Below are 125465 nucleotides of genomic sequence, written 5' to 3' on the forward strand. Positions count from 1 at the left end.
TGACTCTGGTTAAGCAGGGATTTTGTAGGGGGGGAAAGGGGAATAGATCTCGAAAGAGACTGTAAGATAATGGCATAAAAAAGTGAGCAGTGTTTGACCACTGTTGGAGTGTTCACTGAAACATCATACAAAATGGAATGGAAAAGAAATCAGATAAATATATGGAGGGTAGATCCTTCAACATCTGTGAAACATGATGGCTCCTATCCAGTCTGTTTCATAAAATCGCATGCTAGCTGATTATTCGGAAAGATAGAGCAGAAGGCTGATCACTATGGACCTGTGTCACACTGAATATTGCTAGAGCACTGGACCAGACAGGCTTTTTACAGTGTCGTAAGTGTTCCAAAAATACATAGCTGGTTTTGGCCTCTGAGTCAGACAGATTTGATGGATGCTTGCTTTGATTACACTACAGGCAATAATAATAAATAGAAGCTGAGGCATGAGGACCAAAGACTGTATAAGTTCTGAAAACTAATCAAATTAACTCAGGAATGTTTGCTCTTTGTTGGCAAAGCAGCTGACTTTTACAGAGATGTTCTGTGAAAGTCAAGGAACTGAAGAAATTGGACACTGTGAGCAGACATGGAAATTGGACCTCCTTACATTTCTTTGAAATATCAGCTCTTTTGGCCCTATGTTAACACTTGCCTACTTCAATGAAACAGCTGTATTTACAGGCTAATATTCCAAATGATACCTGCAAAAGTTAATGCAAAATCTCTATTTCCACAGTGCCCAGGTACACATCTGTAGCCTTTGTGGGATTTATACACATTTACTGAATAGCTTAGCAAAGTAAGTTATTAGTAGTGCTTCCTCTGCTGAATTGTTTTTCTAACAGCTTACTGGGCAAGAAGAATTATTTCCAACTACCTGATTTACTAAATGCAGAAAGGCAAACAAGAATTGAACACTAGGATTTTCTGTAAGTAACTGGCCCTGATCAAGTAGGTTGTCATGGCCAGGTTGAGAAGCCTTGGTTTCAGAGATTTGCCCGAGAGCTGTTTATGAACTGTAAGAAATGTTATTTTTTATTCTCAGATTCTAAAGAATGTTTTTTTTCCAGCAGTATAGCTTGCCTAATTTTTAAGGGTTTTTATAGAAGACAACTTTGAATATTCATGCTAAATATGTATATGTTATCTTCAATTTCTGTCAAGGTTTTGCCCTCTGTTTTGGTCTAGCACAAAGAATTCATTCATGCATGACTACTATGGGGTTTTTTTGTAACTATTTCTCACCTTTTACTTTACTAGAGCATGAATCTGCTTTCACAGGATCATTATATTATTTTGTATCTTAAGTTTTTCAACTCTGTGTTTTTGTTACTTGGTTTGTTTTTTGTTGTTTTTTTTTTTTTAAGAGGAGAAGAATGCTTTTTCCCCCTCCTTAATTTTAACTAAATAGAAGTTGGAACTAGTTAGATGACAAAGGAACTAAAATAATTTGTGTATTTTTTCACTTAATACAATAATAAATAATGAATAATTTTGATTTTTAAGATTAACAGAGTTGGGATCCACATTCCTGTTTATACTGTGGTAACAGAAAACAATGATAACAATTTAATTTAAAATTATTAAATTTTATTTATTATTAATTTTTTTTAAGGTTTTATGGAGATCATTTAAAAAAACATTGAAGGAATGAAGGGGTTTCTGCTGTTGATAGAACTGCGATGAGAACAGCTGAAGAAACCTTTCTTTATACATGCCATTCTGCCAGCATCAGCTTTTACATGTAAGGATGAGACTTTGTACAAACATGAGTCAGGAAATTCAGTTATGGTACCAATAGCAACTGTAACCTAATATCCATGAGTACTGTGGAGGAGTTGCCATGAGGTGATTTGTGTTCTTAAAGCATCATAAAGTATCAGTCAGATCATTTAGCGTATTTTTAAGGATGCTTTCTTTTATTTCTTTCCCCCTGGCTTCCCCTGAAATTGAAATTCAGACTCATGTCAGCAAACTTAATGAGTTTATTTTTGAAAACAGATGTTTGGCTTTGACTTTGCTACTTCATAATGCAGTAAATGTGACTACATTCTGTTCCTTTCACATTTTAAATCCAATTATTTAGTTAAAAGCAGCCTAGTTCTTACTGCTTCTCACTCTAACTTTTATCAGTGGAGTATAAACCCGGTGATTTATCAGTGCCAGGGTGGCAGCCCTCTGCCTGCTTAAGTTGTTTTAGCTTATTTAGTTAATGAGCTTAGTTAACTCATTTTCATCATAGAGATAGTATACTAGTACTGTGCTTCACCTAAGGGTGTCCCTTCATATAAGGACTACAGCAGTATGTTGTCTAGAGACTTTTCCTGTTCTTCTGCTATCTACCTGAAATAGTTCAGTGTCAGGTCTTCATTCTACTTTGGCTAATATATGTTTTTATCTAGAGCTTCCTCCTCCCCCTCAGTGTAGCCCCTTTACACCTTCTATCCAAAAATATATATTTTTTTTTAATTCTCAATCTAGTTATTCTTTTAAAAAATGCTATAGTTTTGCTTTTATTTAATATGTAAAGGTTGATCAGTGAAGGAAGGGTTCTATTTGCCCTTCTGCCTATTCTAATGAGGCATGTGAAGGGGAAATAAAGTTGTGTATGTATTAACAAATACATTAAATTTAAGCTATAATCAGATTAATAGGAATTCAAGCTGGGTAGTCCTGGAGGACGCTGTATAAGTAGCGTTCCTTAGATGGTCATTCCAGTGATCATCAGAAATACTTTCGTTCCCAGCAGCTGCAGATGGTTATTTAGAACTGAGGACTCACCTAATTGGAGAGGCATGTCAGGTTCCTAAAGGCCAAATCTGCATTTGTAAGGTGGGAAATTACTAGTGGAAATAGTGCACATTAGTTTGTTCCAGTTCAGGAGTCATCTTGCAACTGAGAAAAGTGTGGAGGACTTCTAAAGCTTACCCAAGCAGCTTGATATTTCATTGCACCATTAAGTATAAAGTAGTGTGATATATGAATTTGACTCTTTAATCAGTTTACAAATATGTATTTATTCATATCAGAAGAAATTGTGACAGTAGTTAATTATTAGCTGTGCCTCCTAAATGTAAGAAGGAATTAGTAGAACACTCAAAGTATTTGTATTAAGGCAAGATCTGATTTTCAAGAATTCTTGTCAAAAATCACACCTTTCTGTATAACTATTGGCAACCTCGTTATTAAAGGCAGCCTTGGAAAAACATCTGACTGGCAGCATGAGTTGCCTAAATGTTCATGTTCTTATCTCTAGACAGCTGCTGCTTTAAGGCAGCCATGAAAGATTCAAATTTAATTAAGGCTTTTCATAATTCTGAAGACCATCTTGCTCATAGTGAATATGTCTGTTAAATGTTATGTTCTTCTTGGACACAGTAAACTATGCTTTTACATACAGAGAGCAGATTAAGAAATTTGCAAGGGACATTGGCTCTAAGCACAATAATTCTACTAGAGACTTCTCATCTTGTTTGAAATGCAAATCTCAGGTTGGGTATCTCGGAGGGTAAAGCTAGCTGAGCAAAATATATTTAGGTCATTCAGACCTGTTTGTTCCATCTGCACTTCCTGGAAGATCTTATTACTTAGGTAATTATAACAAACACGATTGCAGTATTCCCCCCCCCCCACTGTGGGCTGGGCTCTAAATTAGTATGACTATGTGGCTTAGAAGGGATGATAATAATTTAGACTTGTATCTGCTTAACAGTGAAACTTGCGCTATTAATAGTGAGGAATTTTTGCAGATCAGGAAAAAAAAATCTTCTTCTTAGGGAGGACCAGTAAGGTGAGTAAAATTAATTCTTGGATTTTATTGGTATATAAATTAATCTAATAAATCTTGAAAGTTAGAATTTGCTAATACGAAAGCTTGCAGTGTTATGTTAGAGAATTTCTGTTCCATCCTTACCAAAGCTTTTTAAAAAAAAAAAAAGTATTTTTCAAAATAACTGCATATTTTTATGTAGTAGGTAAGTCATGGTGTTCTGAATCTGTTGGTGTTGATCAGGAATGAAAATGGTGAAAGGAATTGCAATTAAAATACCAGCAAAGAAATGGATCCTATTTAGGATCATAGAATCAGGCAGGGTTGGAAGGGACCACAAGGATCATCTAGTTCCAAACCCCCCTGCCATGGGCAGGGACATTTAAAGAGGCCTTGGGATTGATACAGCTGTCTTGTTATCTAAATTTTTTTTTTTTTTTTAAATTCCCAATTGCAGATATTTCTGTAGAACTAGACCAGAAACGGTGTAACTAAAAGCATGTGAGTCAAACAAGCTGTTTTCATAGTATTGCTCAGAACAGTGAAATTGTAAGAAGGGAGTGTCTGGGAAAGGAAGACTTGCCTGAAGCACAAGCAACAGGTCTGTCTAGAAAAAGATGTCAAGCAAGTAATATCACATTATCACTCCAGAGCAAAGAACATTGCTTTTATAAAGAAATTGTTGTTTGATCAGCAGGTTTTACTCCAGCTTAATGCAGTTAAACTGCAAATACAGTGTGGGTATTGTTGAAAAAACAGGCAGTGTGGAAGCTGGGAGATACAATGCTTAGTTCTGGTGGTATTTTCCAGTATAACTCCATGGTTTGTGCCAAGATCTTGATTAAAGGTTTTTCTCTAAGTAAAAATTCAAGTATGTGATCAGCCTTTTCTGTACTTTTTTTCACTACAAATGGTCAAATACTGATGGTAGTCCTGCATCTTGTTAATAAAAACTGGGTATAGCTCCAGTATGGGGAGAAATAGCTAACAGCACAAATAAGAGCATGGGGTGCAATCTAGCCATATAAACTCTCTGCTACTTTAAGTATTAAGTGTTTTTCACTTTTTTTAATCCTTTCTAACTTTGTGCCAGTTACTGCCCTGATTCACCAACATAGCTGGTGGCTATGGATTTCTGGAGAAGTGGCTGGTCATGGTGGCCAGTGTCTTAACTGTCACAAAAATATTTTCATCTATGTGAATTGCCCTTAGAGATTACTGTAATATTTATTTAAATTAAAAATAATTGCATTCTTTGCATTAGTAATGGCATAAATACAGAATAGAGATATTTCAGTAGTATCGGAATAATCAACAACATACAATGCCCAATACACATACCTAGAACCTGCAGCATGTGAAGGATATCTCTAGCCACTGACAGACCAGTGTCTTTTGTGGTGCTTAGAAAGCTGTCAAAATTGAACAGTTCTGAACCACAGATTTAAAAACTTGCTATATCAGAAGCGTTACAGTGGAGAACTGGAATCCCCCTCCCATGCTGACAATAACCAGGCTAGCTCAGTCCAGAAGCAAATGAAGCTGTGTTTACAGGCAAAACTACATTCTACGATAAAATACAATGAATATGTACAAATATACACTGTTCACAACTTTTACAAATATGTACAATAAACAGAAAAACACAACAAAGCCCCTTGCCCCCTCTCCCTGCCTTTCCCAGAGCAGGCAAAAGGGAAGAAAGCCAAGAAGCAGAGAGAGGTTTGTTAAACTTAGCTTGTCAATGTCAGTATGCCAGTATGTTATCTGCAGAAAAGAAGACAGGATGAGAGAGACGGACTGCCAGTACCTTGTTTTGAGGACTGACTCTTAAACATTTCTCTCTCTCCAATGGGAGTGTTTAGAATAATCATTATTTTGCTGTCTCACACCCAATAGTGATTTATTTACATTCTTTCACTTTTCCGCTCGCACTTTGTGAAGAAAAATTAAAGACACAGTCTTAAAACCATCACAGACTGATTATCAAAAGAGCTCTCAAGAAAAAAATCAAGATTCTACGACCCTTTAAAGGCTTTGTTAGCATTTTGAGTTGCTAGTGCTACAAAAGTTATGCATATGTATGATCCCTGATCATTGTTGCGTGGGCACTGGTTTCATGCTTCACTGATGAAGTGATGTGCAAAATGGTCTTATTTCAGAGAACATTTTCTTGCAGGCAGTGAAATGGGCAACATAAATTCTTTTCCCCTTTGAAATGTCATCTGTTGACAACAGTGACTGCTACTTGACTAAGAGTCCAGCAACACCAACTCACAAGCAGTGACTAATTTTGGAACATTTTGTTTGTAGTCCTTAATGTCAGAGGTTAACATGAATGTCTTTAATCCTGTTTTAAAGAGGTAGCAGTAACTTCACATTTAGGTTATTAGAATGGAAAGAACTGTATTTTTTAACGTCAGGAAAGAAATACCAGAAAGACTGAGTAGGGGTATAGAAAGGAGTAAAAATTATTTCAGAATTGTCATTACTCTTAAGGTGACAGTCAAAAAAACAGAGCTCCTGCAGAGTTCTGCTTGTAGATTAAGCATGATTTTTACCATGTGTTCATTCTTTCATTGAAGTCTACTCAATCTTCTTTTTCCCCACAGTGCAAAAGTTTGAAATCCACTGGGAAGACCATTGTAAAGGATGAGGGATGGGGAACCTTGAGCTTCCAGTATTTGAGATTTTTTTTTTGTTTTGTTTCCATCTGTATTTCCTTGTTTTGAAAACTGAGAATAATTGTCCTCTATCTAGAATAGGAACAATCTAGTTAGTTTTCCTATTGTTAGGCTGTATTTTTGCCAGTGTGGACTTTTGTTTGTGTGGCTTAAATTATGATGCAACAGTGACACTTTTCTGTCAGAGCTGGTTTAGTGTAAAACACATGGTTTCCTTTTTTTTTTTTCATCAGAGAGATTAAGGGTCTGAAGAAATCAGATGATGGCTTCTGACGCTAGCCATATGCTGGAAGCGGCTTTGGAGCAGATGGATGACATCATTGCAGGTATAATAATGCTTTATTTTCAAGCAAACTAAGTTGTATTTTTCCCTCCTGCAATTTTTGTGTTTCTTTGTTTGGGATTTTTTGTAAACTTTTCCATTATTCTCAGTTTGCCAAGATCTTTGTGACAGATTTCTATGATTCAATGGTTATGTCAAGAAAATCTAAAGTAAAATAAAGGAAGAAAACTCTCAATTCCATCTCAGGCATGTGAATATTGAAGTAAAAGGGATTTACTTTGCTCTAATGCTGTGTGGTAACTTCAGAGCATCCTAATTCATGTGAAAACTTTCCATATTGTAAGTGCTTATTATTTCAGTGTGCCTTTGAAAAAAGTTTTCATCAAAAACTTCCAGTTTACTGGCTAGTATACATCTGTATTTTACACACACACACATAGACATAAATGTGTGTGTATAAAATACACATAATTTTCTTTCTTTATGTCATCTATATTTATAATAGCTTAGCTATTTATTACCTGCATGGCCTGCTGAGTTAGAATGCGTATCTTTTTGTTGACATTTATATCCAGGAATGAAGCGACAAATTTCTTTTTTCACAGCTATCCACTAGAAAAGCATATGATACAAGGCAGAATTTGCTGTGTTTTCATGATAAGGTAATTTAAAAGTTTCTCTCAACATTACAACATCCAAGAGAAGTTGATTTCTGTGGTTAAGGACTCAGTAGCCTTGGGGTTTGTGCTCGCACGCTGTTTGATATGAGCTCGTAAAGGAATTATTTAGGTAGGACCATAACCTCACTTGTGCACAATGGGGAGATATTTGCTGAAGCTTTATGATTTTATAACAGTGACACCCATGCTGTGCTACCTTTTTTCTTCTCCTTTTTTTTTTCTTCCCCTAATGATGATGTCATCAACTTCTTGTTGCAGTTGTGCTTCTTCCTTCTCTTGTAGTAAAGATTCAAATCCAGAGACTAATACAATATCAATACAGAGCTTCAAATACTACCATCAGGCTGTGATTAATCAGGAATTCATTGTTCAGGATTTTTAGTTAAAAGAATTTCTAGATTGTTATTTATTTATTTTTGTCATCCACATATGAGTTTCCATTCTAAATATGCAAGCTTTAACAAACTGCTAAGATAGACAGAAGTATAAATGTATTTGATACGCATAACTCTATAAAACATTTGTCACACTAATGGAACGAGTTCCAGAAAAATAGGAAAATGTAGATATGTTTCCTTCTCTCTTATTTTTTGACTGCTAAACTTTATTCAAACAAAATTTAAACCAATTGAAGTTAATTAGGATTTTTTTTTTTCACGTCTTCAAAAACACAAGCATTGGACTTCCCTCAGATATGTAAAGAGAGAACAAGAAAAGTAAGTCTTAAACCATAATTTGTTAATTAGGGAGCTAAAATAATTTCTTAGCCATTGCAAACCTTGGTTTATGATTCTAGATAGCTCTATAAAACTGAGGTAACGTAGAAACCCATATCCCTTTAATTATGCAGTGGAACCTATGCTCATAAATCACCTGCATACATCTGGAAACATAACATCTATCTTCTGTGATCATTTATACATAGCTCAGCACAGACTGGTTATATTGTGGGTGCACTGATGATTTCATTCTTCAGAAAAATCAAGAGAAAGAAAAAAGGGCATATTCTGTATAAATGAATTTTCAAATTAGATGTTCTCTTCCAGGAGTTGTCAGAACTTTGTCGTCTGTTTTCATTCGAAGGAAAGGTTTAAAAAAACTTGTTATGATTTTGAGGGCTTTCAGATTCATCATTCCATAGAATTTTATCTTTCCAATCTTTTCTGTTAATAGGTCGTGTTCCCAATATATCTCAAGTTATTCAGTATCTCTTCTTCTGAGCAGTAAAAGGCCATGTATTCAACAAACAGGTTTATCACCTTCTTATCTGAGCAGTGCTATGAGGATTTTTTAGAAAAAATTGCAGTTTTACTTGAAGGCATAATTTCATATTCCCTTCAAAACATTTTACAGACTTACACACCATGTGGTTTTTCACTGAGAGGAGAACAATGATACTCAGTAGTGTTTCCATTAATAGAAGCTCTGAAAGATGGTTGTTGTGAGGCTAGTTCTGGGTAAGATGAGATGTTTAGTGTCAGATATTTTTTCCCACGGTATGGAAAGATACCCTTGTATTATGTGGCATTACCAATTCAATGGCAATATACCTCTGCTTAAGAAAATCACTTATTTATTCTAGTTTCATGCCAGAAAAATAATTACGGTGGGAAACCAGGTTTGATCCCCACCCCACCCCCCTTATAATATTATTTTAATTTTCTTTGTCCCTTTTCCAGATTGTTTATGCCCACAATAATTTAGAGTTTAATCTTGATAAATAAATAATAGAATTAAATTGTTCCAGGTTTCCAAATAACATTGCTTCTGCCCCTCTCACTTAGTTGCCTTGCTGGTGGAAACAGTGATACAGAGAAGGAAAGCAAATGATGGTAGAAATATTGTGTGAATCAGTAGATTGCTTGTACCATTTACAGGTTTTTTGAGGTGGTGTTGGTACCCAAGCTCTAAAACAAAAATATTCAGGCACGCTAGTCATATGTAGAGTTTGTTTCCACAAACCCATGACCAAATTGGCAACCTCTTCAAGAGAGCTGACTTCATGACTTCACAATACTTACATTTTCAGACTGATGTCCAGTGATAGTGGAAAACAGACATATCTAATGAGAAAAGACCCAAGATTATTTCCCAGAGAATGCATCTGTCAAGTCTCATCAATACTAATTGAATACTTCACATATGATTTAGTAATTATATCTACCTATACCAAATTATTGCTTTATTCCTTTACCTTTTTTAGTTATAATCTAAAGTAAAAGCTGAATTGAGTGGGAAGGTTGTTTACCTTATTTATTTATTAATTATTTTCCATAGTTAAGATATCTTAAGCTTGAGTCAAGTTTGTTCTGGTTGTTCTGCTCTAGGTAATGTTCTGTGCGTTCTAGAATAGATTCTTGAATATTTTGGTGTTATTGAAGGACCAAATATAGCTGCTGGAGCCTATACTTGGATACAGTTATTATCCCAATTTGTCTCAAATTGAGGACCATAGTAATTATTCAAGTTTAAGTCTCTGTAATTGAATACATTAAGCTTCTGTATGCAATTTGGGCATGGAGTAGAAAACAGGGTGAGAAAACTAATAAGGCAGGAAACACTTTTAGAAGAACTGCAGGACTGTTGTGGAACAAACCAAGACTGAAAGTCTTATAACTGCAGATTTTTATAAATGTAGCTACTCTCAGAGTAGACTGGAAACAGCAAAAAATTGTTCAGTGCATGTGCTATTTCAATTCACTGTATCCAGATTCTGTGGAAATCTCTAGGCAGCACTGGATTCAAAGATTAAACTTCATGACTGATGGAAACTCGCATAGCTGATGAAAAAGCTGTTTCCTCTGGAATGAGGCATGAGTGGGTTCTAGGAAAATTATGCTCTTCTCTTTAACTCTCTCAGCTTAATGAAGAGTACTGATCTCTTTTGTTAGCTGTGTTTATTAATAAAATACTAGATTGTGGTCTTCTCCTTTAAGGTAAGAACGGGGCATGCAAATACATGTTACAAATATTTACAGATTTGTGGTCCTATTTTAGCCTTCTAACTCTAGAAGTCATGCATGTCCCTTACTCCAAATGTTAACATAGCTCATACTTGATTCTGATTAATCCAAATAAAAAGGTCTCACTGTAGACTGTGCATCTCGGTGCAATACAAAATAGATGAGTGTTTAGAGTGCAAGAAAGTAGAATTGGGAAGCAAGATTAAGAAATTGAATTTCACTGGGCTTGATGAAATTTGACAGATAAGTCAGTGTTCCCAAGTCTTCTATGCTTCAGTACATCTGTACTGATAACCCACCCTCATAGCTGTATAAATTAGGCATGCTAAATGATTAGCCTTATTTGACTAAAATAGCAAAAAGGGCTAATGTGATTGTCAAGCAACATGACTTACCCATTAGCTTGAATAACTTGCACTCCAAACAGAGGCTTTCTCTGAGGAAAGCACCCTTATGTCAAATCTGTCCATGCATTCTTTATTTGAGGTGCATGACTTCAGCGTTGCTTTTCTGTGAAGTTTGACCAAGTCATTACTTTCCCTTTTATTCAGTCTATGTTCATTTATAATAGAGTACAGATTGATTATTTTTTATTTGCAATGTATCCTAATGAATTAAAATTATTTTTATTTCACTTTTATATCAAACTGCATCTGTCAGTAATTTGGAAATCTATGACTATAATTGTAAGAGGTAAAAATCCTGTCACAATATTATAGTCTGCTGCAGTTCCAGAGTCTCATTACATTCATAAAGTAATCAGAGTAATTAGTGACTTTCCTTTTAACAAGGGCTTCTGCACTTAGTGTGAACTGAAAAGTAATGAGAAAGTTAAATGTGTTATCACATGGGTGTGTACTGATATTTCAGTATTAATACTGGAAGATTAAAAAATATAACTTATTTAAAATTAGTCCAAGAAGTTGACCAAGAACAATGCATGTTTAAATTCTCTTATCTTGAGGTGGCAGAATGCTTGTGTTGTGTTCTTTGTTTCGGCTGCGTGCTGCAAACCCACTACTACCCATACCTTTGCTGAAAGGGCCCTTTATAGGAACTTGAGATGAACAAGAATTTATTTTCTTGTGGGATTTATTTGCCAGTATTTGAAGGACCTGGTTGGGGGGGGAGGATGAGAGTTTTTTGTTGTTTTTGTTTTGGGGTTGTTGGTTGGTTGGTTGGTTTGTTTCATTGTTCTGCTCCATCTTAATGAATTTCAGGGTTTGTGGAATAAGGTTTTCTCTGTATTCCTATGTAAAGAATAGGAAATAAAAATATTTCCTAATGACCTCAACCTTTACCCATGGTCATATGAGGTCATCTACTTCATCACAGGATTCACTCAGAATGGTAAGGACTAGACCCATGGCACTTTAAGCAAGGAAGGTAGGCAACTTTTTTCTGTTTCATAAGGGTCTGAAATTGTGCAGACCATAGAGAAAGCACTTAATCCTGTTTTTTGTGGTGTGTGTTGTGGCGGTATTTGAAATACATGCTGGGTGACATGCAGCTGAAGGGCAGTACAAGACTCTTGTGATTGTGCAGAATGATTAAAGAACTTCTTTTTCTTTTCAATTTATGAACAGCTTTAGATTTTTATCAGTTACTTTCTATTCAAGTTTCACAATATTTTTCAAATTCAAAATTTAGTTTCTATTGTAAAATTGTATGGCTTTTAATAAAATGAATATGGAAGTCTTTGTAGAATTTCACTTTTAGATCTCTGAGATGGACTATCATTGAAATAATGATGAGAGAAATAAGATTATTTAAATAATGAGCAACTTCATTTGTTACAGATCAGAATAACTGAACAGGAACAGCTGGACTGGTTTTCTTGTGTTTTCTAAAATTGTGATTGTGTTAATAGGCTGTGCTTCCTTTTTATTTTCTTTTTCAATCACTAATTTGGGCTTTTTTTTTTTTCTGAACAAAGGAAATAATATATCTACAGCACTTGTTTATTTTGTTACTTTTATGCGTTAATTAAGGTGAGCACTTGTAGAGTAATACAGCAGATACTATAGTGGGTTTTTTTGATTCATTAACTAGAGCATACTTGTGCACAGACCTTATAGCAACAGAGATATGAATAAGGAAACTAAATAATAAATTACTTAAAATCAAGTCTTTGAAAGAGGAATGTATAAATTCTTGCCATAACAGTTCCAGAGAATTATGTATCAAGAATACCGGGGGGTTGGGGAGGCAGAGATTAAAATTGTGACCTCTTCATGGACAGTTAGGGGTTGAAAGAAACCTTGAAAGATCATCTAATCCAACCCCCTTGCCAGAACAGGACCACCTAGATGTGATCCACCTTTAACCGTCCTAGATAGTAAAGGGGAAAATACAAAAACTTAACACAAATATCTAAGGTTTATAATTTGTAGTTCAACACTTATATTTATTATATAGCATTTCTTATAGATTGTTAGGTGATGACATTTAATTTCTGGTGCTTGATGTCAGACAAGCTAATTAGTTAACTCCTTAGGTGTTGTCAACAACAACAAACCTGTAACAATTCTGAATCTTTTAGAAATTTAAAAATATAAAAATTCCTTGTCTATTTATTTAATCCATGCTTTTCCACATCAGCTATCTATTGTCTTTCTTTTCAGTTTGTTATCAACATCTAAGAAATGGACATGCAAGCTATGCTTACAATTGAGGAACTATTACAGCCATTTTGTAAGGACTTGACACAAGCTGTAGCTTGTAGCCTTGCATAATTGTTCAAGTACAGTTTTGATCTGTGTTTTAAAAGCATGTGAAAATCATGGCAACCTGCATGTTGGTAGTGTATGTCTGCTCATTCTTTACACAAGGTTGCCAGAGCAACCTGGAGCTTGGAATTTCCTCTATTTGAGTGCTTAACCTTACAAGAGGTCATTACAGCTATTTGGGCTACCATCCCAAAGCATGCTTCCCATACTTGCAGTATCCTAAGCATACTTCTCACAGATAGTGAGGTTCTGAGCACAAGATGGAGAGTGAAGACTCTCAGAATCTTGTTTGTAGTACCGATGGGCTCCCTCTGTGAACAGGATAGTACTATGGAATCTGAGAGAGCTGAAATATTGAGAACTTGTTTCCTATAAACACTCTGTGATCTTATCCAAAATTAGTATTTTTAACTTCTTTTGTGGAAGACAAACTTGCCCCACAAAGGCTCAAGTCAGTGATTTCCTTGTCCAGTTGGTCTTTCACGTGTTCCTGCCTTTCCAGCAAGATAACAAGATTAGATTTTTTTCTTGAAAACAAGATTTTAATTAAAAATGATGAAATCTTTGTAGTTGAAAGATGCTAATTTAAATTCTTTATCTGTGACTTACAGATAAACAGTTTCATTCAGTGTGCACCAGAAAATGCAGTAATGACCTAGACATCTACATCAGCTTACCAGAAATGCAGTACTGCATTATTTATGCATTACAGGTATTTGTATTAAGTTTTGAAAATGGATGTCAAAGAAGCAGAACTGTAAATATCTGCAGATACAATATGTAGCAAAAAAAGGCAGTTAAACCATGATGGCTATTAACCTCATAGGACTGAAAATCTGTGACACAAAGGTTCTTTTGTGGTTTACATGATGTGATCTGTTTGTCAGCATGAGTCACTCAGCTATTTAACAGCCTTGTGAACGAAATTTGACCAAGCTTTATCAAACATAGGATTCCTTAAAATCAAAATTAAGAGTTTCTACACACTTTAAGGCGATGAAACTGATCTATTTTTTTAATCAAAATAATGTAATTTTCACCAAACAAGCGCAAACTGGATACTCTTATTTTTCTTATACTTTCAGATTCAAGTTTTTCATTAAATAAGTCATATTACCAGTAGCTTGCTAGTTCTTGCTACAAACAATTATGGGTTTTGTACTAAAAAGATGTATTTGTTATCTCACAACACTGTTTTAATGAGACTGCCCTAACTATGTGTTTTGTGTGTGTGTGAGTGAATTGAGACATGTTATTCTTCCTTGTCTCTGATAAAACGTGTTGATCCTGTTTTTCCTGTGCAATGGAGACTCAGCCTCAGATCTCCATCACAGCTGTAGAATCCATCTTCCTTTTCACACCACCTGTAAGGCTGCTTAACTTGTGTTTCTGGATAGGAGAGAGTTTTAAGTTGTAGTTGTGTATACAGCACCTAATGTGCTGCACATCACAGCTTAGAGTCTGTAAGCATCTTAAAGGAAAAAGGTTGAGTAATTACATGAATGGTTTGCATAAGAAATTATAGACAGTTCTGGAAAAGTGTCTGGAGGATTCCATGTGTGGTTGTAAATAAAGCTCAGCTGAAAATCATCCGAGCTGCATGAAACTTGCATCTGAATGTGGTCATTAATGTTTCTAGGCTTGGAAATTTTTTTCCTAGGGCTTCCTGCTATTCCAGCTTGACAGTTAGTGTTCCCTGTAGTTTAAAGATTTAAAAGCAGAGATTTAAGGAGAAGCTAATGTGAGCTGTAATTCAAAACACACCATTTGTGATGTATTTTGCATTACAGTATTAGAGGAAAGGATTGTGTGAGTTACCTCTTCATTCCTTTGACAGAAGGCTTAGGAATGAGGAGGGTGACTTATGTTCTGTCCAGACTTTACTACTAGTTTACATGAATTCACATTTTCAAGGCTATCTTCATGAGAAAAAGAGACATGCTTCAAAGAAAATTACACTGGATAGCCTTGGAGAGAGGAAGAACTTGGACAACCTATATGCGCATTGAGTAAAATCTCAGGTAAAAAAGTTCTCTTACAGTGTAATGATTGACTGAAAGGCCAGAGAAAATGCATGTTTATAATTTTATTCTAAAACACTGTTGGTCACATATCAAAAGTGTTACCCTTGACTATTTCAGCTTTATAGAAAGGAATCCCTACCCCAGTGCAGAAATAGCTTTTGGGTTTTGTTGTGAGCCTTTGGAGATTTTTGGGGGGTTGTTTACTGTTTTCTGTACTAAAGTAGTCAGCAATCTACTGATGGTTAGATTTTGCTTAACCAGGATTTTTTTTTTTAATTAATTTCTAAAACTCAGCCAGTTTTAAAACAAAAAGAGATAGTAAGGACGAATGGTGAAGATCAGAAGTTAAGATGTAAGGAAAAGTGAGAGATCAGACATGGTATCTGCTGCCAAGAGTGGCAAAAGTTGAGTGGTGTATGAGTGGATTTTCAAACCAGCAAGGCTTTCTGCTTCTTTCTTTACTTAACATATTTTTGTAAGCCACTAGTAGTGCTGTTCACTGAATAGGTTATGTATTTGCCCCAAAGGAACTCTTCTTTGAAGCCATTCAGCTAATTACAAAGAACTTTGAACCCAAAAAAGTGCTTGCATGGTCAGAGTGATGGAAAAATGCAAATTAAAAGTAGTTTTCTTTTTTTTTTTTTTAATTTACCTTTGTTATTCTTTCTACCATTCATCTACTGTGCAGCAATGTTTAACCTCCTTCATCCACTCTCTCTGTGTGGAAGCCAGAACTGAGTTGCAATATGTTTTTCTCCCTTTCTTTCTTTAGTTCTTTTCTATTCCTCTAAGGTGGACATTTATGATGATTAATTACGTTGCAGTAGAACACTGGGAAACCATGGTATTGAGTATTGTGTAAACATGATGACAAAAGATTCCCCCGTGTTCTGTTTACCTGTGGAAAAAATGAGGCATAAGCAGACAGTGACTTGCTCAAGGCTATACAAAATCTGTCTTTTTCCAAGAGTTCAAAACTGCACTGATTTTTCCCTGTGTTTCAGTCTTATGCTTGAACGGCATTCCTCCCCACTTCAGCCTACTTATAATAAAGCTATGGACAAATTGCTGTAGAGTGTACTGGCAACATGTAGTGATCTGTTTACACCATGGCATCTCTGTTGTTTGGGGCTTTTTTTTTTTTTTTTTAATCAGTCTGCAAAGAAATCCAAATTCTTGATGTCTACTGGTGCTAAAACTTAATATGCTTTGCTGCATGATGATGTAGATGTTTAAACTAATACAGTTAGCACTTCTGTTTTTCAGGGTGTGTTCTTGTGCTGGTAAAAAGTATGTATCCTGCTCAAACTACATGGAAAACAAATAAGAGAAGCAAGGGTGTGAATCATTGGAATTCAAGCAGTAAAACAGGAAGCTGTCTGAATTAAAATGCCGAGTTGAACTCTGCATTTCTGCATTTCTTTACTCAGTATCTTACTGCATAAAGAACTTTCAGAGAAGTTCTTCGTTTTCCATTTCAGCCAGGAGCATCAGTTTTAAAACAATTTCACAGAGGAGGAGTGAATGCATACATTTGATGTGGAGCTGTGAAAGGTCACGTTCTCTTAGTAATGCACTGAGATCTGTGGTTAGCTTCTGTTCCAGACAAGCAGAGTTACTCATGGGAGAGTTTTGTAACTTCTGTTGAGTACTTTGTCCCTTGTCTAGCGAAGCACTTTTAAGTCCTTGCTTAATCTTTGAGATCCCAGCTATTTGAAACCAGTGGAGTTTTGATTGTTGAAAGCTAGAATCTTCAGCACATCTCAGAATTATTCCCTGTGTTCTTGGCATGGATAAGGGTACAGATACGCTTTGGATTTTTGTCTTTCTAATAGATTCAGACAAGAGTGCATTCTTCTGTCACCAGTGCTGCTTGCTTTTTGAAATCTCATCAAGATTAAAGAATGTGCCTATGTTTATTTTCTTCCTAGTGTTTTGATAGAGATAAATCAAGTAAAGTTATGCAAAACTGTCATTGAATTTTCCTGCAGAATTTTGTTTTTTTTTCTGTAGAAGATATGTTACAAGTAATGTTGCAGCCATGATAACCTAAGGATGGGGGCAAGATACCATACATAGTGAGGAATTTAGACTGGTGAGGGAAGGTGTCACCCATACTGTCCTCTTAAGTTACAGTGGTATGTATGGTGTGGCTGTGCATGGGGCTATATAAACTCAGTACCCAGCATAATTAACTGAATTATTGCTTGTGGACCTGAAGATTTGTGTGGGTTTGTTCGGACTGTGTAATTTTTTTTTTCTGTTTCTCTCTTGTCTGTACATAAGATAGTCATATAAATAACATGAATGCTATAGCAGAATGCTCCATTAAGTTTTTCTCATACATTCTCTCTTTTAAATTTTGAGTTCATTGAAGGGATAGCTCCCAAAGCTGATTATGAAGTAACTTTGGATACTGTCTGCTTTTCTAGTATGAAAAGTATATTTTGCTATGCAAAAAGAATAATGTAGCATAAATTTTTCAGAAAGAAAGAGTGAGAAAACTAGTTTACAAGTCCTAATGTCACAATAACCAAGGAAGCCACACCTTTAAAACAGACATCAATGCTGCTTAAGCAAACAGTGCCAGAGTTTATGTGTGTATCTCTTTTGGAAAATAATTAGTGAGGCACTCTGGCTGAGTGAGAAGATTTAAGAAGTCATATGATCCAGAAAGCTCTTACACAATTTGGAAATCTGCTATTTTTAGTTGCTAGAATTTAATATTAATCTGTATTAGGAAATACATAACTGGAAACAGCTAAACTGGCATAAGTAGACGAGAATATACAAACACACAAGAAAATATCTTTCAGTGGTTAGAATACTCAAATACAGGAAAACAGTTAGTTAATACTCACCTCAAAAGGAAATAATTAAGGAAGACAAGGTTGATTTATGAGATGAAGTCGTCTTGTGTAGCAGTCTTTGTAGCACCGGATACTGAGGAAATTTTATCTTGGTCACAGTCTTAGCCAGAAATGAAGATGAGATCTCACACTTGAGATATTAAAATTAACAGCGGAAGTCAGCAGAATCAAACAGAGAATATTCTGATTATGAAAAGAGGTTAAGACTATATGAGTTACTCCAGTACTGCAAATAAGAATGTTGCAAAACACACACTGCAAAACTGTAGAAATTTCTAGGCATGGTTTTGTGTTGTGTAAAACAGAAAACAGTTGAACAAAAACCACATAAATTGTATGGTAGAAATCTTTGCACAACATTGTGCAGTTTGAAAATTGATGTGATAGAATTCTTTGTGTCATTAAAGCAGTGGTTGAAGAAAACATGGTTAATATGATTCAGAATTTTCCCAGAAGCTTTGAATAAAGTTAAGCATTCACAAGTTGACAGACAGAATATTGTCTTGGATCAAAAGTTTGTTGAGATAGGAGACAATATTAGGATTAAATGATCAGTTAGCATTTTAATTAAAAGCTAATCTAGGTGCAGAAGACATTTCAATTTACCAGTACCTAAAGTATCAGTGTAGTTGTGAGTTGTATTTAGGTATTCGTTGTGTTATCAGGCTATATAGAAAGCCACCCATTGAGTACAAACATAGGTTGCAATGTCTGAATCATGGCAGATTAGCAGGCAAATTAACATTGGTTAATACAGAGTAGTGTGCATCAAGACGAAAATTTGAATTTTGTGCATATCTAGGTTTCAAATTAGATATATCTGCTTTGGAAAAAAACTTAGATAATAATTTTCAAAAGCCCAATGAATATTTAAGTTCCCTTCAAAACTAAGATGTAAATTATATTAAACACAGAAGTAAAATCAAGAACAGTATGGAGATTATTATAATCCCCACAGGTAGATCAGTAATGCAGGCCTCTAAGGAAATGTTCTTTGCTATGTGGATCCCACATACAGCTGTAAAGTATGTTACAACAAGGGAAGGATTCAGAGGAGTACAATACAAGTGATCAAAAGCTAAAAAAAACCCCAAACCATCTCCCATGAAAAATAAAGGGAGGGTAATGCAATTGCTCATGGCAGAGGGAACAGGAATGAAGGCGTCACATGTACAAGCTATTAAGTATATGAGGCAATGGATTATAAAGACAAGGTATAAAAAGAGCAAATAGAGGGGGGCATTAAATGAAATCAAGGTTTGAAATTCAGGACTGAGAACAGGTAGCTCATTTTGTGTGCATCTCATTGAAACAGGGTATTAAGACAAAAATAGTTAGAGATATTAGAACCTGCATTATTTCTAATTCTTTCCCCAAGTGTGCTATGTTTTTCTTGAGAAAATAACGTTGGTGCTGGAGGGCTGGCAAGAGGGAGATGCAGTTGAGAGCTAGCAAAGTTTCATTAACCATTTTTACGGCTAACTCCTGGGGTTTTGTTCTTGTGGGAGAGTTTTAAACCTTCTGAAGGTCACATATTTTTCTGGTTCTGGTAATACAATCTATTTCCATCTAAGTTTCTTGTCAAAGAAACATGCATCAACCTTTCTTACTTTGCTTAACACTGCTCTGTGTGGGGATTTCTAATTAGGAAGCTGAAAAGTTAGTGACATCTCATGGTAACCATTGAAAATTACAAGTGGTTTGTAGTAAGGTTTTTGCATTTGTAATTTAACTGATACTGCAAATGTTTTCTAGATCAAAATTCTTTTTTAACGTGCTTGTACAATCATTTCACATTTAATTCTCCAGTGTTCACTATTTTCCTAAAAACTAACTCAGGTATTTCAAAGACCAAAATACTGATACTTGTCAGTTAACATCTGAAGCCTAACTGTAGTCTGTAGTACCTATATATTTGTCACTCACAAAACAATCATATAACACGATTTTCTCTCTTGGTTTTACTTGGTTTAGGTACAAAGTCAGCTGCAGAGTATGCTAATGGTGGTTATGATATTGTGTCACCTGCTCCTTCAGTATACTTGGGCACATTTCAAATTTTGCATCTCCTGGAAGATCTAAGGATGGCATTGGAAATGATAGAAGATCCTCAAGAGAAAGAAGCATTGCGAAGTCAAATTCCGGGGGCCACAGCAGTGTGTATACGAGAATGGTTTGAAGAGAATCTGGTGAGTAGTTAGATATAGCTTTTACCTTTTGTTTGCAACAGTATTTGAATATTTCAATTATTTTTATAAGGGTCAAAATCTGCATCTCAGAGAACTTCAGCGGGTGATGAGCAATCATAGAAAGCTTAGAATACTGCCCTTTTATGTGCTGATTTCTAAAGTAATGCACATATAGGAGTATAAGAAGTTGATAGAAGATCTTATTTTGCCCTTAGTGAGGAAAAAAAATTACCTTTTCTGTGGTTTTGTTTGATTTGGTTGGTTGTTTGTTTTTTTTCTGAAGAGAAACAAGTTTATAACTAGTTACAAACCTTTTTCTTTTCAAACCATCAATGTGGAATATGACGGCATTGTCCTTTGAAGGGACAAAATAAAATTGGATTGTTCTCCTATCCCTTCACTTGATACATTTATTTTACCTTAACTATTGGTATTATGCATTTCTCAAATATCTTACATACCAGGCAGTGGTGGTAAATGCAGGAAAGCTCTAGCTTCTGCATGTGAGACATTCATATTGGGCTAGATGGGGAATAAAAATTTGACTGTATTGGAAAAGATTGAGGATTACTATCTGAGGAGCAGGTCTTCAGACAAACCTTAAAAGAAGGGACCCATTGGATGTAAAGGAAGAGAAACAGCAGGTCCTTCTAGAACATTCCTTGACTGCAAGTGAATGGTGGTTTCCTAATGAATAAAAACTCACTTTCTCTACTTCAGAAAAGTTTTCTAGATGAATGAATTTTCTTCTGGCTTTGTCAATGCATGTTACTGTTATGTAATTTTGTATGTGGCTTCTGGTTCAGTGTTTATCATCTGCTATAGCTGTCCTGTGCTTATTAAATGCTAATGTTGTTGAAAAGGTAGCTGCTTTTGTCTGAACTTGTCAACTCTTGGTTTGTTGGTGTTCTCCACACAGTACTCTCTGTACTCTCCACAGAGTACAGATCTGTGGCTGTAAAGTCCAGTTTGGGACCTTATGAGGTAAAGAATGAGGATTCATTACCAGTTTTGGAAGCTAAAAGTGGAGGCAAAGAAAGATAGCTCAAGACTCATTCCTGCTTGGTAGTATCAAAGAACAGCATTTAACAGCTAGCACTTTGGTTTAAGCAAAAGTATGGAATAGAAATCCTAGTTATTTTCTTGTGTGCTGCTCTTGCATTAGCAATCATCAAAACTGAATACATCCCTGAAAGTGACAGAGTATGGCTGTCCCTGCTAGTTCTATTTGTGCTACACAGCAATGTTTGGGATTGCAGGTTAGAGGACAAAAAGTGACTGAACCTTCTTTGTATTGTTTGCTGTTGGGATATCAGCTAGGAACTGCAGCTCAGCTGCACTAGAATGGGAAAAATAACTTCTGTGTAAGTTGCCCCTTCGCTTTCTAAGTCAAGGACCTTTGCAGCTTTGGTAATTGCCATTCAGTGTGCTGAACTATACATAGTGCTTAAATAAATAAGACTGTGGACTTTAGCCTTTTGGTCAGCTTTGAGACACATTGGCTTTTTATTGATGAGTCACAGAGCTTCTGTGATGATTATGGATACAATTGCTGGTCTCACTAGAGTCTTGCCTTCTTTCAATTCTACAGTGCCAAACTGTGGAATTTCAGACATGAAATAACACCAAGTCATGATTTGTTTGGTTTGTTATTTTTAAACAATTGTAATTGTTGTGTTGTCTGCTATAGGTATGAATACCCATGGTAGTTTTAGACTATGCATTTAAAATTTTTCACAGGTGTCAAAGAGAAAGTAGTAAAAATGTAAATAAATCACTATTGGGTATAAAAAGGAAAACAATGACTATTCTAAACAATTCCATTGGAGGGATATCTCCCGTAGGATTTGATTCCCAAACCAATTTTTCCTCTGCTCTTCTCACTTCAGCCTGGGACATACTAACTTGCTTCTGCTTGACCTTGGCTGCATCACTTTTATTTTGGCTAAGTTTAATATATCTCTGCTTCTTTCTCTCTTCCCTTTGTACAAAGGGGGCAAGGGGGGGACAGGGAAAGAGAAGCTGTTTGCAGCCTCCCTGGTCTTTTGGCCAGGGGGGTCCTTGTGCTGTTTTGTTAATTGTAAATATCTGTAAATACTGTATATTTGTACATAATCATTGCATTTCATTGTAGGTTGTAGTTTTGCCTGTAAATAGAGCTTCCATTTGCTTCCACTGAGCTGTTCTAGCAAAGTTAATGTTGCAGGGGGTTGGGGGGTTGGGGGAATTTTCAACCCACCGCAATGCCAAAGGTGTGGGAAAATTCAGATATAGCCAGAGTGTGAAAACTTTAGATGACATAATTCATACTTGATTACTTCACCTGCTTCCTCTTCTGAAAGCATTTGCTTTGTTCCTTGTTTTATGGCACCCTTGGTAATGATTTGGTGTTTTGGTGATTTGATGGAGCTGGATTTTGAGCTTTTCCTCTATAGTCTTCTAAGGAAGAGGCATACCATTCATGGAATTCAGTGTGCTTTTAGAAAAGGCTCCTTTTGCATTTTTGTGATATGGCATCTGTGAACATATCAGGATATCAAGTTCTTGAGTTCACAGTAGAACTGAACATAGTAACTGCTGCCACTACTTTGAGATAGGTAAATGGGTTTGACAAACTTAGCATTGAATTCAGAAAGGTTGTTACTATGTATTATAGAATGAAGATGGAATAATCACTATAAATGCAAAGCTAAAATAGAATAAATCATCGTTAATTATAGACTTTTAACTACTTAGGAAATGTATTAAAATTTTTTGCCTCAACATGAATGTTGGGAGTATTATACATGCTTTATGACTGTAAATTCTTTGGCCTTAAAACAGACCAAAAACGCTTGGGGACTATCATGGAATTTGTATAAAACAATTTTGTGTGCAGTTTCAATGCTTCTTGTTAAATATTTTAGTATAGGTGGTGTTCACATGACATATCACAAAGCAGGTAGTAATTTCATCATTAAAAATTAACTGCCGCAGTAACAACTGACTGCCTGACTTGGTGAGCTATGAGAGAATGTACTTAGTTACAGTTTCATTTCATAACGCTAAATGAACTTTTACACTGTCATTTTATTTTTATTTTTTATTTTTATTCTATACATCTTTATGGAACTCTTTTCTGAGTTAACAGGAATGCTAGTGATCTTACAGTGTTCCTGAAATTATTTTAAGCATGAGCGAAAGCCTCATTTGACAGATAGCAAAACATAATCTTCCTTCCAGTGGAACATTTGTATTTAAAGCAAGCCACCTACCCATATAGCTTTATATACTGTCCTTTAAAATACTGATTCCTGAAAACTCATCAGTATTGTCCTGAAAACTCATTAGTATTTTCCTGATTAAGTTTAACTCAGAAGCCTAATTCAGAAAACGTTTCTAAATGTTCTAAATTTGAGGAAACGAGAAAGGGGAGAAGAGCAAAAGAAATACTAGAGGAATGTATGGCAGAGGCAACTTGTTAAATTAAGTGTGATTTGCCTTATGATTTATGTTGTGCTTTGTTCTGCTTCATAGTCTGTGTTTTTATAATGGCAAACCAAAAAATTTTCACAGAAATAGGGTAAATATCTTAGAATCTTGATTGCCATTTGGTCATAATTAAACTTCATGAGAGTTTTTTTTTCTACTGTGTGTTAAAATCAAGGAATTTTTTTTTTGTCTACTCTCTTCACAGGGATTTAAAACAGAAAGTCCCAGATTAGAATTCTAACTTGGTGAAGTTTGTGAAGTTTTTGGAATTACTTCAAAGTTTTATTTTAAGCATGTGTTAAAGTGCTCTGCTGAAACATAATCCCTGGTCTCTGTATTTCACTGTTGTCTGAGATTCATTTCGTAGTTATCTGTCCAGAAGAGAGGCAGAAAATGACTGCTTTAGAGGACGCTTCAATGTGCTTGGAAACATGCTTTTATAAAAGTATCAATAGAATTTTTTGGCAACAGCTGAAAAGGAAGAGCAATGTCAATTAAAGCCAGTATATCTATCTGCTGGTAGATTTGACTGTGGGTTTCAACTGTTGAGAGTCATGATGGAGCTATATATAGTTAATCTTCCCATTGCCAAGGGGTATTAACACATGTTAAATTGAACATGGACCAGCAGAGCCTGCTTGGGACAGTGCAGATAAGTCGTCATTCTGTAAGCATTCGTGTTTATTTTTGCCAACTTGAAACGTTAGATGGATATGTTTTCTGAACAGTAGTCAGAGTCAGAAGTTGTATGACCCACTCATCTGCTGTGCTTCAGCTCCTTTTGAATGAGTTGTTGATGCAAGGAAGCCCTGAACTGGAAGATCTGGCCCTCTCAGGAGTTCCTCAAGCGTGTTAGAGCAAGTGACAGCATACAAGAAACAGTAGAGAAGTGTCTGTCATACGTGCAGCTTTTTATGAATATTAGAGAGTGCCTTGGAGCTAGTGAAAATGGGGGTGTACACAGCTTGCATGGATTTTTTCTAAATCAGACCTAATTTATTATAATTTTTTTGGAGTCAACCTTATCTCTGACTGTGCCTGTTCACTGTAGTAGCTGCCAGCAGAAGCAGGGAAGTCTGTTCTGCACAAAGGACTAATAGAAGCTTTTAAAACCTTTGGAATAAGCAGTGCAAATTTAGATCTCTTTCTTAAAATGACATGGTGAGGTTAGCTTTTGGCATTTTATTTCATTGTTGTAATGGTCCATAATACTTAACAGAGCCAGCTTTAAACAACAGATAAGATGGAATTGTGTTATGGCCTTAGATTTAGCATAGTCATGGTACAAAGGTGATATTCCTGTTATAATAGCAGGGCTTGTGTCTTTATATGTTAAGCATTCTGAGATTTCAAGCTAGTCTACTGACACCTTGTGATGTTTAGCCCTTGTGGTCAATCCTTACTTACATGGGCTATCCACACCTTGATGCCATCAGAGGAAGTAGAGGATTACTCAATAAGAAGCCATGACTCTGTACAGAGATTGCATGTTAGCTTTCAGAAGTATTAATGTGATTTATTTGGTTCTATTTATCTCTCTTTGAGCTGTTGGCTTCAGTGTCTTCCTTTGCACTAAGCGTCTGAATATCCCATCAATTCATCTTTCCTTTAATGTCTTATGTTATGCATGGTGTACTTTTTTCATTTCACATTATGTTCTGTCACTAGAATTTCCAACTGCCTTGCTTTTTACTAATTTAAATATGATACATTACATTAATGTAACAAACATTAATGTAGAAATTTAAGTGCTATGAAGCATCTGTGTTTTTGAAGTGTAGCTAGAGGAAACACTGGAAAATATTTTCCATAAAGTAACAAGCAAAGAGGTTGGTAAGAGAGAATTATTTCATTAAGCAATGGTGCTAAGAGATAAGGTGCCAATACAAGAATGCTGTTGACAGTATGCAGTTGTGCTGCTTTGAAAGATCACAAACATGTGGCTTAGCAAAAATTTAACTGAATAAAAAGTGAAATTGCTATGTAACAGTAATAAATACAATTTCATAGGGCCTCAACTAGATAGAAGAAAGAGAAACAGTGGTGGAAAAGCAAACAGCTTTGTGCTTCCTCAGCTCCAGCATTGTCAGAAGAAATACACCAGACAGTTAAGACTCCCTTCTTCCACAGTTTGAGGGTTTGTGGATATTTTCTGTTCTCATCATGCATCTGGAATGGAAGGGCTTGAGAAGTGTTACTGATGGTTTAAAGCATTATTTTACTTTCAGTTTCAAAGCTGTTAATACAGCTGTTTAAATACTATTTAATACATACTATTTACATACTATTTAAAATCTTGTTGGAAATATTTGACATTCTGACTAAGAAAGTAATGGGTTGCTTAGCTGATTGGGTTTTATGGGTTATGTATCAACAGATGTTCATGTGGCTAGCACCTTTGCTGTTCTGCAAATGGAATTTTTAGTTTTTAGCCGGCGCAAGAGTCAACGGTTTTTATGAAAGTACAGAACAAGCAAGAAATCCTAATGGATTTTCATTCAGCTGGTTCACTACGTAAACTTCAGTAATTTAAAACTTTGTAGTGCCCTATTCTGCATTTGTATTGCCATTAATATGTGCTTTCATAAATTTTTTTTGTTTGCTTGTTTTTTTGAGACAATACTGGATTTAAAAAAAAATTTTTTTTGGTGGGGCAAGGGATTCATAACTAGATCATTCTCCCTGGGATAACACTTGTAGGTGGTGGTGCTGCAGTGAGACTGGGTGATCGTTGCTTGGTTGGGTTTTAATTCTCTGTTGCACTAGAAGTTAGTGCTTAGTGAAGAACTGCACATAAGCATGGATTTCCCAAAAAAAAAAAAAAAAAAAAAAAAAATGGTAATGTGAGGAAGCAATCCTCAGTTTGCAACATATTTTCCTTATAGTCACACTGGCCAGAGAAGCTAACCTTCTGTTCCAGTGAAATGCAAAAGTATTCTAAGCAAATCTGGGGCAACTGATTTGCATCTGGTTGGAGTCTGAAACTTTTTTCAGGCCAAAGCTCAAGCAGGATGTGAAGTTCAGCATGCAGGTGACAGGTTAAAAGGGAGCATGTGACTGTCTGGAATGTATGCTGTCAACATTCATGACTGATAAGATGCAGAAAATTCAGACACGTTTACCTTTTAATCAGGAAGAATGACTAACAGAATCAAGAGGCCTTTACCTGAAATCCAGGACAAATGACAAGGCAGAAATAAGGTACGTTTGTCATTTAAATGCTTTTAAGACAAGAGCTGGATACTTACCTAGCTGCAAAGGCTGCACTGACACACTAGTAAGTGAGGTAATCATTTTCCTGCATTTTTTTTTAATGGAAACCAAAATCAGTAGGAGATTGTGTGGTGGAATGTTTTAAGATGTATGTTTCCCCTTTCCCTATATAAGCCTGAATTGAGAGTTGAAGCCTGTGTGTAGAAACAGATGAAATGTGGAACTTGAGGCTCCATACTGGTGGTGCTATGGGATATGCAATACTTTGAGATAAAGTTTGATAGATCTGCTGTTCTCCGTAATTAGATAACTGGTTTTCCGGGGAAAAGAATGACTTCAGCTGTACAGACTGTTTAATGTCAAGAGAACTCCTGTTCAGACTTCAGTTTGTCAGCCATGACGGAGGCTGTCATGCACAGAGAAACGCATCTTAATTTTTTCGAGTTTGTTGTGGCAGTTTGGGGTTTTTTTTTGGGGGGGGTAGGGGGGGGTTGGATGTGGGTGTGTTTTGCTTGGTGTTGTGGTTTTTTTTTCTAACAGACCATTCACAAAAACCTAAGGCTTTTGCCTGATGGTGTGAGCTATTCAGGAAATAGCTGCTTTTATCAACTTTTAAGATAGCATATAAACTTCTACAACCAGTAGAAGCAACCCCAGTCCTGTTCAGATCTATCTTGTAGTATGGTTTACTTCTGGAAAATGACAGTTCTTTTCTCTTGTCATATTTACTGGTCATTTTAGTTATTCTGGCACCTTTATAAGTCTTATAGCACTAACTTTCTAAAAACATTTCATGTATTTCTTGTTGCACAGCTTCATGTATTTATTACCTGTTGTTACTTAAAGAAAACTGAAAGTCTAGCTTTATATCCTTCCCCTTTAACACTGTGCTATGGAAGACTCTAAAAAGAGGTCTGTCAGGTCAAGACTGGTTGAAATAATGAAAGCTAACATCCCTTGCAGAAACTCCTTCATATACCGGTGACTTCCAGTTTGGAATGTGGTCCTCGTAAGAATTGCATTTCAGGACATAGTTTCAGACTTTTGAATTCTTTGTATATATCATTAGTATGAGGACCTGGACCCTGGCTCATCCAAACTGCTGGTTTACCTCACCTTAAATACAGCAGTGAGTTTGGCTGTAGAAACTGAAGAAAGTGGGAAGATAAGTGAATTTTAAATCATCACAAAAATTCCATGGAGGCAGCTGCCATTTGATCTTAATGGGCGTTGCCCAAGCAGTTGTCCTTTTGTGTGTAACAGTCAGATGCCCAGTTTAAGGCCCTCTTAACTAGTGGGTGATACAATATTGGATACTGTAGTCTATTGGGAAAAATTAGAACTTAATCATAACTACTCTGTGGAGGCACTAGAGGACACCGCAGTAACAAGCAACACTTGTAAACTTCTCTTCTTGCCAGAGCATTGCTTTGCATGTGCATTTATCTTGGTGTTGCAAGTCTGAAAAGTTGCCATGCTATGAGACTTCAGCTTCAGCAGGAACAGACAAAAATCTTACAGGGGTATCATCATCTTCTGCTAAGATAGAAAATTGCCTCTTTGTCAAGAACGGTTAATTAATGGGATAATTAACTTATCCACAGGATCATCCTTGGATTTTTCCTCTTTTATAATGTCTTTTGAGGGGATAGGCAAGTAATTGAAAGAGCAGAATTTATTTTTAGGTTTAGTCTGGTCCTGAAATAAACTGAGGAGGCTGAGTAGTGTTACGATAAACAGGGAGTGAAACAGAGACAGGAAATAGGGGGTCTTTGGTAATGAATTCCAGTCACTCTTGAAACAGAAAGCCAGAGAAAGCATTACTTGAAAATAGTTTGTTAGTGACAGCTTAATAATTTTTAGCTTGTTACTCAACATTAAAATAGAACAGTTTCTGCAGATTTATATTATTCTTGAAAGATAATTTTTGAAAGATCATTTAGCAAGTTTTATTTTTGGTGGGTTTAGAGTTGAATTGTTCTGGTGTTAACTGATCTGCTGTTTAAAAAAACCAGATGTTTGAGGGAGAGTCTGAAGTTTATACAGTTGTGTGTAATATATACATCTGTGAGAAGCATTTGGGATAAGACTGTGAGGCAGAAGCAGAAGATTTAGGTTAAAATAATGGACTTGCATTCAAGATTTTAGAAGTTGAGGACTGAAAGGGAAAGAAGTCACAACTATATCCTGTAGAACTAAGCCGTGCGCTTGCTTCCAAAAATTTCTTTTAACCCTGGGAATGTGACTGCTGAGATGGGCCCAAAGCATGGATGGTGAGATTGATATTTACAAGCATTTCACGTGGCTGAAGAGGGTAAGTGATTTTCTGGGCTTTGTTTTTTCTTTGTAAATGCACTTCAACAAAGCTTAGTCAGAATTCTCAGCTTTGTGAAAAGAAATATTGAGTGCCTCAGACTTAAAATACTGTAAGTTTCTTCCTGAGAAATGAATTAATGACTTTTCACGTAGGAGGAGGAGGCCTGGGGAAGGGGGAGAGAATCAGCTGTCTTTGTCTTTAAACTCTATGATCAAACAAAGATTCTAGCAAGTGCTTGAAAGTAAATCCTGAATGAGAATATATGGAGACAAGAGGAAAAAAATAAAAGCCTGTGTTGTTTACCATGATGTGTTTCAAAATGAAAAATTATTTGCCCTAGTTCTTTGCTTAATTCTTCATTGGGGTAACTGTATGAGACCTATCAAGATGCCTTTGTTTTGGATAGAAATAGTAGTATGTTTTTCCTGTGCACGTACTCTGATAAATATGTGTTTTAAAAAGACAGTGTTATTAAGATCCTGATTTTTGTGATGAACTGTCTGAACATGAATTAACTGCATGAGATTGTTTTCTCACTTCCTGTAATAAGTTTGAAAAAGTAAGTTTGTGCAGCTGTCTCGTACCCTGGAAAAATCACTTCATATTTGTCAGCTTTCAGATTCTTAAAGGTCCAAGTATTTATTTTTCAGTGTTTGAAAAATCCACGAACAGGATGTGAACAGATTGTTCACAGTAAAATGGGGAGGGTGTGTGTGTGTGTGTGTGTGTTAATTAAAATACTAATTTGTGTGTCATGTAAGCAGGAAATCCTCTTGTTGTTATACTTCTAAAATCTGTTTGAACCTCTATGTACTTTTCTTGCAAAGTCTGTGCATGCCATTTGTGTTAGTGCTTCTGTATGGCATTGGATTAAAAATATACATGTATATGTACGCACATACACATTATCTTTTTTTACTAGCTGTATAAACATAAAAAGTGGCTAAATACATGAAGTGTGACTAGGAACTTTAATTTGGGTCATTTCTTGAATAAAAAATATTCATGATCTAATGCCAGTATTTAATAAAGGCTTGAGAATCTTGAAGGTAGTTTACAAAATATTTACATCAGATTCAGGAAATTTTTAACATTTCTGGAGTGTGGGAGTGAGTGGGATAGCGAAGGAGCAGAGATAACAGGAAGTAGCAGTTGGTAACATTATACTATTGGTTTAACCTGTGCTCTGTGCATTTAAAGCTGTATAGTTCTTTAGTGGTTTTTGTGATCACGTATTAATTTATTTAAATGAAGTTAAGAAACTGCTATGTCTGACACCCCTGTTTCCTGGTTTAAAAATCATTTCTGAAAAGATAGGCTTACTAACAAAAGGCTGTAGTGTCAGGTTATCAAGTTGCATGGTATTCAGGATACACTGAGAACAGTAACATAGTGAGAAAGGGCTCACAAAATAACTACAGTGGAGAAAGTCTCTGAAGCACCCAAATGCTCACAGATTTGGAGGGGTTAACACAGGGTGTCTTTAGGGTAATTTTCAAGTACTGTGTACAGAAGGGCTACTGTGTTAAAATATAGTACAGGTTTATACAGAAATTAATAATGCTTTTACTGTTGCTACATGTAATTCCTTTTTACTGTTGCTACATGTAATTCCTTTTTACTGTTGCTACATGTAATTCCTTTTTACTGCTGTTAGGTGTAATTCTTTACAAGCTCTTTAAGGGGCTGAGCATGTGTGGAGGAAGGGAATCGAAAATGATCTTGCTTTGTTCCCAGGAGAACTTAAGCAGTTTGCTCCCAAATTCCTTTGACAAGTGATTTTTAAAAAGAAGTTGAAACAATCTAAGTTGCTTATTTAATTCCCATGTTGAAGAACCCTAATGTCACATGTGTAGCACTGACTGTAATAGCATATAAAGATTTCAGGCCTTGCAATCATAAACTGTTGCTCTTTGGCTGATAATGAAAGCATGAGTACCCTTCAGAGTAACAAATGGCACTTCACAGAAAGTAACTGCAACAGACTTCCATAAGCCCTTGGTGAAGTATGCCAGAGCTGGCTCAAATTTCACCATTAGCAGGAATCACTTCAGAGAACAGGATCGGTTTTGATGTTGCAGTGGTTGGCTAAGCTAGATTTGCATTGGTATCTGTGGCTTGGATGGTTTAGGACAGCAAACAAATGCAAAAATCACAAGATACAGGCAGGGAAAATGACAAATGCAACTGCTATTCTCAGATGTTTAGAAGAGAGAATTTGGGTTTATGCAGTGGTCTTGTAACAAGAAATGCATCATGCAACAGCAGCAAGCACAAAGCAGTATTTAGATCAAATTGAAATAAGGTATCACCACACTTCAGCTATGGTCATTCTTGGCACAGCATTTTAACAGGTCATTTTAACGTGGAGAAAGTCCAGAAAGAGCCAAAGGGTATTTGTTTGTTGTGCTAATCCTGTCCAAGCCCACAAAGTGGGCAGCAAAATGTAAGAGTGAATGTACAGAGCCAAAAAACTACTCAGTTGCATATGAGGCACAGCTAATGTGTTTTTCTTTTTTTGCTCCATTTTACTGACTTTTCCAGTAATAAAAGTTACTAGTCTGCAGTAATATTTCTCACAAGAGAAAGAATTCTCTGATAATATCAGGCAAAATTCTGCAGCAGGTACAGCTATACTGTGCTATACCTTACTACTGTACTTGAATGACACTTTCAGAACTGGGCTAGCTTATTCTAGCTGAGAAGCTGAATATCTGACATAGACACACAGTGCCACCCTGCTTTCATGCAGTGTTATGAGGGTGTGTAACAATGCAAATATTCTAGGATACCTCATCAGTAAGACACAAAGCCTAGCTATAAAGTAAATGGGAATTTATGGAGGCATTGGTTTGGTGTTTCACCACTGAATAAGGGCAAAATCACTGTGATGTGTTGGGGCTTGGCCCATGCCTATCAAACCTGTCTCATTACTGTTCAGAGTGCTCAGGGGCAAGAGAAGGTCTCTGGGCCTACAGGCAGGACAGCTGCACCAGAGAATCAGCCTGTGCCACTATCAGCTGCCCCTGTCAGCAGTCTGTTTCTAGAAGGCTATGAAAGGTTCTCATAGATATAAAGTACACTTTGAACATTACAGCAAAGGCAGCAGCATAGTTCTCATAAAGCAGTTGATGGGCAGTTTGTGGGAAAGTGTCTTGCTGATAAGAAATGTTTGGTTCTTTGGCAGTGCCTAAGCATAAATCCATCACTCCTAAAAGTTTCTGTTGTAAGCTATGGAACTCAAGACACTCCCCACTGCCTGAAGCTGGAAGTGTCTCATCTTTAGCAAACTTTCTTTAGTTCTTCCAAGGGATCTAGGTGAGAGGGATGACATACAATTTCAACTGTTGTCTTGTTGCTTTATTCTTATCTTTCCATCTGGCCTTAACTGGAACACACCATTCCAAATAAAAATGCCATAGTCCCCATTATGGTACATAGGTATGAAGGTATAGCCCCAAGTTATTAACAAGCATCACAAACACATTGCTAATATTTACTATAAACAGTATTATGGCTTTCTAGGGACACTGTAAATTAACTGAGTTATTTGAACTGCAGTGGGTGGAATGTAGCAAAATGGAAGGTCTCTTGTCTTATTTTGAGAGAGAAATGCTTTAATTTCTCTCAGGTGTTTGATGACTGATAGCTTGCCTTAGACTAGCCTTTAGGTGTACATGCTGCACAGTATAATGGCTGACCTGAAAAAGGTATAAATTATTCTTAGACTTTCCTTTCTCTAGATGCTGTTCATAACCTGTACTAGCACGAGGTGGTGCAGTCAAACCCATGCTATAGCCATTAAACTCATGATACTGAGGGTGAATCTTCTGACTTATGTAATGATATCTTCCTTTAGTAATGGAGGAGGAAATAGGAATTGGTATTAGGAAAGATTTTCCAGATAAAATATAAATATTTGGTCAAAATTCTGTTGTTTTAAGGACTACAAAAATACAGATACTTTTGTCTTAACTTCAGACTATATGCTGTTAGCTTTCACAAGTGACTGCTGCTTTCACTGAACCAGCAAGGAGCAACAGCCAATAGAAAATCCTGTTGTTGATTTATTAGTTGCCTTCAGATGAAAGGCAAGCATTGCAGATCCAGAAATCACATTCCAGCCTTTTCCTCGTCAAGTACACGGAGTGAATGTATGTGTGTTCAGATAGGTATATATCTGAGATAGCACTAACATGCCAAGAGATTATATTTGTATTGCATCCAAAGTCAGATGCCAAAATAAAATTGTTTACTCTGTAGGCTACTCATCACTACACAATAGCAGCTACTGTGATTCATAATATCAGTTCTGCCGACCCAAAAGAGTAATAAAAGAGATGAAAATTCCATGCTCTTCTAAATACTATCAACTCTAAAATAGGCTGGAAAAATACTGTAATGTGTGTTTTCTTGTACTGAAATATAGTACTACAATTTGTGTTCCTGGTAGTCTGGGGGGAAAGCGACTAGTTGAGCTGTGCTGCCTATACTTGTTTTCAGCCTCTAAACTTCAACAAAAGACAATACATGAAGTATGTCCCTAGTCTTCCCAAATAATCTTGTATTATAGCTGCCACAGGCATCTTATTTAATTATCAGTGGAATTGAAGGTGAATCATGTGACAATAAGAAGGGTTATAACATAATTTGTCTTCTGAAAGAGGCAGGTGACTTGTTGAAAAACCTTGCAAATCACCACTCTCGCTGACTGCCAGGTTTCTTTTCCCAGCTCCTCACTCCTCCACCAATATGAGGTCCATGGTATTAGTGACAAATTCCTGTGTAACAGCTTGCTGATCAACTTCAGAAGTTGACATTTTTTATTTTAAAATTAGTTGTGTGGCATATTCTTGGAGCTGAAACTGAAACAGCACATATGAAGGGAACATAAACTGGCCTGTATTCAGTTTTATTATCTTGTATGTGTACTTCCTTTAAGGGGCTTTCTTTTACAGCCAATGAAGATTGAGCTAGAATTTCTGTTACAAAAGCTTCTGAGCAGAATGCTATGCAGTGGTTTTCATACTGTTCTGACAATAAGCTGCATTCTGAATTGTTTCCTTTTAAAATAGCGTGCAAGAAAATGTAACATTCTATGCTTACAGGTCTCTGAGAAGGCTGTTGATAGTTAAGACAACTACCTGGGTCGATCAAACGTTTCTCCCCTTTCTGGACAGACCCTTTTACAGTTTTCCTAATTATCCCCATTTTCAGTTAAAGCTTTTGAATCATACTCGCACCTATGATTTTTTTTAATTTATTTTTTTTTCATATCCTGGAGGAATATTTTAATCCTTTTTCTTGGAAAAAGTCTCTAATGCCTGGATCATGTAAGTGATACTTAGACAAGTTTCCAGTAGCTACCAGAATTATATCCAGATTAAAATAAAGAGCATATTCGAAAGAGAGATTTGGAAACTAAAAATGAAGAAGCTGCTGAAATATGGAATGGAATGAAAAAATACAAAAGCCTTGCTCTTTTTTTTTTTTTCCTAGAACCAGGAAAAACAATTGATTTGGAATTGTTTCAGAAAATTCTTTATGTCAATATCTGATGCAGTCTGATGGGCATTAAACTATATTGAAAATTTTTATGGAGGCTATAGTACAGGTACTTCCAAAGATTGATTTGCAGCTCCTTTAGGCAAAGTATTTGTGGTATACAGTTGACTTTTCTTCTGCAGTGATACTACCATCAAGATAGTTTCAGCTACTTTGTGTATCTTTCCTTCTGCTTTTCTATCGTGTTATACACTTGTTCACGTTTTATGCAATTTTTTCCCTTCTGTTACTATGGTTGACATATTTAGCTTTAATTTGTGGAGATCAGGTAACAATTTTTTGATCTTGAAGGCTACATCTTCTGAAATAACATCTTTGTGGAAAATCTTGGTGATTTAGCCTGTTGGCTGTGTGGTTGCACATGTCCAGGGTTTGTGAGCTCTTAAACCCAGTTGTCTTTAGTCATGACTTCAGTGTTACAGGTACTATAATTGGTTGCCACTGATACATGTGATATCTAGCTATACTTGCCCAGTTTCCTATTAGTCCTGACTTTGCAACTACAGAATGCACTCCAACCATCCACAGATGTCCTTGGTTCATATTACATCGTTTTATCTTGTCTTTATGCATGCCACAAAGATTTCCCAAGTCTGAAACAACTGCCTCATGTCAATCAGCCACTTTTATTTAGCAGATCATTTTCTGTCTACTGTACTTATCTGAGCACTCTTGGTCTGACCTATGGGCAGGGTTGATTTTTTTTTTTTTTTTTTTTTTCTGTTCACATGGGTGTGATTCACTAGGTTTTACATGAGCATTAAGTATTGGACTTCTAGCAGAGGATATTTCACTGTCTCACTGCAGCAGACATGATTGGAGCCTATACATTTGGTAAATATGAATGTAATAAAATTACATGATTTGGTGTTGAACTAATTGTTAATTAGTGATTGTATAAAATGTTGAGCTCTGTTTTGCATTTGTGATCAATTTGTTTTGTAAAGATATATTTGCAGTAATTTAACTCACTGTGCATGTAAGGCTTGTGGGGGGAGTGGTAACCGTTATATTTCTTAAATTTAGCCTAGGAATGTAGCAAATGACAGTGGGAGAAAGGGTGCAAAATCTGCCTGACTAGGTGGTCTTCATCAATAGGTTTTGTTATTAAGAGAATCTTTTCCTGCCTGGCAGTGTGCTGCTGTTCCCTGAATACTTGATGTTCAAGGTGCAGGAAAGTCTCCCCTACCATTGTGTCTGAGCCAAAGACATACTGGAGAAGGCCTGGGGGCTCTCCATTGAGAAAACTCATTTAATGGTATGTAATTGAGTTTTAACTCTAATGGAATCATAGCCACCAAGGCTAAAGATTTTGAGTTCTGAAGTACAGTGAAAGATTTTGTTCTCTAAGCGGAGTAACAGCCCAGGCAGAAGGGCTGGCAGTATGACTGTGGATGCATAGCTGAGGCCAAAGGATTATCCAGACAGAAATACAGTTGTTTATTTATATTCCTTCTTTTCACTATAGTACTTTAGGACCATACAGACCAATTACCAACTTTTAATACAAAGGGCCTAAGTCAAACTGAAGATCCATGTTTTATAAACACAGTGTGGGGCTTAGGGGAAGAGATTATTTCTTAATAAGCAGAAGGCTTAATAAAATTACATTGATTCTGTTCTGATCGACAGAAATGCTAGGACACTGACATTCTGAAATATTAGAACTAGTCAAGAGGAAGAGAAGGACTGGTCACCATTTCTTTAAAGGCATTATGTACTTACAGCTCCCTACAAGTGCCACTGTAAAATTTAAGTTGTCTGAAACTGTTTGTGTGTAAGTTACGTACTCATGTGCATTTTTAGAGCTGTTTCTGTGAGGTCTTGAATCTTAATTGTACCTACTATAAAGTGGTCAAAAGCTAATAAGAAAAATATATTCTGATTAAAATTAATGTATTTCTTTTTAAACAATGATTGTTGGTAAGAGACTGTGGAATGAGGTTCTGTACATTCTGTTCTTCAGAGTTCTTGTTAACCTCTAAAATGGGAAAAGAACTGAGCTTAGTGAATTTACATGTGATTCTGGGTAAGGAACTTGCAGCCATGGTTAAGGACATGATTAAAACATAGGAGCCTGATGAATAGTAAAACAGAATAAATAATGGCATGCAATTGAGTATAGACTACTGCAAGGTTATACATTTAAGCAGAAGCAATGACCAAACACAGGATGAAGAACAGAGCACCAGCTAAATAAGAGCATTAAAAAGGGATCTGGAAGTTATGAGTCCTAGGCTGAAAATATATCAGTGTTACTATATGGCTTATATGAAAAGAAATGTGGCCTAAGGGTCTGTTAAAAGGTTGTTTCCACTCTAGCCTTTTTCAGCTGGAGTCCTTTGTCTCCTCTGAGGCACTTCATTTCAAAACAAGTTAAGGAACAATTCGTGAAGAGGAGCCAAAAGAAAACAACAAAAGGGATCTTGAAAAATTAACCTGTGAGGGAAAGATGGAAAAACTTCTGTTTGTTTAATCCAAAGAGTCACCTTCTAATTAGAGATCTACAGATAGTCTTCAGATATATAAATATTTTCTGAAGCATAGGGAAGCAACTTTTTATTAGCCATGGTGGTGTGATAGGAACCAGTAGGTTGAAGCTGAAGAGATGATGATTGAGGTTACATGTTTACAAAAATGTGCTAATGATGGGTAGCTAAGAAGTAGATTGTCTGGAGAGGCTTGTGTAATCCATTTCTGGAGGTCTTTATGAGGAGGCCAAGACAAGAATATGGCAAAAAATTAAAGGTCCTAAAGTGGAATAGTGAGCCATATGATCTCTTCAGATACCTTTCATTCCTACTTGTTGGTGTCTTTGTGATTCAATTCCATTCCAAATTATCAGAGACAAGAGTGCTCAGTTTGTCTCAGCTCATAAAAGTGCCATGCTTATATCTAGTTTAGTACTTTATAGCTTGGAAAGTGTCTTTTGATTGGATAAATATTTTTATTTCTTGATTTGTGTTAATTAGGACCATGTTTATTTTCATCATCTCTTTTACCTTTGGACCTGTAGACCTCACCGAAGATGTAGAAGCCATGAATCTATTTAATGTTTTTAAAAATCCTGTTCACAAATGTTCAGTTCAAAAAGTCAGTTGGGGAAGAGAATTATAATTAAATTGGTGCCATTGTACAAGTAACTATAATGAGCAATCAACTGCAGGTTAGCGTAGCTGAATGGAACTCGGTGAAGTTGGGAAGTTGTGTTAGCAAAAAGCCAGCCAGAGGGTTTATTGCCTGCAACCAAGCTGGGAAATGAACCACTAAGGGCTCCTCTTACTTTTGATGCTTTAAGCAAGCCACTCCGTTCCCACAGTTGCACAATGTTTTAGTATGCAGGATGAAGCCATGGGACTCTTCTAAACTTTTTAGAATAAATCTGCAGTTGTCTTTTTGTGTTTGTTTTTGATGTTTTTTTTTAATTGTGGTGTTTGGAGTATTAAAATTCATAGGAAATAAGACATAGTGGTTAGGAACAGGCTGTGTTTTAGAAGGTAATGAGAAAGTATTCCAAATCCATTAAAAAAAAAGTACATTGAAAAGATCTAGGGTGTATGAAATAACCAATTTTGGTCTGTAGAAACATTTTTGCATGTTTTTTGCACTATAATAACCACTGAATATATTATTATATATGCACACACATATATATATATAGATAGATATAAACTCTTGCTTGAAATTTTAATATTATGTGTAAAAATTCTCATAGCACTTTCCCCCCCCAGTCACAGGTGAATCATCACGCATCTAATAATGAAACTTATCAAGAAAGATTGGCAAGATTAGAAGGTGATAAAGAGTCACTCATTCTGCAGGTATGTCTTAAAGAGAACTTTGTCTATGTAGTTAATAGTAAATAAAAGATAAATTGACATAGTTTTTGCTGTTAAATGTTACCAGGTCACCAATCGTGACCAAAATTAATCAGGAATTAATTTGTAATATGTAAAATCAATCTGATGTCATGGTGGGTTAGGCCGGTAGAAGAGTGGGGAGTAACACCAGTACCAGAGAGAAGAATGACAAAGAAAAAAGCACTATTTAAAAATAATGCTTTGGAGTCCCAAGAGAGTGCTGTGGTTCTGGTTGTCATACTAGGTTTGCTAGGTTGCAGCAGGTGAGTTTTTCTAGGTTCTGTGTGCCACCATTTTTAATGAACTGAAAAACTGGCAGGTAGATAGAACTGATAGTTTTCCTGCTTTTATACGGTACTGAGGTTGCTTTGTATCATCAACAAGCTTAAGGGGGAAGGAAAGTCATAAAAAGAAAATGCAATAGTAAAATGCATGCCTGAGCTCTTCTAGTTTTTCCATTCCTCAGTTTACCAAGGCTTTTTCAAACAGATCCTTGGGCCCATGCAAGTTTTTATCCTGCAGAAAATGCATGTTGTACGACTTAAAATACAAAACCAATTAATTTTTCTGGATCTTTTCATTGCTAAACTTGTCTTTTCATATCCTTTCTCTTTATGCTTACAAAAGCATATTATGGGCATGTATATTTATATCAAACAAAACCAAATGATACCGGGTATGTGTTCTACCTACTCCCAGTTACATGTTTTATCTTGCATGTTCTGTTCACACTTGTGTTAATTTACTGAGCAGAATTCTCACTGCTGTTGTTAAACAAACAATGAACGATTTGTGAGATATAAGATCAGGCTTAGTTGATCTTTTTTTCATTTTATTACCAAATTCAGGAGGAAAAAAAAGAAAAGAAAAACCTGAATGAAAAATGAACTTTTGGTTGGAGTTTCAAGTGTTTAAGTGTGCCACAAATTCCATTTTTATTGAGAGGAAATCAAGTCAAAGGAGACAACATCACAACTGATATTGATTGGGACACAATTTGTTATTCAAGTAACTATAACATCTTGATTCTTTTAATGATAGCAAACATTTCACACAGTAAATTCACTACTCACACAGTTTACTCACACACATGAGCAGCTCATAGTTGGGGTAACAATCTGAAGGCAAACCCAGCTGTTTTTTCAGACGCATAGGGTTGTACTGTTGCACCTGTGGCTTTGTTCCTGAAGGTCTCCTTTAGTTCATCAGACATACAGTCCTGAAATCTTTGTCTGCTTATAGCAGCCATTGTCATTTTGGATGTGGTTCATGCTGTGCACCCTGTTGTTGTTGGTCATGTGCGCTAGAGGGCTTGTACAGATTTGGCAGAATCTTGGTGTTCAAATTGTGTCCACTTTTGTAGACTTAACAGAACTGCTCTCTCATGTGCTTGTAAATTCATATCCAGGCTGCTGCTGAGTACGTACTTCTCCTGTCTTTGTCCCGCTGATTTTTAGTAACTATTTCTTCATCCACACAAATAGGTACCTATGGAATGCAGCCAACCAAACTTGTATGACATGGTTTGGAGACCCTACCTACAGTTTAAAAAAAAAAAAAAAAAAAAGTAGTAAATGAGAAATTATCTTTCTCTTGCTTTCTACTCCCATCAAATCTCTATCAAATAAAGAGGCTTAGTCAATATTTATGCATTTTCCTATCCCATTGTCTAGTGTTGCAATAGAACTCCAAAAACCTCAGGCAAATAAGACAGATGAAAACCTCAAGTCTGGTAGAATAACATCAACAACAGAATAAAGGTGGTGAGTTGGAGCTGAGGTTAGAACCTGGTTTACACCAGTTCTACATATTCCATGTAGGCAGATGAATATGAAGAACACAGGCAAGTCCCTTGCTGAGGTTACGCTTGCCTGAAGGAGTCTGCTGGTACAAACTTGACTCCTCGGTGTGACCATTAGTAGGAAGGACAAGAAAGCGATGGGAAACAGAACACCTCTGTGGCTCATGTTGAGCTGTGCCAGTGACTGTGGCCTGTAGCCAGGAAATGTGAGCCTCGGAGCACTCCAGTCTTGTCTCAGGCTTTATGCAGAAGCAGCAATACAAGGCACCTTGTAATGGGCACAGGTAGTGCCCACTGTCTCTGTCTACCAAGGCTGAGTCAAACAGTGCACCTCAAAACCTGATCTCTCTGTTCAGTCTGTAATGGAGGCTGAAACGGCTGCAGCACCTGGAATACCTTGTTATAGCTAAGAGCCCATGTATAGGAGCTAATGTACTTCTTTAGGTGGTTGGTTGGCCTTTTTCACAAAGATTTTTTTTTTTTTTTAAACCATTATGCCATTTGATTTTTAGGTAATTGTTCAAATACCTCAGTTTTATAGGTATTTATAGAAAATATGTCTATGGGCTCATTCTTGCAGCTGTTGCTCTACTCAGGCAAGGTGGACTTGCCAGCATAGCATATGCTGGGGTTATGCAGCATTCTGAATCCCTGAAGGTTCTGGCAGATGTGATCATGAACAGAGGGGAAAATATTAGCTCAAAGTGGCTAATGTGCTTCTCAGCCTAGCTACTGGAACATCCAACACATACTTCTAAAGCTGCTAAGGTTTTGCTAAATTCCTTTGCAAGACACATTTAACATATAGCCCAACCCTTTATGTAGAACTTTTTAACTCTCTTGCACCAGACTGGAGGAGAGGATTTGGTTTGGTTTTTCTTGCTTTCTGACCTCGCAGGGGCTCTTTTTGTGTGCCATCACTCATTTAGTGATGCAAAACAAAGTAGGTGAGCAACACGCTTCCTTGCAGCGATTACTCCCTGTACCCTAGCTTGGGTGTGTGTCCCTGCCATCTGCCTCCACCCACTCCTTCCTATCATCTCTCATCCTGCATTCGTCTGTGCTCTACCTTACAGCCAGCTACTTTAAAAATAAAGGGGGAGGAAAAAAAAAAAGTCTTCCCCCCCCCTTTTTCCCTTCCCAGGCATGCTTGTCTTTATGTTTGCAGATAAAACAGATCGCTCGGTCACCTTCTCTGCAGTTTCCCTGAAGTGCATTCAGTTGTTCATTGATTGGGTTGGGTTTTTTTTTTATCAAAATAGGTGTTATAGGGTTGGATGTGAGAGCCTAGATAAGTTTTCGTTAACACATTTCATTCAAACAACTTCAAACAGTTTAAAATTTTCATTTGAAATAACACTTTTCTAGTATAATCAAGTGAAAATGAATATACAGATCGATGTGCTGCTTTAAGACAGGGATTAACCCTGGGGTTTTTTCAACATCTTTCTAATGTTTTGAGGTCTTACTACACACTCACTGGTCTGTACCACCATTCCCACAGTGCTTGTTGCTTCTTTTTCTGGGAATTCGTTTTCTGTATCTCACTTCTTTTTGCTTTCATGTTTTGGCTTGCAAAGCCTGGGAATTTTTCTTGGAATAGAACTTTGCCGCTGCTAAAACTTGCCTTTACTCATTGCATTCTTTATAACTTCAGAATGCTTTATTGATAGGTAAGCTCTTTTTTTTTTGTTCTTGTAAGAAGTGAAGTAATTGGTTGGGTTTCAAATGAACAGTTTCATTGTTTATCCATTCTAGGGAGTGAAATGGCAATCAGTGCTTCAAACCCACATAAAATATTTTCAGAATCCTATGTTCTTGTTTAGTGCTTTCTAATTTTTTTTCAGGCTTTTGCATGAACTGACTCAGGTGACTACAGGTAGTCTTCCATCTCTTCTGTAAATGTTGTTTCTATTTTTATGTATATATATTATATATGGTAAAACAATATAATTGAGGGGGAGGAAAGGGGTGCCAGAGGGCGGGGTTGAAGGAAAGTACAGGTAAGACTGAAAAACTGTCTATCTTGACAGAGCTGGTTGCTGCAATGCACAAGCATATTACACCACTGAGGACTTAAAAAGAGAACTTGCTATTAAAATGTGCATTTGGATGTTAATTGTATAAGGTAATTGAAACTTATTTACAGTCAGTTCAGTAGCATTGTGCTTCTGCTCTCAAATTACAGGTGAGTGTTCTTACAGACCAAGTGGAAGCTCAAGGAGAGAAAATCCGGGACTTAGAAATCTGTCTTGAGGGGCATCAGCTGAAACTGAATGCTACAGAAGAAATGCTTCAACAGGTAACACTGGAAAGCTTCTTGCATAACTTTCTCCAACAGAGAGGTAAACATACCTGGTAAGCTTGCTTGCATGCATGAGTGCCTTGGGCAACAAGATAAAATGGGGAAACAAAAGGGCTTCTTTTGTTGTTCTCTAGCTGCTTTGCACATTTTATTTTCTTTTTTTTTTACAATAAATGTTTCTTTGTTTTCCTGGTGCAGAAATGTTTTGCTGGTTGCATAATACTGAATGTGGCAGCATGTAAAATGAAACTATTGTGTCTTACTTGTACACTGCTGACAAATTAAATTTGGGCATGGTTGAGTAACTGGTTGGACAGGTAAAACGGATCTAATATATGTAGAAATTATAGAATTAAGAAGTTTTATTTAAATGGCTCCTGGTTTTGTATGACTTTGAAGCTCAGCAGGTAGTAGGTTGAAAATTACTGAATCAAACTTGATTCCATAACCATTTTTGCCTAATTTAAGAGCTTTCCTGTTATTTTTGAAAGAAAATAAATATATAAGGACATATTTTTCTTTATTTCCATCAACAGTTTCAGGCTACTTGATTTAATTTTTGTTCTTTCATCTTACATGTTGAGGGAGCAAAACAAATGATAAATTAAATATCTCACATTTCATGTGTTACTGCAGAGCTGGCAGATCTGCTGATGCAGAAGAACTTTCCTGGTGCAACTTTCTGTTATTATGGATAGATATAACGTAGAAGTAATACAGTACATAAATGTCAAAAATCAGTTTGAAACTAAGTAACCTTCAAAAAAACACCAGAAATTTGCAGGATAGATACTGTTCTTGATGAACTTGGTTCCCCTCACCATCCAAAATGCTGTGTTTTACATATGTATTTTAGCTTTTATGTGTCTTCCTATGAGCTATTCATAGCTTTAAGTTATTGCTGTGCAAATCTATGTAAACTTACTTCACTGTGACCAGTATCCACGTGCATATGTATGTAAGCAGTATCACTTTCTCTAAGATAAACTTCTACAAATTTTTCACAAAATTTTTGCAGCCCAAAATACTCCCAGCTGAGAAAAGTTTTATTCTCATAGTTAAATGAGAGGATTTTTTTAAAATATGCAGGTTGTGAGTGCATTTTAGTTTTTCAGAGAAATCCGAAATTAAATTCAAAGAACAGTAACTAGTTACAGTATGAAAATCTGCTTTCAAACTTCAGGAAGGTATTCACAATACACTGTAGAAGCTTCATGTTTCAACCTAAAACTATAGATGTTCTGTGACTTCTGCTAAAACTGCTTATTGTTTCTCTGACTTAAAATATTGGGAAACCCAAGTTAGATCGTTCAAAATCTCAATAGTCAGAGAAATGATACATTTATGATGGCTCATCAGAAGGCTTTACTTGTCTATAATTTATTTTGAAGGTTCTTTCCTCAGTTCTTTTTGAAAAGATTACCTTCTGTAGGCAATGAATTGAGATTTGGAGAAAAGACAATGAGCTGATAATTGATGATTAGAATGTTCATGTAACATACATGGCCAATAGGACCTCTTGCAGTTAATTTATCAAAAGTAGAGTGAATATCTGGCATCAGATGGACTGATGGATCAGTCAAGTTTTGGGGAGAGCTGGGTTCAGGTACTCTCAGCCAGCAGTTGCTAGTATCCTGTATAAGTGCTCATGATGCTTAGCAAAGAGATGAAAGATACTAATGCTGTCATTGTTTTTTTGTTTTTTTTTCCCTTACAGTCAAAAGTAGTGGATCTTTTAAGACAGTTTGGTTTTTCTTTTTTTACAGTAAACTAATTTATTTCTAATAAGAAATTAAAAAAATAATCTAACTCATTGTACTTATAAAAATATTTCTTGCTTTTCAGAAAGACTTTTATTATATTCCTCTGTTTCTGCTTGCTTATTTCCAATATATTGAACTGCACTAATTTTTGCCTTTGTGAACTTAAGTCAAGTGCTCCTTTGAAAATAATTTTATGACAATATCTGGTAGTTTCACAACAGAAAGGGTATGCAGTGCTAATCTGCAAAATGGCTTTTTCTGAATCTATGCTAGCAGAGACTTGTACACTTTGTCTGGGTGGGGTTATTGGCTAAAATCCTTCTTGCTTATGATTAATGTACAGTTGTTTTGAACCCTGCAACAGAAAGATGATTGGAACACTTCTGAAATAGCAGCTAAAATAACCTTTTTGTCAATTATGTAAAATGGTTCCTCGGCATTTATAGTGGATATCTTGAGTGTGGAATAGTAGGAACAGAAACTACTGCTGCTTTTCAAAAAATTATGGTTCTTCAGTCCAAGGTGAAGGGTGCAATACACCTTAGTCAGATAGGAACTTTCAAGGAATGAGTTGAGCCAGTCTAAAGGTTACTGCTTCAAAAAGAAGGCCTCATTGTCCTTTCATTCTTCTCCCTATTTCTGATCATGTACTTCTGTGACCTATTTTATACTGTTTCTTATGCTCATCAGACTTCGTTTCTTCAATGACTGAGAGAAATCTGACTTGAGGTTTAAAAAGAAGGGTTTTTCTCTGCTGGGTTAGTGAGTTGAAACAACTCACAGAAAGTTCAAGGCATTGCATAAGGGCAATGTTGAGGTGTGCATTTGACCTAGTTGTTTATGAAGCTATAGCCAAAGAAAATACAGCTCAGCAGCATTTGAGAAACCAGAGAATCCCTGTGTAACAGACACAGAGATGCCCTGGTGTACACAGTTACAGATAATGCATGTATGTTTTCATGAGATGTGGTGCTTATGGTGTCAAACTCAACATGTTGCCATTGTAAGGATGCTTGTTGCACTACAGACTCTAATCAAGATAAAGCATTTTTCACCTTGACGGTGTGTTTGTTTTTTCTCTAAAACAAAGCAGGTCTTTCAAAAACTCAGTGCAAATTAAGTGGGATTCTGGTATGGGCCAAGAAACACACATCCATGGTCATCCTTCACAGTTTGATCTCATTGAATTGCTTTTCAGTGATATCTCTGTCTTGGTATCGAAAGGAAAAAAAAAAAAGAAGAAACAAACAAAAACTAGCACCACCCCCCAACAAAAATAAAGAAAACCAAACAAAAATACCCCCCCAAAAAAAATCCAGAATTATCCTATGAAACAATTTGTGCTGTAACAGTCTATTTTCAGCATATGATCTGTTTTGAAATGTAAAATTACAACTGATTTTAGAGAACAATGGTGTGTGTCTTGTTCTAAGTTAGTTTATGGCACTTCTAAGTATTTTCTTTGGTCTATTTTAAGAAAGAATATTATTTTTTTAAGAGAACAGCAGGTCTTGAACATCTGTTATGTTAGGCCTGGGGGAACTTCTATCAAAGAAAATGTAGGTTTTGTTCTATAAAATGGCTAAATTGTCCCATAACAAAAAGTATCAGCCATGCATAATGCAAACACATTAGTACTATGGAATCTGCAATGTCTGGACAATTATGTTAAGTCAGTTTGAAAAGTGATTTTTTTTTTTTTTTTAACATAAAGATTTCACCTCCTCAGTTTAAGTGCATTTGTTATGGTAATTATCATTAGTAAGAATAGTTAGTTACTGCTTTGTTATTCCAGTGCTGCATTTGTTTTATTTAACAGGTACTAGCTCCCCAAAACCAAGAGATTAAAGAATGTAGGGAGGAGCTGTATGAGAGCAGAAACTTGAATCCAGTGCAGTTTATTGTGTACCTGTTCTGGGTTTGCAGTTGTTTTATAGCCAGGAGAGCCAGAATCCTATCTTCCTTGCAGGGTATAAATCTGGCATGTATCTGTTTGCTTCTCAGGAACTTTGCTGGCCAGCAAGGATTGTTCCTTTAACTTTCAATTGCCCAAGTTATCTGATCTTAGATGAATTTCAGCACTTGTTTATAGCATGCAGTAACTTCTTGCCAGCAGCTAGCTTAGTGTTTCAGATTTTGAAGTGTGCCCTGTGCTGCTCTGATTGTGAGGCATAAGGTTTTCAGAGTGTGCTCTCAAGTTCTGCAGCTAATCTATACAGGTGAGAATTACACTGCTTTGATATTTTACAGTTAAGATAGGCACAAATATGCTCATTAAGCATTTGCAAAGGCTGTTCAAATTGGCAGTTGGATGGTAAGATCTGTCCTTTCCATTGCTTAACTATATGATAGGCAAGTGATGAATTGGAGGGCTATAATTCACTCTCTGCTCCTGACTTGCACCATTTCATGGTGATTACACATGTACATTGCTCTCAGCTGTGTTGTCGGTTAAGCAAATACCTTGTTTCTACCACAGCTGACACACTGCACTTGAAAAGTGCAGTCCTCATTAGCGGTGCTTCTTGCTGAATTTTGCTTCCCAGGTAGGTAGCTTGATAGCTGTCTCTCAACTGGTTTAATATTCATGTTTTAATAAGGGTGAAAAGTATGAATTTTTTTTGAATTATGTATTTGGTATAGCGCACAAGTGCAAAATGGGATCCTTGGGTTTGTTTTGTTTTTCCTTCCATTGGATGAAAATCATACTTATGGTTTTTCAATCAGTGTATGGCATGGTTGTTTTGTGGAGTGCTAAATATCCTGGAATTTTCTGTGCTTGCAGCTGGCAGCCTAAAAAAGTGTAGTGTCCTATTTCTAAGCTATTTTCTGTCATATTAAATATTATAAGCTGCTTTATAAGAATTATGCATTTCCAAGACAACAAAATGCAGAAGTCAGATACACACTGTGGACTTTTTAGTTTCATTTGGATAATTGAAAAATGTGGTTAAATATTTTAAAAGTATATGATGTGAATTTTAACAATACACTCATGTTTGGAAAGACTTTGCTGTCTGTTGATCTGTCTGGTACACATACATTATAGCTTCTACATGACTCATCTTCGTAATTATTCTACTCTGAAATAACTTTTTGTCCTTATGTTTTAAAGCTAAAAGTTGAGTTAAAAACAAACAAAGCAACAACAAAAAAGCAAACTTTGAGAAATTAAGTTTTACTTATGGTATATTTTAAAATGGGGGAGGAAAAAGGTATCTTATCTATGAAGAATTTCTGTTTCTGTCATGTATTTCAGCTGTTTAAGATCCCCGTGAAGCTGCTAGAGCCCAAATTACCATTTTGCCTGTCTTTTATCTTTTTTTTTTTTCTTTAAAACCAATAACATAAATTTGTATTTTCTTTTCTTACAACTGCATATTTATTCTGGCTGAATTCAAGTTGCATCATACCACTGAAATACACTATAATTTCTCTGTAACAAAATGGGTCACATTCTTAATGAGCTGTTCACTGTGAGCATCTGCTCGAAGATGAAAATAATTGCTTCCAGATGTTACCATTTCAAGAGGGGACATTTACTTTAAATGGCACTTTCCTTCAAAGCAGAAGTTAGAGACTAGATGCAAGAGAAATTGTCAGATGTTTTAAATCAGTGTAGCTCCACTGAAAACAAACTAAGGATAGTTATTTTGTCTATTTTAAGGCAAGAATTTTCAGCCAGTTTACCCTGGCTAAAAATTTCATTCTCTAGCTTCAGAGCAAACTAAAATTTTGAGCTGATTAAAAAACCCATCCACTGCCTTAATGCTTGCTTATACCAGGTAGCACAAAGCTACCGAACACAGAATGAAAGAAGTTGAGTTACTACTCTCCAATGCATAACTAAGTGGAATCTGGGAGCCTGTAGAAAAAGGAAGGAGTAATGCTAGATGGTGCACTCAAAGGATAGATCTTTTGTGGCACAGTGTCTCCTTGCCTGATTAAGAAATTTCTCTGTTGTATCATAGAATACTGTTTCAGTTAAAAAAAAAAAAATTAAATTTTGCTTCAGTTCAACAGTGAATAGTCTGTCCATGGGGTCAAAGTCACCTAATCCTGATAGCCTTTTTGATGTTCAGTGGCTGTGCTTTATATCACGGTTTGCCTATATAGCTGTGTCTTAATCAGCAGAAGTCTGCCATGTTGACGGCTGTATGGAGCCTGTTCCAGACTGGATTGGAACGTGCCTCTGGAACTTATGCAAATTAATGTTTTCTTGGAAGATAGAGGAGTTATTTGTAATTATAATTGTAATTTGTAACCACCTTTGTAGAAAGCAGCTATTACTGGGATTTCATTAGCTGACTACCTCTTATAGTTTCTCAGTAAAAATGCCACTGCACTATCCTTCCCTGATTAGTGCTTGATTTATTTTGTTCAGAGAAAAACAAAAAGGGGGGGGAAAAAAAGGGAAAGCCTATTAAAACCCATGAGGCTACATATCTGTTTATTTTCCCATGCATACACAAATATCATTGTCAAAGTCAGCAGAAATGGGCATCACACTGGGAGTAGTGGGTGGTTTAGAAAATGATGTTGCAATGCAGATGCAAGTTTAGTACTATTTTAAATTTGGGCAGTATTCCCCACTGGACTGAAACAAATCACATGTAGAGCAGATTTGGGTTCCAAGTAAACTTTAACTGTATAATTTTTAAAATAACCTTTGTGGCTTCCTTGTCTCCAAAGTATGGCATACAACATGCTCTATGGTTTGTGGAAGAGGAAGAGATGAGAAAAGCACGATAGACTGGGCAGTTTGTGCTTGCTCATCAGCATAGATCCACAATAACTACAGCAACTTCAGTTAAGTCACTTCCATCTAAATTAAAGCAGAATCTGCTGTGATTCCTCAGTGTGTTTCTTATGTGAGTTATGAATTATGATTTTTTTTTTAACCATTTAGAGCCAGAGTTCTTTCACAAAAAATAATTAGGCACTTGAAAGTTAGGGTTTGAAATTTCAGTAAGACTTAAACTCCTGAATGTTTTGGTGGTGGTTTTTGTTTTTCTCTTTGAAAAGGAGGCCAAGTAAAGCATTTTATAGCTATAATACACTGCTAAATTTTGGAAGATTTTTTGCTTTGGCTTTCTTGAAAAGTGAAAAAAACAATGAAGGTGTGAATATTCAAGATTTTACACACAGTGGTACCACTCTGTCCAAACTATTGTGTTCTCTGCAGTCTGGAAAAACAAACTCTGAGCACACAAACCAATGTCATGGGCAATTGTTTCTCCTTTACACTGTTACGTAGTTTAGACATCACCTTTTCAATTCTAGTTAGGGCATACTACTTTTCATTTGCCACTGTTGGGATTCTGAAATGTTTCATTATAATACTAAAACATATCTTTGCCTGATGAGTAGCCAAGTGTTTTGTGATGTGTTATGTGGTATTATGCAGGTTTGTGTGTGTGTCTTTTCTATGAGCCTGCCAATAGACCATGTAGCATTCTGCCAATGTTCAAATAAGCAACTGGAGAAAATGTTCTACTTTGCTTTCAGGAGTTGTTAAGTCGAACATCACTAGAGACTCAGAAATTAGATCTAATGGCTGAAGTTTCAGACCTGAAGATTAAACTGGTTGGTATGGAGAAGGAACATAGTAAATATGAAGAGAAACAGAACAAAGCTGAGGTGAGTTTCTTTCATTAGCTTGTACTGGTTCTTTTTTTCTCATGTCTATCTATGGTATGCTGTCATACACCTGAGCTTTTAAGCTGAAATCAGCACAGTCTGTATCGTTGATCCCATGAGTTCAGTGAGAACTGTGATTATGCATTTTTGGGATGTTTCTTTTCTCCTCTCTCATTATACTTCGGAGATTGCTGTTTGGCTTTAATCAAGGCACAAATCCTTTCCAGAAGCATGTGTTACAATTGGTGTTTGCTTTAGCTCTTTCCTTTCCACAGGACCTGGATTGGCATGGCCGTGTGAGGCATACCAGAACTCTTCTATTTCCTTGTGCATATGGCAGAGAAAACTGTCAGTTTAGTAGTACCAGGGGTGCTACAAACACTTACAATCACCCTTGGTGATTTGAATGCATTCAGGGCATTTGCTTCCGAACTGAGCTAGTCTGGTGTGGCTAATGTGGGAGGCAAATTTTAACCTACCACATTTGGAGGGAAAGACAAAGGGAAGGCCATTTTCTTCAAATGAGCCTTTACATTGAAAAAAAAAAAAAGTGGAAAAAAAATTGACATGCACTGGAGGCAATTCCAATCCTTACTCCCCTTCTGCTGTGGATAGTTTTGGATAACGAAGCAGCTTTGCGTTGTACTGTTTTGATTAAGAATGGAAAACAGGGAATCACATGAAAAACATCCATTTTGTGGTAGTGAGCAGCAGGTGGAAACTTGGAAGGAAAGTGGTTATGTAGATTGACATATGCTGCTTTACTCAGTGCTGCTTTAAGGGGACTGACTAGAAGTTACCTATCAAGGGAGGATTACTAGTTCCAAGACTGACATACTGGTGACTGAAAAAAGACTTTGTTGCTCCACGTTTGCCTTCCATAATATTGTAGTGGAAATGTTAATAACTACGCATAAGTTGTTTACGTGCAGTGATGTAATACATTTGGGTGTGTTTGTGTTTTGACTTATTTATCCTCTGAAGTTTTCTTTAGAGATTAAAAGATAGCTTAAAGAGTGCAATATCTGGCAGAGGTTGCAAGCCAAAGAGGCACCAGTTGCTGTCTTTACCATCTGTGGCCTTCTCACACTCTTTCACCCATAATTGTCAGTATTTTGTGTACAGAAGGCTTAGGCAGTCTCATACTACCTGGAAATCTAAACAGGTCTGTGCAGAGCCTGTTGCTACAGATGGCAGCCTGCTCCCAGCAACCACCTTCCCAAGAGGCCTTCAGCACTTCCCATTACATGTGAACAGCAGAACCAGGCTGCCTAAATTGCTGCAGGACATGCAGAGCCAGCCTGACTCTTGGAAAGCAACAAAGCTTTGGGGTACGTTTTCCCTGAGAGGATTTTTAAGTACCCAGTAGGTCTGGGCCTGTGCTGAGGGAGAGGCTATGACCTATGAAATTCTTCTGCCACTGCAACAAGGTGTGTGGCCTCCTGGGATGGAAAAGTTGAGCTTTATTGGCCTGGAAGCCTTTGTTGTGTTGCTAATTATAGGAAATGTTCATGCTGAGATGGAAAAGGATTCTAATCTGATGGAAAAGTTGAGAATCATTGTGTTAACTATGCCCTGAATTATTAACTACCTCAAGGTGTGATTAGATTTCTGGCCTGTTGAAAATTGCAAGCCTGTGTATGCAAAGCCAGGGAAATGGGTGTTGTAAGCAAAGCTGCAGGAAATGATCAGCATTTTTAGTTTGCTCAGAGCAATCTTTAAAATTGTTTCAGAATGTCTTGAATAACCATTAATCCAAGTTAACAAGATAAAGAGAGGTTGCTTTCGATCAAATTCAACGCTTACTTGAATTCCAATCATATTATAGCTCCTTTTACTGTAAATTTCACAATTTTTAAAATGCAAACACAATTTCAAACATCAGAATCAAATTTCATAATATTTTCTTGATACTATCAGACTACAACTGCTGCCTCAATGATCTTCCTGCCTGCATTGCCTGACGACATTTTTCCAGCGAATAAACCACTGCTGTGGATACAAACAGTCTGCCTTTAGTCCGCTCTTGTTGAGGCACACATAGTTGTGTTGAGAGAACATAGCTGCATCAGTGAGACAGTTCTCCAAACTGACAGTGACCTAATTAAATTAATCTTGCTGATAGATTTGCTACTATCAGAAATAATAGTCCTTAATTTTCACCCCAGTGCATGTGCTACATAGGCATCCAGAAGTTAAACCATTTTAAGCAGCTTTTACTTCATGGCTGAGTATGCCATTTCTAAATATAGTATTGGGGTTTTAAAAGTTTAAAATTAAATGTGACATTGCAGAATAATTCAGCTAAAACATGTTTGCTGTGCACTCTAATTGTGTGTCAGCGTATTTTGCAGCAGCTGTTTCCAGTCACATAGAATTTATAGAATTATTTCTCTGGTTGGGTTGGGGGAAACAAAGCAAATTAAGATATCTTTCGAAATGTGAGCAAGTTTTAATGTGTCAGATTCACTTCACTTTATCTCCTGCAGCTGTGGTTTAGTTTTGGTTAGCAGGAAAGAGTTTATCAGGCATCTCTTACTTCCTCTCAAAGGTATTAATTTCACACTGAATGCCACTTGTCTCTGGCTTTTCAAAAGCACATTCTAAATTTAAAGTGCCATTTATTTTTATATACAACACAGGCCAGGAGAATAGCTACTTGTAAATGGACTGTCTCACACTTGGCTTTGTAATTTTAATTCCTATTTTGTGGAATAATAGTCTACTTTTGCCATGGTGATGCTGTGAAAGTTTTTCTGAAGTCCCACCTGAGAGAGTTTGTGTAGCTTTTCTTTTACCTGAGAAGCCTTAGAAATTTTGGAAAGGTATTTTCTTAATGTACCAAGGTATGAGCAAGCAGCATTATCAAGTGATTAAGGCAGCCTAGATACCTGTTCTACCTGTACACGGACAAAAGAAACCTCCTATCACCATCAAGAAACTGCAGAAGTAATTGTCCACTTCAACTTGCTTAATACCCCTTCTGACCCACTTTTATAGCATGACATAAGATTTATGGTTTTTACTCTTTCATATTGAGTATCTGAAGACTGCTGTGAGCTGTTGGGAAGTGTTTGTAGCTCTAACTACAAATCTAGTGCGTAGTTACTTGCCATTTCAAAGAAACTTGGATCAGTGAGACACTGACTCCCACTGGGGAGTTTGTGTTGTTTCACCTGAATCAAATTCAAGATACAGTGTGTTAGTGTTAATACATTTTCATGTTGTGAAATAATCTCAAAATTGTAGAGCCTTTTCTACTTCGAAAGTAGAAAAACCTGTAAAGGCACATATTCCAACTGGCCTTCATGTTTTTCCTCTATAGACCTCTTACCCTTCACTGAGATAAGGATTTCTACCATTCCTGTTCTGTCAAGTTTGATCTGAGGTAAAAGAGAGAAAAATTACAAGGCAGCAGCATTGTTTCTGAACAGTTGCTCCAAATGGAGCCAAATTCTGATCTTTACGTTAGAATCAGAATGATTAGCCTGGAATATAGATTCAGTTCTACTTAAACTGTTGCTTTGTGCAGTATTCCAGATGTATACCCATTCACCTATACTTTGTCAAAAGAGAAACACATCATCTGTGTTTTTCCAGTTTGTCTTTGATGTGCCTCATTTATTTCTTTGTGGTGCAACTGTAGAAATATCTTCTTTACATCATTTTCTCTTACCACTTTTTTTTTTCTTTTTTCCTTTCTTCCCATGTTTTCAGTCAGTAGTGAACCTGATCAGTGAGCTACAGGAGCAGATGTGTAGACTGCAGTTGGAAATTAATAGTAGAATCCAAGAAAGAAAGTCTCAAGATAGGAAACCAGACTTGACACCTAGCGGTCTGCAATCTAGTCCAAGATCAGTGGTAGAGACTCCAAACCAGAAGAATTGTTCTCAGTGTGATGTATGAGAAGTGCACCTTAGCAAAAGCCTGTGCATTGCCTGTTTTGTTCTCTTGCAGAAACTAAATTCCACTAACAAGAGCTTGTGAATTATTGACGTTAATCTTCATGGCCTTCATTAGCAAAGTGTGAGGTGGTCATAAAAATTAGCAAAAAAAACCCCACCCAAGCCACTGCACTTCCAATTATTGGGACAAATTTAGTCACCACTGATGTCTGTCTACTAAAGCACAGACACTTGCAAGACCAAATCACCTCTTTCAGATTTTTTTATGATTTTCCTTTTACTTGTGGTCTATAGTGCTGGTATGGTGTGGGGTTTTTTTGTGGTTTTTTTTTTTTTTGATTGTTTGTTTGGTTTGTTTTTTGTTTTGTTTTATTTGGGTGGTTTGGGATTTTTTCCTTTAGTTGAGATTTGCCTGTTTGATGTGCAGCTTGCTAGCATGGTTTGGTCGTTTGCTGATTTTCCTCACCATAATGTCACTGCGCATGATGGTGCACCCTAACCAGTCCTCTGGTTAGTAATCCCTGAATATCTTCAAAGCTTAACACAGATATAAAATGCAGTTTCAGATAAGACAAGCTGAAATGTATCCTTTATTTTTCTAAGAATAATGTTAAAGTGAATAAAAGAGCCATAATAAAAATAATCAGCTTATATCTCTAAAATAACAAATCCATCAGTCTTGTTTTGTTTTGTTTTTTTCTTTTTTCCTTTTCTCTGGCCTTAGCAGTAACCAGTAAAGCATTTTTGAATTTACATTACAGGTCCTAGTTGTATTTGATCAAAACCGTGTCACATGTCTAAACTACTTTGCATAAACTACTTAGATTCACTGAAGCTGGAAAGATGCAGGTAGCCCTGAAAGGGCCATTTTAATATTTGTTATTAAATCAGTTTGCTTTAGTTGCCACATCCCTTTGGTTACGATTTGGATCCCCAGAAATAATTTTATTACTAATCTGTTTACATTGTCAGGGAGTTTGGTCTCATTAGAGCTCCATCAAGGGTTTAATAATATTGTCTTTCACAATGAACAAGAAGATATGGTTCTGTCAAGGAAAGGGAGAAGGGACATTTAAGTGACAACTTTGAAGAACAGACAGAGAATGTTAGGAGCCTTAGTTGAATGCAGCTCCAGACAGCTAGAAAACATCAGTGCTGAAGTGCATAGTTTTAGCCATATTTGATTGGATGTGTACTTGCTAGGCATTTAGTCCAAATGTTCCTGGTAAGTAGTTTAATAATTTGTTTGGGAAGAGGATTGTCATTTTTAACAACAGTTTGTAATCTTATAGCACTGCATGTTTGCTCTTACTTTCTGAGGTGGCTGAAAAACAAAACAAAACCCCAAAACAAACACACCCTGCCCACCAGCTTCTCCCTCCCCTCCCACCCCGCAAAAAAAACCAAACCAAAAAAACAACACAAACACTAAAGTTTTTTATACAAGACTGCAGTTGTGGATTTTTGGCCCATTTTCCTTATCTCTCATTTCAGAATACTTTTTGTCATCTTAGACTAGGTCACAGTTTTTAATGTGGTGGTTCAGTGTTTATTACCATGTGGTTCATGCATGATCTTTTAATTCAGACCTTTAAAAAAAAAAATCTAATGCAGAAATCTTACTTTTAGCTGCTGTTCTTTCTTTGCAGGGTTTGCTACAGGAACTTAGACACCTCAAAATTAAAGTGGAAGAACTGGAAAATGAAAGAAATCAGTATGAGTGGAAATTAAAAGCAACTAAAGTAAGCATAATACTTGGCATTTACTAATGACAGACATTTCAGCTGGAGGGGGATGCCTCCATTTCCCATCAATATTTACTTTTTTTACAATTGCTATGTGTCAGGATCTGGTATAAAGTCAAGGCTTCTTCGACCATCTTGGAATAAGTATTCTAGTTTGAAGTTTTTGTGGCTTCCTTTTGTACCTTTTTGCAGTTTCCAGTCTTCTACCTTTTTGCAATTCTTTCTTAACTAAAAAAAAAAAAAAAGTAATTTTTACCTACAACAAACCTGTTTTGAGGAAAGGTCTCTTTGAAGGTTTTCAGTCTTTTATTTGTATGATGGTGGGGTATACTTTTCAGACTGAAGAGAAGAGACTTGCAAAGTTGATTTGGTGTTCACTTACTATGGGATTTATTTTAATAGATATTAAGACCATCTGCTTTGATTTCATGTATAGCTGCCTTACCCTTCTGTTGACCTTAAAGCCTGGAAAGCTGTTGGATCATAATGTGGAGAAACAGACATTTGAAACATTTAATCATTTTTGCTAGTAATTAATTTTTCTCATTTAACATTTGCATTGTTGAAGAGTTGTACTTTAGTTGTAGTTTAAATTTTTAGCTTTTTCCCCCTAAATTAAAAAGCACCTTACTAATTTTCCCTGTTGAGGTACACTTCTGTGCTGTAATCACATTTCCTTTCATTTGTGTAGTGCTGTAATCCCTATTCATACCAATGTCTGACTTTTTGAGTTGTGGCTGGATCTTGGAAAAGCATTTCAATTATTAAACTGAGTTTTCTTTTTAATATTTGATAGCTTCATCCTGAAATGGCAGACAGCTATTATTTGCATTAGCATTTCTTTCCTTTGAGAATTCTTGGATGAATATTAAAATGCTGCTATCGTGTCCTTTTTTTTTTCCTATTAAAATAATAGCTCTTGTGTCCATGAAAATGTTTTCTCTGGTGATGGATATGAACAGTCTTTGGGAAAATATTTTCACAAGCAGTGTGTGGCCAGCTGCCAAGACAGATAAAGATGATGGAAAATGTAGGAACAAAATGAAAATAGGAAAGAAAAATCATAAACCTCATTGAGTGAGAGAAGATGCAGGACTAAAAAGGAAGAAGAGTACAGGGAGAAGCAGAAGAATAATTGTAGAAGTGATAGAAATGAGACATTAAAGGAAAAGAAAGCATTTAAAAGAGCTCTGAGATCAAACAGACCAGAGGAGCAAATCCAAATCTGGTATTAAGTTGTCTGCAGCTTTTGTCTTCCTGTTGCTCCAGCTTCTTAGATGAGAAATTGGACTATTTCCATTGCTGGATATAAAAAGCATGTTAGTCACTGGGAAGCATAGAAATACCTTCAGATATGTGACAAGTCAGATTCTTCTGTTCCATATGGAGTTGCAGGCAGAATGGTGATCTTTTACTGCCATCCAGCTGCTTGCTTCCTGGTGAAAATAAATTTGTGTATTAGAGTAAATTAATCCATATTTTGCCCTGTTTGGATAATGTTGGTTTGTGTGGGGTGTTATTTTCTTTATCTGTTTGTTTGTTTTATTTCTTTAACTGCAAGGAGTTTTGGTATGCTTTTGCTGGGGTAAATGTGGAGTGTTGATACATAAAAGCTTTAAAGCTCCTGAGGAAAATCTTAATGAAACTACTGAGTTAAAGTATGCTATTGACAGTTTTTGTCATAAATAGGAAACAGATATGAGAGTCACTGTATTACAAACTGGACAAGCACAGAATTTTCATCCCTCAGTATTGTTGAGGTCTTTAACGTGGGAGACTATCCTAGCCTAGTGGTACAACAGATTGCAGTATGTGTAAATGAATCACTGCTATACTGATTCATATATATAGTTGTTTTCCAAGCCATTCTTTGCTTCTAGCCTATTTGCTGTAGTATCTGATATTAGGGAGAACAATTTTGTTACCCTGCTGAGAAGAGGGCTCAGCATTAATGTATTCTGTTATACTGCTAAGTAGTGTTGAAAAAAAATGTCTTTTAAGAAAATGCTTTGGTCTTCATGCAAATCTCAGGATTTGCCTTGTAATTGTAATTATTATATGACCAGCACTGTAGCACTGAGAGCTTTCCAGGGTGTTTTTGCCTAAGTGAAATCTTGAAAATTTTACCTTTATATAGGTCTCTCCTCTCTGAGATCTAACTGCATTGGGAAAAGTGAGTTTCTGTAAAAGAAGTAGGCTAGTAGCCCTATGAAATATGTATGGTTGTTATAATGTTTATCACAGAATCACATAAACGTTCAGGTTGGAAAAGACCCTCAGGATCACCAAGTCCAACCAATAACCCTACTCTACAAAGTTCACCCCTAAACCATATCCTCAAGTACCACATCCAAATGACCTTTAAACACTTCCAGGGTTGGCAACAACTCCCTCTCTGGGGAGCCCTTTCCAATGCCTGACCACCCTTTCCATGAAAAAAAAATTCTTAATGTCCAGTTTAAACCAGTCACAGCTTGATGCTGTTCCCTCTTGTTCTATCACCAATTACCTGTGAGAAGAGACCAACACCAGCCTTTCTACAATGTCTTTTCAGGTAGTTGTAGACAGCAAAGAGGTCTGCCCTCAGCCTCCTCTCTTTCAAATTTAGCAGCCCCAGCTTCTTCATAAGAATTCCTTTGATCTTCATAAGAATTATTCTCCAGGCCCTTCGCCAGCTTCGCTGTGCTCCTCTGCACTCACTCGAGCACCTCCACATCTCTCTTGTATTGAGGTGGCCAAAACTGGACACAATACTCAAGGTGTAGCCTCACCAGAACTGAGTACATGTCCTGAATTTGGAACAGGACACCAATCAAAATAGTGTTGTGCTTAGAAGTCTTCTAGTTGATTGGAAAGAATCACAGAGAATCAGTGGTGACGTTATTCTGAATTTGTTGTACTCTCTTTCAGGCTGAGATAGCCCAGCTTCAAGAGCAATTAGCTCTGAAAGATGCAGAAATAGAACGCTTACAAAGTCAGCTATCTAGGACCTCATCACATAGTGAAGTGGCAGAAAGAGGTAAGAGGAGGGAAAATATAATTTAAAACCCTATTTTAACTTCACTTGGCTCTGTATTTCAAAGCAATACAAGGATACAAGAATAGACGTACAGAATTTATTTTCGAAGGAAAAATGGTGCAAATTTACTTTGTCTTTTGATAGTGAAAGTGTCCTTTAATGTGTGAAATTCTATCCCAGCCTAGAAGCAGCACAAATTGCAAAAATGTCCTAAAAGCACTAAAACGTTTTTTGCTCAAATTTTATTTATAATTTGAGTCAATTGTAGTTCATTGAGAATGTATTTTTTATTTATATGTTCAGAATTTATTTGAAAAATCTTTACAGTTTCCATTTTTTAAGGAGAAAAATAAAAAATCCCAACAAAACCCAGCAACAAATCTGAACATTCTAACACATAGTCATTGATTCACATCTTTCCTCTCTACAGGACTATGTCTCGTTTAGACTCCTTCTCCCATGAAAGGTTGACCCAAATAGTCTTTCAAGTCCCTTTCAGCTTGGGCTTTCTATGATTCTATGATACAGCAGGTCTCTATTTTAAATCTGCAGTGTTGGTACAGGTCAATAGCAAATAAACCATTTTGTTGAGTTTTGGTCTCAACCAGCTTTCTGAAATATTGACTCCCTAGGGCTTCTGTTAACTGCTGGGCTGTGAGCAGTATGGTACTAGTGACTTTTTTCACTTGTCCGTGCAGGAGTATTTGCCTGTGGCTTACTGCAGTGCATCAGCTTAGCTGCACTAACTTCTTTGGTAGGTGTTAACTAATGCTTCCAAAGAGGGCCCTTCTTGACATGTGACATTTCAGGAGCTGTGCTTACCTCCTTTGCACGGCTTACCAAGGATCTTTTTACAGGAATTAATGTACATGTGCCTTTTGTAGAAGACTGTTTTGAGTGTTATTTATTGTGAAGAAGTGACTTAACATATACTTGGTACTGATTTCACTCAGCTGCAGAGCTTGTGCATGTAGAGAACTGCATGTTCTAACTAGAAAATGAGCTTGTCTAACAGCAGTGTTTTGTAAAGGAACTCTTCTACTAATAGAATTTTATATACTTGTGAGGTTCCCAAATAATTTATGATACTTTGAAGGAAAGGTAGTGGTATGACAATAAATCGATAGATAACAACTTTCAACTTCAAGTAGTGTGTCTTGCCCTGTTCATACTGAAGAGGGGTGAAACTGGTCTTGATTCCAGTGGGAGAAGAGTCAAACCCTGTACAGCTGCTTTATGTTACATTTATGGAAACCACTTAGACAATATTTAGATGGAAACAGCATTCAGCAGTAATAATTCTTCTGGAAAAAAAAATAGATTTATCAGATTTGCAGGTGGTCTTCTCAAATAAAGTAGAAAAATAATGTCAATGTACTTGTAGTATGCTAGAATGCATATTCTAATTAAATTGCAAAATTTATCTAATATGTGCTTTTTCTGCATACCTTATTTGACTTTCACCATTTACCATCGTAGAGGAAGTTTATAGGAGAAGGCTAAAAGAAAAACGTAAGCTTTGTAATTAACTTTTGGCTTTATCTCACTGTTCCTTTCACACAAATTATAACTCAGATGCATCCTGCAGCAATAATTCAATGTTCGTTTAGATTTGGCTGTCTATTGTAATATACATGAGACACTGCTTTAATTGCTTGCAGCGAGCAGAAAGCTACTTGCCCTGTTTAGGAAGATCTCACTTCAGGGGGAAAAAGAAGTCAGAGGTTCACAAATCAAATAGCTGGACTTCAAAGGGATATTGTCAAGGTTAAGAGAGACAAAATTTTACCTCTTTTTATTTGTACATATGTAAACTCCATGTAATATCTGAAAGATTGCTTTGATTGAAGGCTTCCTCCTTTGGAGGGGAAGAATCTGTTGGTTTGTTTTTGTTTTTTTTTAAATCAGTGCAGTAAAAAAAAAAAGGACAGTTCAAATAAACTCATTTCCATACACAATGTTGTTATGAATATTTTAAGTAAAGTTTGCTTTAATGTGCTTAAAATACCTTGACACCAGATCTTTTTGAAGTCTATTTTTTATAAAAGGAAATTAATAGGGCTGCAATTTTTAATGGCATCTAAAGAAAAAAATTAAAAAATCATCCAATTGCTTGCCAACTGCTTGCTGTCTTTAGTTTTTGATTTGACTGTCTGTGCATGCCTTGTGTTACGAAGTGTCTTCTCTTGCAAGATGAATATTTGCAAGGTTCATTTACATGTTTTAAAATTCAATCATTGTAAGGTGTGTATTTTTTCAGAATCACTACAAAAGAAACTAATTGCAGTTTTTGCAAGTAGTTTAGATGTGACATTGTGTGTTCAATAATTAGTGGTAGAACACATTTTCTTTTTTTAGGAAATCTCTTTAGCAGTATTGATTTTCTTGCCTCACTGTCATGCCTGCCACATCTGTTTTTCATAGTCTTTTTGTAAAACAAGTGGGTCTGTTTAAATGTTGAATTGTGAATTCCTTAAGGGGCAGCTACAACATATAAAAAACTGTTTCAGTTTGTCTCCATCATCTACACTTGATTTAGTATAGGTTGGAATAGGTTGCCAGGAATAGGACACAGCAAAGAAATTAAAGACCGCGTGTGTTTGAATAGATTTGACTGTAACAACTGAACAGCTTCTATCTTGCAAAGCCAAAATTGCATGCAAGGCAATTCTGTATTAGCTCTTGATGTAGATTTTAACTTAGTTGTTCATACTGAAATGGTTTAAAAAACCCAAAACAACAACAACAAAAAGCCCACCAAAAATTTCCTTAGATTATTTTTTGTTGGTATTCATTTTCAAGTTTCATGAATGTCCTTGCCCTTCTTCTCATAAACTAGCAAATAGTTTTCTCAGATTCAATATAATTAATTTTCAGTCACACTTCAATTATATGTAACAGCAAACACACTCTAATCTTTTGCAAAATAAGCTTCAATGTTTCTTTGTTACTTCATTACTTGACTTTTAAGAGCATAAAATAGTATTATATAGCCTTTCAGAAGGAAAACCAGCATGTTTCTGTTGCACAGTGCTTTTAATAGTTCAGCTTTTGAAAGCCATGAGTGAAAAGTAATTTCATCAACTGACATGCTCTTGGTTACTCGTTAAAACATAACAATGCTATCACAAAACAAAATACGTTGTCTACACTAAATAGCAAGAGTAGTTTCCTTATAACATTTAAAAAACATTTTTAGATCAAGAAGTTCAGCGGCTGAAGATAGGAATGGAATCACTATTGGCCGCAAATGAGGAAAAGGTAAGAAATAATCCTTGTTCTACATAAGAGTTAAATGATGGCTTTGAGTCTCTGAAATGCTCTGAATAAATTGCTTTCTAAGTGTAGTGTTTCCTATTATAGTATAACAGGAAAGTGTTAGGCAATGGAGAAAAAGTGGAGTCTATAATGCATCAGACACTGGTTAGACCTCATTTCTTTGGTTCTGTACAGATTTGATTACCCAAGTTCAAAAAGGTGTATTTAAAAATGAAGTTTAGATGTTGGAATGCAAAACAAATCCCACAAGAGAGGATTAAGGATCATGACTAGATTGTTAAATTATACAAAACATAAACATGATTTGTTTTATGATTACAGGTACGATGCTAGCAATATTGCCTTAGCTCTTAAAAGTGAAAGCTGATTTCCAAATTTTGTTTCTTTAAATAACTAATTTACCAGTAAATTCAAACTGCTTTGTTTTCCTTGTATTCATGATTTCATAGTGTCCAGTAAAGATTACATACAATAGCAAACAAAAGCCAAGAAACATTCCTTACATGGTATGTGAGAGACTTGATCCTGCTTTCTGGAAAAGCAGGCCACCATCACAGAAATGAATGTGTAAAACAATGTTTCTGCAGTTATAAAGTAGGGTTTTAAATCAAGTTTTATTTAATGCTCTTCACAGGACCGTCGAATAGAGGAGCTAACACTGTTGCTAAGCCAGTACAGGAGAGTCAAAGAGATAATGACTGCAGCTCATGGTAAAGTGTCTTGTGAATAGTTTTCTAATATCAGGTCTTTTAAAAACTGCATGCACTAAACCTGTTAGTTATTTTTGTTTTCAGCATATGTATAATAATATCTATTTTAGTACGCATATATTTGTATCACATCGGAGTGTACACTTTCAGATAGAGAGAACTGCATCATGTGTTGACCAGACTTCTGTGCTACTAGCTGCACTTCTGTGGAGATTTCCTTTTTGTTTCCTATGCTGTAGGCAATACAAAGAAAATACCACTAAGAAAAATCCTGATAGCTGAGTAGGCAAGTTCTGGTTTGGAGCGAACAACTGAAAACCCATGGTTGCTTTGGCGCACACATTATTACATACTTCAAAATCTGGGGGAAAATCTTTGTCTTGTTTAATTACCCTGCAGGAAGTGCAGTGGGGTTTAGGACAATTTCATTTTAACTTGCTACCTTGGTTTTCAGTACAAAAATTAGTCTGGGAAACACTGCTTTCTAAAAGGACATTTTTGTTTAACTTAAGTCATCACATTAACAAACAGTATTTTCAGGTCTTGTATGGCAGAATGGAAACTTGTATTTAACACACAAGAATGGGGAACAAGAGTCAGGTAAATCTTTCTCTGAGTGGTCATTTACAAAAAAAAGAAAGAAAGAAAAGTCTCTCTCCTCAAACTATTCTGAAAAGAAATTAAAATGTGTAATTGTAGCTTTTGGAGATGCATTTATGTTAACTCCCAAGATAGCTGCACCGCTGTTAGCCAGAGAGTTGGTGCTCTCAACACCACCCCACAGTGCCACTCTCCTTGGCAAATCTTGGTTGTAAAGATTTGAGTACACCATTCCCATGTGCATGAACAAGGAGCAAGCTTGCTCTGAGTTGTTGAGTTGGTACTGCAGGGAAGCATTTCTTATTTCTGCTTAAAGTGATCTAGAACTTGTTGAAAGAAGATAGAAGATGACTAACACCTCACCAGAGGTAGCACATAAATAGATTCTGGTGATTGAAAATGTTGTTAAAGTAGGACAGCTGCTTGAAACAGCCTCTGACAGTTGAGTAAAATGTAAAGGAGCTACCCTGAACTCAACTACAGGTTGCTCTTTTGTTCTATCTGAAGGAGTACGTACCAGCAACTGTATCATGAGATTCCTTTCATATCCTGAGAGCTAGTGGTCAATACCAGGTTTGTTGGTAGTCTCTATAGCTGAAAAGCATAGTAACTAAGCTCACATTTAATGAGTTTTCAAGTAATCTATCTGCTAATAATGCCAAGGCCTAACCATAAGATTTGTTAGGGTTTTTTTTTCATAAGTGTCTAGAGCTGCTGCACCTCTGTCATGTAAATTAGGAGTTATTAATGTGCTTAAAGGTCAGTTTGAATTTCTCCTTTATGGCATAGCAGCCCTCCCACATCATTTTTGCAGCCTTGTGCTTAGGAGATCTCCAGAAAAATATTTTTAGCCAAAATGTGCCAGAAGTTTGGTCAGCACTGAATATTGACCCTGATTTAATATTGCAGTTTTGACAATTTAGGAATAAAAATCCTACTAAAAAAAGAATTTTGGAATGTTTCAGTATTTGTCTTAGATCTAGGATATCCAGAAAAATCTGGAGCATGTTTACAGAGTCAACCCTGAACTGAGCACGGGGCACTGCATTATGATACAGACAGTGTCAAATAAGTGTGCTACCTATAAAGCATTATGCTATGAGTAAGAGAATGGTACCAAAATGAGCTCACATCACAGCATCAGACTATGATTTAGAGTGGTTCAGAAGCTGCATCATAATCAGCTCAGCTACTCACAGCAGAGAACAGCATATAACTAGAAGTCATACATTCATTGCTCTCATATAAATAAGCTTGCTGGTAATCAAAGCCCAAAGGAGTGGGGAGCAGAGAGGCTGGTAAACTGCATGTGTCAAATCAAGACTGAAGGGGCATTCAGAAACTGAAGTATTCAGAGTGTCTGAGAAGGTCCTAAATGTTATTCTATTGGCCTGTTTCTCTCCCATTCTACTTATAATCTTCATTGTTCACAGGCTCCTCTATCTCTGGTGGCAGTGAGGAGGAATTCGAGACAACTGTGAGGAAGTGGAATCTTTTGAATAATCCTCAAGGAGAATTATTTAAAACAGAGGTACTTAGTAAATATACTTTTTAGAAGCAAGCTCTGCCATATATATGATTTATTGTACTTGTTTCTTTGTAGTAGTTAAGGTAATGCAGATGAGGGTTTGACCCTGGCTGAATTTTTGTACTACTCGATATGGACATGATAGATTCAGAATTAAACACTGGAGTTACAGACTTGAAACTTATCTTTTACATAGGCCTCTTCAGGAGAATTGTCACCAGCTGTGCTCTCTCCAGTGCCACACAAAGCTATGGAAATCAGGCAAGACCTTTGTTTCTTGGGTGTTTTTTTGTGGATTGTCCTAAATCTGTGTAATTTAATCTGTTTAAGTGTTGGGATCTTATTGTAGAATCATAGAATGGTCCAGGCCAGAAAGGACCTCCAAAGGTCATCCAGTTCGACATCCCTGCAGTCAGCAGGGACATCCTCAACTAGACCAGGTTGCCCAGGGCCTTGTTGAGACCTACCTTGAATATCTCCAGGGAAGGGGCCTCAACCACCTCCCTGGGCTTTCTGTTCCAGTGTTCCACTGCCCTCATAGTGAAGAAGTTCTTCCTGATATCCAATCTAAATCTGCCCTTCTTTATTTGAAGCCATTGCCCCTCGTCCTGTCACTGCAGGCCTTCGTAAACAGTCTCTCTCCATTCTTCCTGTAGGCCCCCTTCAGGTACTGGAAGGCTGCTATTAGCCTCTTCTCCAGGCTGAACAACCCCAGCTCCCTCAACCTGTACTCATAGCAGAGGAGCTCCAACCCCCTGATCGTTTTCGTGGCCCTCCTCTGGACCCTCTCCATCAGGTCCATGTCCTTCCTATATTGTGGGCTCCAAACCTGTGTGCAGTATTCCAGGTGAGGTCTCACCAGAGCAAAGTGGCAGAATCACCTCTCTGGATCTGTTGGCAACACACCTTTTGGTGCAGCCCAGGATGTGATTGGCCTTCTGGGCTGCAAGCTCACACTGCCTGCTCATGTCCAGCTTCTCACCCATCAGCACCCACAATTTTTTTTCCACAGTGCTGCTTTCCAAAAACCTCATTCCCCAGCCTGTATTGATAGCAAGGATTGTTCTGGCCCAGCTGCAGAACCATGCACTTGCTCTTGTTGAACTTCATGAGGTTCACCTGGGCCCTCCTCTCCAGCTTGTCCAGGTCCCTCTGGTGTATCGACAACACCATGCAGCTTGGTGTCATCTGCAAACTTGCTGATGGTGCATTCAATCACACTATGTCCTTGATAAAAATATTAAACAGTACAGGTCCCAGTACAGACCCTGGAGGGACACTACTTGTCACTGCTCTCCATCTGGACTTCAAGCTACTGAGTACCTCCCTCTGGATGCGACCATCCAGCCAATTCCTTATCCACCGAACTGTCCACCCATCAAATCCACATCTCTCCAACTTGGCGAGCAGGATGTTGTGGGGAACCGTGTCAAAGGCCTTGCAGAAGTTGTCCCTTGTCTTGTCTTGTTTGTTCTTGGCTTTGCAAGAACTTTTGGGTAGTTGTGAAAGCAGTGTTTTGCCATGGGAGTTTGTGATACTTAGTTGTTAAGTTTTTAATTATAGGAATAAATTAGCACTTCTACCTACTTAAACCAGTCTATTTTGTTCTTATTTGAAGTGGAAGCATTCCAGCATCTTCAACTAACGTAACCTCTCCACAAGCAGATTCTTCAGAAATCGTAAATAGGTGAGTGTGAGTAATTTCAACTGAAATGTTTAACATACAGTGAGGAATTTACCTTTTTTTTTAATGTAATTCTTGCCTTTCCCCATTTTTAACATCCCTTAATGTTGCTCACTGTTCAGAGAATTACTTGCTTGAGCTTCTAAAAAGTCATCTGTAGACATTTAAGTTTAAAACTTCACATTCAGCCTCATTTACGTTTCATTGTTGATCAAAGGAAGTCTTTTTGCTGTTTCTTCATCTCTTGCAGATCCCAATGCTATGTAACAAAGCATGCCATATAAGGAGCTGTCACCATACAGTTGTGGAATATGCAAGCATACTAATGTGGTATTAACTGTTGCTTTTTTTGCCTGTCATTGTTTTAAGGGTTCCACAGAAAAAGAAGTCAAATAGTTTAGAAGACTTGCAAAGTGAATCCCTGGAGAAGGTTGGTTTATTTGTAATCACAGTTTCTGGTGTTTAATATCACGACTAGAAGAGAAAGGTCAAGTATAAATATATGCATATAGGAACCCTAAGCACTGCTTAGGTGCCAGGGGGTGGGAGGAAGAAACCCTGATGGTCAATTAGTTCAGGTTCTTTTTTTCACCCCGTTACCAAAGCTTAGAATAAAAAAAGCTAGTTGACGCCCATGTGTACACATCCTCAAAATCTGCTTTTCACTTGAAAGAAAAATACTTAGGCAAATATTAATGAGGAGTCATTTTGTCAAACTGCAGTTTAGTTTTGTTAATAGGTAAGTGGTTTTAAAATAATTTTAACTTTCAAATTGCTGAAGATATTAAGGCTGATAATCTTGAAAGTAGTCAAATATTCGGGCTTGAGTACTTCCACATAGCATTCCTTGTGAGTGCTTGCATGTAAATAATGAGTGTTGTCCCCTAACTTTGCCTTCTGCTACAAATGGCATTCCTGAGGATGGTAGTGATGCTGACTGAGTTAAAGCAGCAGGAGCACTGTTATTAACTCAAAGATTTAATTTCATTCCAGAATAAAGACTTTCCAATTTATAGTCTCATTATGGTATGGTCCAGAGGCTTGTTTCGTCATTATGTACACTGAAATTTTTCTTGCCTTGTGATTGTGAGACTGTTACTGATATTTTCTATTCTTGAATTAAACTTGATACTAGATTACCCACACCCAGGGCTGCCATTTAAACCAGGTACTAGTAACATGATTATTCCTGTTCTTCAGATTTTCTTAATCTTTTTGTAAATCTCTGAAGATGACAGTGACCAAATAGAATGTTTGAGATTTGTGTGGCACTCATTTGATTGTGACAAATCAGTTCAGAAATAATGTTTAATTCCATATAGGATTTATGAAGATGTTTTCTTTTAATAACTTTAAGCTTTTTTCCTGTCCTAAATTCACAAGCTTAATTTGTCTCTGTGATGTAATCTGATAAGGCTGTAACTACACATCTGTTCTATCTGTTAAATCAGAGTCCACAGAAGAACAAGGAACTACCAAGGATATGAGAGAATTTGAGCAAGCCAGCCCCATGCCCAGCAAAGCATTTAAATTGTATGCCCTATTTAGGCATGAGGCTTCTCAGTGAAGTAACTGAGACCTGCCTATGCATATCAGTGAGAGGCTAAATGTGAATTAGGTATAACCACAACTAAGGCAAACAAAACTTGGTTTGCTGACTCAGCATGGCAAGACTTCACTTTTTGTGTGAGAACCTGTACTAGGGGCATGGTTTACTGGAGCTATTCTGCTTTGCACAAAACTGAAATTCCAGTTATGCCCAGCAACAATAACAATAAAACACATTGGTTGTCTTTGACCTAGCTGTGCTGGTATTTTGAATTGCTTTACTTCTGTCCAAGTTCCTCATGGTTGCAGCTGGATACATACAGTATTGTGCATGTTCTTTTTTTTTTTTTTTATGCCAGTCATTTTCATATTGTTTTGACTGTTAAACAACTGCCTAAGGTGATCCTGCTCTGGCAGGAGGGGTTGGACTTGATCTTCAGAGGTCCCTTCCAACCCCTACCATTCTGTGATTCTGTGTTTCCAGTATAGGGGCTAAAGGGACTACCCAGAAGCCTGAAAATAGAAAAATTCCTTTAATCACAACAGAACGTAAACAAGGCCTAAATTTTGTAGAGTGGTTTAGACAAACACATTTAGTATTAAATATATGATTTAAATTAAATAAAGATATGACAGACCTTGTAGTACACTGTCAATGCATTAGGTAGCATCACTGTATACAATATTAGACTCCATGTTCTGTGTATGAGTGTTAATACTAACATTTGTCTGTTGCTTTTTTCCATAAACTCTGAAATTACCCTCCCTGCAACTCCATAGTGTGTACACGGGAAACCAGTACAGCCTGTTGTAGAACAAGAGGTATATTAACTGTAAACTCTCTTAACATTTATCTGTTGTGACCTGCTGTGATGGTGTTTTCATTTTATATTAATTTCCTTTTAAAATGTTGGCGTAGTTCCAATGCTTGACAGCCTCTGTGAATAGGGGTAAGGGTTTGAAAGGGAAATATTTTCTTTTTTAATTAATTAATTTATTTAAAAGCTTTTATGTGATGCTCGAAGCTGCCATCAGTCAGTTTCAGAAAATACAGTGCTAATGTAATAAGCAGTTTCTCTACTCATGCAATTTTTGGTACAAGTCAGGATGTACTCCTGCAGTTGCTAAAACAGGAGCAGGGTTTGAACTGAGTTACAGTGCAGTTAGTGTCACAAAGATCCCTGTAAGTCTTGAAATAAGATAAAGCAGTTATCTAATTTTTACTGTATCATCCTGTCACAGTGTTTTGAAATAATTTTGTTGGAATGGGGTCACTACACAGGCCCCTACTATGTGGTTTTGTATACTAAATGTGCTTTGCATGTTTGCGGTACAAAATTTTCCTACGACTTCCTGTCTCATTAGCGAAACATTTACCAGTGTGAGCTTATTCTAAAACACACTACATGTGCACTACTGCCAATTGCAGTTGCAGGTCCATTACCTCCCTGGAAAGCCTCTATATTCCTATAGTTTTGACAGTTGTAAGATACACATTTTGTCCAGAGTGATGGCTGCTGCTTCTCTTCATTTGTATTCAGTATTGAAGAAGTCTCAACGTGCTATCTCCAAAAATGTAGACAAGTAATTCTCTCAAATATGTACTTTAGCTGGAGAAGTACCTTGTTAGGCTCAAAAACACCAGATCTGCGTGGAAGTTCTAATATACCCTTGTGAAGAAGCTGACCACTGAAAAAATGAAGGCAAGGAATATTAAGAGATTGATTCTAATTTTAGCAAAGCCTACGTGCTGGCTGCCTTTCAGTGTGATATACTGAAACTTTGAGCAGCACCTCTTGTGAGTTCTGTTGCTGGAGGACAGGTGTTCCAGTAAAATAACCTCACTGATACAAGTGACACTGTGCATATGTGCCACAGCTGCAGGCAAGCATAAGCTAGACTTTTTTTTTTTTTTTTTTTTTTTGCCTCTTGTGGACAAAAATTGTAGTCAGCAACCATTTAGATTATCCCTAAAATACAGAGGATTGGGGTTATTCTGACCATGAGCTTCAAATACTTTTTCTCAACTTTTCAAATATCGAGTACTGGATCGCAAATGCTATGAATTACTTGATTTTGTATTCATTTCTTTCTCCCTCTTTAAAAAGCAGAGCAAGCCACTTGTGAAAGGTAGCAGGTATCAAACCTTGCCAGGAAAGCTACCTCGACCCTTACAGAATGGAGAGCAGGGAACTTATAATTCATCAGACGGGTGCTGCACGAAGGACAGTGAAGACAGCATCCTGAGCCTAAGTATGCACCCACACCTCTCTGAGAGGATTGTGTAGGAGGGGGAAAACGCAAACTGAGGGGTTGGGATGTACTATGGTATATAATCTGCTATGCAGAACAATGGGTTGTGACCTGATTCAATTAGGGAAAGTTCTATTGGTTTTTTAACAGTGTACCAGAAATATCCCCCATGAGCTCACTGAAGAATAAAAACTGGGTTTAAGCTTTTCTGTTGCACTTGATACAATTTGCTGATGTCACTGATGACATAAGTAATGAAGAGACATTGTTTTGGAAATTGTGGGGAGAGCATTCTGCAAGTCAAGAAATCTGTAATTAAAAAGTGGAGCTTTTAGAGGTACAAACATGTTGACAACAGCAGAGTAGTTAGTTGCTGTAGCTTGTGGGGCCCACAGGTGAAAAATTAACTTGCATATTGGTGGATTTTGAAAATACAGGTTTATTGTAATTCCACAACCAGAGCCCTGTGTGGAAGCCTGTATTAATTTCTTCTCAATGACATCTTAATGATGGATTTATTGACAAAAGTATTACAGCAAGGCACAGAAACAGGTATTTGCCAAGGACCAAATAGCTTGGGGGAGCTCAGCCATGAGAATATCCCATGTGATTTTGCATGTTTCTACACTTTAAAAGGTATGGGGAGGTTTTTTTGTTTGATTGGGTTTGTCTTGTTTGGTGAGGTTTTATTTATTTTAAGGCCCCATTGTCCTAAAAACTGCTAGGGTATTGCAGCTTCAAGATTTCAGTAGGTTGGGGGTTGTTCAGGACTTCTTTTTTTAAGAAGTTTTCTGTGATTGCAACAATGCAGGCAGTGCATGAGCCCTGCTGTTACATCTTTGACTGCAGGGTTATCCTCCAGGCATGCAGTAAGAAAATGTTCTTCTGATAGAACAAGCAATGACTCCCTAAATACACAGCAGAAGTAACAGAATTTTTAATGCAAGTTCATTTCTTGCATGTGCAGTAAACTCATTACACCTCTAATTCTGTATTTCAAAGGAATCTGGTGTAATCTCAGATATGCTTTATTTCAGATATTCTGTAGGCTTTGTGGAGCTCTGTAGCGTGTGCTTAATATGTTAAACCCCCCTCAACAGATAAATGATCACCCCCTATCTGTTGAAGGTGACCTCTGCAGAATTCATGGGGCCTGTGCACACCAATTCATATTCACTTTCATGTCAAGCATAACTGCTTCTTTACTCTTTGTTTCTGCTTTTAATGCTTACCTTACTTCTTTGCTCTTCTGTAACTTTATTTTGCTGGTGTTTTATACCTTCTTTGCTTCTTCATCTGGCTTTCTGCTTCTTGGGATGACTGAAGATCGCATCAGGAGTGTCAGTGCACCAGTGCTAGGTACTGTATCCAAACAAGATGCAACTTTTAACATCAGTTTTGCTGCATACTTTTATTTTTCCCTCCCTTTCTCTATGAAATACTAATACTAAGTGTGCCATCCAGATTGAATTCCTTAAGTGCAGCACTGAAATGAGGTAACAACTTTTGCTGTACCACATGTGGATGGGATTTCTTTGTGATACTTCTGATTTCATTCCACTTTCACTGAACTGAACAGAACTAAGTCCCACTGACTTTGATGGAGGAGTTACAGTATTAGGAATAGGAAAGGCAAAAGCTTGAGCAACCTGTTTCTGTCTGAAGACCTTCAATTGATTAAGTATTTAAATACAAATGTAAGAAGTAACAATGCTCTTTTACCCAATCTTATTACATATCACATGAACAGCTGCCTTTTTTTTCCCCCCACTTTCTAAGCACGTGAGGGTTTTTAATACAAGAACTTTTTTTTATTATGTTCTGCATCTAAACATTCTTTTCCCAGGTAACAACTTGGTTTCTAATTAGTGTAAAATGTGACTATCTTAACCCAGGAGAAACAGAGAACGTGGATGGTACAGTGGTCTCCGATGACCTTTCGCCTCTTTCTTCAGGAATGGATTCAGGTCCACAGTCTCCATTGTCTCCAGAAAACAGAAAGAGTCCAAAAGGGATCAAGAAAATTTGGGGAAAGTAAGGTGTTTTGGTTTTGTGGTTTTTTGTTTTTTGTTTTTTTCTTTCTCTATGTTGGTTGTCAAAGCACTTTGGCTGATAATGAACCTGGTTCTTTGCAAAGGCCACAACTACCTCCAGCAAGAATTGTGTGAAAGTCAAAGAAAGAGAGAAAGCAGCTCTGGGACCATTCGGGTGTGTCTTTATCTACACATGCCTGTAGGAAAATGGATGGTAGTATTCAGTGTCATGCTATTGGAAGAAATAAGACACTCTGCTCTCATCTTAATGCCAGTAATTTAGAATGCAAACAGTTTCAGTAGCTATGAAAAATTAAATTATAATAACTTGTTCTTTACAACAGCCCATCAGGTAAAAGAAAAAAAAATAGAAGAAAAAGCACAAAAGACTGAATTTTACTGTGTTCACAGTATCTGCTTCAAGCCAGCAATTCTGGCCTCCAGTGTGGATTATTAAGTGGACTGAGGGTTTTATGGCTGCTCTGCAGAGCTTTTCTTCTTTTCCTCAGGTCTGAAGGGCATTTGCTGGGAACTTCAGCTACCATTTGAATTAGATATTTGTGGTTTACAGGAAATTTAATACATTTTATAGTTGTCATATATGAAATAAATTCTCTGTGTCACAAGCTAATACTACTGTCATGGCATTCTTGTCTTGAAAGAATAAGAAGAACTCAGTCAGGTAACTTCCCTGCAGATGACCTGGGCTTGGCAGAGTTTCGAAGAGGTGGTCTCCGAGCAACAGCTGGACCTCGGTTATCCAGATCAAAAGAAACCAAAGGCCAGAAAAGGTAACGATTCCTTCTTTACCTTGCACAGCACATTACGTGTGTTCAGTGTGCTAAGCAGCCAAACCCGCCTCATGTGAAGCACATCTTTCCCAATGTACTTCATTACATGTGGAATTCCACAACAACTGGAAAAAATTTCTCTGGTAGAAAACATCTCCGTAAGCTCCCTTGGCTGCACTCCTTCAGCCGCAGGTTGCAGCACCAGCTGTTTGTTGGGAGTATCAAAAATTTCACCTTATGTAAAGCACAAGGAAACTTAATGTCATCTCCTGTGGGAATATCTGCAAAGTGATGAGGATTCAGCAATTCCCTTTTCCCTCTCTTCAAACAGAAACTGTGAAATGTTCAACACTTATGCCCCTCAACTGTTCACAAGTTGAGACTGGGCAGCCAGGTCAACAGGACACCAACACCACAGCATATACTGCAAGACTTGGCTCTCGTCTTTTGCTGTTGCACAGAGCAAAGCATACTAATGCATAGGCTGTTGTCTGCCTCTGGCACATGAGGAACTTGCTGATAATAACTACAGTTCTGTAAGATTTCTTTTACACCTTTCCTGTACTTTTCAGTGACTACAATGCTCCATTTGCTCAGTGGAGCACTGAAAGAGTTTGTAACTGGCTTGAGGACTTTGGTCTCGGCCAGTACGTCATATTTGCCCGGCAGTGGGTGACTTCAGGCCACACGCTGTTAACTGCGACCCCTCAGGACATGGAGAAGGTAATCACCTAGAACTGTTTCTCTCAAGCCACTGTATGCATTGATTCTGTACAACCAGACCCCTTCAAACAGTTGACAGTTATGCTTTTCTGAAGTGTGTATTACCAATTTTTAAAGACACCATAAGCAAAGCAAAGAGTCAGAGGCAAGGCAAACTACTTGTTAACTGTTACTGTTGCAGGAAATGGGAATAAAGCATCCACTGCACAGGAAGAAATTAGTTTTGGCCATTAAATCAATAAATGCAAAACAGGAAGAGAAGTCTGCACAACTTGATCATATCTGGGTGACACGTAAGTATTTGAACTGTCATGGAATTGTTTGGAAAGGAATTTCCTGCACTGCAGTACATAGACTGTGTGATATGTTTCTTTAAGCAGGTACCAAACATCTTGTTAAGAGTACTAAGTTTCAGGCCCACAGAATGAGGATTTTTGTGGTGTTTTTGACCTCCAAATATACAGTTGTACAGTAGGATCTTCCACAAGGAACTCTGTTATTCAGATTGGAGGGAAGTCAATGCTGGGGGGGGATCAATCTAGCAAGAGCTGTTATGCTGCAAATCTATGCAGCATAGGTATGTGCTCAGTCACTATGTAAAATTATCACAGGGGTATTGTGGACAAAGCTGTTTAATAGGAATTGGTTTTAAGCTTCAACTAAGAAGCTGCTCTTTTGAAAGGTGAATGCTTCATTCTGGCTCATCTGGAGATGGGTACACCATTGCTCTTTTTATCTGCAGGATGGCTTGATGACATTGGTTTGCCTCAGTACAAAGACCAGTTTCATGAATCCAGAGTTGATGGGAGAATGTTGCAGTACTTAACTGTGGTAAGTTAAAAACCTTTTTCCCCAGTTGAACCCAATTTAACTTCAGATTGAGCAAAGAATTTTACAGTTTTCCTTTGAAGGTGAATGGTTAAAAGAATTTTTCCAAGACAGAAATAGTGCCAGTAGCAACTCATTTGTGTTGTCTAGCACATGACTATTATTCCTAAGGTTCATAAAGCAAGTCATAGGATGTGTTATAGCTAACTTCTGCAGTTTCTTTCAATATCTTGTAGCACATTGTGGTTAAAGGTAAAAATTTACAAGCCTCTGCAGTGTATTGTTCTCCACACCCAGGAAGCTGTAGTATTGGTAAACTAAAGATGAGCAGCAATTCCAGTGTTTTGTACAGCTCCAGCCACAGTAGCAGCAAACCTTGCACTACACAGAGCACTGTGTTTTCTTCCAGTTTCCCTGCCCAGGGATAAGGAAGTATTTAGATTTAACTGTGCTTATAAAAAAATGCCTAATTTAGCTGCTTTCAAAGGTACAGCCTGGTCCATACTGGTTGAGAAGCCTTTGCTACAAGAGCATGGTGTCTGTGATCCCATGGTTAGATGGATGTTGCTAGCTGCAGTGATCCTACTCAGAACAGGATCTTAGCCACAAACAGTCTAAGTGTTTTAAAGGATCAGTGAGCCTGGATTAATAAATAGGCTACAAGCTCTCCTTCACTTTTTGCTGGGTCTTGGTATGATGCAGTGTTTCAAACAACCAACCCACCCAACAAATCAACCAGCAACACACTCCTGGACCCCTACCCTAAAAACCTCTCAGTAAGTGTAAACTTCTACCAAAACTATGGTTACTATGGTTTATATAAAACTACAGAGCAAGCTTAAACATCTATCTTCTTGGGGAAAGTGCCTGTTTTGGAAGTATTCTATACTCTTTTTTTACAGAATGACCTGCTCTTTCTGAAAGTCACCAGCCAGCTGCATCATCTGAGTATTAAGTGTGCCATTCATGTGCTGCATGTCAATGGTTTTAACCCCCACTGCCTACGCAGGAGACCAGCTGAGGAGGTAAAAGAATGCTTAAATAAACTACATGAGCACTAATTACCTGATTGCAGCCAAAGGGGATTATTGTACAATGCTAACTTGCTATCCAACAGAATCACTGCTACAAGGGAAAGGCTCTAAAGCAAGCTTCCAGCTTTCCAGCACTGGAATGTAACATGTACTCAGCAGTAATAACAAACATCTACTCAGTCTTTAAGCACTTTGAGCCACTTCTTAGTTAAATATCATGCACTTCCCTTGAGAAATTATTTCCTTAAAGAAATTCAGTCAACTTCTGACAGAATAATTTGGAATGTTTTTTCTTTGCCTAATTTTTAACTCTCTGAGACCATTCAGGTTTTTCCCTTCTCTGGCTAGCATAGCTTAATTTCTTAGTATTAAAGGTTGGCAATAACACTGTTCTTGAAAATGTTCCCATTTTTACACCCTGCAATCTATACCGCTCTACTACTTGATTCAATATATGGAATTTCATCTGTCTTACACTATCCATACCTGCTGTCTTGTCAGAGGATGGCTGAAAGAGGCCTTCAACAGAAACAATGTCTTAGAATCAGGGAACAACTACTGCCCTGAGGAGGAATGCTGGTTTTATGGCAACTGAGAGGACATTATGAACAATGCAGGCTACAGCATCATCATCTTTTCTGGTTGTTTCAACAGAATAATGTGTCATCTTCTGAAGTAGTACAGTGGTCCAACCACAGAGTGATGGAATGGCTCAGATCAGTTGATCTGGCAGAATATGCACCAAACCTTCGAGGAAGTGGAGTGCATGGCGGCCTGATTGTAAGAACTGCACATTTTACTATGTATCTGCTAAACACTGTCAGACTGTAGTACAACTCATGTATCTTAATTTTACAAAGGAAACTAAACAAATAACTTCTAAGACTTTTTCATAATCAAACCTGAGCTATGCATGAGTGGTTAGCATCAAGGCTTGAAACAAGGCAAGGTAAGGGTGACTACCAACACTTGTATATATACAAATTGCCAGAGATCAATTGGTCCAATGGTGCACTGAAGCTAATGTGTATCTGCCCAATGGAAAGGCATTCTGCCAGGCTATACCCATAAAAGGCAGAAGCAAAGACCTTATTTCTGGGGGAGCGGTGGTCAGCTTATGTGCTCTCACCCCAGATAAACAGCTTGTTTAGCAGACAGGCAGGAGTCCTGTCCCCTTTGTTCTTTTTCTGCATTGCCCTGTTTTCCTGCAGGAAGGAGGAGAGAGAAAGGGACCTTGTCTAGACATCTTAAGGCCTGTCTGGGTTTGTACTGGGCCATGTCCTGGCCCTACCATGATACCAACCCAAACTGTTCCGTGAGAAAGTTATTTTTGATAAGGCATCACTGGGTGCTTCTTTTGAGTGGTTTTAACAGAATTTTTAGCCGCAGTAACTCATGGCATTTTGTGCCAGTGACAAGGAAGGATTTTTTTTTAATGCAAAACACTGGAACTATTTGCAGCCAGTGTTCTGAAATACCATGCTTCTAGTCTGTAGACTTTCTGCAAAAATGAAATAGCACAGGTTTTTCTAAGATTAAGTTTATACTCTGAGTAGAGCAGAAAATTCTGGAAACAAATGTGTGCAATCCAAAAAAACCCACAAGGATTGACGATAGATATAAATATGTATTTGCCTGACCATGCTCTGCATCTCTTACTGCCTACTTCCATGTATTTCCTGTTCAAAATCTAGCAAGTATCACACGACAGAGTTGTAGAATGTGGCATGTAGGTAGACAGCTTAGAGTGAGAAATCCCTCTGACTAGCACAGTAATGGTTTACTATTGCAAATATTTAACCCTACAGAAAATAAATATTCTGCCGTTTTCCAACAGATTCTTGAACCTCGCTTCAATGGTGACACGCTGGCAATGCTGCTGAATATTCCACCTCAAAAGACCCTCCTGCGACGCCACCTAACAACCAATTTTAACATATTGATAGGACCAGAGGCACAACAAGAAAGAAGAGAAATAATAGAGTCAGCAGCATACACACCTCTGACCACCACTGCCAAAGTCCGGGTATGTACTGCTGTCAAAAAGGAGGCATTCCAAAATTTCATGCTTCCTTGACCCTGTCTTATAAAGAAAATTATAAATGTGCAGGGGGAGATTGGTTCTAGAACTGTTATGTTCTCCTTCCAGACACCAAAGGATTTAGTTTTGTATCTGTTTACATCACTTCCAAAATAAACACAAAATCCTCCCTGTCTTTTCTTAGAACATTGTCTAAATGTATTTAACATCTGCTGTAACTCCCAATTTGAAAAGAATGACATGAATTTAGTTCAGAATCTAGATACTTGAATGACTAGAGTACAGCAGTAAATCCAAGAGGAGAGGATTTCAAATGTTTAGAGGACAATCTTATTTTTATTATTCAAAATTTGTCTTCTTTCAGCCAAAGAAACTTGGATTTTCACATTTTGGAAACTTAAGGAAAAAGAAATTTGATGAGTCCACAGACTACATTTGTCCTATGGATACAAACCCAACTGCTGCAAATGGTACTCAGAAAAACTATGGTGGCTACAAAGGACTTAGTCCATTCACGGACCAGGAACTGGATCAGGTGGGACAGACAGACTGATGCCCTTCTCACCTCATCCTCTCCATGCATTCCAAAGCTTGCAAATAACCAAACATGAGCATGTACAAAGTATTTGCTACATCCGCATTAACTCATTGAGAAAGTATTGGGTGTGGACGTGGGAAAGAGTTTTCTAAGAATGCCAGCTTCATTTGTTTTAATCAACATCATCATGACTCCACCTCCAAGCCCTTTCTCAGGACTGTAACACCTTTACACTATGAAGACTGAGGTATTTTGGCAGTTAAGATGGTGGTTGCAGTAAACACAAGACTTTTGTACCTCTAGCTTTCATAGCCTCAGTATGGCTGCACTACTATTTTCATTATCTCCATGGGTGGGTTTGACTATAATTATTTGGACTAATTTGTACAAAGCTATTGACCTACATAATCTGATTGTACTTTAATATATGTTTTTAACAGACATTACTTAAACAGTCCAACTGAATTTTTCTTCCATTATGTACAGGGTGGAATTAGTTATGTTTAGACAGCATATGTGAAACCAATGCATCAGTAATGAACAAGATTAATAAACCAGTACTTAAATAATTCACTTTTGTTATGCAGTAGTGAACTTGTAAATGAAACTGTCCAGACATCAAACACACAAATGATGAAGATTAAAAGCCATCATATTTTAGTCAACTTTGTTGTTGTGTAAAGGGATATAAACCTTGAAAAATGGAGCTCCTGGAGGTTTGTGAGAATTTTGGCAGCACACAAGAGACAGGCAGCTGGTGTCCTTTCTCCAGTGACCTCAAGAGAGAGAAAAACACATTAAGCCTGATATTTTTTTCAGTTTTGTGACCATTCTCTAACTGAAAGTAATTTTTTCATTTGCATGGTTTACTGCATTTAACATCTCATTTGTGCTCATTATCTAACCCTTGTCTTTTTCAATGTACACCTCAGTAAAGCAGCACTTCTAAGCAGGGACACTGCCCAATCCTGACTGTGATGCAATATGGATGTCCACTTGCACAGTTAGGAGTTGTAAGTGAATGCATTAACTTTGGGCCCAGAGCTTGCATTTTACAGGTGTTCAGGCATTGCAAAACTACTGGTTTTTTGTCTAGGAGGCATGGTCTTTCGGTTACGTGTGACTTCTCAGCATGTGGGTGTGCAGTGAAATCTCAGTGCCCTAGAACTGATCACCTTTTCTGTAAGGACAGGTAAGACTGTATCACAGAGGACTCTTCTTGCCTGTGAAAGAAGGCTACCAGAAGTTTAAGTATTGCAGCATCTGGAAAATGTTACCCTACACGGACAACATCAGTTAAGCTGCTGTTGTATGAATTACAGTGCAAGTTTCATGGAATCAATCTCTCTTAATCAAGATTCACCCTTCCTCTGGCTGAATGCATTTTCATGTACCTCATGGCACAGAGGCACTTTTGTTAACATACAGAAACGAGAGCTTTTAAACTTACCTAAAGGTCATTTGTCCAGGCACTGCTACCTCCCAAAGATGCATATAGAATGAAGAAAATTGCATGTACCGTTTTGATTTGAACTGGTCCTGACTGCTTTTACAGATGGAACATTCAGAAGGCACAGTGATGCAAATAGGGGCTCTTTCTGAAGGCATAAGCCATCTTACGGTATGTATTCAACTCACCCTTCTCTTAAAAATCAGAAATGTATTCTGCTAGAATTCACTCAAAGCTGGTCAGTGGTGGTGGTGGTAGTTAAGGGTAAGCAGGTCCCTATTCTTGTTCAGGCTTTCTATTCTAAGGCTATGTATATACTTTATAGCCTGGCTGTACATTCACAGTTTAAACCCCCCTGCTTTTAAATTGCACTAGAAATGAAGTTTCATTTAGACCTATTGTACTGCTATCTTTGACCCAGTAACAGATATTTGTCCCCTTAAATGAAAACTGTTCTTCAAAGATTTTGCAAGTAACTGCCATCAACCACCTCACTCACAGCAAAAATTCCATGGAAAACAAAAATCACTACTACTACCTGACTCCACAGCAGCTAATTAAGAAGTGAGCTGAAAGGTATAACGAAAACTTGCATAACATGGTTGAGTCACATGCCACACAATCTCAGTGAAAATTTCCTCCAGCAAGTACTAGTTTACATTAAGCTGCATTCAAGAATTCCTTTTAAATTTATGTGCCTCTCACTCCCTCTGTTGTGATGTGATCTCATTGCAGCTGAATGCCTGTAACTCCAGGCCTCTCCATGAACATGCTTACTCCTTCACACCTTGTTTTTTTCAGACGATGTTGAGCCAAGATGAAATGCTGAATGACAGCAGGTTTTTAACACCTACCTTTGAAGACTGGAGATGATGCTTCACCATGACCAAGAATACTAATAATACCTCATGCCTGTCCAGAGAGGTGGCCAGGAGAAGCCTGATGTGGTGGTACAGAAAAGCTTTACCTCTCTTCTCCTAGAGAGATGTAGCACATTGCATTTTACATCGTCCATGTAGCAATGTCTTATAGGCACCTCTCCTCCATGCTACTCTCCATATTACGGAGTGTGAAATAGGTGTTGAGGGAAGTCTGGTACCTGTATCCAGAGTCTGGAAAGCCAAAACTGGCAACACATTTTACCCTTTTACTCAGCTGTCATGTACATGGTATGTTTATGTACTGTTGTCTCAAAGATCTTTTGTAAATTTTTATTTTTATAATTAACTTGTAATGCAGGAATCATCAATACTGTTGTGCCATAGGGACTTCTCTGAGCCACCTAGAAATTCAGATGGGCACTCTGAGTGCAGTAGCACTGGCTCACTAAATCTTAACTGCTGTCTTGCCAGAGAGTCTTCTCTACAGAAAGCTTTTAATCTCTCATCTCTTTTGTTAGCACTTGTCCTGCCCTCTTTCTCTAAGCAAGTGCAATGTGAATGGGAAGAATGGAACATAACACTACCCACCAAGCGCTTGCTTTTATCAGGAGGATGACAAGATGGTATGTTCACAAATCTTCACCTAACAGATGCTGAACAAATACAGCAGGAAATGGAACTTGGAGACTACCAGAAAAACTGATGTGCTCAAAAGCTGGTGCTTCATTTGAAGTGAGTGGGGTTTTACTGTGTGATTTTTACATATGCACAAAGCTGTTCACTATCAAGGAGAAATCACTTTAAGAATGGGGTTTGCTGCACTGCATACAGGGGTAAGTGTAACAATTTCCAGTGTGATCCATTCCTTAGTTTTAAATGACAGTTCTTTAACTTGGAAGTCTTGAATAGCCACTTCCTTTCAGACAAATTGTCAATTGCAGGACTACTGCTGCCACTTGTGCAAGCATCAACCTGCTCAGAAGCCTTCTCAACAGTCAAAACAGTTCAGACTGTTTTCTAGGCCCTGTACCTGGTTTGTCTGCAACACAGTACTTATGCTCAGGAAGATAGATAATATTTCTTTTGATAGTTAATTAATTAATCATGGCTGCAGAAAGCCCTGAGGACTGGAGATTACAGTAGGAACACTTCCAACACTTGCATTGAGAACTGGTGATGTAAACAATATTGCAGTTCATGTTCGGTTCTCTTTTCGTTCCAGCTACAGATAGATTTTCATACAATACTTAGCAATAGGAGACAAACATTACTGCTTTGTGATGTATAAAATGTGACTAAAGAGCATTAGGCAAGTACCATAATAAAATAAATATTTGTTTAAAATACCTGACAAAAATAGGTTTCTTTACATACTAATATAGCCTAAAGCCAGGTCATTCCCAGTCCCAAATAATAGGGGAATCTCCAGTAACTGTCTCCAGCATGCTGCAAAGGCTCTTTGTAAGCTGTCAGTGGCACTTTTCAAAGATGAGCTATTCTAGTCCTCATTCCCTGAGCCTCTCATGACAGACCCTGCACTGTATGGTCAGATTTTAAAAGCTAAATACAAGGTTTTGTTGTCTAAAATGGTAAAACAAAGGCAATTTTTTTCAGTCATTTAACAATTAAATGATAATGTAAAAATCTGAAGGAATGAGATGTCAGTATAGACATCAACAAACCAAAAATGCTTAATAAAAAGTTATTAAATCTCCAATCTGGCAACGCAGTCAACACTGGTGAACCAGATCATGGGCATCTGAAATGCTCTGCAAGGTTAACTAGCCAGCAGAGTTATTACACCTCTACAGATGAGATAAACTGCCCCAGCAGAGGCAGCCTTACTATCACTGGGATAATCCAAGCACATTTTCAGATTCTTCTTAATGATCTTTAAGGTCCCTTCCCACCTAAACCATTCTATGAATCTATGTATTTATAACTCAGTTTGGTGTTGTGCCAGCTGGGCTGTGGAGAGTCAATCTACAAAATTATTGGGGTTTAAAAAAAAAAATATATATATTTATAGTAAGAAATCCTGATAAGCATAACACTGACATAAATGGCTCAAATTATTTTTGACTTGTTATAAATAAATTCCAAATGTTTCTCCATTTCTTGTTGACTGAAGTGATTCAAACAAAAATACACATCTCTGATCAGGGACAGAATCAGTCCGAATCTGTGTCTGTCTTTCAATTATTACTACAAATGTAACTGATGAAGTACAAAACTCCTGGTCAGTTTTTAATTAATAGATTCCTTGGCTTTAGATGACTAAAAATAAATATATTAAATAAATATATTAATTAGCATCTAAAGAAACAAGTTTTCTGGCTCAGGGATTTGTCAAACCCTAAAAGAAATGTATAAACCAACTCCTGGCAATATGCAGTACTTCAGGCACTGAAACTAAGAAATGCTATGTGGTAAAAACACTGAGATGAGGCATTAGCTGAGTGTAAGATCTACTCAGCATAGCTTCCAAGAGGAAGAAGCCACGTTTTCTTGTAAGCAAAGCTAATCTCTGAAACTGCCAAAAGCACTACCACTGCACTTAGAGAATGATGTGCAAGCAATGCGCCATTGCTAGATTATGTCTGTACATACACCCAGAACTTCCAGATATAGTTGTCAGTTCACATGAAGTCATGTCAGCCTCCTCAATACACCTCACACCACTAAGAATTTGTTACAATAGTAAGCAATTTGCATGTCACCCAAATTCTATTCACTTGTAACATACTAGTTCCTGGCAATGCTGTAAAACAGCCTTTTTTGTTCTTTTTAAACAAACACCAACACTGACTGCTCTCTGTACTCTGCTTCCCCAGCACTCAGTAAAGGAATTACCCTCTCATGAATTCCATCCCCATGTTAACAAACACGTGGGTTTATCTCTGTTCTATGTCTCTAACTACACTTAAATTTCTTTTCTCAGCATTACAGTTTCATACTAACTTCAGAGTTTAGATGAATTTTGTCACACACCTCAAGATTTCTCTACTTCTTCGCGCAGAAACCACATTAAGTAGTTAAAACACACAAAAACACAGCACAGTTACACATCAGTTGTAAGAAAGAATGCAAGGACTTGATACCTTTTTGTAAGTAAGTGACACCAGCGTTAGTAAGAGAAGGTACAGCTCTTGGGATAGCCAAGTTTGTCCAGGTTGGGTTGACAGGCAAACTGAATCATAGGTGGTGGCCCACACATGAGAATGAGTGTCTCACTGCTGGGAGAAGGCAGGTGGGCTTTAATCATGTCTGCAGTAATAAAGCCAGAACTGTACTTCCAATCTGAAACAAAGAAATTACACTGTTCATCTGAATGTCTGTGCAGTCTGAAGCCATTTTAAGCAGCCTGTGTTGTAACCACAAAGGAGCTCAAGTCAGCCAAGTTACACCACTATCACTGTGAGCCAAGAGAGGGTAAATCTCTGAGCTCAAACCCAGTGGTGCCTTTCAACAGAGAAAACATGAATAACAAGGACCTGGTTGGTAAGACACAGAAGTCTGAATTACAGACGTAAAAGAAATTGGACAATAGGTGAGGGAACAGAAGTGAAACTCTGAGTCTTGGACAGCAGACAAGCAAAGGCCTTTCCAGTATGCACCAGCAGCCTACCTTGTGGAGGTCTGTCCAGTGTATACCACAGCGTGAACTGTTCAGGATGCTTCTTAGCTATATCTTCTAGCTCAGCTCTCAGCAATATATCCTTTTCTGTCTGCAAAATAAGGCTGCTGTTCAGTTCCAAACCATCTCAAGATACCCTCTAGAGTATGAGTGCATCTGGCACTCAACAAGACAAATGTAATGATCCTTTCAAACCAAGAATGGTTCTTTTTTTCCACTTACATGATAGCTGTTACTATTAAAGGCTTCAGTAAATTCAGATGAAGAAAAACAAACTTTGAGACTTACAGCCACCTGTACACTGCCTTAAAGATGGCAATTTGAACACATTTTTAATCCAGGCTAAAATGACAGCTGAATTTGTTGCAAACCCTGGCAAATACAGCCCTGTACAACATGGGTGAAGGTTAACTGTCGAAGCAGATTAACAGAGCAAAAACCTGTTTTCTTGAAATCAGTGGAGGAGTAAAATGAGCAGGATCAGGGATCTGTTCCACTATTTATTCCCCAACACAGGAAATTAGGGAGTACAAGTAAAACTTTGAGGAGCCATGTTCAAAACAAGTAGCAGATGATCATAGGAACTATGACAGTACCTTGTGAATAATTTTTGTGTTCAGTTTCTCCTTCTTAAATTGTTCTGACCAAAGACAATATATTAAGCACTTACATTATAACCACTTCCTGCTCCTCCCTGCAATGATCATTTAAAAATGTCAGACTGTTTTTCTCTCAGTATTTTTTCATAAATGGCTGTGTGAAAATACAAACCAAAGTTATGGGAAGAGCGTGAAACACACAGAGCAGTGATTTCTCCAGGGATCAATGTCCCATCAGTTTATAAAGCTCAGAGGCCAGCAGAAGCAGCAAGCTGTTAAAAGACAGAGGAGTTCATATACTCACTTGATTAGCAAAAAGAAGGTAACATTTGGTGGAATCCTTAGGATCACTTGTGATACGACGAATCAGCTGCAACATAGGAGTTATTCCTGTTAAAAACAAAGTGGTTAAAAAAAAAAAATGGACATTCCTTTCCACGGCTGCAGTTTCAGTATTAAAGCTGCCTGCCTTCAGCCTTTAGTGGAGTTTAGTTTGCACAAGGCTACATACCTCCCTATTTCTAACCCATGACTAACACAGAGCTTGGAGGTTTCTGTTATTACAAACCATTTCAAGACAAAACCCAAACCATACTACTTGTATCTGAGGCTTTCCTCTTTAGCATTCTCTGCCATATACAGTGATCTTACCCTCACCCTCAAGACATTCTCCCAAAATATGATGTTACTTTGCTGAGCTCCCACAGTAAATCAAGATTATAACTCTGAAGTCACCAGCTCCCAGGACCAAGCTCAAGCCACTGCAAAGCCTTATTGTTGCCAAACATTCATGGAAAGAAACGCAGGAGGTAAGTGCTCTGCTACTAAAGCGTTTGGTACTACCTCCACACATACATAAATCACCTTTGTTCTTAGGCATCCCATAGGAGAACAGCTTTACCTGTTCCTCCAGCTATCATCCCAAGATGCTTTGCAGACTTCTTCTCTGCTTCAGACTTCTTATGAGGCTTAATAAGAAAGGTACCTAGAAGAAATATTCAAAAGCTATAGGTACATTAAGTCCAAGACAAACATGGATACACGTCCCATGGGAATAAATTACTATAGCCTATAACTAATGTGGACAGCTCTTCTGGAAATACTAAATGGACTTGGGACAGCATTGAGCATGAAGAGCAGAAACCTCTTTGTAAGCTCCAGTCCTAACTTTGAACAACTGATTTACTCCTTCCCTGCTACCCAGCATCATTTATTATCAACTCGAGGATTGGTACACCACTGCCTAGAACACAACCTGGTCACTGTGAATGTGAGTGGTAGCTAAAGGTAACCACTACCCCTGCTACATAGAAATAGGTTTCTTAGGCCATCATCATCCTCACTTGCACCATGGATCTAGCTGTTTGTGTGTCCACATTGAATGGAGTTGTAATTAAAGCAGCATCAAGCAAGAGCCCCTGCAAAGATTAGAATCAGGAATGCACACTTTTGTCAAGTACTTTATTACTGTACTTGATTTCTGGTTAATTAGATCCCTGAGACACTCAGTCAGCTAGATGACTACCTTTCAGTATCCTGTAATGAGAAGACCTTGCTGATTTCTGCTACTGCTTCACAACTGTCACAAAAGTTAGTTTGTCACTGAATTAACCTTCAAGGACCATATCAAGTGAAAAGCCCCTCAGAAGTATCTTATATGAAAAGCACTTAATATCTGCAACTACTAACAAGCCTTCCCAGATACTCCTCTTTATAACAGCCAAAGGAGAGCAGAAAGGAACATTTGTGAAACATGCATAATTTGTTTCCTCTGAGATACAATGAATTCATCAGTATGTTAGTCATCCTAAAGGTCACAATGCAGAGAAGTACTGAGCTCTTATCAGCCCCGCTCAGTCAGGATCAAGGCAAAGTCTTAAGTTACATTTCAAAGATGATTACTTCACTGACCTTACTTCCCCCAGTCACATTAGCCCTGGTTAGATCATGAAATGGAGCTGGATCTATGTAACTGAACAGTTACACAGTTCAGTAACTATGCTGAGATTCTCTGAGGGCATTTTAGGCCACAATCTGTAATCGTGCTTAAGAAGCATCTGGACACCCCTCTCCATATGGATAGCTGAGGTACTATTTCCAGTGCCTTCTCAAAATTATAATGCAATAGTGATTTTTTTTTTCAGGTTTAATTCTGTAGTCCCAGGAGTGAGACAACAACCAGTTATTCCTCATATGAAGTAACAACTAAGTACTCTTTCCCATCATATCAACTCTGATGGGCTTCTTGATCAATGCCAGGAAAGGAGGCTTTTTCTCTTTTCAACTTACTGCAAAACATTCTCTACAAAGTTTTCAAGTTTTATAAAACACCTCTGAAAACAACCAATACAAGTTCCTCCATTTTGCTCTCCCACCTACCTGCCCCCTTATACACAAGGAGTCCATTTGGCCCTCTGAAGTCAATCACATCTCCAATCTTCATGTCATCTAGGTACTGGGACATCTTTCCACCTTCTGGAAACTTGGGATGTACATTTTTATGGTAGACCTGTAAAAATCATTTATATGGTATCAACCAATCAATTTCCTACAGGCAGCATTACAAGCTGTACAACACAGTATTGCAGGTCTGAAATGTAGCCTCTAAGAAAGAACTCCAGGTAATTCTTTGCTCTCATATCTGTTGTGCCCTGCAACAGGAAGCAGCCACAGTAAGTAAAACGCTGTCAGGCACATGTTTCTATACTCTCTCAAACAGCCAGGTTACATATTGGTAGCTTCATTTCACTCCCTCTGAAAACAGCATTGTTCTATCTTTGGCTTTGTAAGACTTCCCCAGAGACTTCAGCCACATGGTAGCTTTTTCACCTTTCAAAATATATAATAAATATTAAGTAGTTAATAACAATTCACCACATATAATGTGAAAAACAGAGCACACAAAAGCTCAGGTTTTTGCCCAAGAAGAAACTTTATCATAGAACAGAATTAAAAAAAAAAATCCAGAGGTCCTGGGTTCAGAATCATTCTGCTTAAAGGATTTCCCTTGTTTCTGTATCCCATTTTCTTAATCAATAAACCCATTAGCATAATTGCTGATGCTTGCAGATGTAAAACTGCAGTCTCTGTAGGGTTACCAAAGATAGCAGCTCTTACTGACTTGTTTTCTACTTACAGCTATTAGCAGTAAGTACCAGTAGCAGCATAAGCAGGCTGAGGGAGTGATTGCTATTTGTGTGTTACCAATTACTAGAGAAGGTGCTGCAGTACTGCCAAGGGTTAACCCTTCTCCATCTGCCCTGCCTGTGCTGTCTCTCAGGGACGCAGCAGATACACAGCTTACAATTTACTATTCAGTGAGTTGTTTGTCATGCAGTCATCCCATTCAAAAGATCAATCAAAATAATCTCTATATTTAACTGAAATGAAGGATTGATCTTCCTTCCTGCCAGTCAGCAATTTATCTGTGTTAAGGGAAACTAAAACTTACCTTTATAATTAAATCAACATAACCCTTTGTCTCATCACTGGAAACTGGGGTATAGGCTCGAATCACCAGATTACCACCAATTTTTGCAGAAAGATAAACATGTTGGCCTAGGGAGAAAGAATTACAACCTGATTATTTTTTTTTTCATCTCCAGTTTCAAACTTTTCTCAGGCCTGGAGGAAAAAACAAGAGCAAATTACCTGTTAAACACAAGCAATGGTAGAGAAAATCTTTACCATGTAAATGTTGTATAAAACATTTAGTCTCTTTCTTCAGCAAGGGTGTTTGGGGTACAGCATAACTCAGAAGAGCTGGAACATTACAGAATCAAAGAGCAAGATGCTAAGAAAGTAGGAAATTTATAGTAAAATAGAGATAAAGAAAGTTTGTTCCTCATTTTCAAGTGCTTTCTACTTGGATTCTACTGTTCTCATATTCATTAATGAACAGAAAAAGTAAGGATACAGCAGTTCACACAGGCACAGAAAGAAGCATTAGGGTTTAGGAACAGCAGCCTCTTAAAAGCAAACTTCCCAGAGATTCTGCACCAAGACATGGAAGACAAAGCTTTAGGCCATATTCCTTCTCCCGTATCTCCTGCTGCCATAACACTGCAGCTTTCAGGCTGGACACTGCTGTCCACATAGGGCGCTTTGCCCAGCCTAATGTTCCAAGGAGGAGACTCTAAAAGGCACCCTTTTCTTTCTGCCAATTAAGAGCAGTGAAATTCCTTGGCAAGAGTAGTCTCCTCAGCCAGGGTTATATGGAAAAACAAAAAGCAAGAACAGTGCTAGCAGAAAACACTTAGTTTTAGTAAAATGATCCTGGTAAGAAGCAGATGGCAGGAATCTCCCAGGAAGTAATCTGGCCCATAGTTTCAGGATCTTATTCTTAAATTGTTAAGAATGAAGCCTAGATACACAGAAGCATTGCAGGGCACATTTCAATTCCTTTATCATTTGTCTAGCTAATGTGGACCATTCAATTGCATTCTCTCATAAAAGCAGAAGAGAATCTGGAGAAAGACTGCTGCCCTTGGCAGACACCATGCAAGAACAACGTGCTCACAGTGTGGAACGGCAAAGACCCTGACACTTGCCATACAGCACAGGAAACTGCAAAACACAGCAAACAACAAACAGGGCTACATCTGCCACATCTGCCGATCATAAAGGGAGAGTTTGCCCTGCACAGATCACCACTGATTCAAGGTCCAATACTCAATGCCATCAGGTTTTGCAGAGTACAGGAAAGAGAATGTGTCAATCCTAAACCGAACAAACTTCATGCTATGGAAAGCAAGACAAAGTTATACGCGTGTGTGTAAAGCCAAGGCATGCACATGCCCAAGCCAAGCACATGCCCAGAAAAGGCTCTGAATATTTCTGCATCTTCCATATGTGGTAGTTGTATTTACCCTTCTGTTCTGCACAGACCAGTTACAAGCTTCCCAGGCAGAAGAGTTCTTCTTTCTCATTTGCAAGCATGACTGTATCTGCCAAAAGCATGACAGTTGACAAGAAACTGAGGGCTTTCAACATGGAAGTAGAACGTACATAGCAAATAAAAGTTTTGACAATTCTTACTTATATCCTGACTGGTGGTGAATTCCAGCAGACTCAGTTCAATTTCACTGTTCTTGTTCTTCATTACATCACAAAATTTAACAGAAGCAAAACAAAGTGTACAGAAAAGATCAGAAATACAGCCTTTTGGGAAAGCTGACATTTCTGACACAGCAGCATTCAGATACAACTTTTTAACGCCCTGCTTTGTTTGGGAATTTGAGGTTCAGCAATCATAGGCCCAGGAACCATGAGTACAGTTATAAATCCTGAAACCAGAAATACATGTAATGAAGTGTTTTCAGTGCTTACCTACAGGTAATCCTAATATGTGATCTGGTGAAGGCAACCCAAATCGGAATCTCTTAGTATCATGACTGATTTCCTAAAAGAGCAAACAAACCACAACAGTAAAAAATCAGAACAAGGTAAACATCACCACTGCTTTGAATTTCAAACTCAATACACTTCAGCAAGCCTGTTCTTTGTTAGCATGCAAGCCATAAGCTAGGAAAGGAAGCAGAGATAGCTTTGAAAAGTAAAGTGTAATTGATCAGAAGTTTTTGAAGCAGTCTGTTCTTTTAATTCTGAAAGGAGTTCTTTTTGCCTGTCTAGGCAAAGCTTTACACACAGAAAAATCTGGAAACCCTCCACTGCCAAAAGGCCAATGAGCATATTTCATAATTTGTGACCAAAGTTCAGGCAAGACATGGCATGCAGAAACACATTCTACCTGACGCACACTGGACAGGAATCAACGAAGAAACACAGTCCTAAACTAGGACTTAAACATACAAAGTTACAATTATCCTCTTGAAACAATTGCAACACTACAGCCTTGCATAAACGTTTCTAAGAATCCTCCTCTACCTTAGGGAAACTTTGCAGCATGATTGCGGGCCTGACGGCTCTGCACGCATCTCCAGCCCCAAACCTGGAACGGTTTGGGGCTGGAGAAGCCAACGAACCAACCACTTCTCAGACTCTCCTGGCCAACGGCCCAACAGCCCCGGCTGACTCGGCACGACCACCGCAGAGCTGGAATGAGGGAGGGGGTTCAGGGGGTTGGTCACCTCTTTGTCCACCAGCCGCAGCGCGTATTTGGCTTGGGGGTCCTGCAAGGTGACATGGCCGCTCGGCCTCCGGCCTGTCCCTCTGAACAGCAGCAGCAGAAGGGCGGATGCAGCTACCACGACGATGGCGACGGCCACAGGCGCACCCTGCGAGGAGAAGGCAGGTGGTCAGGGGAACACCCCGCACACTCGGCTCTAGGGGCTGCCTCCCTCCCAACCCCTCACCGCAAGCGCCTCCATGGCAGCGACAGCCCGCAGCTTCCCCGTCCCAGCCAGGCAGCGGCGCGGACCGGCGGGAGGCGGGCGCCGGCGGGCGGCAAGTCGAATGGCTGGAGCCGGCCTATGGCTGCAAGCCTGCTCGAAATCCTGCTCCTCCCACAGCCCGGCCCGAAACAGCGCATCCAGCCTGGAGAGTCAGCGCCGCAAAGCTGAGGGGGACCGAGGAATGCACGGGGCAGTGGCAGCGTTTCACCCGTCCCGTGCAGGTGTCGGTGACGGAAGGGCTGCGGGAGCGGTGTGGACAGCAGATCCTGCTCCTCAGGATGGCAGAACGCCACCTGCACCGCGGACAGGGCAAGCAGCTAGGCTTACTGTGCACAAAACAGTGTGACAAAGACCACCACAAAACCCATTTAACGCAGGGCTTTACCTTTTGACTGCGAGGTCAAAAGTGGGCCTCTCATCAATATAGCAAAAACTAAAATAAAATTCTATTACATGAATTGCATTGAATTATTTTTTTTTAATCAGATTTCATTTGCATCCCAAAATGTTTCACATCCTGGCTAAAACATACCAGCAGCTTAAAACAGACTATAAAGATACAAGAAACAAAAAAGAAAACTAAACTCCTTGTCTAGTATGTCTTCATACTATCAGAAATACAAAAGGTAAACATCACACAGTCAACGAAAAGTAAGTAACAATCAAATACAACTAATTTAAGATAGGAATTTTTAAAGTCATCTCGTTCCTGTTAAAACAGAAGAGCAACCAAGTGATTGGACAGATATGCTCCCAGCATAGTTAAACTGATACAGTGAGCAACTTTGCCCATCCTTGAATTTTACCAGATATCTGTAATGGAAAAAAATCAGAGGGTATTTTCCCTCCATTGCTCTCCAAAGAGATCTTCAGAGAACTTAAAGATAGAACAGACTATTAATAATGTAATACACAGCTGTGCCTTACACTTAATCTGAATTTGTCTGTAGTCCTCCCACCATGAAGTATTTTCATAGTTTCACACAAAGTTTGTTCCAGATTGTTTGTGGGTTTTTACCTAAAACTTTACAATGAAGAGAAGAAAAGAAACTGCTGAAAAACATTTACCATACTCATTTGGGAATAAAGTAGAGAGATTATTCTGCAGCTGGGAAAAAAAAACCCCAAACAAGCCTGTATTTAGTTTTTGGCATTGTTTGTACTGGAGACATCTCTAAAGACTTTTGCCTTTCTTTTATTCTCTTTTCTGGATTACTGAGTCAAAGAAGAAGTCTGTTTTGTGTTTCCCACTGTACTATCATACTGATCTAGTTTCTAAACAGCAAGACTGTGCACAGAACAGCCTGCAAAGCTAATTGGAGCCTGTCATCACAATTTCTTGTGCGAACAGCCATTTGGGCATTAAACTATTAGTTAAAAATTAAATTGCTCAGTTTGCTCTTTAATTACATGTATAAGATTCACTAGGATAGCTGTCAGTTCTTGTATGATGCCAAAGGCCCTTGGCCTGTAGAACCTTTTCAAGCACCTCCGTTTAAGACAATGTTAAGACAGGAACTGTATTAAAAATACCCTTTTCCCAGCAATTGGATTGATTCTCATTACTACTGACTAGACAATGTTGTTGTGGCAGTTTAGGCTGGGTGCCCCCTGCCACTGCTGTATGAGATACACCTCTGGTGTCCTGGGTGCCCACCCAATAGGGGTGGACACAGGAAATGGCGTATTTCTACCCATAAATCCTGCGCCCTTTAAGGCCATCTGCAGAGTCATTCTCTTCCTCTTTCTTCCCTCTCTGCTCCCATGGGAGATGTCCTCTCTTATCGGGTAATGCCAGGGGAGTATCCTCAAGGCCTCTTAGGCCTGACTAGGCCTAATGCCAGGAGGAGAATGGAGGGGGGGGCAGTCTCAGACCTGGCCAGCCTGAGACTTGCCTAGCAGCGGGAAGGGGAAGAAAGAGCCCTGGGGGGTTTGGGTTTACCCTCAGGTGGGAAGAAGGGAAGGATTGGGAAGCCTTTGGGAATTCTGTGAGGGGTTCTGTATGCTTTGGGATACTCTTTGTCACTATGCTTTGTAGTTTGTAGTTCTCTGTAGCTTCACCAATTGCTTTTCCATTTAAACTTTCCATCACTCTCCAATCTGTTTGTGTGAGTCTCATTCTTTTGTCCCTTTCGGGGCAAGAGACGATCTGTCTGGCCCCAAACCAGTACAGTTGTTCTGCTCCTCAGTGACACCCTATCACTGCTACTGTCTGGGTGCTCTCAGAGGCATTAACCTTAGTGGAAGGATGACTGACTGCTCCTTCAGTTGTATTACACAGACACTTATTTAATTTCATTTCTGCAGAATTTTTATGTTCTCCAGTACTACATTCAAGGAAATGCTTGGCATATGGTGGCTTATTTTCCCTCTCTTTCCTTCTAAAACAGATTAAGAGAGTGTCAGAAGCCTGCAAGCCTGTATACCAAGCGTGCATGTGCCAAGCTAAAGTCTCAATTTAGGAAAAGCAGCAGTAAATTCACCAGGGTAAGCATCAGCTACTTTGGAATCTGTTCACCAATCATGAATTAACACGCTCTCACCAAATTTTGTTTCAATAACAACACTTGTGCTTTACAACACGGTCCATCGAACTGTTCTTGTGACGGTCACACCATGAAAATGGGGAGATCTGCAAAGAGGAGAAAAATAAAACAGGGTAAACCCTGTCACAAAGGCAGCCTGTAAACTTGAAGTCGACTTGGCCATTAGCATGTGTTAAGTTTGTGCCTCCTCACTTCCTTCCTTCCTCTCCCTGAGAAACAAAGCAGCAGCAAGGAAAACACACTCATCACCACAAGAAATGCAACAGAAAGGGGAATAATAATAAATCTGGAAGAAGTTAAGATTTTCAGAAATAACTAATGATTTAGATATGTCTGTTTCTGGGCATTCAGCTAGGAGTACTTTAAACAGTGAAGATTTCAGGAAGTGCTGGATGCTCAAATGTAAAAATGGCACCCTAGAAAAGACCCCCAAATAAAGTATTTATCAATAGGATTAATTTAAATGTTGTTTGTTTGTGGGTTTTTTTCCTCTCATACATACCACTACTATTAACACTCTGCTTGATCCAGTCAACAAAAGCACCAATATTTGTGTATACTCCTGGGTAGCTCTTCTTTCCACATCCCAAGCCCCAGCTAGTGATTCCATGAAGGGTGTAAAATCCCAAATTATCTTCTGAAGCACAAACTAAAGGGCCACCAGAATCACCCTGTACAAGGACAAAGGAATCTTGTTAGGAGTCAACATCACTCCCTAGGTTTTCAAATTACCAGATCAGCTCCAAGAGCTCCCAGCTGTTCATGTGTTTGGGGAGTTGTTTTTATAATACAAGAAAGAAAGGGAAATACTTCCTTTTGCACTAGGAGTAATTACTATCTTACTACTAAGGAGAATTTTATTGTACATCACCTACAGCCTGTTTGCAAGAAAACAGGTCTTGGTGAGGTTTTAATACTCCCATTTCCAGAACCCATATGGCCATACCCCAAGAGTCAGAAGGCAAAGGTGATGCGTGCAACTTACTGTGCATGAGTCCTTGCCATCCTCTAGAGGGAATCCAGCACAGATCATCCTCTGGGTCACTTTACTGGGAAGATTTATGTAGTAGCTCTGACATGTGTCAGGCACCAGGATAGGGACTTCCAACTGATGCAGTTTTTTCCCCTTTTCTCTGTCTGGAAGTAAACAACATCTCAGAAACCAGTAGAGGCATGAATCTGTGATTCCAGAGAGAAGCTTTGTTCTTCCCCTTTTCAAATGGTATATCAAAATAAAAAAATCTGTTTTCCTTCCTCCCACCCATTTCCCTAAATGTCTATCTGATCTTACACATAGCCCTAAACTACCACACACAAGAAAACTTTTTAACATGTCTCTTCTCCACAAATGAATGTACAGACAGAATGAATGTTACAACACAAGAACACTAATTAAAACACAGCTACAGCATGCACAACCTTCCAAACAGCAAAGCCTGCATACCTTCTTCACGTGCACCCCATCCCGTGACAACACACACTCTTGAGGGCTGGACTGCCTCCTCCTCGGCAGGGAGGCACACCGGGCGCACGTAGTGGTTGAATTCTAAGGGCTCGGCCAATTGCAGTAAGGCAATATCAGAGTCCATAGAGGTCTTGTTAAAACTTGGATGTATAATGTACTGCTTTATTGACCTTCTCTAGGAAAGCAATGACATCAACACTTTCTGAATGACTTGGAAATCTGAGTCTTTAAGTAACTTTGGTTTTATACATTTTCATGCCGTATGCAAGATGCCTTAAGAGTAGGACACATTTAAAAGCAGCTGCTGAAGCCACCAGTTTTCTTATACTAACATGTCAAGATTATGCTTCTTGGATATGGATCATGGAACTTGCAGAAAACTCCCATCCAGCAAGTGTAGGAAGGTCTTGGAAACACATCTATTCTGCCTGAGCAATGCGGAAAGTTGTGCCCCAATTATTTCTGGTTTGCTGATAGTCACCAGAGAGTTCAGAGACAATACGCTCCACACCCACACATGCTCCGGGGTACTGAGCTTTGGAGTTTATGACTGTTGATACAGTTTCTCTCACAGACTCAAAAAAGCTGTTGTGTTAACTGCAGATTAAGGTCAGCATGCAGGCTGTTAGATTGCTGCATCATTAACAATCTGGGAAACAGATTTATATTAAAAAACATTTTACTATTAAGCAGAATTTATAGTACCTGTCTGTATTCTTGCTCTGTAAGATCATGAAGTCCTGTTACCACCATCCATAAGTCTCTGTACGGTTCTCTTAAAAACAAAACAAAAAAGAATAAGCACATTCACATGCTCTTATACTAGCCTGAGAATCTTAGAAGCTTCCCACTCTAAACAGATATTAGGGCCCTACATATCCCTGGGCCTATAAGTCCTGAGGCCCATACTCCCACAAAAATCTATGAAAATCTTCCCACTGACTTCTAGGAGCATGAAATATTCTCGTGATGAGTCAGTAGGATCTCTCAAACACTTTGTGAACTGAGAGAAAGGTCGCTTTATTAATGACTGGGGTGCCTAGTGTAGAACACAAGACCATCATGGTCCACATCAGCCAGAGACAGTGCTGGTCTCTACCATTTCATTTCTTAATGCAAAAATGGGTGACCTCTTAAAACATTACCACCTATCAAATGATATTAAAAAACCCTAAACAACAGAAATATTTAATTCCACCTTTTGTTTTTATGACCAAACCCTCTTACTGCCTATAAACCTGTCATAACTCCCTGATGAAATCAGTTGTGTAGAAACATTAATCCACATAGAGAAATTCTGATGTGATGGTAACAGGCAACAGAGAATTTCCTCGTTAATTCCTCCTAGAGCAGTACTTTCAATACAGCACGATGCTCCTGACAGAATTTTGGCATAGTATTTAAAAACTTCAAAGCCAAAGTCCAAAATTCAAAGAGCACTTGCATTACAGATCCACAGTTTAATGGGAATGGGCAAGAGAATCAAAAGAACTGGGGACTGTAGATATTTAAGCAGCTTTAGCTTTTGAAAGCTCTTCCCCCTTTTCAAGTAAGTGCAACTTTATTTGAACACAGGCCCAAATACCTAATTATCAGCAATGCTGGGGGGATTTAAAAAAAATATTTTAATGACCCAATATATGTTAATGTGGTGGGTTGAAAATTCCACCCCAACATCAACTTTGCCAGACCAGCTCAGCTGGAAGCAAATGGAAGCTGTATTTACAGGCAAAACTACAATCTACAATGAAATGCAATGAATATGTACAAATATACAGTATTTACAATATTTACAGGTATTTACAATTAACAAGCAGCACAGGGACCCCCCTGGCCAAAAGACCAGGGAAGCTGTAATGGCTTCTCTCTCCCTGCCTCCCCCTTACCCCTCTGTACACATGGGAAGAGAGAGAGAAGCTGAGAAAGTTAATACCAGACAAAGCAATGCAGCCAAGGTCAAGCAGAAGCCAGTTAGTATCTCCCCAACGAAGAAGCAAGACGAGAAGAAAAATTGTTTTGGGAACCAAATCTTATGGGAGATATCCCTCCAATGGAATTGTTTAGAATAATCATTATTTTCCTTTTTACACCCAATAGTGATTTATTTACATTTTTACAACTTACTGCTCAAGATCTGTGAAAAATATTGAAGGCATAGTCTAAAACTACCACAGTGAAGTTTAAATTAAAGTACTTGTGATTAGTTTGAAATTCGAAACAGGCAGTATTTGGCTTAAGAGATAAATACAGATTGCTGTTTAGAAAGTATTTTTTAAAGTCAAAGTCACACAGACTCTACTTTTGTCTCCTCTCAATAAAGACAAAATATTCCATGTAATGTGATTTAACAGTTTGACGATAGGGCCTTAATAATTCTTAATAAGGGAACGGCATCAACCCTTTGCACAAAAGGGTCTTCAAAAATCTGCCTGGATTCTACCATATGCTCTGTGAATGATCCAAACACAAAGAAGTTACCTAAGTGATGGATGAAAAAGGATTTAGGAGGATCCCTTCTGAAAACTGATCTGAATGAAAATCAGATGTAGGCTACTTCCTTAGAAGCTACTGTGCCAGTGTAAGCTGGTGGTAGGTGGTAACTGAAACTGTGACGGTCACCCCAGGCAGTCCCCACACTGTAGAAAGGCACTGTGCAATTACAGATGTACCCAAGGCAGGGTTCAACCCTGTGTACTTACTTAGAATTAAAGCAGTGAGCAGCTGTGACAACCCATTCTTTGGCAAGAACTGCTCCTCCACAGATATGCTCATCTGAAATTTGTACACTGACCTGCCAAGGCCATGAGTATGGTACAGCTTCTTCACCTCCAATTATCCTACTGAAGATAAACCGGGGCTGATTTGAAGGCATTCCACAACTGTCATCTGAAACAGAAAGCACTCATGTCTAAAGAAGTCTTTAGAGGTTAAGATTTGGAGAAACTAAGAGCAGTCTATTTAACAGCTACCCCACAGCTTCCCAAGCTTCACACACACACACACACACACACACCCCCCCACTTTTGGGAATCAACTGCCCTCATTACAAAGATTCCAAAGGTTTAGTGAGAGCATGAAGAGATGATCTTAGCAAAATCAAAGCTTCACCAATGTGAAAGCACCTGCTTACTTTCAAAATTTTAGCCTCAAATCTTCATCTCACCCTCCATAAAGTACTGCAGGGAAAATGGAGAGGTCTAGAGTGATGGTTATTATTTTCAGCTACCCTGTACTTTTTGTGGTTACTTTCACTAAAGCAAGTAGGAGTAAACTGACATAGAAATAAAAATAATGTCATTGCATTGCTGTAAATGACTTAAGATGGAGACAACAAAAATCCAGTTCTGCTATTCTAAAGCTGAAGCACAGAAGTGTTACTAATCATCTTTTTATTTCCTCAAAACATCTTAATGAAAAGTTCTGAGACAACTGGATCCATTAAATATTTGGAGAAAAATACAATTTATAGTCCAGAAGGTACTCTGTTCCCATGAAGAAAACATAACTTGGGTTGGCTTACTTGTCATAACCTGTATTTTGTCTTCAGTCATATCCACATCTTTAAATCCCTCTGCACTAGATGAATCTAAAGTATCTAAATCTAGCAAATGAAAATAGAAAATATGTTAACAGCCCATCTCGAGTGATATTTCCATTACAAAAAAAAAAAAATCACTTTTATTTTCTTTATTATAAATTTTGTAGAAGGAATACATTTCCACAGTAAAGATCTGTGCTATTAGGTCTTCACACAGAAGTAAAGTGCCATTTCAAATGCAAAATGCTCTTATACAAAATCAAGCCCTGAGTTTTTGGGTTGATTCATTTTTTTTTCTGTTCCCTCAATCAATTGGCCCTTTGTTTAATGCCACAACAGGTTGTTTTTTTCCTGAAAATGTGCTAGATGAGCATCTGCTAGAGTAAAAGAATTCTGAATAGCCCTTTATGCTGTCACAAAGAGGACATTTCTCAAGTTACTTTTATTACCTGTTACATGAACAAAAGAAACCATAGCTCTGAATCCTCCAAAGGTCTCTGTTTCATCAGAGTGAAAGGCAACCAGCATCATAGCAGAGGAGCTTAGAACAGGTGCTGGTAGGGCAAATCCACAAGACTTAGCTACAAATGACAAAGTAAAGGTTCACTGTAGGTTAACATGTATTTTTTCATCCTCATCTCTTTCAACAGTGGGTACCCCATATTCTGTGTGTTCCAGCTCTCATAGAGGAGGGTAAAAAACTATGCACAAGAGAGGAGTTGAGATAAGCAGACCGAGGCCTGTTCTATTATTCCTGACAGCCTTTGTTCAGTGATTAAGAGAACAAGGAGACTCCTGCATTATTTCACAAGAGTCTAATGCAACACTCACAGGTTGCCATTATCATAGAATCAACAAGGTAGGAAAATACCTCAGAGATCAAGTCCAACCTATCACCTAGCACCTCATGACTAAACCGTGGCTTCAAGTGCCACGTCCAATCCATTTTTGTACACCTCCAGGGACGGTGACTCTACCACCTCCCTGGGCAGCACATTCCAATGGCTAACAGCTCTCTCTGTGAAGAACTTTCTCTTCACCTTGAGCCTAAACTTCCCCTGGCACAGCTTGAGACTGTGTCCTCTTGTTCTGGTGCTGGTTGCCTGGGAGAAGAGACCAATCCCCACCTGGCTACAACCTCCTTTCAGGTAGTTGTAGAGAGCAATGAGGTCTCCCCTGAGCCTCCTCTTCTCCAGGCTAAACAACCCCAGCTCCCTCAGCCTCTCCTCATAGGGCTTGTGCTCCAGACCTCTCACCAGCCTCGTTGCCCTTCTCTGGATCAAGTGTCTCAATATCCTTCTTAAATTGAGGAGCCCAGAACTGGACACAGTACTCAAGGTGTGGCCTAACCAGAGCTGAGTACAGGGCAGAATGAATTCCCTGCTCCTGCTGGCCACACTATTTCTGATGCAGGCCAGGATGCCATTGGCCTTCTTGGCCACCTGGGCACACTGTTGGCTCATGTTCAGCCAGCTGTCAACCAGTACCCCCAGGTCCCTTTCCACCTGGCTGCTCTCCAGCCACTCTGACCCCAGCCTGTAGCACTGCATGGGGTGGTTGTAGCCACAGTTCAGCACCCAGCACTTCGACTTGTTAAATGCCATCATGAATGCCACCATTACATATAGAATACATTGGAAACCTGATTTCCCCTTCTTAGTGCATCTGCTAATGCTAGTCCGAGTGCTAATCTAAGTACCAGCATCAAGCCAGTGCTGAAATCAGTTCACTGGGAGAGGTCTTCCTCTCCTTCAATGTAAACCAGGGGAATTTCTAGCAAGGTGGCAAGGACTACATGAGGGCTCATTTGGAGTGAAAATGGCCTCTGAAAAGGAGACCTCCTGGGTGCTATCTGTGTCTGATCAGCACTATAAAAACAAATTACTATGTTATGCCCTTTTCTTCATTTACATGAATTCAGAACTGCATTTTATGTAGAGCTTAAATTGTTCTGTTCAGTGTGGGTTTGCCTCTAAATGGAATGGAAGTAGGAATACTTGCAAGTATTTTCCAAGGTACTGAAACTAGTACCTATAACCACCTGAGACTCTAGAAGTAAACTTGATCTGTAAAACTGTAAGACTGTAAAACAGTTCTGGTGAAGTCATAAAATAAGTAAGTCATCCCCAAAATATGTCAAAAAGTCAAACCAATTTCCTCCTCTTTTCCCACATCTTCATACACAGTCACAGCATCGTAAGAGCAATCTTCACTGTCTTCTATTTCAAAAGACTGGTATGTAAGCTTTAAAACAAAAAACGAAAAAGAGAACCTTGTTAAATTCTCATAAAAAAAGAAATTCAAAGATCAATAGCAGGGTCTTTAGTATTCTCAGTAATTCATCTGAGGTTTGGAGTTTGTGACATCCAGATCTCTCACAGGTGATGTTTATTACATTTGCTAGAAGAATCTGTCATGATAAAATTTAAACCAGGAAAGACTATTTCACTATGACCTAAAAGAGAAATCAAAACCTGTCTGGATTTTGACATGGGAAGTGCTTTAACTACTTGTAGCAACGTTATTCAAGTTTAGGTTGCTTGATCTTGATTGTCCTTAGCTGTGTAATTTCTTGTTAATGGTGACCATTCCCATTCTGTAGACACAAGAGGGGCTCATATTATACCTTGATTACATGGTCTTCTGGTGCACAAATAATCCATTGACAGTTTGCCATGTTGTTGTAGTGCTCTGGATAGTGCATACTTTGTAAAACTCCCTCTTCAAAAATGACAGCTAAGGATGCACAGCCAGAATCTGGAAATCAAAGAAAACAAAAATGGAGTCACTGTGGTTTCCTATTCAATCATTCAAACCCCCCCCCCCGACTCATTCCCCCCCCAATAAATAATTAAATCCAGAAAAACTCTTCTGGTACTGTCACACAGCTGAGAGAAAACAGGGCAAGAGCAGCATGTCAAATCTTTGTCTGAACGAGAGGTAAAGAACATGTTTAATTTGTTGCCAGGCAGAAGAACAATTCTGTCCATGACTGTAGCATTCCCCTTTGGCTACAGGCACAGGTTATCTGTGGGGGGTGACAGAACAGCAGGACATGGGTATGTCACAGGGGCATTTGCCAACTTTCTTGGGAGAGGAAAGCAGAGATAAAACACAGAGGACATGTCTTCCTGATGGGCTATGCAGTGGCAAGACCCCTCAGAGGGCATCCCTGCCCATACTCTGAGACCCTTACACCCTGCAAAGTTAAAAAAAAACTATCTAGAAAAGCCACAGAAACAGAGGCAGCAGGTGTCTGTCTGTATCAGAACTATCTAGACTCAGCAGATGGCCCTTGGGCCTGCTCCCTAGTGATAGTGAACTGTCTACACAGCAAAACTGAAGGCAGTACTCTATGACATACACCTTAGCATTAGCTGCTTCCCTCAGGGCTCTTCCATTAAAGCATCCTTGAAACTAGCAAAGCAGCTTTCATCTGGAAATTCTGGTCATTTGACTCACCTTACTGAGTTTTAAAATATTCTGGAAGCAGGGAAGGAAATAAGATCTTTAAAGCAGATGGAGAAGAGATAAAGGAGGTTTCTCTCAACAGCATCTATCCTACCTCTTTTTGGCATCTCAGTTTCTTCACAATGTCACACAGCAGCCTAACCTCATTTACCTTATTTATAACATCACCCATGTAGAAATGTCATAGCAGCTTCCTCTGATTTATTGCTGTCTGAAAATATTTTTCAGATCACCACCCAAGAGCACAGACAGGTATATCATTAAACTTATACTTACCAGGAAGAATCCCTGGTGAAAGAGCTTTATAGGTCATGGAAAAACCAGTTCCATAATCCTTGCTGTCAGAAACAAATTTCAGCCTCATACTATTGGAGCCAATCAAAATAGGCAATGGAAGATCTTCTCCACAAAATTTCCCTGAAACACAATGTTAGAGAATAATCAGTTTAAAGTCTTTAGTCACTTGAGAAAACTTGCATATACCTTATTTAGTTGTCACCTGAAAAACTTAAGGATGAAAAGGAAATTGCCTATTCATTCTTCCACACTCCCCATTAATTCATTAGCCCAAACTGATGCACACTACTAAAAACTGAAAATCCCTGACACCAGAGTCACATGCTGACATAGTTCCCTGCCAGGCATTTTCCATTCTTTTTTCCTCCAGTACTGTTTGTCTTTTACTTTAGATCATATGGCACAACGTATTCATCATGAAAATGTAACTAAGGCTTACATTTTACTTATGTGATTCTGTTGCAATGAACCCCAACATCCTGACTGGACATACTTGCTGTGATAATTTCACAGAATAAAGAGACAGCAACTTACCAACAAGTCTGTTGTCTTTTGAATAGACTGATAAGTAATCATAGTCACAAAATGTTTCTGGCTCTATATCAAAGCGGGAAAAATTAAGCCATATGTAATTCCCTTCTGGTACAAACAGCGTCCACACACACAATCTGGAACAAGAAATTTTAGTTTCCATTGACAAAACCGCAACAAAACCCCCAAGTACACTGGTTCAGGGAATAGTTTCTGGGAAAAGACTGCTTTGTCCACTTACTGGTGGTTTTGATAGAACTCTTGGGGACTTCCAGGAAAATCTAATTCTCCTTCACTGCCAGAGAGTTTGCCATCCTGAATGCTACATAATGCTGCATTGTGGAGTTAAACCAAAATAAAAGGAGTCAGGTTTGACACATATGCAATCATCTGTTCTACAAAAAAATACACACCTCTTATCTAGAGAATATTGTAAGACTCAAGATTGCTCAGCTGTACCTAGTTTCTGTTAACAGACTGGTGCTGGGCTTTCTCTTTTATTTGGAACTGTGGTAAGTCAGTTTTAAAATAATAATTTGTGAGCAAAAATTAAGCAGGCAATACACTACCACATTTTATTATAAAAACGGCAATATTTTTTTTAACCTTGAAGAAATTGACAGATTAGGATTTCAGTATAAATATTTTTCAAGGAGGAAAAATGGACACATCAGGACATAAGAGAAGTGTTCATTGCAGCCCACTTGTAAGAATGTCCTTAGCTATGTCTTTACAGCAGACTTCTGCAACAGTCAATATGATATCAAAGATATTAAAAGCAGCAGAATCTTGGATCTCTTGTCCAACAAGAACATCAACATGGCAGAACCAAAGACTTCCATTTTAAAATATGCTACACTCAGGGCTGGGTTTTGTGGGGCTGTTTTGCATTTTATTCATAGACAAGCAGACAGATTCATCATAGACTGTGCAAAGGTACTACTAATCTACGTCATACTTTCTAATTAGAATCTATATTTTTATATAGAATTAACTTCACTAATTAGATTTCATGTATTGCTTGAGGAATGTTCCACACTTTTCTCATTAATTCTATTTACATTTCAATAAACATATGTAGCTCTCAGAAGGAAAAATCCTTTTTGAAGCCACCAGTACATAAGTACAAGCCTACATAAGTAAAAATAAGTACATATTTAATGTGTACATTTACAAATGCTTTGATGAGTCAAGCTTCTTCACATTCCTTCCTTCCTAGATTATACATCAGACTATTTGGTGGGTCTTTTTATGCTCTGACAAACACAGGAGTTACTGAAAAAATACTCTACTCACCTGTTGAGCTTTTCATTTTCAGATCTAATAAAAGAAGGATAAGAAAGGAGGCAGAAAAAGAAGAATACATTAGTGGAGTTTCACATTCACAATTTAGGCTTTATTCTCATCTATGTGAAATGGTAATTTTATACAACTGGCACTGAAGCATATTCAAGTGCTTTTGGGGGACATAGTGCCTACAATAAACTAGGCTTAGAATTAAAACAATATTGCAAGTTCAGGTAATGCTGACTTTGGAATATCAGCTGTGGAGTAGCCACTTCTAGAATGAATGATATGTTGACAGGCCACTGCTTATTCTGAGCAGCACAGTACCTTCTTGCTACTTTCTATTGAGTAAATACAATACATTTCATGTAAGAATAGTAGAATGCAACCACTGCCATCACATCAGGGACACAGAGACATTAAGCCTGACAGCAGATACACCAGTGGGACACTATAAAAGAGTGAGCAAGCAAAACCTAGCACAATGCAACTGAGAATTGTTATTTCACTTGACCTACCAAACTGCTTTTTCTGTTCACTGGAGCCAACACACTCTAATTAATACAGCAGTAGATAAAATTCTTTTTTCCTGATAATAAAGTGGGCCAAGCAGTAAATTATTTAATTTGGTTTTTGGCAACTGCCTATCAGTACCTTATACTTAAAGCCATAGTGAAATGCTATAGAGCTTTCCCAGGAAAAACAAAAAAAAAAAAATAGATGCTGTATCTTGAAGAAGATAAAATTAATTGAGATACTATGAGACAGAGAAGTTGTCACAAGTGAGGGACACATTACTGTAGGGACAATACCAGCACTCATCTTCTCTTGAATCCAGGGAAGCACCACACTGAGGTCTGTGAATATTCCTGGAGATCCTTTGTTGTAATGTTTCTTCTTCTCATTACTTATCCAGCCACGAGCACAACCCATCCCCCAGGAGATTACACCAGCCAGAGTCCAGGCACCATGCTTACGTCGGCACAAAAGAGGGCCCCCCGAGTCTCCCTGTAACAAACAAGTAAAGGCCCACAATCCACAGCTTACAAAAGTACATGCATACCACCAGGCAAGGCCCCAGGAGTTTATTGAGTTCTCTTTTGTGCCATACTAACAAACTTGCAATGCAGGGGATAATAGTTTTAAGAAAACTGTGAAGAAAGACACTTACTTTCTTACTGTGTTTAGTCAGGATTGCCAAAAAGGGAAGAGACAGACTAATTCCCTCATGGATACACATCTGTTGTGTTTTAACATGTGATAAGGAGCTAGGAGCTTTTTTAAGTCTCATGACAAGGAACAATAATTTAACCTTAATCTCACTTCCGTTCCTTCCTCTAATCCAAGGCTGTACTTTGTTTCCTTCCCTGGTATCTTAGCAACACTAACTAATAAATTTATCAAGTATTCTGAAGTTAGAAAGCCCTAAGCATCAATGCAAAATTGCTCTCAGGAACCTGTCATACATCTCACACAATAATTAAAGTAAAATCATGTAATGAAGTGCATTGCCCCATAAAGAACCTTTGAAAAACTTCACAGATCAAAATACACACACTCCAAATACTGCTATTTACAGCGTGTTTATTCACTAAAGCACATGGAACCTGTTAGCCTCTTGAGAACACTTGTAAATACCCCAGGCTCTGTGTTCAGCTCACCTGGCAGGCATCTTTTCCTCCATCTGGAAATCCAGCACACATGATAGTGTCACCTTGGATAGGGTTCTTCAAAGTTGATAGTGCTCTTGAACACTCCTTACTGTTTAGGATTGGTAGATTGACTTCGTATAAGACCTGAGGGAGTACTCCATCTGAAATACAAAAGAAACTGTTCATAAGAAATGCTGAGAAGTTAATTTAATATCACTGCTAATACACAAGAGTTGTAAGCTTGCTCTATGCCATTTTATGGTTAAAAAACATCCACCTTTGTGTATATAAGCAGATTTACTTGAATAAATTTCAAAATGCTTCAAAACTGAAATACAGAGCTGTGCATTGTAGTGATCCACTTGGAGGTAATTCACAGGTAGGCACAGAGGCTAGCAAAGATCCTGTTTTGAGTTACAATTCTTACGACCAGTTGCTGATTTCTTCCAGCTTGTCTATGACTGTGCAATCAAGCTCTTAGCTTCAGAAATAAGACGTTGAGAAACTTGAATCTCAAAGAATAATTTGAATGGCTTACTCTCATTTAAACGACCCCAACCACAAGCAGTGCAGATATATCCTGCTTCAAACTTTTCACCTGGATCAGGAAGACATGCTGGCAAAACTGATGGACCTGCCACATATGAACACAAATTTTATTGACAAGTAGTTGAAAGAATAGGAAAAAAAAAAAATCCTTTCTCAGTTAAAACTAAAAAGTGTTGTTATTTTTGTGACATATGAGAAATTATTCTGGCATTTGGCAATTTATCTGTGCCTCCATTTTGTAGTGTTTTGGGAAAGAAAAAGCCAGGAACACCACAAGCTTCAGCCCAGGTCTTGCCATTCAGCTTAATCTTAGCTGTATCATGATCCAAACTTCCATTAGAAGTGGGAAGCAAAGGCATTACCTTCCCACTGGAAAAGATTACAGATAACTCTGGCCTTACTGAAAATGAAGGCTCCATCCAGCTTCAGAAGGGCAATGTCATAGTTCATTGGTCTTCTGGGGTCAAAGTTTGGGTGCTTAATAACATATTTAACAGGGAGTGTCTGCTCGCCATTCTCCCTGATCCTCAAATCATGCTCTCCTGCAGTGACATTCAAATACTTCAGTAGGTTCCTGTAGAACAGAAAAACAAAAGCTTAGCCACAGAATCTTCAAAATAAAAGGAAAAATTATACTTGCTTTTAAAGAGAAGATACTATAACTGATATCTAATACCTTCCATCTCCAGATTTTAGAGCACTTAATATGTACAGTCAGCAAGAACTGAGTACACCCTGCAGTAGCAATTGGGAGATGAAAAGGGAAGGAGAAGAAAAATCATTTCTGCTACTCTCCTGATGGGTTTCCAGCTCCATTAAGGATGGTTAATTACTGTGGTTAAAAATGTTCAGTCACATTGCTTTTTGAAGGACAATCTGAACTTAGGAAAGCACATTAAAAATAAGACCACTTGGCAAGCATGCTTGGTTTATACCTTAAAACCACAACAAATCCTTGCTTTAGGGCTCCAAGTACCAGAGTGTATGTGCAGCAAAGGAACACAAAAGCAATCATTATGAAGTTTTTATTCTGCTTCAAATTTATTCACCAGATTTGAAAAACTACTTTTTTGTCAGGAGGCTTTATGCTGATGTAGGCATTGCCTGGCCTTCTGAAGTTAATACAACCTTTGGCTAACTTGACCAAGATGTGATCACACACAATGACCAATATAGATCAAATTTACAGTTCCAGGTGATCCTTTTAGTACAAAGATTCAGAATTAACTGTAAGGGAATTAAAACCTCAGTGAAGCCACCACAGAATCTGAACTAAATCCTTCCATACAGAATTTATAGACCTCTTTTTTAACCTTTTAGCGCTGAGGCCGAAAACCATCAGCATGTAAGAGGTCAGTACTATATCCAGTCACCAGTTGTAACAACTCAGAAACAATTGTAATCACCTGGTAATTACAGTTAGGCATAGATTTATACCTACACTTCCAAAATCAGTCTCAAACAATCCCTGTATATTTATTTCCTTCTGAATTATTTGTGAGATATTCAAAGGGTTTAGTTTTATTTCCTTTCTGTTTTAATATGCAAAATATTGGTTACAAGTAAAAGGGTAACACCTATAAGCACTCACTCTAAACAGATGCTACAGCACAACTTTTGCAATCAATGTTATTCTGCACCTGCAGCAAGATCACATCCATACCTGTCTAAGATGCAGTGAGCTGCTGTGACCACCCACTGAGCAGAAACAATGGTCCCTCCACAGAAATGCTTTTGCCTTCGTTTCAAGGAGACCTGCACCATATAAAGAAGGCACGCTGAGTGAAGAAAATCTTTACATCTGCTCTGACTGCATTTGAGGAAGAAAAGAGAGTACATGCACGTACCCCGTGAAGATTCACATGGTAAAGTACATGCTGCATTTCAACCAGCCTTTCATGGCATTCATACTGTGTTTGAGTCTAAGAGATTCTAAACCTCACTGTTCTCCCCTCAGCTGTGACTTGCTACCTGGATAAGTGCAACACACTTGTAATAAGTGCCAAGTCATTGAGGTGCTCAGCACACTGTAAAAAAGGTTATTATTTAGCTGAGAGCTTTTGCTTTGCAAGTCACTAGGAGCACATTGCAATAGTTGAGGGCTGGGGCTAGTGTCCTTCAGTGCCCTGTTTTTGCATAGTTTCACCCATGCCTCTCTACTGTAGACTAATCTAAAAATGCTCTTTCAGAAATTATGATAAACAAAACAAGAAGGTTTTTCAGGGAGCAGGACAAGCCCCACATCCTGTCCACCTGCTTCACTGCTTTTCCTAAAAGAAGAGTGGAGCTCGCCAATACACCGTAAGTGTGAGTGAGCACAAAATACTTGTTTTCTGTCATTTCTAACAAATGGCAGGACTTTGTTCTAAAGATAAAAACCACTTTTGCTTGTGCACACCTGCCATGGATGTGAGCCTTGTTTCACCTGGTTTCCTCCAACAATCCGAGTGAAAAGGTTAAGGTAACTCCATGGTTTTGGCTCTTGAAATTTCTGCCCACACTTAGGATCTGAGGAGTAAAAAATGGGGAAAAGAAGAAAGGATTTAGTCTGGATTTTCTACTTTTTTGGTAAAGTAGCATTGGAAGTGGAAGACAGGACTCTGTATTTTGTTTGGAGCATATGACTAACATGCTAAACCATGGCCTTCATTAACTTGATGCAAATCTGAGCATTTAATTTTATTTATTTCATTACAAATAATATTTAAGTTATTAATTCTGAATCATCAAGGAATAAGACAAGAGTTTCAAAGAACTACTCATCAAAAGATAACTCAGTTACAGATCTGGATTGGAACGAAAGCAGAGAATCAAAAACTAGATCAATTATTTTAACGCTACCTTGTCTCTAGCTGTATGAGTTCTGCAGGTCAAAAACTTAAGAAGGTGAAACTAGATAAGCTTTATTTCAGCACTGACTCCCATGCTTGTCACTGCCTAAGAACCAACACCATTAGTACCTAGAAAACTGTTAAAACCCGATGTGAAATTTTCATCCTACCTTTCTGAAGAACAGATGGCACAGCATGAAATTCTGTGACACAAACTATCCACATCAGGAGTAACTGCAGTTTACTGGGGGCAACGTGCATCTTGGGGTGCTAAGTGACTGACTGAAAACAAGGAGAGCTTTTACAGGGACAAAGAAACTAAATACTACACTGTAGAAGAATAGCAACTACATGAAGCAGAAGTTATTCATTAATCCAGCCATGAAACACTTAGCTGCACAAATAATGTAAAATAATCATGCTCTGTTAAGTGTCACTACTAAAGCCTTTGTTGTAAAGTACTAGCTAAAATTCTCCCTAAAACCAGATTTTTTTCAGGCAAAAGGCAAAATGGAATTACTGTTGCATGCTTTGCTAGCAACACTTATCCAGGCTGATCTGTATATCAAAGCAGAACACACATGCACAAAATATCAATTGCTATTTGCCCCTACAATTTCTACAGTTTTTGAAAAGGGCAAGACTTCAGTTTCAGCCAATTTTACAAACCTGAGAAACACCTCAGAAGTTATATCACTTTGTTGGCAGTGTGCTTAGTGTTGTAAATGACAAGGACAAATCTCTGCATCAGTCATTTTTTTCCAAAGAGCAGTGTTTACATCCCATTTTTAAAAGGGAACCAAGAAGGACAGAGCTCAGCTTAAAAAGGTATTTCAGTATTGCTGCAATCAGCAGCACAAGTTCCTTGTCACTTTGATTGCTAAGCTCCACTCTTGATAACAATTTAAGGGCAAATCTTTTAGAAAGGTATTCAAATCCTAAATAAGGAACACATCAGCAGCTAAATTAAAATTTTTCACAAAACAGAAAGCACAATTTAAATTACCCTGTAAAATCACCACTTAAAACTTTAGTCTTACTTGTTTTAGCAGGTATTTCCTGACTTGCAAAGGGCTGAACAAAGTGGTAAATACAATTAAACTACTATCAAAAGTATTTTAAAAGTCATATGAAATATATAAGCATCAAGTAAGACATCAGAGTCATTAAGAGATGCAATAGATACAGAATAGATGATAAAAACTGTAAGTCTCTTTTGTGCCAAAAAGGGCAAGGGATATTTATCCCAGGGAACTAGGAAATCTTTATACGAGACAGGGAAAAATACTGTTTGTTTCTGGGTATTCTTCTTGGCTTGAGTGGCTGACATCCTCAGTTTCCTCTGTTTGTAAAAAAATAATTCAATACTTCCACCTTTAATATCTGCAATGGTCATTTTCACATGGGAAATACATCAAACTTTGAAGAGAGAAACATGGGGTAAACAATACATTGAAGTTAACACAAATTTCAGTCTTGAACTTATCAAAGCAGGATGCCAATGGATAAATGGAAAATATGCATTCTTTTAAAATAAGTTGCAACAGTAATTAAACAGTGGGGGTTTTTTTTGTGGTTACAAACACAATGGACAAGACTTGTATTTTTCAGTTCTGCTCAGACTCCCAAAGAAAACAATTTCATACTTGACTTATTAGCCCCAGACTATTGAATATGTTCTATTATTTGGCCAAGATTTCACAATACAGACCAACAATCATTTTTCAATTTATTCAATTAGAGGTTTTTGTTGTTCTTTTCCTCTGCCATTCAGAGGGTAACAAAAACCATCTTTTACTCTGAACGTGCAGTTTCATAAAAAAACCTGAAAACGAACCCTGCGCTATAAGCTTTGAGTTGTGGTTGTATTTTCTGTTAAAAACATAGAGAACTTCTTGAGACAGCAGTTTCCCTTCTGGTGCTGTGGAGATCTCAAATTCTGCAAATTCTGAAACCTGCATCACCAATATCATTCCAGCCCAAATCAAAATCTTAGAAGGCTGCTTTCCTTCGATAATTGATTTGCATTTTGCAGGGACAAAATAAAACCCTACACCCCCAAACCAGTTCCATGTACAGTAAAGCTCTCTGATCACCCACCACAATAATATCCTTTGGAATGATGGCACCCACCAGGATGACAGAAGAAGAAGAATAAATAATCTTTGCAGTTTTAAGTGATGCTGTGTAAACCACACGCCACATTATTGATGAGAAATAGAAACATCAGCCCAATGGTAAACAGAGAAACATTCAGCCCATTTCAGATTTATGACAGAGGCAACACTTACTTGCAACAAGCCAAAGTGGTCAGAAAGAAAAATAGCAGGGCGTGTTCCATACAACCTGCACCTTGTCTGGGATGGCAAAACAGAAGTGCAGGCTTTCTTGTCCTACTATTCTTTGCTCTCCTCTTTTGCTACCTATTTATCTTTCCAATGAGCTGTTGTCTTTCTCCTGTGTGCAGGCAGAGGCACTGGTGACTTTACTTAAATCCCCCGCTGGAAAGCTGCTAGTTCTCAAACTCGCAGCTTTGGCAGTCAGCTCTGCCAGCACCATTCCTCAAAGGCAAGCAAAGGTCAAACCTTATGATTTATCTCCACCATGCATTTGCTCTGAATCAAGGTTGGCTTTGTATACTGTTCATGTCCTGTACCAAGACATAAGGGAGTAAAACAAACAAACAAAAATATTAAATTGATAACTATCCAAAATGTCCTGATCCATGTTCTAGCAAGCAGAGCCAGTCCCTTGCTAGTCCATGCTAGACAACCTGACCTGTCCCTTCTTTTCCTGTGCTCTTCCAGAACAAAATGCTTGCAAATCAATGTATACTTGGTGCTGTAGAAATGGATACAGCTGCTCCTTACTATGAGGCTATAAAAAAAAATACACAGAAACAAGTAAGTTTAAAACCAAGAGAAAGCAAAGAATATAAAAAATAGAATATTTCTATAGAAAGACTCGTATCTATGATTTTCAGTCACTTGGACATTTTTTGGAAAACAAAATGTTTGGCTGAACATTAAGCAAATAAATACTCATAAAAAGGTCAGAGACAAAAGTTTTAACCCAGTACCATTTCAAGCCTGCTTAACTTCCATCTATTAATAAAAACTGACATTGATTGCTACTATTCCAAAGACAAACTGTAACTGTTGAAAACACAAACACTTCATAAGCAATCAAAACATCCCACAGTGCTTATAGGCTCTTGACAGGTTTAAACCAACCCAAGTTTAGGCCAGTTGAGCACCATTTCCTATTAAAGATGCTGTTGCTACCATTGCTCTTGTGCTAGCTTCAGTTCCAGCCAGGATGTGTAGAGAGCTGAACACTCTTTATGTGGCTGGATTGGTTTCTTGATCAAAGCTAGGACTCAAAAAGTGAATGCTAGTGTCAGTGTAAAGGAGGAAAAATGAATACATGCACTGGACAGATCAGTTGATACCTTCTGATTGCAGCCTCCAGTTACACTTTAAAATACCCACAGCAATCACGGAACTTCAGCCACACTGACTTTTAGACACAGTATTGTCCTAAAAACAGACCCAGAGTTTTCAGCTCTGGTCCAAGCTTTGTTATAACCTCCTGTCTGTTTGTGGTTAATAAACATCCCTCAGCTAAGTGTTTTGCAGTACCCATCACGCCCTGGGGATTATGAAATCCCTTTTGTTGAGCTGTGAAGATACCTGAAAGGGCAAAGTATCTTTATAGACTTTGAGCAGCACAGTAGAAGTCAAGAGATACAGTCACCTAGTAACTCTGTAGTTCAAATAGGGAAGTTGGTGCTGCCCCTGTATTAGTCAGCCTAATATATCACGGTCCCTTGAATGCAGACTACTTTGAGACTTTGTGCTTTTAACATTTCCTCCCCCACTACCACTGTTTTCCCACTACAACCCTCTTCACAACTGAAAGGGCCAGTGTCTTTGCCTCAGAGACATTCAGTTATGTTTTATTGCCTCTAATTAACAAAGTAAGAACTTGGAGAGAACAATAAAAGAAGAAAGGTTAGCTTTTGGTAATGTTTTTACTTCAACTTGCTGCATCCTCCTAAATTCTTCAGCTGACCTGTCAGGGCACAGAACAAAGTGTACAACAGCAAGAATGTTCAAAAGAAAACTCAGTAAAATAAGAACTCACAGAATGCCCCCAAGACACTGTTTCCCAGAACATTCGGTCATTAATTTGATCTTCTGGATAGCTATCAAGATCTATACAAGTCTCCTGTGCAAACAAAAAAAAAAAAAAAAAAAAGGGAGTGCAACTTTAGAGGAAAACGCATTCCGCTTTTTCATGATTCAAAGCAAAGCCTAACAGGTATTATACTAACCAAAAGTAACCAGGAACTAAAAAAAACACCACTTGTTGGCCTTTTCCCACTCTTCACAACAGCTCTGCTTTTCCTGCTATCAGAGCTCATCAATATATGAGAATTGTAGATACAGGTTCAGTTACTTGCATCTGCAATGGGTGCTGCTACAACATACGTTTTAGTCATCTCATGGACCAACTTTACCTCTCAAAGGAAAAAAGATCAAAACCAAACAAGAAGAACAGCTTCAACAAATGTAAAAATACTGCAAGCTATGAAAATCACAATGTGTTAAGATATATAAGATATCTCCTGGGTAGAGTCCAGCCTTACATCTACAGCATAATTGATTCATTGGGAAAGGACAATTGAAGGAAGAGAAAGGGAACAAAATTGTGCTCAGCTCAAGTATTTTGAGGCCAGAATACCTCAAAAACTCTTTGTAAGGAGAGTTCAATACTAACACTTTTCAGCTAAGGAAAATCAGGCCTATAAATTAAACAAACCAGCAACAGTCAGAAGCATGCTGGCTGCTTAGCTTCCAAACCTCCAAGATGCCCTCAGGGCTCTTTTGTTGCTAACAAAATCCATACTTTTTAGCACAATGGCAGCTCCTCAATGTAAACAAATCAGAAAATAGAGAAAGACCAAAGCATTGGTTTCAGGTAACTGTACTATTGTCTCCTAACACACTAACAGTTACTGGCTTTGTTCTGCAGGTATCAGGGCTCTACATTTAGCATCTCCTCGCATCTAGAAGAACAAAGCCTGAAACGCTATGAACCTGACCTGACAAGGCATTGTACCATAGAGAAGGGATTATAAGCACACTCATTAACAAGCACACTTCTATACCACATAAGCTAAAAGTGTATTATGTTAGCATGGTTATGCTGCCAGTACAGTGTCAGCACCTCATATCAAGGACAAGACATAAGAGGACAGTACTCCAGGTGCCTGCTGATTTCAGCACTGCAAGTCCACAATTCTTGGTATCATTGCACAGCCTACTTCATGGAGGGTGCCACTGCCTTACAAGGAAGCAAAACTGAGCCCAAATGGTGGACAATCAGGGATGACTGACTTATCAAACCATCTTAAAAGTCCAGGAAAAGGAAGGGCAGAAGTAGTCCCTATGTTTGCTTTTGATCGGTCAACAGAGACCAGCTTCCACTGTTACAGAAAAATGGCACAAAACCCATACGCAAAGTCTGCTTGCTCTTTGCCAGGCTTGGTCTCCACAGATAAATAACTTACTTTCAGGACCCAGGGGAAAATGTAACCTGCACAGGGAAAATCAGAGAACAGGCTCCCAGCCCTCAGCTACCGCTTTAGACTGAGAGGTATGAGAGACCAAGCCAGAAAAGAGAACAGTGACAAAGTAGCGTGCCCATAAAAGTACTTATGTTGTGCCAGAGATGTAGAAAGGTGGATTTACAAATCTTCAGGGGTACTTTCCAGGCTGAAATCTGGGTAGTGGGTTTGTGAAAGATTGAAAGATTCAGAATCCCTACTTTTAAACATTGAAACAGAGACACACAGGAGAAAAGAAAGCTAGAGAGGAAGACTGCAACAAAGGTTCAGATTCGGCTGCATTCATATTTATTCTTCTAGCTGTCCCACATCAATATACATACAGCAATCTTCACTAAAACTTCCACAGTAGGAAGTGGTGTGTCCCGTTTTCAGCTCTGCCATAAGATGGCAGAGCAACACCATTTCTGTCATGGAGGTAAGTTGATGTGTATATGGCAGTTTGGTATGGCCTGATGGAGCAAATATACAGCCACGCAAGTAGCCACAGAAACAAAAAAATCAATTGTTTCTTCTCTGCACTGCAAGACAAACCTTGTCCAAATCCACTGAGATACATCAGAATATTTAGTTTATAATTCTCCTGATAGACTTTGCAGAAATACATTTTAAACTAGTTTCATTACTGCAGAGAAAGTTTGAGAAAAACCAAGAAACCTGCAACGTTATGAGTAAGTGACACAGTCAGCACAGATCTTGCTGCATGATTTTTGTATGGTTTTTCCATTTCTGTATCTCATTCTCAGCACCGAGTATACAAAGGACAGTACTTTGCAAATCCTTTCTGCCCCCTAGCAAACCTCAGTAGGACTCATGATAGTAAAGCTATATGCACTGATAAATAATCATCTCAATTTAATTTTAGCTTAGATTTCTCAAGTTGAATTAATATGCCTATTTTCTCAATTTCAAAACTAGCCTTTTGCTTCCCTGCAGCAGAGATTTAGCAAGCAGCTTGTATCAACACAACCACCCACAGTATCTTCTGCACAAGTGACCTGCTGCTTAAGCACTGCCAGCCAGCACAGAAATTACTAACTCTTCCCTTTAGGGAATGATGCAACAAACCTTGTGCTACAGTAAATACCTCAGGGTAGGATGAAAGTGGAAAACCTTTCTATTGAAATGGAGGAGATTCCTCATTTCTGCAACAGTAGATATAATTCTAAGCACTGAAGAGGAAATAAGAAGTCTGCCTTACAAAATATTGTGTGCTTTGAACGTGCAAGTACAGCTCAAATTTTGGCAAAAATAATTTTGGTGAGGAGAAGAGGCAAAATGAGCCAAAGCAAAAAAATCCAATCAAGAGAGCTACTAAAACCCCTCGTTGTATGCAATTAATGCAACCATGCACACTGTGAAGAAGAGATACAGATGTACACACATTCCATCACACATCTGCTTTGGAAGGCAGAATTTCAAGTCTCCATAAGGTTTAGCAGTTGACAGTCTGAAAGTTTAGGTTACTATTGTCACATCTGCAATGACTGGCCAGAGCAAGCTCCAAATGAATTTAAAGGAGTTTCAGGATTGGTATGACACTTCAGTAGGTAGAAAAATGAACTACACCACTGGTCAAATTTCTTGCCGCAATTCAGTCAAAAACTGGAAGCTTTAACAAACATTACAGAACACAACAGAAACCACATCATGCTCAAAGACGGGAAGTGGCTTTTGCCTTTCATCAGCAGATGCATGATAGTCCACACAATCAGCATTAGTGGAAGATGCTGAATTCTTTCCACTCAGAACAACTGCGATACAATCCATCTAAGCTTAGCAGGCATATTACAAGGTCAGCCCTCTCTCTTCCAAAGGCAATGGTACATAGCATTAGGAAAACAGTCAGTATGTTTATTCGTAACTCAGAGACATGTGAATTCAACCATCACAGTGTTAAAACAAAATGAACTTTAAGTTGTTATAGCCAGGAGACAGAACTAAACCACCTAGCAGTTCTGTACATACTTAAGACTTCGTTGCCATGGGTGTTAGCCACACAGTTGTGAGCAGCGCTTGCTAATCATGCAAGAATTCTGGCCAGTCCTGAAAAACAACACAACAAAAACCAAACCCAAACTAGACAGTAAATATTAACTCCCTACAGAAAAAACAGCTGATACACACTGAATAGCAGTATTTCTTTCACAACTTTGTGCACAATGCAGCCATTTTATGTAGGAAAGAGCCATGTCACGCTCTCAGAACACTGCAGCTCACAAATACTGTGGAATACTGTCGTTTTGTGCCTCTCTGTACAAGTTTATATTGAATTAGTACACATTGCTTGCTGCACTGTTCCTTGCCCTAATGTAATATGTATGTGGTTGCATCATTAATTAATGATTTAGGAACTCTTCACCTTCCCTAGGACAGAGGGATTCAGTGGTAAATTATAGTTTTTGGTATCTTTTAAAGCAAAAAAAGTCCAACATACAAAGCTTTCATACAGATGGATGAAAGGAAATGGGATAGGATAGATAAATCTGCAACCCAAGTACAGCAAACTTCAGTGAGGCATATCTTCGCATCCAGAGGCTGAAGGCACGTGTGCTGAAAACAGGAGACATAACAGGGCTCTGGACTAACATCGCAAGCCAGCTAATGGAAGCACTGCCACTGATATTTCAGAAGACCTTACAAACAAGCAACATCTTCAGTTTAGCAGCTTCTGCATGCTTTTCTCCACCAAGATCAACAGAGCAATTTTCTTTCTGCACTGGAAAGTTAGAGGTCCTCCATGGGCCTAGTACAGTCTTTGGAATCCTGAACTGTTCCCAAGCAGCAAAAAAGAAAACCAAAAGGTTTCTGCAGCTCTCACCTTGCAGGACGGATGTCAGATTTGGGACTACGAAGAGTTGATAATTCAAGTAGTCTGAAATATTGTCATCGTTATAGGCAAGGAAGAATCATGCAAGAAACTAGTGGTTACGTGTGAGTCATTTTTCAAACACCAAATAAACTAGAGTTTAGCATAGGCTTTGTGACGTTACAGTGTTAATGACCAGGATTCAATACTGAGCGCAGGAAGCTTCTAGTTACAGCCTGATTTCACAGCCTTTATCAATTGTGAGCTGTGTTTAGCCAAGGTCTTGATGTCCCTAAAGCAATTTTCCAGATTCCATAAACGTGGAAAAACATCAATAACAGAATTCAGGTATGCTTCGGATTAAAACTTCCTAAAAACCCCTAAGTGACACTTCATTCATTCGTCACTCTGAAATACCTGGTTTGCCATACAAAATTCTACTATTAAGTGATACAATAAAGCCAGAATTTCACCTCTCGGTTAACACTTCATGAGTGCCCACTGCAGAGGTCAGAATAACGGAATGGCAAAATTAACTTCAAACCAGAGAGAGGTTAAAAGTCAAAGAAATTCATAACCTCTGAACAATTACATGTACACAGCCAGTAACAAAACCAAACCTAATTGTTGAGCAAATGATGATGTTAAATATAATTATCACATTGAACAAATAAAGTTATGGTTTCACAAGGAAGAACACAGTCTCAAGTGGTGAAGGTTGATCAAAAAGCCTTGGTCCCTCTTTGGACTGCTCTTAAAGAGAGGACAATCCAGCAAGTATTGATTCTATGTTCCTTGTCATAGGTGTCAGTGACTACCCAGGCATACATATCTAGGCAATTTTCAATGCCAAGAGAACCTGTCCCACCTTAGGGAGTTCTCCTTTGGAGTTTTCAGTGAGCCCTCTAAAATGAATCCACAGCCCACACCTCTGGCTCACTTAGTGGGGGTGGGACTTATGGTAATTTATCCCCAATGTGAGATGTTAGCAGTGATTTTTCTTTTCCCCAAATCCTTATCTTATTCCTTCCACATCTTCATTAACAATTGCTAATTAGGAACAGAGAGTCCATCCATCAACTCTCCAGGTAACTTGTCATGGCAGTTTGTAAACCTCCCTCCCGGTTCTGCTCTAACTGCAGCCTGTCTCTTCAAGTCTCCCACTGAGGTTCTCACACAGCCACAGCAGATTAACGCTTGGGCAACCCCCACTCCAGCCAGAGAGGAGTCACCTCCAGTATAGCTGTGGAGAAATCTCCTTCACTCGAGGCCTCTTCACAGTGTCCCAGGTGCAGCCCTGGATTTGCATGGCAGACAGAGTCAGGGAGGCCTCCTATCCTATAACCGTTCTGGGGAGAGCAGCTGTGGAATCAGCTGCTGTTCATTCAGCAACTGAAGGGAAGCTGCCCTCTCCACACCCCTGAACAATTAGTCCAAACACAAAGTGGGGAGGGGCACCACACCCCCCCTTTCTATTTATCACTGCTTACCTAACAGTCTGTGTGTAACAACAGTCCATTTTATGATCCCCATTGTAAAACCTCCTCTCTTGGCTTGCTCTCCTTTCAAATGAATTGTCAGTCCACAGCTCCCTGAAGGAACAGCACCTGCAACACCATTAGCAATAGTATATCAGCACTTTCACTCAACCACTGGCTATATATTCAAGTTTGCAGGAGCCATGTTCTAGAGCTTTTAGCACAGAGTTGCAGGAAAACTGAAACTGAAGTGGAGGGGTGGAGGGAGGTTGGTTGGTTTGTTTTCACATGAAATGCATGCAGCTGCAAGTTTCTAGGCTGTTTTTACTACTGGCAGGAGAAAAGTGCCTTTCATGGAACGCAATTGAACTTGCCCCTCTTCTTGAACTTTTCCATTTATTCGTACCTGCTCAAGCATGCAGAGAGCATTAAGACTGACAGCATCGCTCTGCATGTTCACTTACTAGCTGTCAAGCTTTGAAACCCAAGAGTATGCAAAATAGAGCCTACACATCTTAATCCAGGCAAACACTATGCAATTAGAACTGTAAGTTTTTCAGTGTCTTTAGGAATCCTTTCTACTAAAACCCCTACTGTTCTAGAACAGAGCCTATCAACAACACATACAGCAGCCTCCTTATGTGCAGTAACTAACAATTTAAGAATAGAAGGCTCCAAACTGTATTTAATATAAATGTAAAGACATAATGGAGATGATAAACCTTTCAGTTGTGTAAGTCAGTGAAAAATCCTCTTGTGCACATCGTGCTGTAAGCATTTAAGCTGTGGCTACAAAAGCCTGACACTGAAAAGCCGTGCACACGTATACACATGTATGCGTGCACATGTGTTTGTAGGGTGTGTACACAAAATAAGCAAATCATGTCATTTCGGAAGTCTGATTTTTATTTGGAAATACTGAGGTTTGGGATAGAATTTCAATCTTTCATTTTTAATCGCCAAAGAAAGGCCCAACAGTAGAAATATTTAAGAGCAGCGACTCATCATCCACTTTCCCTTTTAACTCTCATTTCCCACTTGTCTTTCAGACAGGTACAAAGGCAAGTTTTATTTCATCTAGCTGTGCAAAATTTGATTTTTTTCCTACCACTTTCCCATTTCTCTCATGCACATGTACTTCTTGTATTCCAGAGGTAGCAGGCCAGAAGGCTTTAAACAAGTCTCAAGAAGTAATTTCTGCAATAAAATTTAAATGCTTCTTCATCTTCCACATCTGCATCAAACAGTGGTGACAACTCATGCCACTTCACTTCTGGTGCACCCTGGTAAATCATAAGCTTGTCAGCCTGTTAGCCCTTTAACATCTATCAGTGGTGAATACTTTAAAAGCCTCCCATAGAAGCTCCACCTGTAGATACAAGCTTAAGAGTATTTAATTCTACAGCACAGCATCAGTCCTTAGCCCCAAAGAACTTCAAACAGTGCTGTACCCAGACTGGCTTTGGGTCTTCTCCTCAAACAGCGCTCTTTCATACAGCTGAGCACGAAGACCATGGCATCAACACAGCAAAAGGACTTAAGGAGGAACTGGACTAGTGCAGTTCTGACGTAAGACAAGCTCCCAACAGATGGCACAAGTGAGCACCAGCATTCTATTTAGCCTTCTCCTAAAGCAGTTGTGCTTTGAAAACAGTAATGGTTAAGTGGTTCCTCCCTCAGCTCCAAAAGAGCCACAAATAAAAGAGTGATCAGAAGCCATGAATGAAAACAGAAGAGGAAACACTAGCAATATATATTGCTCTTTATGCATAGGTATGTTTATAGAGATTAAGACATGCATGCATTAAACACTAGATTTTTTTCAAATTACACAAATCTTGCAAATTACTGTGTATGTTCATAATGTCATTAATACAGTTGAGTAATACTTTAAGGAAAGATGAAAACTCAATCTGCTAGAGACATACATGTTCTAAATAGAATTCTGTCAAATACTATTTCCAGAGAACATAAAAGCAGCAGTCATCTAAAGGCTGGACAATAGAAGCCATTTGTAGTGTATAAACAGTTTGAAAAGTTCCATTAAATCAAGCAGTTAATAGACTGCATAGTATTACAGATGGCTGGCTGGAAAAGTTGAAACCCCAGCAGTTTTTCCACTTAGCACATTTTTACATAGTTTTTCTTTTATTAAATAAATCTTACAGGTCTGGAGTCCTGACTACATGCACTTGAAATGACTTTGACGTCTTCCTGGTGAGCTGTATCTAGGAATTTGCACTAGCCTCTCAATTTACACAGGCTAAGGATACTGAGTATTGAGAAGCCAAGGCATTACACAAAGGAAGTTAATGGCCATGTATTTAGTAGGGCAGTCAAGAAGTTCTACAAAACCCAGAAGCTCTGAAACATATTTGAACACCTGCTAACACACCATATATGCTTTGACAGAAAAAACTGCTGCCTGTGATCAAAAGAATACCATCTGCAAAAGGCCTGCAGTTGAGGACAACTGCTTTAATTAAAGGTAGTGAAGTGGGGAAAGCAAGCAGTGCCTCTGGAAACAAGCGTTCACAACTGAGCACGGAGGGGCACATGGATGATGCAGAAAGGATGAACAAGGAGAGCAGCAAGTTCGCGGTGGGTCGGTTCAAACAAGCCACTATTCAAAGGAACCTCTCAGCCTTTTCTGCTCTCTTTACAGAAACTGTTCATCTCTGCTTTTCTCTTACCTGAAATCAGTGTCCCTCTCCATCTGTGACCCACTTCCCAAGGAATCTTCCTGCTGAGGACAAGAACAAGCAAAAGCTTCCAGAAGAGTAATTGAGAAAAATGTAGCAATCAACCTTGAAAATCCCACAAAAAAAATGGAGACCAACTGGGCAGGAAGCTTAACACCAGGTACTCTCAGTTACCAGTAGTGGCTGCCCATTCTTTTAGGATCATCTAAGACCCCAGGTGAGCTTGTTCTTCTCCTACCCTGAAGTTCCAAGCAGTTAGTGTGCACTACCTGGTCTCTTTCTGCAGCACCACATGCTAATAACTGCCTGTTCCAAACTCTCCCAGCTGAGCTTCTAAGAACATGATCTTAAAATTGTTTCATTGGTGCAGAGACGAATTAAGAGAAGGATGACCTGTAAGCTGATTTCATACACTAAAGATTATAATCATCCATCAAGATGGTAGCCAGCACCTTCACTTCTCATGTTTTAATGGCTTTCTATGCAAAAAGCACATTCTGATGTGTTGACAACAGTACGTCAGGATTTAGGAAGGCTATTTCTTTACGTGTGCTTTCCACTTATCATGGGCTTTCTTAAGCCTTTTTTTTTTTTAAAGTGCCTGAGGAGATGGCCTCTCCAGGAAAGCTATCTTAACCATGTTACCACATATCCAACTTAGCCTAGAAGATGTGTGATACAAAAAGGTTAATTACTAAACCTGCATGCCAAGCATCTGTAAAGCTGTCATGAGTGAAGGGAGCATCTGTTTCCAGATTCCTCATCCAGTTTATGTCAGCTGTAGTGATCACTGCTGCCACTCAGGGTAAGAACTCCTGACATCCTAACAGAAGACAAACAAGAAGCTCAAAACCCCAGCTTCCAGCAGAATGACTAAAGCAACAAGTCTGTGCTGATTACCAAAACAAAAGAAAGAAACAAGTGCCAAAACTGGCTGATTGGTTTGCCCTCACTTTCTGGTCTTAACATTTTTTGCATAAGTTCTAATTAGAAGCACCTACAGGCTCTGAAATGCAGAAACAAGCACAGATGGAGATCATTCATCCAGGAGGTGCCTTACTAGGCTAAGTGCAGCACATTCCTATTAAAAATGGATAGACTTGGTTTTAAATTAGCCACAAAGAGGGGAAGTTACCTTGCATGCTTTTCTTTCCAAATCAAATATTTAAGAGCAAAACCATAGGTGTCACTGACAAGGAAAGATTAGTTGTGGCTTAAAACTACATACATGGTTTGAAAATTAGTAAGACATGTTCTGCGCACTAAGTAACCTTCTAAGTGCATAATTTTGACTGATACATATTACAGCAGTCAATCTCCTATCATAGGAGAATTAGAAGCCTTTGTTTCAGCCTTCACCTGTAGTTTAGCTATTTCCACAGGTCTTTCACCACTCCACAATGTAACTGCTTTTGTGAAGTCCCTGCTTTTTTAATCTTTTGCCTTATGATTCTGAATCATCTTGAGGAAACAGTACGAAAGGGGAAATCAAGCCTCCTAACTTTAGATCCTTAAATTTTATCCAAGTTAAGTGCCTAAACCAGTAAGTGTAACCATTTGTGTCCCTAGACACGTAATTCTGGGATAATTTCATCAGGAACGGAAGAAAGGAAGAGCTATTGAATTTCATAAGGGTAAAAGACTATTCAGCTACATGATGCTGTCTTGAATCTGGATCGAGGCTGACATGATACAAAGTTAATCATTTTATCTTAAGTGGTTTTTGGATTAAAACAGGAATATGACAGCTACCTTCTGACATTCCTGGTAGTAGGCTAGATTGCTGTTCCTCTAACAGGGACAGGGCATATACAGGGGTTGTAGTGGAAAATCCTACCATATGAGACAAGGGCAATTTAAGATTTAATGCTCATTCTACATCTCTGAAAATTTTAACCAAGCACTGGTTTTAAATTTTTTATTTCAAAGAATCCTGTGGCAAGTTCATACTTAAGGGTTTTTTTGTATGCTCAAAGAAGCAAAAGAGGCCTTGCTTCTATGCAGCAGGATATTAATTTTTCAAAAATAACTGGTAATTCTGGATCCACTTTCAGAAAGGCACACTGTTAGAATGGCTAAAATTGTTAGAATAAGGGGTTCTGGTAAATGTCACTATACTTGCAGTTAATGGATATACATGAACCAAAGAGTAAACCAAGTCCCATTCACCCTACCTGAAGCCCATGGCTCTAAGCATTCCACTTTTATTCAGTGCATTATTGTGTTGGCAGTTTTGCTTTCACCAATTAGTTACAGTTTCTCCTGCTTCTCATAGTAAAAGCTGCTCACAGCTGTCACTGTTCCATATTCTAGGAAAGACAGTTGAATAATTACTAATTACCAGAGAGTTGTATTTATTGCAGAGCCAGGAAAAGCCAAAGTGAATGTCAGCTCTGCACTGAGGAAGAGTACTGAAGTAACACTAAAGAAGAAAGTGTTTATAAATATCTTGAAAGTGGACACAGGGTTAAATTTAGTTCCAAGATAGCAGAGAAGCAGCTCAGTTTGGTTAAGTAACCTTTAACTTGCAGTCAGAAATGAGGACGGAGTTGTCTGAAGAAGCTCTGAAGAACACACAGGAAAGAGGACAAAACCCTACAATTTATGGTGATAAATGACACCTGCCAACCTTGCCTTCTAAATTACAGCACATATTAAAAAAAAAAGCAGACAGCTCCACTGGAACTATTTTACAGCTTCTAGAGATTTACTCAGACACAGAGTGAACGTCACCAGGCTAGACAAAACAAACTGCACATACTTCAGCACAAAATGATCGACAAACAGCAAGAACACACTTTAAAGCAGTCCACTTACATTTGTCCAGAGTAGCCATTCTTTGGTGACTTTCTTCATTTCTGTTTTAAGGTCTGCTCAGCAGTTGTAAAAATAATATTAAATGTTCTACTTCTCAGCTTTGTGCAGGGTACTTCTCTGATTCAAGTTAACTCCATAAAACTTGTTGTTTTTAAAGAGCATGCAACGTAATACTCTACTATGAACTTTTTTGTTCTTTGCTTCCAAGTTTGAATCATCTAGGGAGACCAAACAACAACTATTTGGTAGTTTAAGTCTTAGTCAAAGGCAAAGGTTATGCTTTAAAGCTGGCAGACCCCAAATCACAGCTTGCAAGATCTCAAGAACTATGCTCTTAAGAGAAGGAATCCATGGAATTTGAGGATTCAAAAAAATTGAAGTGAAAAAAAAGAAAGAACCCACCCCCCCCAGTCCCTCTTCCCAAAACTCTCAAGCCCCACCCTCCAAAAAAACCCACCTCTAACACCTCCCCACCAAAAAACAGCCAACCAAACAAAAACAACCCAAGCCCTTATAGCAATGCACTATCTTAATGCTATACTTTTCCCTCCGT

At 38.1% G+C, this 125465-nt stretch overlaps 3 protein-coding genes across 3 annotated transcripts; 1 reads left to right on the forward strand and 2 right to left on the reverse strand.

Annotated features, from left to right (window-relative positions):
* Window positions 1-6711: 6711 nt before the first annotated feature.
* PPFIBP2 (PPFIA binding protein 2) lies at window positions 6712-80710 on the forward strand. Its single transcript, XM_054390808.1, has 29 exons — window positions 6712-6781; window positions 19979-20193; window positions 38491-38580; window positions 42609-42722; window positions 49997-50128; window positions 55683-55775; window positions 58689-58797; window positions 60277-60309; window positions 61997-62058; window positions 62711-62786; window positions 63327-63386; window positions 64820-64917; window positions 65111-65175; window positions 66533-66601; window positions 66968-67028; window positions 68927-68968; window positions 70258-70399; window positions 71699-71758; window positions 72295-72433; window positions 73095-73223; window positions 73796-73946; window positions 74128-74239; window positions 74689-74777; window positions 75677-75805; window positions 76466-76588; window positions 77646-77834; window positions 78214-78384; window positions 79943-80008; window positions 80639-80710. The coding sequence occupies exons 1-29, from the start codon at window positions 6715-6717 to the stop codon at window positions 80708-80710; spliced, it is 2958 nt and encodes a 985-aa protein (XP_054246783.1). The 5' UTR covers window positions 6712-6714.
* Window positions 80711-83843: 3133 nt separating this feature from the next.
* LOC128974027 (NADH-cytochrome b5 reductase 2) lies at window positions 83844-91283 on the reverse strand. The gene is made up of 9 exons (XM_054390538.1): window positions 91269-91283; window positions 91044-91190; window positions 90283-90355; window positions 88406-88512; window positions 87334-87463; window positions 85856-85939; window positions 85259-85344; window positions 84347-84446; window positions 83844-84018 (listed from the first exon to the last, which is right to left on the reverse strand). Exons 1-9 carry the CDS (start codon window positions 91281-91283, stop codon window positions 83846-83848), a joined length of 915 nt encoding a protein of 304 aa, XP_054246513.1. The 3' UTR covers window positions 83844-83845.
* Window positions 91284-93916: 2633 nt separating this feature from the next.
* Window positions 93917-109735, reverse strand: OVCH2 (ovochymase 2). Its single transcript, XM_054390572.1, has 21 exons — window positions 109645-109735; window positions 109042-109151; window positions 108307-108398; window positions 107045-107217; window positions 106633-106728; window positions 106104-106255; window positions 105255-105450; window positions 104452-104475; window positions 103397-103487; window positions 103159-103292; window positions 102604-102744; window positions 101483-101613; window positions 101007-101100; window positions 99306-99437; window positions 98839-98919; window positions 98018-98204; window positions 96024-96093; window positions 95298-95493; window positions 94839-94990; window positions 94356-94524; window positions 93917-93939 (listed from the first exon to the last, which is right to left on the reverse strand). Exons 1-21 carry the CDS (start codon window positions 109733-109735, stop codon window positions 93917-93919), a joined length of 2535 nt encoding a protein of 844 aa, XP_054246547.1.
* Window positions 109736-125465: the final 15730 nt, after the last annotated feature.

Source organism: Indicator indicator, chromosome 21 (genome assembly GCF_027791375.1).
Source record: "Indicator indicator isolate 239-I01 chromosome 21, UM_Iind_1.1, whole genome shotgun sequence".
Lineage (NCBI taxonomy): Eukaryota > Metazoa > Chordata > Aves > Piciformes > Indicatoridae > Indicator > Indicator indicator.

Excerpts from the sequence above, each read along its gene's own strand:
- OVCH2 (XM_054390572.1), bottom strand. The coding sequence starts at position 109,735 with ATGCACGTTGCCCCCAGTAAACTGCAGTTACTCCTGATGTGGATAGTT. Across the intron at positions 106,256-106,632 it reads TTGGGGTCGTTTAAATGAGA|ATGGAGTACTCCCTCAGGTC; the intron begins GTAAGCCATTCA and ends TTTGTATTTCAG. Across the intron at positions 95,494-96,023 it reads CAGAGCAAGAATACAGACAG|AGAAGGTCAATAAAGCAGTA; the intron begins GTACTATAAATT and ends TTGCTTTCCTAG.
- PPFIBP2 (XM_054390808.1), top strand. The coding sequence starts at position 6,715 with ATGATGGCTTCTGACGCTAGCCATATGCTGGAAGCGGCTTTGGAGCAG. Across the intron at positions 71,759-72,294 it reads TGTCAGTGCACCAGTGCTAG|GAGAAACAGAGAACGTGGAT; the intron begins GTACTGTATCCA and ends ATCTTAACCCAG. Across the intron at positions 74,240-74,688 it reads TGATCATATCTGGGTGACAC|GATGGCTTGATGACATTGGT; the intron begins GTAAGTATTTGA and ends TTTTATCTGCAG.
- LOC128974027 (XM_054390538.1), bottom strand. Across the intron at positions 90,356-91,043 it reads TGCGGCTGGTGGACAAAGAG|GAAATCAGTCATGATACTAA; the intron begins GTGACCAACCCC and ends TTGCTCTTTTAG. Across the intron at positions 88,513-90,282 it reads CATATTAGGATTACCTGTAG|GCCAACATGTTTATCTTTCT; the intron begins GTAAGCACTGAA and ends CTTTCTCCCTAG.